Source organism: Wyeomyia smithii, chromosome 1, assembly GCF_029784165.1.
Source record: "Wyeomyia smithii strain HCP4-BCI-WySm-NY-G18 chromosome 1, ASM2978416v1, whole genome shotgun sequence".
In the NCBI taxonomy this organism is placed as follows: domain Eukaryota; kingdom Metazoa; phylum Arthropoda; class Insecta; order Diptera; family Culicidae; genus Wyeomyia; species Wyeomyia smithii.
In genome coordinates this window covers 12612396-12756574 of record NC_073694.1, presented here as the reverse complement: position 1 = coordinate 12756574, position 144179 = coordinate 12612396, and the positions used below count along the sequence as shown (strand labels likewise).

Genomic DNA, 144179 nt, shown 5'->3' with positions numbered 1-144179 from the left:
GGCACCTCTGACATGGGAAACCTAGTTGCCAAATTGGCGTTTTTTCATCGCTTATCTCTCTCTCTCTCTGAGTATCTCTAGTGTACGATATCTCTCCGCAACGGGACGTTAAGTGCTAAAAAGCACGACTGGCCCTCTCCCTGAAGTAGTCAGCCTATACACCAGAGAGACGCCGAGACACTCACCGTTAAGGCAACTGTCAACATCAAAACGGATAACGGCAATGCAAAATTATACAGGCCGCCCGATTTGATTTTGACAGTTGCCTTAACGGTGAGTGTCTCGGCGTCTCTCTGGTGTTTAGACTGACTACCCTGAAGTAATGCCTAACGGCGGTCCCGGGGAGACCAATGGGTTCAGCTGTCCAGCCTAATGTTGCTCAGCATGGGTAAAAGCAAAAGCAGACGGGACTTTAACGGGAAACAGTACTACGACGAGCACCTTAACGGCAATGTAGCAGAGAACTATGACAGAGTGGAAGCAGATCTCGATGTACGCGCAGTCACGGTGCTCCCACAGACCGTTATTATACAAAAAATGCACCAAAGAATCTGAGTACACCATTCGATTCGTTATGACGTCCAGAATCTCTGGTCAAAATTTGAAAATCATCGTACGGTACATTTTTTAGTAATGCCCTTTTGAAGGTCTTAAAGTACAAAAAAGTGATTAAAACGACGAAATACTCAATTTAAAGCACGTTTTTCAGCCACAATTTTATGAAACAACTTCCGGAATAGTTTCTTCACATTCCAAGTATTATATTTCTAGACATTTACAATTGGTGGAAAGATTTATTTGAAAATCCCACAGTGCACAGTGGTCTAAATTCGAAAAATCGTGATCGTTCTAGATTTGACTATGAACAATTAATTTCATGTACTCAATGTCTTCAGCAAAATTATTTCATAGAACAAGGTCTTACTTTTGGCGTTTTTGGTTTTTCGATCAATCCACCTTACGGTTAGATAAAAAAATATTTTTTCTTATTTGCAATATACCGGATTGCTTTCTTCAGTAAAGTTGTGGAAAATTTTGAAAGAAAAATAATTACTGAATACTGCGATGTCCTATCTGTACGTTGAACACGACAAAATAGAGTTTTTTTGTGGAACACCCCTCCTTAAAATCAGTTTTTTGTCTATAATTTCGTCTGTAATGGTCAAAACAATGCAAAATGTTCTAAGAATTTATGCATTCAACTAAGATTTCCTCAATACCCTGTAAAATACCCAGAAAAAATTAAAGAGAAAAAACTGGTTTTAAGGAGGGGTGTTCCACAAAAAACTCTATTTTGTCGTGTTCAACGTACAGATAGGACATCGCAGTATTCAGTAATTATTTTTCATTCAAAATTTTCCACAACTTTACTGAAGAAAGCAATCCGGTATATTGCAAATTAGAAAAAATATTTTTTTATCTAACCGTTAGGTGGATTGATCGAAAAACCAAAAACGCCAAAAGTAAGACCTTGTTCTATGAAATAATTTTGCTGAAGACATTGAGTACATGAAATTAATTTTTCATAGTCAAATCAAGAACGATCACGATTTTTCGAATTTAGACCACTGTGCACTGTGGGATTTTCAAATAAATCTTTCCACCAATTGTAAATGTCTAGAAATATAATACTTGGAATGTGAAGAAACTATTTCGGAAGTTGTTTCATAAAATTGTGGCTGAAAAACGTGCTTTAAATTGAGTATTTCGTCGTTTTAATCACTTTTTTGTACTTTACGACCTTCAAAAGGGCATTACTCAAAAATGTACCGTACGATGATTTTGAAATTTTGACCAGAGATTCTGGACGTCATAGCGAATCGAATGGTGTACTCAGATTCTTTGGTGCATTTTTTTTTATAATAACGGTCTGTGGGAGCACCGTGGCAGTGTTACCAAGATTTGGGCGGAGGAGGTGGTACCAGAGCTGTGGGTGCAGGGTACAGTGTACCCCATGTATAAAAAGCGGGCAATTCCATGCGGGATTTATGGGTGCCCACGCTACCCCGGATCAAGTATTCGCTGTATGGCAGGTTCTATAGAAATGCCGTGAATATAACGTGCCCACACACTTATTCATCGACTTTGAATCGGCGTACTACACAATCGATCCAGATCAACTATGGCAGATTATGCACGATGACAGATTTCCGGATAAACTGACACGGTTGGTCAAGTCGACGAAGGATCGGGTGATGTGCGTAGTTCGAGTTTCGTGGTCGTTATCGAAGCCCTTCGAATCTACGACGAGGGTTACGGAATGGTGGTGGATTATCGTGCTTGTTTTTTTTTTCTTCATCTATAATTTATTTGACACGGCACAAATACAATTTATTGTTTAACGGCGCCAATTATATCTGGTAGCTTACTTTCTAAAGTATCTTAATAACTAAAAGCAAATTTTTTATCCTCGCTGCCGACTACGAGCTGAAACTAAATCTAACTTAAAGCTAGAATGTTTTGCATTAAAAGCACTGATTTGTTGTTTGATGGTTTTCCATCGCCATAGGTAAGCAGCATATTGAATATGTTCCGCTGCTGGGCCAAGATATTACGGACTGGCATATTGGGTTGTCTCCCTCGGGACCTGAGAGTATCGTGCGGGTCTAGTTGCTGTTTCCGGATCCGGGGTCTTAACGTGTTCTTGTCGTTTGGTTGGATGTAGGCGGAAGGGAATAGGATTAAACTGGGGCGTGGATGGATTTCAGGAAAACGTATATAAGGGACATGTAGGATAGGTCACGGCTCGCCAAGACATCACGAACAGGAACAGCCGGCTGCCTACTTTCGGCCTGCAGGGAAGCTATTAATTTAGACCTGGCGTCACGGTGTACAGGGCATGACCAAGCCACATGCTCTATGTCGTGATAACCCTCACCACAGGCACAGATACCACTTTCCCCGAGCCCAACACGACGGAGATGCGCGTCAAATCTATAGTGATTGGACATAAGCCGGGACATCACGCAAATGAAATCCCGACTTACATCCAACCCCTTGAACCACGGGTTCGTCGATACTTTGGGGATTATGGAATGTAACCACCTTCCCAATTCTCCTCTGGTCCAAGCATTTTGCCAACTGATGATCGTATTCTGACGTACAAGTGCGAAAACGTCATTAAAAGCAATTGGTCTTTCATAAATATCACGCCCACCTTAGCCAAAGAGTTCGCTTTCTCATTGCCCGGTATCGAGCAGTGAGAAGGGACCCACGCTAAGATAATCTGAAACGATTTTTCGGATAAAGCACTCAGATGTTCCCGTATTTTTCCAGGAAATACAGAGAGTGCCTAACATCTTTCATCGGTCGGAGAGCCTCAATGGAACTGAGACTGTCCGTAAAGATGAAATAATGGTCCGTGGGCATTTTTTCGATAATCCCTAGGGTGTACTTAATTGCAGCCAATTCTGCGACGTAAACAGAAGCAGGATTATCGAGCTTATGGGAGACGGTTAAATTGTTATTGAAAATACCGAAGCCAGTGGACCCACCAAGAAGTGATCCGTCAGTGTAGAACATATTGTTGCAGTTGATGTTTCGATATTTATTGGAAAAAATTTTGGGGATCTGCTGCACGCGTAAATGATCCGATCGTGCTTGTTATTTAATATTGCTTTGGAATGTGTAATACGAAGGGCGAGTATTGACACGAGCGGCACGATATTCAGGAGGTCTGTTCAGCTCTTTGACTTCGCCGATGACATCGACATCGTAGCACGAAACCTTGAGAAAATGACGGAGACGTACAACAGACTGAAGGGTAAAGCCGGGCTAATTGGACTGACCATAAACGCATCGAAGACATCGAAGTACATGAGAGGAAGAAATTCCAGAGGAGACAGTATCAGCCTCCTACTACGAATTTATGTTAGTGGTGATGAAATCAAGGTGGTAGATGAGTTCATGTATCAGGGCTCATTGGTGACTGCTGACAAGACAACGATGTTAGCAGAGAAATTTGTCGACGCCTTATGGCAGGAAATCGCGCCTACTTTGGACTCCGGAGGACGCTCTGCTCGAATGTAATCCGCCACCGCACGAAGTTGACCATCTGCAAAACACTAAAAAGAACGGTATTTCTCTACGCCCAAAAAACCTGGACCATGCTCGTGGAGGATCAACGCGCTCTTGAGATTTTCGAACGGAAGGTGCCGCGTACCGTCTGTGGTCCAGTGAAATGGTAGATGGATCATGGCAGAGGAGGAAGTACCACGAGTTGCATCAGCTATTGGGAGAACCACTCATCGTTCAAACGGCAAAAATCGTGAGACTGCGGTGGGTTGGACATGTTGTAAGGATGTCATACGACAGCCCGGTGAAAATGATTCTTGAAAACAACCCTACTGGAACGAGGCGACTCTAAATTTGTTTTCAAAATTCTAGTAAAAGATAAAGGGAAAGGTTTCCAAATGTTGCTTAAAAATTGCCCTAAATTTTTATCCGAAAACAAAAGAACAAGCTTGTGAGAATTATAAAGTTTGGGTAACGAAAAAGTGTTGCTTTATACTGTCTCAAATCCGATCTTGTTCATCTCAAATGTCAGAATTAGCACTCAAAGATACAGTCTCTCAGAAACTAAGAGAAAAGGAAAACATCCACTCGCTTTTCTACATTTCAACGTTTCAACCCTAAATTTTATTAGGAAAGGCTTAGCAGAAATGTTTGCAAACTTTCCTCACAAAGCACCAAAAAATGCTTCTAAAAATCAGATATAAGTGTAGAAAACGATTCAAAGATGCTTATGGAGCCATTACAACAGAAAAAGGAAAATTTAAGTCTTAAATCTTCCGCCTTCATATTCTTCAAACATTCCGAATGCACAATTCGTTTTTGATTCTTTTTTGTTTTAATTTCAAAGTTATAAAAAGTTTATATTGTATACTTGTTAACATCTCAATTCCCTGACCTTTTCACTGCCAATACCCAAGTTTCAAAATTTTTATTTCATGGAGTTTTTAATTCCTTTATTTGTTAGATTTTTCTGACTTTTTGAAGTAGAATACTTCTCTCAGGAAGTTCGGCTACATAGGGATGTGAAATGAAAATCTAAAACCGAAAAAAGTGAAAAATATGTCCAATTTCAAATGCTAATAAATCGGTTAGTATTCGATGGATTTCCTTCGTTCTTGCAGCAATAGATTGGAAAATCTTCTAAGATTCTCAAAAATAAGATTATTGTAATTTTATTATTCACACTATTGTACTATTGAAAACAGTCAAGCCTTGTCAAAACGAAAAATTCGACCTCTGATTGGTCGTTATATGCTTGCTTCCCAAGCACGGTCGACAGGATCATATACCTTGCAATTCAAAACATGCTATTTGGCCTATATAAGAGCCTGTTTCAGCCGGAGCCGCTCATAATAGTTCTAGACAGCGACAACAGCAGTCGTCCTTCCTTAGCAGCAGCACTAGCTCTGTGGTTGGTCACCATGTCTCAGGAGCAGCGCGGTTTTTCTCAGCGTGTGTCGCCAGACAGCCATTAGTCCCCCCGTGTTGGGGCAGCATGAAGATTGCCATCAGGAAATCTAATTTTGAAAATCAAAATGCCTTTTTGAAGGCAAATAAACAAGTCATTGAAAGTTAATAATTTTTGTCAACGCAAGCAAGTATTCTGTGTTGCATCCTAGCAATTTAAATTTGTCGCACCCGTCTTATTTACTGAATGTGAAATAGCTTCCACAGTGCATGTTGTCCGTGTATCTTAATTCCCCCATTGTTAGGGCAGCTCAAAGGTTGTAATTATCAACCGATTCTGAACAGCAACATGCTTTTTTGAAGGCAAATAAAAAAATAATTGAAGGTTAATAATTTTCTGGCATCAACACAAGCAGACATTCTGTGCGGGATGCAATCAAATTCTGTTGTAGTTGTCTAATTTTTACTTTATTTAGTAAACTCCCCACTGTAGGGGCAGCGCAAAGGCTGCGATCAGCATAACCGACATTGAATAATAAATTGCCCTGTTAGAACGCATTCACAAAAGCAGTTAGTTCGACTATGCAGAGCTAATGTGAAGTCGATTCAATCAATCAGCATTAACAGATTTTGTCGTCTCTCAGCTGTCAAGTTGCAACATGATGCAACACGCAACAGCGAGCAAACGAAATCGCTTGATGTTACAAACCGCAATAAGATACGGGTTAAAACCGTTGCGTGTGTGAGAGCACCATCGATGTTTATTCGCTGGATACACTATCTACTGTCTACTGAACGCAATAATCTGCTTACATTCGACATGGGGACGGGAACATTTTCTTCAACGAAGCTGCGCAACACGACACAAAACATGTTATTTTGTTGCTTCAATGAGAGTGCTATCGGTCCGGCTCGACAAGAAATCATTTTTGTGCATCCGAGCTACGAAACTGAGGAAAAACTTTAGAAACTGAAAAAAGAGGTGGAGCTTATCAAATGATCGCTCGGAGCCGGAATTAAGTCACACATATTTTTCAAGTTATGTCATTCCACCACGTACGTAAAATAATTCATTCCTATATTCATCCCTATATAAGAGCCTGTTTTAGTCGAAGCCGCTCATAGTAGTTCTGAACAGCGACGACAGCAGTCTTCCCTTAGCAGCAGCGGGAGCGAGCAGTGGGTACCATCGATAGCGGATAGCGGTCACAACTGTGGCATGGCTACGAATAAGCGTAGCAGTTTCAGCGGATCTCACCATCGATAGCAGCAGGGCCAGCAGATGCAGGTACAGCGGATACCAATGGCGGCCACAACTGTGGCATGGCTACGGATAGCGTTGCAGGTGCTCAGCAGTTGGGCCAGCGTATAGCGGCCACAACTGTGGCATGGCTATGCATAGCGTAGCTGTTGCAGCGGGTATATCAGCATCGATAGTAGCAGGGTCAGCTGATGCAACGACACTCCCTTCACTAAAATGCTGTTTCAGTGTGGTAGCGGGAAGCATCAGCAGCAGGCTTGCATGAAGTGAATACATCAGCCAGCAACTTTCTCTAAGGCCGTTGACATACTGACGCGTTCTGCGTTGCGGAGACAGTTCGCCTTGCCGTGAGTTAATGTACAGCTTTACTGAGCGCTGTACATTAACCCACGGCAAGGCGAACCGTCTCCGCAACGCAGAACGCGCCAGTATGTCATAGTAGACGCGAAAATCGGCGCGAACCGATTCTCTCGGCCGTTGGTTGATGTACAGCTCTACTGATGGCTGTACATTAACCTACAGCTGAGCGAATCGGTTCGCGTCGCTTTTCGCGTCTATTATGGCAGAGGCCTAATGGAAAAGTTGTATCAGTTTGTTCAGAAGAATATTATTGTCGGTAATATTACAGAGATGCGATTACGTAAATCCGATTTTGAATTGAACAATTGTTCTTTTGAGAACAATTAAAACACTTATTTGAAGAGTTAATAGCTTTTAGTACCAATAGCAGTATAGTGACAGCCTTAGCGGTAGATGCAGATGCAGCCGGTACATCCCTGAGGCCGATGTAAAGGTAAATGGGAGCAGCATGGCGAAACAGTTCGGGTTATGCTTAGACGCGCGTCATTTTTCGTTGTTGATATTCCCCACATGAAACGACGCGCTTTCGTATGATAGCGGTGGTATTAGCGGTAGATGCATTTGCCAACACTTCCTCCAGTAAAGCCGTGTCTAGTTTTCAATGTGAAAACACCTTTCTCATTGTGTTGACCGTGCGCCTTAGTCCTCACTATCAAGGTAACACAGAGATGTAAGATAAACACTACATCCTATGATAAATTGAACAATTGTCCTTATAAGGACAACAAATGAATTAATGAAGATTTAATTTTGAATTAGAATACTTCTCTCAGGAAGTTCGGCTACATAGGGATGTAAAATGTAAATCTAAAACTGAAAAAAGTGAGAAAAATTTCAAATGCTAATAAATCGGTTAGTTTTCGATGGATTTCCTTCGTTTTTGCAGCAATCGATTAGAAAATCTTCTAAGATTCCTACCAAATGCATGAAATTGCAATTTTATCATTCGAACTATTGTACTATTGAAAACTCTTAAGCCTTGTCAAAACACAAAATTCGACCTCTGATTGGTCGTTATACCGCGCTTTCCCAAGCACGGTCGGCAGAGTTATGGACCTAGTAAATTGGGAATGCATCATTTGGCCTATATAAGAGCTTCATCAGATAATAAACAAACATTTCAACGGATATTAAATTGAACAACTGAAATTTGAAGAACACAAATGATTATTTGAAGAGTTAATATTTTCTCGTTTTGCGCTATAATCCAAAGTTAATTATCTTCATCTACATGCATACTCTGACTATTATTACGTGTTTGCGTCGCTTAGTGTTTGGCTACGGTCATGCAGAACGCAAATAACGGCGCGATGCGATTCGGCAAGACGAAATCTGTTGAAATGTATAGCTCTACTTCGCCTTAAAAAAAAGGTATATATTTCACCACGGTAAGGCGAATCGCATCGCGCCGGCATTCGCGTTCTGCATAACCGTAGCCTTTGTTCCGTTCCCGTTTAATGATGTCGTATTAAATGTGCATATTACAATTCGGCAGCACTTCAACTTCTCATTTGCACAAAATTTAAAAATATCCAATGAACTGCATTCAAAATATCAGACAAAAAGAAATTACAATACTGCCAATGAACGGTCAACGTTTATTTACTAGAAAAAATGACTGACACGCAAGCAGCCAGGTTATCTTTCTTGTAAAAGTATTCTACTTCAACCTTGCGGTCGTGGCTTTGCATACAACCTTCTTGTGATTTTTTTTAGTTAGACTTCTGACCAAGAATTGTACACCTCCTTAATCCTCCTGTTCTGAAAATACGGATCTAAATAACTTCGCCTCTAAAAGGTTGAAAATTATGAATCAAGAAATTTGTGAAAATAATATTAATGAAGCATTAATTTGAGCTTCTCACACCTAAGTGCCAGGATAGTTTAGAATAAGCGGCATTTTTGACAGCCTTATGTATTGCTTTTCAATCGAAATAACTCATCAGTGTCAATACAAATACAGATTTGGTCTATCGTGAGATATTTCACAACCAGTATGTATATACTATTTGGTGAATTGATCGGTTGTGGAAATTTGTGCTTCTGTGCACGTTAACAATTTAGAGTCAATTTATTCCATCATCCTGCGGCTAAAAGTTAAATTTCCTCTTTTGGCCTCCCTGGAATGTCAATCAGCTTCATCGGATTAAACAAATAGTAGTGTTATCGAAGCAAATAAATTACCACCAACTGATTTGCGTGCATGACTACTATGATTGAATAATCCGTTGAAAGAAGGTGCTCAATTTCTCTCCGTTACAGAACGACGAAAATCACCAGTTTATCATTTGAGGCACGCATCGATCGCAACGGCTTGTTAAGCAGCCGGGAGCCACACAGAGCGCATGGTGAGCTGAGTTGAAGTGATTGAACTTTTCATGTTTGCTGCTATGATCGGTCTCTGTCGGCTGATCGCGCGCATCACGCAACTTCAGCAGATCAGCCAACAGAGACCGAACGGTGACAAGAGTGCGCGCCGCGTCAGAAAGTGAGAGTTTTGATGCACGTGTAACTGCCGTATGGTATCAGAGCACGCACACACGTAGCACCACGAGTCACACTTTCATTCGAGTGGTTTTTACCTTAAGCCGCCGCATTTTCGCGAGCGTGGTAAACACAAATTGGTTCGGTAAATGTAGGCCCGTACAAAACTGTAGCAACCGACCACCGATTGGATTGTCTATTTACATGTGAGATTCAGCATCAAAACACTTGTAATCAGACGCTTGATAGCGTGTTAAAATTGGATGTTCTCTGGTGTTGCAGCATCTTAGGGTGGATTACAGCAGCACTTTACAATACACGATCGTGCCATGCACGAAGTGATATGAAATCGACACGCCACTCCGAGATGGTTATGCATTTGTCAAATAATAATATGGCTTGAACATTTCTTAACAGTAGTTTTGTGCAAAATACAGACAAACCTTCCCTTTTTATTTTCAACTGTCGAAACATACCATATGGTATCAGTTCGGTCCGCTTTGTTCATCATAACTTCAAGTTCACGCGGCATCTTTCACCCTCATTCCGGTGCGGTGAGGCAGGGAAACGGCTGTCCATTCTATAAATATTAATTAGGCGTCTTATCGCATCGATACCAAAGCTAAATTTGAAGCCCGCTTTTCACAACCCCCAATATCGATCGATCGTAGGAGTCTGTTTCTCGTAGCGTCTAGTAAACATAGTGGAAAGTTTGTTATTTGAGTTATCCGTTAATAAATAATAAATTTTACTCGGGCGAACTCGGAAGAAAGAAAGATCACACGGTTTGGCCTAGTGGTTCGGTTTTTTGTGTGTGTTCGTTCACTGATGGTTTCCCGTGGCACGTGTAGCCTTTGGGGGGTGCTTTTTTATCTGGTGATACTTCCGTTTTAATCGGTCCCGCTTTGCGAGGGGGCGATTTCGGGACTACGGTCGGGAGCGTGAGAAACGGAAACTTATTTGCATTTTATATTCACTCCGCGGTGTTACGGGAATGACTTGTTCAAGAAAAAACAACACCGCAGTGCAGAGTATTTGGTATTGTATTTATCCCGTCGACAGATGGTTCTGAATTGGATAACACTTTTCTGTTTTTTTTTTTTTTGAAGTAGAATACTTCTCTCAGGAAGTTCGGCTACATAGGGATGTGAAATGAAAATCTAAAACCAAAAAAGTGAAAAATATGTCCAATTTCAAATGCTAATAAATCGGGTAGTATTCGATGGATTTCCTTCGTTCTTGCAGCAATAGATTGGAAAATCTTCTAAGATTCCTCCCAAATGCAGACAATTGTAATTTTATTTTTCAAACTATTGTACTATTGAAAATAGTTAAGCCTTGTCAAAACGAAAACTTCTGCCTCTGATTGGTCGTTATATGATTGCTTCCCAAGCACGGTCGACAGAATCATAGACCTTGCCATTTTAAATGTGCTATTTGGCCTATATAAGAGCCTGTTTCACCCGAAGCCGCTCATTATAATTCTAGACTGCGACAACAGCAGCAGCAGTGGATATAGCAGCAATAGCAGTGCAGCGGATAACGACCACAGCTGTTGTATGGCAACGGATAGTGGAGCGCGTCTCAGCATCGATAGTAGGACCAGGTGATGCAGGGCAGCGGATACCAATGGCAACGGAAGTGTCGGATACTGTGGCAACGGGGATAGCGCAGCGGTTGACGTTGATCTCAGCATCAACATAAGCAGGGCCAGCTAATGCAATGTGGCATTTTAGTGAAATGCTGTCTTTAAGCGATAGCAAGCACACTAGCAAATGCTTCCAATGAAAAGAACGTGCTGGAAAACTTTTCAGTGTTTATTTCCCCCAAGGAATACTTTATTCGCAATTCCAGTAACGCAAAGATGTGATCGGCATCTTATTAAACATTGAATTGAACAACAAATTGTCCTTTTCAGGATGAAATAAAAACCTAATTGAAGAGTTAATATTTTCTCTTAAATCAATTTACACTTTCAAGAAATTTCGAACAGATATATACTTGGCTTCATCTCCGTGTCTCAGAACGTACTGAATTATCTTTTCCTTCAGTCATGAGCACAACATCCGAAAACCTTTCATTATGAGCATAAAAAATAATTTTTCGCATAATAAAAATTCAAAAATTATCAAGTTTAAATTATGACAAGCAACTATATTATTGAGAATGGTCAATCCTTGCTGAAGCGCAAAATTCGACTGATCTGATTAGTCGTTGATATGATTGCTTTCCAAGCACGGTCGACAGAATCATAGACCTTGTCATTTTAAATTTGCTATTTGTCTGTATAACGACTGAAATGGCTATCAATAGTTATCGATGATTTCCTACTACCATTGATAGGTTTTTTATCCCTATACAAGAGCCTGTTTCAGCCGAAGCCGCTCATAATAGTTCTAGACAGCGACCACAGCAGTCGTCCTCTCTTAGCAGCAGCACTAGCAGTGCAGTGGATACCTGCGATGGCGGAAAGCGGCCACAGCTGTGGCGTAGCAATTGATAGCGCACTAGTTGCAGCGGATCCCAGCAACGATAGCAGCTGGGCCAGCTGATGCAGGGACATTGGATACCTATGGCAGCGTATAACGGCCACAACTGTGGCATGGCTATGGATAGCGCACTAGTTGCAACGGATCTTAGCATCGATAGCGGCTGATGCAGTGAGGCGCTTTAGTGAAATGCAGTCTCCGTGCGATAGCGGGTACTAGTAAATGCATTCAATGAAAAGTTGACTCATTTTGACAACACATGAGCTGTCTAGTTTTGAGTGTTAAATCAGCTTTCCACTGTTTATTTTATCACAAGGAATATTTTATTCGCACTGTCAGTGATAACGCCAAAATGTGAACGGTATCTTATCCGATATTGAATTGGAGCACAAATTAAAAAATGACTGACACGCAAGCAGCCGGGTTTTCTTGTAAAAGTATTCTACTTCATCTTTGCGGTCGTGGCTTTGTACACAACCCTCCTGTGATTTTTTTTCACTAGAGTTAAGATGGGATGCCGTCTCCCATTTACAAAGGAAGTTCATAACAAGAAGTTGGTTGTCGAATTGTCTTAGCGTTTGGTATGTTTTTAAACGTTTGTATTGTGTGACTTCTTAATTTCTACATTTGTGTTGTGTTTCTGATTTTCATTGTTTTTTTCTGTGCTTTAGTGCCATTCGATTCGATCCCATGAGCCGTCAATTGTTACATTTCGCATGCCACCCGAAAGTCGCTCCGATGGCCAACGTAGCGGAAAAAGCGCAACCGCTGCTGTAGGGCTTTTTCCCCCCTTCCTGAGTAGTGGCCTTGCCTGTAGGGTACCTGAGCATTCAAATGGTACTAGCGGCTGTTAAGTAAGCGTTTGCTCTGCTTTGAACAGCGATTAACTACCGCGACAATCCGTCGTCGTCGTCGTCGTCGTCGCAGCAGGCGTGGAGAAATTAATCGCGTTCGCTAGTTGAATTTCGATCGGTGCGCGCGCGAAACGGACGGATACGCGCAGGCAATTGGTTTAAGCGCGCGGCAACGCGGAACGAAGAATGGACGAGAGGAGTAATGGAGTTTTTATCTCTTCTGTCGTGCTGCTTAATGAGAAATTTAGGAGACCGGTTTTTCGGCTGGGATTTCTTCTGCATTTTTGGTACGATAATGCAACACAAACTTTCAATGGTCGATGCGATACGATCTGCGTCATTCGATTATTTAGCACTATGCCGGGGAAAGTCCGTGTTTCTACTTTGATCTAATGCTCTTTCCAGCCTGCTTAGTTCACAAACGGTATTGTTTCAATTGAGCACGCGAGTGCGATTGGAAAAATTTAGTAGGCGGGGGTGATTGAGTTCAGAAGTCCAGAAATGCCTACTGGAGCACACTGGCGGGGCTAGATCTAACCGGTCAATGCCACTTGCTTGCTTGTGTTCCCGTTTTGATCATCCGAAAATTGCTTTTCCGCCTGCCTGGCCATCAGCCCCCGGGTACAATGAATGAACGTCGAAATAGAACAACCGAAAAAGTTAATTTCTTTAATTTCTTCTTGTAATCTACATATTCGGTCCGAACCGAAAAGCCCGCTTGATACCGTACGGGCTCCGGGTGAGGCTCGGATGAATGAAATCGGCCCATTTTTCTTCTACTTTTGTGCTTTAATTTCAGTATTAAGGAGAAAAACAACGCACCAAAGTGCAGATGCTTAATTATTGGTTTGTAAAAAGTAAATTGCTTTGAATAAACCTAGCTTGTCGGGAAGCAACAGTGCCATGCGCATGGGAAAAAGATTTACTTAAATCGGAAACAAAAATCCTGCTACGTAACAAAAAGGTGAAATAAAAGTGCTTAAGAACAAGTATAACAGAACGGTAATAGTTGAAAATTGAAGAACAAACGTGAACAGTTATTTTTTTAGAAATTTACCAGTGAACTAAAGCATATTGTGAAAAGTCCCAAATTAGGGTTGGGTGAAAATTTCAAAATTTCTACCTCTATGCCGAAAAAGTTAAACTCTACCAACAGTCTAGAAGTAACGTTTGCATTCAAAAACATGGACAAAAATTATCGATTTTTCATGGGTTTACCTTAACACGCACTGACGAAACTACTCATCAACGGCTCATGGATCATAGTAACCCATAAGTCAGCAAAAAAAAATTGACAACTCTATCAGTCGAACTCTAACTCTGATGGCGAAAACAGTGAAGCTTCTCCGAGACCTATCTCAACATGGATGGCAACGACTGGCAGAGCACTGTGTATTTTACTTCTCCCACGGAAGAAGTGAGCTCCGAGGTGAAGTTCATTTAACGCATCAAGTTTCCTAGAAAAATGACAATCTGCGAGAAGGGAATGTGAAAGTCGCTCTTCTTTTGCTTCAGACTGGCCGTGAACAGGGAAAATTTTAGTACGAAGTGCTTGCCGGAAGTTGCGTCGTTCATCAAGAAATACCATGAGGGCGAAGATGCGGTGTTTTGGCCGGATCGAGTGTTGTCCCACTACTCGAAGCGATTTTCGGAGGAGAAGGAGCGGCTGAATATCAAGTGCTACCCAAGTCGGCAAACCCGCTCAACGTATCTCAGCAGCAGTACAGTCCCCCCACGATTATGGATCACTTGTAAAAAAAAATGTATGCATTCAAAAAATCATTTCTGACCAATTTTATTGTTCATAAGTAATCTCTAAATGTTTTCAGTCACAGTAATATGTAATCTTTCACTTCATTGAGTATTTGTTTCCATGTTTTGTGAATATTTCTTAGAAAGTTTATTTATTTCATAACTCACCAAATACACAATTATGGATCACTTTTGAGAGCGGTTCTAATTATGAAACAATTCGCATCACATTATGGATCACCATAATAAAAACAGCTTCTGGCAACGAATTTATTCAACAAACCTTATTCAAATTGAATAATTCGAAAAAATAACATATTTGTAATCGTATTAAAGATCCCGCATGGCCTGGCCACATTTTATGTGGCTTTTGAGGTTGCAGTTAGATCTAGAGTCCAGGTCTGTCGCTTCCGAAGATAGCAATGAACCATTGTAAACGGTACATCATAACAGTTTTCCGCTTTACGTAGCTTTCCTGTCCCTCGTGCCTTGGAAATAGTATTTTTCAAAGGCTCAGCACTGTTTAGCTTCCGCTTAGAGCTCAATAGAAGTTGAGAGGGTGTTGTAATTGGTGAAAATCACATTTGAATCGGAGTGATCCATATTTATAGAGAACTATCTTGTCTCGGTCCTTATCATGGAACACTTAGAAAATAACTAGTTTTCATAGAAAAATCGTTATCAACCATCAACATTTTGAGGAATCGTGAAGAACTTACCTTGATCTTTGTGTATGAGTTATTTTTGACGTAGGACTACGTCTTTGTTTTCTATACTAAATTACATTTTGTGAAATTGGAAATGACTCTGGCAAATGTTGCGTCAGATTTCAAACGATTATAGCAAGCGAACGACTTAATGCATCTTAGTCATTTATATGTCGGTGGATAGATAAAATGTGTAACAATTGTTTGATATAATGTTCAACATTGTTGCTTTACTGCTTAATGGTGGAAAAAGGTGAAAAGTTCCAAGGTCAAGCTTTTCCATACATTTCCCTCGTTATTGGCTTGCTTCCCGAGCACAGATTACAATAACATGGACGAAATAAATTCCCCTGCCTACATGTTTTGACTCAACAAAGTGTTTTGGTTTGTTCCTCTTTCTCCAAGCTGTGTGGCCACGCCTTAATGGCAAAAATCTACGCTGAACTCGATACAAAAGATTGCGTGTAGCAAATTCAGCTTCAGTCTAGTTTGTCACACAATAGCGAGTGGTGTTTAGCTGTGAGAGGTCGCGACATTAGGAAACGAGAGCTGCATACGAGTCAACTTCCAGGCACTGCGGAACATGTTACCTTTTTTTTGCATACGGCAGCAACAGTTACCATCGTACGCTGGAGGATATTTTGCTCGTACAGCTACTGGAGGGCACAGCGGAGACCATATTTTATTATGCGCGGCCAAGCAAAATATTCAATGCTACCGGTGGTGGTGCGATCATCCACGTCCTGTAGCACACATTTCGAACTGAAGATTATGGAATCAGTTCTTTTCAGAACTATTAATGCTTGAAAATAAGAGTTATGAGAATTTTCACAACTGCTACTAGTGTGAAATTTTCATGTATTCATGCATCGTTATTTTTACAATAACGACCATCAAATATAAACGGTAGTGTTGCCTATGACCAGTTTATCGCAGCATATAATATATCGTCGGTTTAGTGCAACACTGGCACAACTCAAAAAAATAATTTCGAGAAATACGCGTTAGAAAATTAGCGTTGAAAAATTATTTTTTTATTTTCAGGAAAACTTCAAGTTTAAAATTTCTAATCTTCATTTAACAATTTCGAGTCTATTTTGCACACATTATGAGCATGTTGTATATGAGCCGTTGAGAGCAAAAGTGGTACATGTGCCATTTTTACACTTTTTGGGTTTTATGCATAAATTGATGCAGAACGCAATAATGTACTAGAATATCCAAGAAAAACCGAGATCTGATAACCTAAACCAAAGTAATAGCCAGAACAATTTTTGGTAATTAACATAATCACCATTTCGTTGAGAGCAAAAGTGGTACATGTCCAGTGTGTGCGAATGAGATGAATTGTAAGTCGAAGATCTTAGGATATAGAACAATCATGTCTTCAGCAAAGTTGGTCAAGTGATTGAGTACTTTCAGATGATAATCTATCTGTTTTGGAATTTTCTCACTACGTGGCGCTAGTGTACCCGTGACTATTTTGTAACAGAGAGAGTTTTATCTATTTCAGTATCAACTCGTATGCTGTGGCCAAGTCAGAAGATAACTCTCTGAGGTCTGTGATATAGATATATATTTACACACTGGACCCAGGTTTGGCTTTAGGCAGGTCGCCGATAGCCTTCCGGAAGTTACAGAAATACCGTAATTGAGGTCAATTTTCTAAAGTGATTCTAGAGCTTCCTAATTTTTTCGAAACTGCTTCTGCGGGATTGACTAGAAACGAAATGGCCTCACCGAAAGATCCGGAACTAGCGTAAAATGTCAATTTTCAACAGTGTTCCTAAAGCTTTCTGTTTTTTTTTTTTTTTGAGACCAATTCTGATAACTTATACCGGAGTTATAGCCGAAATAATTTTCAGTTTTCCTCTTTTACGGGATTTCTGGATCCGGAGGGCAACCGGTAGTCTACCGAAAGTTGAACCTGGGTCCATCGTGTAGTTATTATCGACCAAATAGCAATTCTAAAGATACCAGGGTATTTTCCTTTGAATTGGCCCTAGTCGATCTAGATTATTTAAAATGTCTTCGGTTACATATATACTAGCGCCACAAAGTGACAGAATTCCTTAACAAACAGATCATCATTCTATAGTACTCAATCACTTGAACAACTCTGCTGAAGACATGAATGTTCTATGTTTTAAGATTATCGAGCAAATGCATCCTTCATGCTAAGATTGGACATGTATCACCAGAGCTGCGGAAAGTCAATATCATTCTACTGACATTACGCCAAAATGATGCAACATCAGAATCAGCCAACTACGATGCATGGTTCATTACAAAAGATTTTGCGATGTTACAATGATTCTCTTAGCGTCAACTCTCACTCTCATTTTTTTCTTGCTATCTTTCTCGATCATTCGGGTATGGCTGTACTGAGATTGAACCAGCAGAAATATCAAGTTCATTTTGACAGCATGATGTTATGAGGATACCAAACATAAAATCAATGATTTTTCTTCAACTGATATGTATGATATTGATACATGGTCGGCGTGCGATCAGACCGAACTAAGCGCCGTTTTCTCAGATTGAGTTATTGACACCCAGTGGATATGAGAAGTAATAATCTATCTATTATGAATTAACGAAATCGTTCGAGCATTTGATAACACGCCGACTAAAAGCATTGTCAATAAACAACTATTACTACGTTTTTTAACTGAGCGTATTTAAGTTTGGTACATTTTGAATCTGTATGATCATTCATTTTTATTCTCAGTAGAGAATATGCTTCTTCATAACACCAATTGTAATAAAAAGAATTCTATTAATATTTTTCAAATGATCTCATATATTAATATTGCATTTTTATTTGTTTTTTGACAGCATGAGTTTGCTAAATTGATTCTTGAATATTGTGCTTGTTGTAGGTTAAACTAAAAACAGTGTTAGTTCGCGGCAAAAAATGAATCGCGGGTGGTAAAACATAAAACTTTTAAATATGTATGGGTATGTATATTTATATACAGATCCTGTTAAATTTTGGCACGGTTCAACTTTGAAACTGTTCAATTTCGGTTCGGAACGGTTTTGCTTTTCTCCTAGTTTTCATTCATATTTTCTTTAAACGAAGAGGATGGTCGGAGTTAATCGACTGGTTTCGGATATATAGCCGGAATATGTTTCAGTAACATGGTAACGATGATCAAAGCAGTGCTTAGAAGTGCTTAAAATTTCTACCATGCCTCTCATTGAAAAATGTAAAAATGCGGACCTGTTTCCGGTGGTCCGAATACTCGGGGTTGTTGTGCCAGCCCATCAAGCGACACCTATAACCACTTGTTTGAAATTATTAACCTAGTTCATTGGTGGCCCTATCTTAAGTTGGGATCGTCACGGACCGCAAAGCAGATCAAATTTAAATTTAAATCCTGATAGCAACAAACTTCAAGCTGGCACTAACATAATCACGCTACTGAAACGATTTTTTATATTCCAAAAATCACCTTGATTTGCATTGCAGTGATATTTCCGAGTGAACTCTGTATATTCACGACGATTGACAATGAGAAGCCGAAAATGGCAACAAAAGAGACAAGATATTGAATCACTTGTCGGATCTCAACGCTTACTGTGATGGTTGCTGGCTATTCATGAGAGAAAGAAACGAGTGCGATGATATTTTCTCTCTCATCATAGTCAGCATGTTGCTTGGATTAATCGCAGCTCTGTGTACCACTTTTGCTCTCAACGTTTTCTGGTTGTCATTATTTTTCCCAAAGAACAAAATTGGTATATGTTTTTCCATTGAAGTTTGTGTAACTTTCTCAACCAGAACTCGTTATCCTTTCATGTACCGTCTTTTGACATCTATCCAGCAATGATTTAGTGCAGTTATGTTGGGAAAAATTGTTGAAAATAATTTACTATTTGTGTGTTTTCGTTTATCGCGTCTCCTGAAAAATTTACTTAATCGGTACCACTTTTGTTCCCAACGGCTTATATATCGAAATCTATTTTTACTAACTTTATTAAGAAATTTCAATTTGTGCACCAAAGGCACAACTACTCATAACTCTGTAATTTTTGTAAATTTTAAAACGGGGTTTCGTGGGAAGCAAATTTACAGTATTTGGCCTCGTTTGCCATCAAAAGCTCAAAAATGCAAAATTTTGAATATTGAGAATAGGTTATGTTTCCATTTAATTCTACTACAAAAAATGGAATACCCTCTAATCGAATACCGTCCGCAGATACGTATTTCGGCTTCTACATGCAACCATCATCAGTGCTTATGTGGACTGTTGAAGAGCATAACTGAGTAACCTCTATTTTATATGCATGTAGGTAGAAGTAGGTAGACGGAAAATTCCTAAATTGAAGTTTAGGTAGTCATATGTTGTGGTTGTTTTTGTCCTGTCCTGTACTGGTACCCTATTCGATTTTTTGTAGTGGAATTAAATGGAAACATAACATACTATTTCCATTTTACTAAGACGCTCAAAAAGAAATTTATTTGCAAAATTTTGAGTTGTGCCAGTTTTGCACGAAGCCGACGATATATATTTAGTCCTACGTCACCATTTCATACAACCCCTAGGGCTGTATACCTTGTAGTATTTGTACGAGAATTAGCGATAATATCACATATGAACCTTATGAATGATGAGCGTGCTACTTACGCTGATTGAGAAAAACGACAAATATTTTGATAGATTCTGGAAGACAACATTTCACGCTTATGAAAAACACATCAATCTAGGAATAAAAACGATGTTTTCTGTGTGCAAAGCTAGCAAATATCGCATATTATACTGCAAAAATGTTACATGCCTTCGAACCGTTAGTTTAACTGAGTTAAATAACATGAGACACAAACGTGATCCGTAATTGTGGGAGTTCCATAATTGTGGGGGGAGTGTACTTGTGGGCAAACCTGAAACGTACTCGACAATTTTGTTGTGAAAACTGAGGAGGAATTAGTAGATAAAACGAAGAAAAAACTCAAAAATATGCCTACACGCATGTTTGCGTCCGCAATGGTACATGTTTCGGTTGATTGCCGGAAGGATGGATCGCCGTCATTTCGACATCGTTGCACTCCAGGAACTTTACCGGAAAGGAGATAAGTACGGAGGTTTTGTGGATGCAGGGCACAGTACTATCAGAGGGACTGCACTACCAACTTGTTGCCAGCTTTATAGTGCAGAGTCGTATGTTCGAGTAGCAAGTGATCAGTGACAAAATGTGTATGATGAGAATAAGCGGCCGTTTCTAGAACTACACCATCATCAACGTACACTACTCTAATGAAGAAAATGTAGAGAAAAATGCGTTTTACGTGCAGCCAGTGCAAACCGGTGATCAGTCCGTACAGCCTGCACACCATGAAGAAATTCATTGGCCAGTTATGTGTTAACTTTGCAGCTCCCCGAGGACTGCTGATCCAAAGTATTTTTTTTTCTACGCATAGACATCTGCAAAACCACTTGGAGATCGTCTGACTAAAGTAGGCAGCGGCTGTATAAGATGGTCCCGGCGAATCGCAACGTGGCGGAAGTGATGGACGACGAAACCTATTCCGACTTGGATGGCAACGACTGGCAGGGCACTTCGCACTTTACTTCCCCCACGAAGGAGGTGAACTCAGAGATGAAGGTCATTTTACACATCGAGTTTCCCCAGAAAGTGCTGCTGTGGGTTACAATCAGCGAAAAAGGCAAATTGACCACGTTCTCAGCAGTACTGGACACCTTAAAGGCAGCAACCGAACCGAGTACCAGCCCCCGATGATTATGAAGTTCGGTGTGAGATCGGGATGTTGAAGAACAATAAAACCGCCAGCAAAGACGGACTGCTAAGCGAGCTCTTTATGCATGGTAGAGAGGCGATGGTTAGCGCGCTACACTAAGTCATTACCAGGAATTGGCAGGAGGAAAAGCTGCCAGCCGAGTGGATGAAGGGAGTCGTTTGCCCTACCTACAGAAGATTATTTAGAACGAAACTCAAGAATTCTTATTCTGAGAATACCCACCCAGCATTCTCTGTGTGTTAGGATGGCTTTCCGGATAAACTGACGCGTCCCTTTGAATCGCATAAGGGGTCAAACAAGGTGAAGACTTTCTTGTTTGCTGTTCAACATCGACACGAGGGGAACAATTTTACGAATTTAGTTCAGCTACTGGATTTCACAGATGTATTCGACAACATACCGCGTAGCTTTGCGACGCCAGAGGAATTGAAAACTAAATACATGCAATCGAGAGGTTCCAAGGGGAAAAGCATGCTTGAGGTGGTCGACGAGTTCATGTATTTGGGGTCACTTATGACTAGGGATCGTCTAACTACTCAGAGCTATGCAAACAACCTTCGTGCGTCTCACAGATGCTTGTGCACGTTTCAGCTTGCTATTTACTGTAGCGCCTCTAGTGGTGTTTACGAAGAATCAATGACAGCGTAGTAATGAATTAGGTTTGTTTACATAGTGGTAAAGGTTTCATCAAATTCGAGTCAGTGGATCAAAAGTTTTCGACGATGGAATGTGAAAAACGTGAAAAAATCTTGTTTTGAAAATTCGATGTCGTCATGCGAAGTGCCTCAATTACCCAATGTTGCAGAGAAAAAGGGCTATCTTTTGAGCGTCCGAAAAAGTCCAATAAATGTGTTTTATCGACGAGCGCTAAAAGCTGTAATTTTCCGTTACCTTTTTGTTTTCTAATTAATATTTCCTTTACTTACATTTAGTTTTTCCTTATTCTTCTACCACCTTTTCACCGTATTATTTCCTTCCATATTCGTGTCGCGTGTAATCAATCGTTTTTCACTTTCGACTTTACTTCTTCTTCTCTCTACGTCTTATTCCTCTTACTCTCTCTCTCTCTTTATCTATACTTCCGTTAGCCCTGTCAACGAACCGTCATCGGACTGTCAGCTGACCGCGGGGTCTTACGATCGTTTCATTACCCCGTTACAGTTCCCCGACCCGTAAAGCTGGTTCCTCTTCCGCTTTACTCTCTCCGGAGTCCGTTTCTACGTCCAAGCGCGCCAGCTTTGACACTGGTCGATGTACGAGTCCGTTGCCCGTCTGTACTACTGCCGAGCGAACCCTTCCGTCTCTTAAGGTTTAGTCTCGACAACTCTTCCACGAATCCATCCGTTTCTCACTTTCTCCTCTACCACGACTACTATATCGCCAACTCCGATCGGTGGCACTTCCTCAAACCACTTCTTACGCCGTGCGATTGTTGGGAGGTATTCGCGGACCCAACGACGCCAGAAAGCGTCCAGCATTACCTGACACAAATTCCACTCCGCTCTGCCCGCTAGTTTGGGATCTGAAAGATTCTTTGGGGTTTGCACCACACCGCTGGAGTTTAGTAAAAGGATATGGTTTGGTGTTAAAGCCTCTTGCTGCTCTGTCTCGAGCGGAATATACGTCAGTGGACGCGAATTCACCACACTCTCAGCTTCCACCACCAACGTCGTCAATGTCTCCTCACTAGGAACCCTCGAAGTATACATTGCCGCTAGAGCCGTCTTAACCGACCTCACCAGCCTCTCCCATGCGCCACCCATGTGTGGTGCTCCCGGTGGATTAAACACCCATCTTGTGCCCACGTTCGTGAACGTCTCCGCAAGTTGTGAATTAATCTCGTTCATCTCCTCTAGTAGCTCATTGCTTGATCCTACGAAGTTCGTACCTCTGTCGCTTCGTATCTCTACCGGTGCACCTCGGCGTCCTATGAAACGTCGGATGGCCATTTTACAGGACTCAGTCGATAAAGTGTGTACCACCTCGAGGTGTACGGCACGGGTTGTCAGGCACGTAAATAGCGCTATCCATCGCTTGTTAATGCTGCGATTGACACGCATCGCAATAGGCCCGAAGAAATCCACCCCCACGTATGAAAACGGGCGGGTAAACGCCTGTAGCCTTGCTGCCGGGAGTGGTGCCATTCGAGGAACCATTGGCACAGCCTTCTTAATTTTACACTTCATACATCCCTTTACGACCTCGCGGACTAGCGATCTCAGCTTCGATATATGAAAACGTTGCCTTAGCTCATTACCTACGGTCTCTCCATTCGCGTGCAAATACTTTTGATGATAAAAGCTCACCAGTAAGCGAGTCACTATATGTTCCTTCGGTAGAATTACGGGGTATCGAGTGTCATAGGCTACATACCTAGCCGCAGCAATTCGACTGTCCGAGCGGAGCACGCCAAATTCATCAACATAAGGTGACAGGGTACGAATTCTGCTGATTCTCTCTAATTTTGTCCGTAGTCGCGTTGGCACTTTCTGGTCACCACTTAGAACGGTCATTTCATCGGGATATTGTTCCCATTGAACCCAACTAAATATAAGCTGTTCCGCTATCACCAGCTCATCCTGCGTTAGCAGTCCACGCTGCACTTTTTGTTTTGCGGCTTTTTGTTTTAGATTTCTGCTGAATCTGTACCCATAAGCCACCGACCTCAATAAGTGCATCCACGAGGAAAATCTTTTCCAATCGACTGCCTGTGCTGCTGTTGTTACGTGATGGGCCATGCACGCTCTTAGCTCCTCTGTGGTTGATTTCGCAGCTGGCTCTGACCATGACGGCCACTGTTTCTCCGTTTGGCGCAGGAAACTAGGGCCTTGGAACCACCGATTGTTCGATGATAGACATGGACCTTTCCCCCACTTGGTAGCATCGTCCGCTACGTTTTCCTTAGTCGGAATCTACCGCCATTGTGTGGCCTCCGATTTCGAGAGTATTTCTCCTACACGGCAAGCGACAAACTGCCGATATTTCCGATGGTCCGAGTGGATCCACGCCATCACCGTCTTCGAGTCGCTCCAGAAAAACACCTCGTCGAATCGCAGCGTGTGTTCCTTGACTATCGTTTTAGCCAGTCTCACACCAATCACCGCAGCCATCAGCTCCAGCCTCGGAATCGACTGTACTTTCAGTGGTGCAACTTTCGCTTTGCCTCCCACCAGCGCTACTTCGATTTCATTCGGTACAACAGCCCGAATGTACGCTACACAAGCGTAAGCGTCTTCGCTCGCGTCTACGAAAATATGCAACTGTGTTGTCTTGATTTCCTGCGTTGTCCGGTTTCCGAAATAGCATCTCGGAATTTTTATCTGGTCCAGAAACTGAAACTTCTCCGTCCATCGCACCCATCTGTCGCACAACGCTTCGGGAATCAGCTCGTCCCAATCCGTTTTTGCTCTCCACAATTCTTGAATGAATATTTTACCGTGGATAAGAAAGAAGCATAGAACGCCTATCGGATCAAACGGGCTCATCACCACCCGTAACGCCTGCCGCTTTGTGGGACGCTGCACGTCCGTCGCATGTGCCGTGGAAAATGTGAAAACATCTGGCTCTGTTCTCCAATACATCCCGAGTACCCGTTCGGTCGTGTTACTATTGTCCAATTGCAGACTCTTCTCGTATCCAGCATCGGATTCCCCGACCCGTTTCAAAACACGATCGCAGTTTGATAACCAGTTCCGCAAATGGAACCCACCCAGAGAATGTACATGTTTAACTTCGAGGGCCAACTTCACCGCTTCATCCACGCTATCCGCACTGTCCAGATAGTCGTCCATATAATGTCGGTGGACAATTGCTTCCGCCGCTGCTGGATATTCCTTGGCATGCTCTTCGGCATTGACATTTTTAACGTGTTGTGCTGAGCACGGCGAGCACGTAGCCCCAAAAGTTGCTACATCCATCAGGTAGATGTCAGGATCTTGTGTCGTCTCTTGACGCCAGAGAAGCCGTTGAGCATGCCGATCTTCACGTCTTATCTGTACCTGGTGGAACATCTCCTTCAGATCCGCGCAAAAAGCGATTCGCTTCTGCCGGAATTTGAAAAGCACTCCCAACAAGGTATTGAGCAAGTCGGGCCCTTTCAGCAACATCGTATTCAGGCAGATTCCGTCCACCTTGGCCGCCGCGTCGCAGAAAATCCGTATCTTAGATGGCTTCTTCGGATTCAGCACCACACCCAAAGGTAAGTACCATACACGTCGCGGATCCGCTTCCTTTAATTCCTCCGGTGAGGCTTTGTGGATATACCCTTTCACTTCATACTCAGACATCTGTCTCCGCACGCTTTCGCCTATCACTGGGTTTTTCTGCATACGCCGTTCTAGACACTGTAAACGCCTAACCGCCATCGCATAGCTATCCGGAAACTCGAAGTAGTCATACTTCCAAAGAAGTCCCGTCTCGAAGCGCTGTCCGACTCTTCTAGTGGTTTCCGCTAGAATTTGATTAGCCCGCTGTGTTTCTTTCGATTCCGGAGTACATTCAGCCACGATACCGAGACTCTCCACAGAGAAAAACTGTTCCACCATCGTATAAAGCGATCGATCATCCTGACACTCGCAAATGTGAAAGCTGTGTGCACGGTTTCCGGTTTTATCTGGATTTGTTCCGTAAACAGTCCATCCCAAGCGTGATTTAGCTGCAATCGGTTCACCCGGCCGCCCTTCGCGAATCCTCAAAGTGGCGGTAACATGTGCGTTATCGTTTCCGATGAGTATACGCGGAACTGCATTATTATAGTCGGCTATTGGAATACCTCTTAAATACGGATAAGTCTTGGCTAGTTCCGCATATCGTAAAGATTGTCGTGGTAGGTCCAACTGTTCCACCGTGCGTACGTCCGAAAGCGCGTGCTTAGTAGCACTGGAACCTCCAGTTATCTCCATCGCGACCCGTTGAGAATCTGCCTCCATGCGTTTCACACTCGCTGTCCACTGAAGACACAAGGGCTGCGTTTCACCCTTTATACCCAGTTCTCGTACGATTTGTTCATCAACTGGTTTCCTGGATGAACCGTCATCGAGAAAGGCGTACACCTCCACTGATCGATTATTGGCATGTAGCGTCACTGGCACGATTCGAAATAGCGTCATCTTTTCGGTAAAATGATAATTTGTCACAGCTCTGGATCCGCCCGGCTGGCTAGCAGCGTGATCTCCTCTCACTTCCGGAACAACTTTAGGTGAAGTCTTTTTGTCGTCTCCTTTGGTTTCCCGTTTACTGTGTAAAAGTGGATGATGGCGAAATTGACACCCATCGATTTCACAACGTCGCCGGACCTTACAAGTGCGTTTACCATGCGCTCCCAGGCATGTACGACACAAACCAAAATGTTGAATTGTTCTCCAACGTTCCTCCGGATCTTTTTCTGCGAATTTGGGACACTCCTTTACCCGATGCTTCGGGTCTTTACAAATGAGACACGCTGGCTCGAAAGAACGTACTATTTCCTCCTTCACCGGGGTATGTAATTCACCTCCCTTCGCCGGGACGCGTATTTCTGCTTCCGTCGAATGTGTTCCGCAAAAGTTTTTGTCTCTGTTGTATTTTTCCGCCTTTACCGTACGAGCTGGTTGCTGCTGCGCCACCGGATCGTAGTTCATTGTCACGTCCGTCGCTGCACGCACCAAGGTACTCATATATTGCGCAAAAGATTCGATATTCGCAGTCGTTACTCGCTGTTTATAAAGCGACCAATCCAGTTTCATACTCGCTGGTAGCTTTTCCACCAACTCGAACAACATCATCGGATTGTTCAGATGCGTTTCATGTCCCCCTGCGACTAAATGATCACAGAGATTTTGTACCGCCATTCCGAACTTGATCACTGTATCCAACTTATCCTGCTTCGGCGCTGGAACTCCGCGTACTTTTTGCAACAGCATGTGTATCAACAATTCCGGCCTCCCGTACAACGTTTCCAAAGAAGCGAGAACATGAGGTACACTAGCAGGTAATAGTAATCTACTCCTCACCGATTCAAGTGCGTGTCCCTTCAAAGCTCTTTGTAGCCTGGCTAGATTCTCCACGTCCGAATACCCGCATGCCTGAGTGGTATTTTCGTATGCACTGATAAACAACGGCCAATCTTCCGGATTGCCGTAAAAAACAGGCAAATCCTTTGCCATCACATGTCTGGCAGCAAGCTGTCTCGGTGTAGGACCGTACTCCAACGATTCGTTTGTCTGAAGCCCTAGTGGCGGCTGGCTGTTCCTAATCTGCCTTGGAACTGTCCCACCTGGATGCGCATTTGTTGATCGTTCCCTGTTTAACGATCCTCTCTGATTTTCCGGTAACGCCGGATTCGGCACAGAATTCAAATGATGCAATGGTTGTGTTGAATTCACTGGATTCAATGGATGTAACAAATTCACTGGATTTATTGACTGAATCTGATTACGTGTATGTACGGATTGACGCGAATGCATTGGGTCATGCGGAATGATATTATGCAGTACATTATCCATTGTGGGTAAACTGCTTGCTTGATTCGCGGTCGCGAAAAGTGTTGCATTATCGAACGGTGGGGGAACCGGGGGTACCAACGGGGTGACCGCACTCTGCTGCTTATTATTTGCAAAAGGTATCGACTTATTTGGTATTTGTGCACCTAAAGACGGACCCGTCGGACCAACTAATTTATCACCCGGTGTTGGGTTAAAAACAGTATAATCTATCTGCTGCTTGTTCCCTGTTTGCACTAGTGTGCTCGAAGTTCTATCGAGAAAACCTCCTAAAGACGGCCCTGAGCCTGCCTCATCTAATGAAATACCTGCCAGCACCCTTCTCAAAACATTTTGCCAATTGCTGGGTGGTTGCGTTTCGCCATCCTGCCCAGCGGGGGTTTCGCTAGATATAGCCATCGTATTCACGACGTTCTGCTCAGCATCGCCGCTTTCAACCAAAGCCTTCTGTTCCCGTTGTCGATTCTGCCACTGATTTACCTTGCTGAATGAACTCTGTTGCGATTCACCGCCGTCAGCATCTTCATCGTCGTCCAGCTCAATTACTTCCCGCAGCCGAAAAGTTTCCTTCAGTATTTCGTTCTCCATTTGTAATTTGAGCTGCTCGTGTTGCTGCTCTTGCTCCCGACGTACCAGCTCCAGCTTTCTTAATGCTAGAGCCTTATGGGCCTCGAGTTTTTCTAAGTGCAGACGAGCCCTTCTCGTTTTCAAACAAGAAGTACCGGAGCATCCCGACACACTTCCCGCATTACTGTTGCGTTCACTAGCGACTGCAGACGAGGGTGAAGCATTTACTGGCCGTGTTGCCAACGGTCTCTGGCAGTTGGGACGAATGAACGTGCGATCCGGCTCTGCGATGCTGTCGTTGACTCCTACACAATCGAAATGCCACCACGATTCACAATAGCAGCAACTGACCATCCTTTCAGTATCCCTCTCGGAACATGCCTGACAGTGGGATTTCTTAGCAACACGAGAACTCATCGTAGATCCGGTTCAAAGGACCATATAAATCTTTTAGATTGTTGCAGAGAAAAAGGGCTATCTTTTGAGCGTCCGAAAAAGTCCAATAAATGTGTTTTATCGACGAGCGCTAAAAGCTGTAATTTTCCGTTACCTTTTTGTTTTCTAATTAATATTTCCTTTACTTACATTTAGTTTTTCCTTATTCTTTTACCACCTTTTCACCGTATTATTTCCTTCCATATTCGTGTCGCGTGTAATCAATCGTTTTTCACTTTCGACTTTACTTCTTCTTCTCTCTACGTCTTATTCCTCTTACTCTCTCTCTCTCTTTATCTATACTTCCGTTAGCCCTGTCAACGAACCGTCATCGGACTGTCAGCTGACCGCGGGGTCTTACGATCGTTTCATTACCCCGTTACACCCAAATCAACTGTAAACAGCGTGCTGAAACGATTCAATGAAACTCTAACGCTGGATCGTGCCCTTGGATTACCCTGCGCTATTTGGTCAAAAAGTTCTCGGCACCGTACAGCACCGTTCGACGAATCTGTCAGCGTGAAGGCCTGCGGTCGTTCCATACCAGCAAGAACCGCAACAGGACCAAGAATCTCGTTGTAAAACGCTGTGCTAGGATGCTGTATGAGAAAGTCTTGACCAAATTTGACGGCTACATTTTAATGAACGATGAGACATGATGTCGCCAAGCGGCTTAAATTCGTGTATGCTGACAAGTTCGCTCGGAAGCTGATGGGGATCTGCAGCTCCGGAAGCGGATTTTGTTGTTCATCCAATCACATGACGGTCCGGTGAAGTTCCCAGCTATCACTACAGCCGGGAAGTCATGGATTGGTACAAGGAGAATGGAATTGATATCATCGAAAAAGCCATCAACCCATCAAATTGCCCCAATTTTCGACCAATTGAAAAAAGAGGCAGAACGATAAAATAATCAGCTGATTTACATAGATGGTGGAAGAAAATGTCGAGTCGACTGTTCCACTGTGCAGAAGATGATGGGCGGTATGAAACGAATAGTGCGTGAGTTCATCCGAAACTCAGACGAATAACTTTTTTGTATTTTTCCTTCAAAGGGTCATTGAATTTGCTCTAGAATGATCTCTTAAAATTTATTCTACGTGGTTTTGACGAAAATATGTCCCATTTTGTGCGACCAAATATTGAATCAATCATGCTTTAGTCCAGGAGACCGACTTTTGCGCCAAAAATGTTGTAGTTGGTTTGTTGAACGGTCATTAATAGCAGCGAATTGTATCGCAGGGTACGAGGTCGCGCGTTCATATTCACTTGCTCCAAGAGAGCGCGGCATTCTATGCGGTGTTGCAAAATGTCTGTGGTAAACGATGCCCTGGCGAGTTTCTCGGGGAAATGCTGACAGATGTCCTGCGGGGTGGATGACCGTTGAATGTCATTGAATATTGTATCCCACCTTCATGTCGCTGTTGATTGACGAACTTCCAACTATTTTCACTAAGGAGCAGAGGCCTAACACAATAATAAGGCCATGTCCTGGGCGCTCACAAAACAGAGGTCTAAAATGCGGTCGCTCTGGTTGGTAACATAGATAATTTGATTCAGTGTAGCTAAGCTATAACAATTCAAAAGCAATGCAGCGTTAGAATGGATACTCGAATGATCCAAGTCCGGAAAGAAAACCCCGTCTCAATTTTCTCCGTATGAAATCTGGGGAAGATTGGAATTTCCAAACAGCATAACTTCGTCTGTAGTTTTTGTAGTTTCCTGCATTGTGATTGGCAATGAACAACAATCAATTCATGCTCGTGTACTCGATCCGAAGGTATGCATAGAGCGCAGAGAAACAACGTACGATCGCCTGTTCAAGGTTTAAACAAGCGGCATTCTCTAAAGCTTTTGCTCCGAACCTGGAATCGACAGCCATAATAACAACCGCACTAGTAGATTTGCGATTATTGTAGGCGCTCCTATCGCAGCGAAGAAACCTCTTATTCATTGCCGAGTACCTGACAAGAAAGTGTGCGTGAATCTAGCCAAGTCTCCGTAAAAACATAGCAAAGATCCGAGACAGCTACGCGAACTGCGATATTCCAGTAGTACACGCTGACCTTCCGATGGCCGGGAGCTTGTTGGTCGTATTTCTGATGTGCAGTTTGAAGTGCCAAGAGTGCAGTTTAAATTCGAAGTGGTATCAGGCGTCGAGTTAGCCGAATTTTTGAAGCAGGTTGGAAGACCGCCAATCTACATCGGCGCGGCTGCATTCCAATGTTGGAGAGCTCGTTATCGACGTTGAAATTTGGTATAATGGTGCTTATTACGAGAGTCACTTCACGGTGAAATCAGAGTGATGTCAAGAATCAAAATGCAGTCAAAAACGCCTGAGTCAAATACATGCCTGAGATAACAGCAGAGGCGTTGCGTGGCTGATTATGTCACATGTGCACCAAACATTTATTCAAGTTCTTTTTCCTTAAATGAAATATGAAAATCAAACCAAAGTGCTTGACGTTTTAAATTGAAGGGTTTCGCGGTTTCGGGGTTTGTCGATTTTTGCGGATGGTTGAACCGAGACAGAGTCAGAGGGCCCCTGGGCCCCTTAGGGATGAATCAACTTCAATTTTATGGGACACTAACGTAAGATTGCTGATATCCCTGTCTTTCGGAACACGTAGAGAAATCAAATGTGGAAGATCTTCTCCTCTACCATGACATCAGGGCCAAAACAATTTTGGAGGCTAGAACGGTTGATGATTGAGAGCAGTGGTGGTACTGATGGTTAAGACGGGAGGGAGGAAGACTTCCTGGACATTGTTTAACCTGCGTCTAGGTGCGGCTTCGGTGAACATCTGATCGACAGAGTGGTTGAAAGTTTGCGCGATATTTTCGTTGTAACCGAAAATTGGAAATGTGACAGCAGGTGAATTGGAATACTTGAGGAAATACTTGCCTGATAAATCAGGTTGGGAAACTCTCCCCCTACTTCCAAACACAGACGATAATATTCGGCACCGGCGTGTGATTTAAAAGGTCGAGGTAGTTGAGAGCTTCCGTAATGCTTCGTTTGATGGATTGATTTGCTTGTTGCTTCTTTTCCTTGCGAAGTTTATACATAGGCAATTCTAACTTATGAGCGCCAAACGGTTTTTTTTTTTTTAAGTGGGGATTTGTTAGTAGCTTAAGTATTTATGATAAATATTAGTAAATAATGAGTATGTGTGTCCAATCACAAATGGTGACTTCTCAACACTGTTAGAAATTTGTAATTTTAATTGTTAGGATTTGTTTGCTTTCGCAATTAGGACTTATCATTCGTAGGGATTTAAACCTACTTGTCAGAAAAGGGGAAGTAAACTTACAACTAACTTAATTGCTAACTTATTGGCTATAAAGAGAGCTTATCGTAGCAATTGAGGATTGCAACGATTTTTGTCGAAAATTGTTAATAATTTTATTTGACATAGCTTCTAATGGTTCAACACCAGTAAGTCTATGTAATTCGAGTGTACCACACCAAGGAGGACGCTTCAAAATCATTTTCAGAATTTTATTCTGAATCCTTTGGAGCGTTTTCTTCCTTGTTGAACAGCAACTTGACCAGATCGGTACAGCATAAAGCATTGCTGGTCTAAAAATTTGTTTGTTAATCAAAAGTTTGTTCTTTAAACAAAGTTTAGAATTCCTGTTAATGAGAGGATATAAACATCTCGTATATTTGATGCACTTGGCTTGTATACTCTCAATGTGCTCTTTGAAAATAAGTTTTTTATCATAAATTAGTCTCAAGTACTTAACCTTGTCGGACCAACTTAAAATAACCCCATTCATCTTGACAACGTGATTATTGTTTGGCTTGAGGAAAGAAGCCCTAGGCTTATGCGGAAAAATTATCATTTGAGTTTTAGAAGCATTGGGAGAGATTTTCCATTTTTGCAAGTAGGAAGAAAAAATATCTAAACTTTTCTGCAATCGACTGCATATGACACGAAGACTTTTTCCTTTTACGGAAATGCTTGTGTCATCGCAGAACAATGACTTTGTGCATCCTGGAGGCAAATCAGGAAGATCTGAAGTGAATATGTTGTACAGGACTGGACCCAAGACTGAACCTTGAGGTACACCTGCTCTGACAGGAAATCTATCAGATTTTGAATTCTGATAGACAACCTGCAGAGTTCGATCAGTAAGATAATTTTTTAAAATTTTGATTAGGAAAATTGGAAAATTAAAAGTTTGCAATTTCGCAATCAAACCTTTATGCCAAACACTGTCGAATGCTTTTTCTATGTCTAAAAGAGCAGCTCCAGTGGAATAACCTTCAGATTTGTTAGCTCGTATCATATCAGTAACTCTGAGCAATTGATGAGTTGTGGAATGCCCATGGCGAAATCCAAACTGTTCATTTGCAAAAATTGAATTTTCGTTGATGTGTGAAATCATTCTGTTAAGAATAATTCTCTCAAACAGTTTACTTATTGAAGAAAGCAAACTGATTGGTCGATAACTTGAACTTCAGCTGGGTTCTTATCCGGTTTTAAAATGGAAGTAATTTTTGCATTTTTCCATAATTTGGGAAAATATGCAATTTTGAAGCAGCAATTGAAAATTTTTACTTAAAATTCCATTGTGCTCTCAGGGAGATGTTTGATTAGTATATTAAAGATTCCATCGTCACCAGGTGCTTTCATATTTTTGAAATTTTTAATAATTGATTTAATCTCATTCAAGTTAGTTTCAATTATATCTGCAGGTAAAAAATTTTGGGAAGAAATTAAATCAAATTGACGTGTGACTTCATTTTCAATTGGACTCACAAAATTCAAATTTGAGTTATGAACACTCTCAAACTGCTGAGCAAGTCTTTGAGCCTTTTGTTCATTGGATACAAGAAAACGTTCACCATCTTTTAAAACTGGAATAGGCTTTGAAGGTTTCTTAAGAATCTTCGACAGCTTCCAAAATGGTTTTGAATATGGTTTCAATTTTTCAACTTTAGTCTCAAAATTTTGATTTCTCAGAAGAGTAAATCTATGTTTAATCTCTTTCTGTAAATCTTTATAAATAGTTTTAAAAACAGGGTCACGAGAACGTTGATATTGACGTCTGCGGACATTTTTCAAACGAATTAGAAGTTGAAGATTTTCGTCAATTATTGGTGAATCAAATTTCACTTGAGCCTTTGGAACAGAATAATTCCTGGCATCAACAATTGCACATTTTAATGCTTCCAAAGCGGAATCAATATTCACTTCGTTTTGCAAATCAAGCTCATTATTGAAATTTCTCTCAATATGTGTTTTGTATCTTTCCCAATTAGCCTTGTTATAATTTAAAACAGAGCTCATAGGGCTTAAAACTGATTCATGTGATAAAGAAAAAGTTATTGGAACATGATCAGAATCAAAGTCAGCATGTGTGATCAAATCACTACATACATGACTTTGATCTGTAAGCACCAAATCAATTGTTGAAGGGTTTCTTACAGAAGAAAAGCATGTAGGACTATTCGGAGACAAAATAGAATAGTATCCTGAAGAACAATCGTTGAATAAAATTTTGCCATTGGAATTACTTTGAGAATTATTCCATGAACGATGTTTAGCGTTAAAATCGCCGATTATGAAAAATTTCGAACGATTTCTAGTGAGTTTTTGTAAATCACCTTTAAAATAATTTTTGAGCTCGCGTGTGCATTGAAATGGTAAATATGCTGCGGCAATAAATAAAATCCCAAGTTCAGTTTGAACTTCAATTCCCAAAGTTTCAATAACTTTCGTCTCAAGATGGGGAAGAGCACGATGTTTGATTCGGCGATGAATAACAATTGCAACTCTACCGCCGGAACCCTGAATCCTATCATATCTATGAACCACGTAATTGGGATCATATTTTAATTTTATGTTAGGTTTCAAAAATGTTTCAGTAATAATTGCAATATGCACATTATTTACTGTTAAAAAGTTAAAAAGCTCATTCTCATTGGCCTTCAATGAGCGAGCATTCCAATTTAATATTTTAATTGTTTTATTTAAAATCATTGCTAAATTTTAAATTAGAAACAATTTTAATAGTAAAATTTGTGCCTATTTGAATGGCTTCAAACATTGATTTTGCCTGCAACATGGCGTTCATAAGATCGAACATTGCCTGTTGCAAAAAAGAAAGTTTACCTGCCGTAATAGGCCCCAGGCAGTTGACATTAGAAAAAATATTTTCGGCAGCAATATTAGCTGGAGTGATAGGTGTACAATTATTTTCTAGCCTGTTTTGCTTACCCATATTAACGGTCATTTTCGAACTACCAACACTAGGCGGTATAATGTTCGAACTACCTGGAACCGGTGCATAAGTTAAACGGGTATGCAAAGGAGTAGGTAAACTATGCGTCACTGGTACGCTTGGAGAATTTTGTTTTGAAGTTGGTTTTAATTGAGAAATTGAATTTTGTTTACCTTGCCTTGCCTTAACAATTGCTAAACGGACTGGGCATTGATAAAAATTTGACATATGGTTGCCGTTACACTGAAAATATATTTTAGTTTATTCCACGAAAACGTTCGTTTTACATACAAAACCTTTTGTTGTTTTCTGCAACGAAACCAATGCGTAATAAATATGGAGGTACTTTCGTTAGAACTGTCAGCATTGTAACAGATTTCTATTCGTATACATGACGAAAGGTTTTTAAAATGAACTAAATCAATCGTACAAACAAACGCTGCATAATGTAAACAGTACGAAAAATTAGTAAGCGTACGCAACAATATATACATTCTACGAAATCAAAATAACAGAACACAAAAATTTTGTTCAAGTAATTACTCATGCTTACGTTTTTTGTAGCATGTACAAAACAACTACGTACTTCTACTAGAACATTCGTACCACTAACGAACCTAGTAGTACAGTTTAAAAACTATTCGTAAACTTTCGACTATATTTCGTACAATGTACAGACAATTATGTACGCTGCATACATTTTTCGTACTATTCTGAATCCAATGTCCTATCGGAAAGAGGAGAAAATGGACTTCCAGAATCCATAAAATTTGCGTAATGATAACCCCAATGTGTCTAGAAAAAGATATCATAGGTCAGTTATAAATTTCGGATGATCCTTATGTCTTTCGTTTTCAAGAAGATGGGTTCATATGTAGTTGTGCTATATATGTCGGGGCGCTAGTGGTAAGAAAGGATTATTTTTAAGTATTGAGAAAATCAGAATTCTCCGAAACAGGAAATTTCTCTGGATAACGAACTTGACGGAAACGTACGCAATATTATGAGAAACGTTGTCGTTAGGGTTTAAGCTTTGTATTGTAGTTTGTTTCTCAATACTTGAAAAAAAACATAAATAACGTGACTGTATTTTTTTATTTCATGAATTCTGATATTTTGAATAAAGTAAATTTGACTCAAGTATATTCATATCCATATAATTTTTTAAGATGTTGAAGATGTTTCAAATAACCTAAAATTATAGCAAACGAAAATTCAGGCATCGGCAGCTGGTTGCGTAGATCTTCTGACTTTTGCAGCTAAAAAACATGAATTAAATTTAAAAAATGTGCAGTTCTATGTTATGAACATCAAGAATTATCAAACTTACCGTTAAGTTCATTTAGTAGTACGAAAGTATGTGGTTTCGTTCTTGCACCATCGTATTCCAATTTGTAGAATTCTCTGTTCAAAAAATCCCACAAGTGCTCACACTTGGGTGGGTAAGCAATGTTAAACAGCTGGTATGCTTTGAAACATACATCTACAGCCTTTGCAAAGCTGTAGAACTTATATGTTATGTTCTCAAAGTCTACCATGATTGAATGGAAGTTCTCTATAGTTCCAATAAGTGTCATAAAAGGTGGAATACAGGACTCACGCTTCACTTTCTCATCATATTTCTGTTTATACTCGGTTTCAGTAGCGCAAATAGTTAGGAACGCCTCTCTCGATTCCTGAATACTGTAGAATCGTCGTTTAGGATCTGTTGTTAACTTCTTCTCAATCCGCGAAAAAGGTAATAGCATTTGCATAAGACGGAACGTCATAGCGGCTGACGAGTCTGAAGTATATAAAATATTATATAAACAACTTAGGTCTAATTCATTACTTGATTTTTGTACTTTGTGATAGATTGTTGCTTTTGTCAGAAAGTTTGTTCAACATGTCGTTGTCTTCAGATGACTTGAACGACTCACGATGTTTCGGGAATATTTCCTCCACCATCACATCTACGAACGCGTCAAGGGAATCAAGTAATTCGTTTTTCTGACCGTGTATAAATACAAAATCAGCTTCGATCTATAAGAAAAATTACAAATTAGTCTAGTGACAAATCATAATTAAGAAACAAACAAACCATCCTATAGCCATCTGGATTTTTGAACTGTGGCCAAAGGTCAAATATTTTGCTTGCGGATTGCGGGTTGTTTTGATTCTGAATTATGTTCAACCGCGTTGCAGCACATCCCACCCAATGCGCAAGCTTTTCATCGTAGCTCATGGTAGCCATTTCATGTCTCAGAGCGCGGATATGAATTTCTTCGTCTTTTTCAGTTGTAAACGTTTTCGAAGGATTGCCAACTATGGACTTCGTGCTTTTTTCTAGGCTTGATTTGCGGTTGAGATTGCTTTTCCAGTTTCGATATTTGTGGTAGAGTTTACCCAACGGTGCGCTATTTTTCCTTTCAACGAAGTAGTACGCCTATTGAAAAATGAGAGCATTTTTTAAGTCACCTCATATTACCGCTTACAAGTTTTAGGCTAGTTCAGTCAGCTTCAGATATTTTGAAATATAACACAAAAAAAGATTGTATTCATTGAAATGTTCAAAGTGTCGTACCCAAGTTGTTAGGTATAATGATATTGGTTAATATATTTTTGATTTTTATCGTTTCTCTGTCACAATGACATCCCTTCAACGATAATGTAACGTCAATGAGCTATGATATGATGGAGAATGGAATGGAACGATAAATACTTTGTTATATTGAATATTGGAAATATTTCGCAATATATCAATAGTGTCTTGCCCCTAGGTTGCTCAACTTTTTACGAAAATGCGTCAAATTTTATTCATTTTACAGTTATTTTCCACGAGCGTGTACAGTAGCAATCTGTCAAAACTTCAAAGTGTTTCAGTTGTTTGGGAATGTATGAGAAGGTGAATAAAATCCAGAGAATCTTAGGTACTTATAATATTAATATTATAATGTGAGTTACGAAAACAATGTCGTAGTCTACAATTGTTTTACAGGTATCAAACAACAGATGTTCGATAAAAGAATCTATGTTCTCATCCCGTGAGTCTAGTGGTCAATCATTAACATATGCTTTTAGAAATATGCCGGTAGTAATCGAGCAAACATTTAAGAACGTGGATATTATACGGCCTATTTTTCTTCTGACGTTTCTGGAACACTGACCGTATCGAAAAAATTTGATAGAAAAGCCAAGAAATTTTCATGATATTGTTAAGCGAAACAGGTGAAGAGAAAACGTTATGTTATGAAAAAAAAAACCCTTATGTTCAGTTGCATGAATATTCAATATGTAATTTAAAAAAAAACTACGCTACATACTTTCCTTCAAGAGCTTAGACTGAAAATGTGTATAACAAGTGAAGAACATTTTCCACCTTTTGCAAAGAAACAAGTTTGTTTATATCGTACTTCTGGAGAAAATTTTCGAAAGGACTTATGTGTTTTAGTGAAGGAAGATCAAATGCACTCCCACGCAAACTAACACCACTATCGAGTACCTAACAGTTTTTTCTTTCTGATTATGATGTATGTTCGCGTGGGAGTTCTAAAAGATTCGAGTAGATAACATTTTGAACTTTGATTTCAAAAGCACAAAGGGTGGCGAACGGCTTCGGCAGTGGTTTTCATCGGCAGAATTCTTCGTAAGATTGCTGCAGCAAACCACTGCCGAAGCCGTTTGCTACCCTAAGTCCTTTTGAATATTTTCGCCAGACTGGTTCATTCACCAATTGCCTTGCGCGTCTTCAATTGGAACACAGCCATATATTGTATATGTATATGTATCATGCTCAACCTGAACTGATTGTAAGGTTCTTCAAATCTATTAATCAGTAGCTGCCAATAGCTCGCTCTCACGAAGTTGCCAAATACAGAGAGCGCTAAACAATTTCAAATTAGGTTACATTTTACTAACTCAGCTTTTCCGTCCGCTGTTTACACTCAAAATCAAAAGAGATAAAGATAGTGAAGTGGAGTGTACATTATACATACCATTACTTCTCCTGGAAAAACCTGGACTATTTGTGCCGCCAATACAGAACAGTCTTTGACTGTTAAATCGTGTTTGTTTTCAATACAGAACTGAAGGATGGATTCCAACATCAGCTTGCGAAGATTACCGTTGAGAATTTTGTCCCGGTTGAATGCAGCAATCAAATTTAAACCATACTGATTTGACTTTAATATGGTGTTCAAATCAAGCGGAGCTTCCATAGCTCTGGACTGTTGTGCTGAATTTGATTCGTTCATCGAAGATTTGCTCGTAATGGACTGCGAAGAACATTCGGCTTTCTCGACGTCGATTGTTGAACGCGCAGATTCCATCCAGTTGTGCCAGTGGTGATAGAATTCAACTTGTGCCCCCAGAGGGATACACGGTTGGTTCAAAATTGATATAGCCATTTCCGGAGTAAGATGTCTCAGCACACCGACGTACAAGTGTTGGCCTATTTATGAATGAACAATTAAGACTGATACAGTGTCTGAAAAACGTTCGGGAAAATAAATTCAACTTACGACAGCAATACGGGAACAGATCTCCTACATTCCAGCTATTAAGCAACGCATACAATTCAAGTATATCGGCATTAGAGCTTGCATACTTCTGTATAAGTTGTTGGCACGTAAATGTATCATCCGCGGAGGTTTCGTTTTCATTCGTGTTTGAGGTAGAATTATTGTTTTCAACATTCATAACGCCTATAATCGGAATTTGTTCAAAATCTTCTATGTTCACAAATTGCGATGGTTCTTCGTCTGAAGTGGCTTGCGTTGATACTACTACCGTTCCCATACTGTTAGTTTCTTCCGAGTGTTCCATTATGCGTTAGAGTTTTTCTTTGCGACATGTAAGTACAATAAACGTACAATTTTCTGTTCGAATATGTTATTTAGCAATATTGTTTCGGCCTAATCATGTTCAACCCCCGAGCTGTTTTATGAAGGTTAATAGGAGGGCCAGCTAGATTATCAACGCTAAGTATGTAGTATTTGCTTTGTTTCGTGGAATTGCACGTTTCGATTGCATAAGCAGCGTAGTGCTCATAATAATTTATCATTTCAATTCGTTTACAAACAACGTGTATAGTTGGGGAGTTACCAAATAAAATTACCTCATTTATTTCGAAAACTACCACATTTTCGACAGAAGTTGCATCCAAATATTGACACACAAAATATCCCTGTTTATACTTTTTGGACTTATACACACATTTGGAATAACAACGGAATTTGTTTCCATCAAAATTTTGTTTCTTGCAGAACGCTTGTATCAAATCAAAATGTGTTGTGATGATAGCATGATGAGACTGTACGATGTATACTGGCTTAACAGGCTCATTTATAAAATGAGCAAATTTCAGTTGATACTTTTTCGCTATGGAGATGCATATGTTCTTGCGGCTAGTTATATTACGAGCGTACGTTTTGAATTCCTTATGCTTCGCTTCAAAACGAAAAGACCAGTAATGCCTTGGAGGACCTGACTGCAGAATCACTTTATAATAATGTAGAAGCATATGGTGTTTTGGCTTCAAGGTATCTTTGAAGAGTCGAACGTAATCTTGATGGTGTTCGGTAATTAAAATACGCAGTCGTTCTGCTAAATCGCTTGAAATTTCGAAACAGAGAAGAATGTCAATCAGCTCTAGGAATTTCAGAATAAAGGACCATACATCATCATCGTCCGGAATAAGGTCACCGACCATTAAAGGAAACAGATGTATAAAACACATCATCTCTCTTGCAGTCATTTTCAAACGGAACTTATTCAAATGATTTTGTGTAATTTCAGGAGATACGTGGTCAATTTCTATTTCTCCATAGTTGAACATGTGTTTGCGTGTATTCAGTGTTTCAAGTGTTAGATATTTCATTGAAACGAAATAATTGATAATATGACAGATATCATAATGACATACACCTTCAAAAACATCATGCATCAAATCTACTGCATAGTTGGTAGTTACGTTGAAAGATTTTATGTTATTTAATATGCAATGTTCTTGCACACCTGTTAAACTGAGATCGTTGGCTACAACATCTGCAGAATAATTTTCAGGATTACGAGCTAAACTCAGATTATCTGTGGACAATGTGTGTGTGATGGGCTTAGGAGTTTTGCAAAATCTACAGAAAAATGTGTGGTTGAAGGATGATGTGAATCCTAGAACTTTATTCAGGCCCAAATTGTCTCCAATGAAAAGAGCTAGGAAAAAGTACACGAGTTTCTTTCCCTCAGGCGTTTCTATGAGAATTCCATTTTCCTCAATATCCCGGATAGACCTGATCAAAGCATTAAGACATTTTTCGTTACCGAACTCTTTATAGTCTTTTCCTTTTATAACAGCTGCCAAGTAGATGTCTGAGTTCTCTACAACCGGAAAAGAATAATATACGAATGATACCGGATCAGTATGTGTACCAAGGGCGTTGTTGATTTCTGAATCATCAATGTATAGAAAAAACGGCAAGACAATTTTACCCGTATCAATGAAAGGTTTACTTTTTGCTCGCCATAATGCCCCATTGATGAAATGTGTATTTGTATTTGATTCACTGATTGATTTCATATTGCTAAGAGTATTTAGGAGCAAGGAATTTTTTTCAAAAACTTTTCGAAATTGGAATGACATAGGTAGCAAAACTCCCGTTACATCAACTTCATCATAGACAAGCTCTCCTCGTCGGTATCGTTCAGCAATCTCTTTGTTAATTTCGAATACTTCGTAATCGCAGACGTTGTCACTTTGTAGAAGCCAACTGAACAATTGTTGCTCATTTTCACATTTGTAGAACGGATTTGAAATTTCATGAATAAGTGATGTTAATCGTAAGCGATTTTCCAGATCGTTTGTGTTGCAGTATTGAGTTGAAAATGTGTTAACGGAGCCAACAATCGGATTAACAATGTCTTTTATAACACTTTTTTGGATGTTCAAAACGTCTGTTCGTGAAAAATTGTTGTTATTGTGGAGGTTGAGTGTAAATTTCACACCACACTCATCAACTGAAGCATTATCGTAGAGGAAGTCTCCCGAAGACAACATAGATGAGTGATGGGTATCTGATACTGGCGTCGATTTGAATGTATGTTGGTTTTCTTGTGAAATAGATGAAGGTAATGGATCGAAGAATGCAGTACTATGTAAAGTCAGAGCTGGGTGATTCAGAGTATCAATTTCATTATTTGGATGATTACTGGATTGTGCTTCAATGTGATCTTTGTAGTGACGTGTTAATGAACTCAGGCTTCCGAGCAAAGTGTTGCATCGACCATGAAATGTGCATTGATAATTGTGTTTTTCAGGTAGATCATGAAACAGGCGAAAATGTTTTCTCATGAATGGAATAGAATCAAAGTGAATACCACATACAAAGCAATTCATTTTTTCTCTATAAGCTGAGATGCACACACTATGTTTGTTTTTCGTATTTTAGAGCGAGGTACCTATGTTTCTACTAGCCTGAAATTCGAATGTATGTTAAATTTAATCTTGGCATGACAGAAAATTTGGTAGACAATCACAACACTGATGATCTTGAATGACGCAACTTTTCTATGCTATTAGAATGGATTAGGATTGGACCAAAAAATCGTAACAACTTACCAAGGTTTTATTCCCTGCTTGAATACTGCTGGTATTAACAGCTTTTAATCTCCGGAACGATGATTTTTTGCACTGAATATCAAAAAACACCTAACAACCGTTTTTCTATCAACCGAATTAAACAATGGCGACGAAATGAATGAACGCTCTGTAATGGAATAAGTGCTGCTAGTATATGTAGGTATTATGCACGAAAGTTTTCGTATAATTATCGTTGCTATCCATGTTCGTACGAAAGTACATTCATGAATTATACAAATCATGCGTAATGTTGCAATTCTAATCGATAACTTGTAATACGAACGTTATATACAATTAACAAAAGTGCTGTACAATCTACGAATTTCTTGTTTACGAAATGTGCATGAGTGGAATAACGAAAAAATATTTTCAGTGTACAATTCGCACAGCGAAAATTTTTACTCTCTTTCACAGGACATGTGTCCTTTTTGTGAGAAGAGTCTCCACAATTAAGACATTTTTGGTCCATGTTACAGAATTTGGAACCATGGCCATAACGTTGGCAAGTACGGCATTGGGTGATATGCTTTTCACCTCCGCCATACTTCCTATAAGTTTCCCACTTTACACGCACATTGTGCATGTGCTTTTTCAAAAAAATTTAAGTTGTTAACCTCATTGCGGTTAAAATGAATTAAATAATTAACAAGGGAAATCCCAGTTCTCTGACTGTTTTCGCCTCGTGATTTTTGTTTCATTAGAATTACTTGGGTAGGGGCTATGCCAAGTAATTCTGTTAGAGTAAGTTTGATCTCATCAACGGTTTGATCGTTGGTGAGACCTTTCAAGACAACCTTGAACGGCTTGGCGTTCTTGGTGTCATATGTAAAAAATTTGTACATCTTGTCAGTTAAATACTGAACAAGACGATCACGACCCTTTACTGAGTCGGCTAATAAGCGGCATTCACCTCTACGGCCAATTTGATAGGTAACTTTAACGTCAGAAACAAACGTTGAAAGTTCCTTTTTGAATATATTAAATTCAGAAGAAATAGTTACCACAATAGGTGGAACTTTCTCCTTTTTTAAAGATTTTATATTTTGTATAGTTTCATTATTAATAACTTCCATTTGACCAGCTTCTTGCTCAGGCAAAATATCAAAAGGATTGTCACTACAGACACTCGATGTGTCAGAAAGAGACGCCTCTCTTTTCATCCCCGCAGCGATGCGAGGTTTCTTTTTCCGTCCAGCCATTTCAGGTGATACGAAAAAAGTTAAAACAAATGTTAAATTCAAAAGTAGGTAGTCTTGAGAAAGACTGATGGGAAATAACTTTCAGGTAATCTTTAAAAGACACACTGACAAAACACAAACTTTGAAGCTATAGGCAGTCAAAGACCAGTCCACAAGCAACCGAAAAAACGTCTGATCTGTAGGACAGTTCAAGACGCACTGAGCGCCAAACGGTCTTTCAATCCTTGTTTGGTGCATACACGGCCATGGACGTCCTTACGGTAGGTTAGGGAAGGTAAACGCAAGTGTCACAACTGTTGTTTTCATAGACTTAGTTTACCTTTTCATCTCTAACGGCTGTTAAGGAGAGAAAGGGTACTTTCGCCACCGTGGTAAGTGACGGATTTCCATACTTTAACCCTTCCCTGTACACGCTTATATATAACCTTTACGAATGGGGAAAAGATTGAGTATGAACCTATGTGTAAAAGTACCTTCCTACTCCCTTTACATTGAACGTTCTAATTAAAATAAGAATCGAACTCATAGCTAATCGTTTGGAAAAGCGAACTCTGTATCCTTGAGACTACGAGCTCTCCTATTTCATTCAGAAAGTTCGTATAATACACGAAGACTTTACCTCATCAATCAAGACTTCCTCCCTTGCAAGTTGAAGTGGCACCTTACTCCTTTAATACACATGCTAAATTTGGTGGGATCGGTTCAGATATTCCAGAGCTATACAATTATAATGAATTGATAGCGATCCAACACTTACAATGTTTGCAGCATGGATTATAATCTTTCGCAATTTCCAATAACGTTAGTTGAATGCTAAGAGATGTTTTTCCATAGAAATCGACCAGGACACAATGAGAACTTTTTTTTTATCTGTGTGAACTCATCACTGCGGCCAGAGACATTTTGATCTATTGTGATATTGCCCAGGTGTTTTCTGTACTCCGCACTTCATATTATTGGCAGTATCACTATTGAAGTGAATGATACGCTTTTCATTCATATCCGTGCTTATGTGTGCAAGTTTACCCTTTCGTTTCAAGCTTCCAGCTCTACTATACCGAGCCTCTTTCTATCCTACGAATATCGCCAAATTACAATTCCCTAAACTGAGGCTACACCTAACGTTCCTCTTTGGCCAGGCTTATTCTAAGAGGGACTAATTATGTCAAGAGGAAGGAGTCTTATCGAAACCTCGTTCCTCGTGCCAATATCGCCAATTACAATTCCCTGTAGAGGGTAAATATTTCTGAAATCAGTTTTTTTTATAAGAAGGACTTATTTTGTCAAGAGGAAGGAGTCTTATCGAAACCTCGTTCCTCCTACCAACACCGCGTCACAATCACAATTTCCAGAGGCCCTCAACCCACCTCTGGTCAGTTTTATTATAAGTAGGACTTATATTTTTGTCAAGAGGAAGGAGTCTTATCGAAACCTCGTTCCTCCAGCCAAGACCGCGCCATAATTACAATTCCCTGAAGAAAACTATGCTACGTTACTCAGAACAGTTTTATTTTAAGAGCGACTTTTTTGTTAGGATCAAAGTCAGCTTGAAGGAAGGGTATGTAGTGGAGAGCCTGAGAATAAACCCATGTTAAAGTCCTTTGACAACCAAATGGCCTGATTCTACTAAGATTCGAACCCACGACCACTCGCTTATCAAAGCGGACTCTGTAACCTTGCGGCTACCCCACAATGATAACTTAGTTCCCTATCAGTATCCAGCTTTCCACGAGCAGCAAAGGCGGACAATGAACAATGGATAAGATTATATAGTCCCTAGACGAGTAATGCCGCTAGTATCGAAGTCCATTATGTTTGAAGCAAATCATGTTGCACCCCCGCGCACTTGAGTCGATTTGTCGTGATTAGACTTGCAAACTGCTGTGAAAATAGACGATCGAACAGTAGACGTCTAGGCTTGTCGGTTTCGGGCAGTCATTCTCCAGTCCCCCGAAAGCCAGCAGTTCGAGCGTCTTGATGATGATGATGATGATGATGGTCCCACCTCATACCCCTACATCGGTTTGAGCTGGTCGATTTATCTAAGTAAGATATTATATAGAGTCATACAATGTAACCAGTTGGCAAACAAATAACGGACTGGTTATTAATACAGACATGGTAACCCTTCAAAAGAATACCAATAATTTAACAATGAGTATAAAAAAACGATTTTCCAATACCATCATGGATCCAAGGCTCATCCAGAACGTTTCCAACCCGGAAATTATCTGGACTTGGTTAGGAATTGAACCTAACATTTAGGAGTGTTAACTAATCAGAATTGATTCTGGATAACGATCCAAAACTACGAGAGAGATCCTGTGATACTATAGTTCTCGATAATGAGCTTTACAGTCCACAGGCGAACCTAAGCCTTTTCAGTTTTTTCTCCCAACCCTAGTTCAAAATCATAAAAACAGATAAATATCAAAAATCAGAATAACAGCATATATGCTATTTCATTCCAAAAAGCAACTTTCCAACCCGATATGCTTTTCATTTCAATTTCAGGGGTTTAATCCTGATGTACTCAATATCCAGATTGTCTATGTCAGTCTACGCGCGCGTGGCTCAAACATGTGTAGTCGGCTCTTTTTTAAACTCTACTATTAAATATTATACAACTAATTCAAACAAAAATCCATCATCATCAGTGAACATAATAGCTTAGTTTACCCAATAAATTTTAAAAAAAAATACATAAATTTTACAATCTTCTTCATTAATTTACCAAAAATTCTATATAATCTGTCTACAAAACAGACTTTATGTGTGAAATACAAAGCCTTTTAAACTCCGCCATTGTTGCTGCACGTTTTACCTGTCTTGGCATCGAATTGAAAAAAAATATTCCTTTGTACAACAGAGAGTTCTGTGATCTTCCAAAAAGAAAATTTGGTGTTCTAGCATCATCCGCGTTTCTAGTGTTGTACCTATGAAAATCACTTCCCCTATCAATTCGATTACACAAATATCGAGGCAGCATATTATTAAATTTTTTATATAGAAACACCATTGTCAGAAAATATACTCTTTGCTTCACAGAAAGCCATTGCAATGCGTCCAGCATAAAACTCGAGGAAGTGTATCTATTACATTTTAATATTAATCGCATAACTTTATTTTGTAAGCGCTGCAGTCTCAATATTTGTGTATTGTTTGCAAGAAATAATATGGATGGGCAAAAATCTATATGTGGTGAAATGATTGACTTATAAAGACTAATTTTACTACTAACAGTCAATTCATTTTTCAAACGGCACAGAATACCGTATTTTTTGCCATTTTCTTGATGACATTGTCAATGTGAGACTTAAAAGTTAATTTGTCATCAATAATCACTCCAAGATACTTTATTTCGTTTACGCGATCAATCGTCTCACCATCAATTGCAATATTTACGTCTGGTCTGAAGTTGGCAGAAGAAATGATTGAGTACTTTGTTTTGCTAATATTTAGTTTAAGCTGTTTAAATTTCAACCAATTCGCCAGATAATGTAAATCTTGATTAAAAAGTGCCACAACGTCATTAGGATTCTTAGCCGCAATGAACAGAACAGTATCATCAGCAAATAAGTTGATATCGCAAAACCGTAAAACTCGCTTCATGTCATTAATATAAATAATGAACAAAATGGGCCCTAAAACACTTCCTTGCGGTACACCAAGTGTATTAGCAATGGAATCCGATTCAGAATCATTAAAGGAGTCTTCTGAGTTCTAGCACACAAATAGCTCTGTCCCTACGATACCAAAGCGCTCCAATGTTTGTAACAATAAGGGCCTAGAAATTGTTTCAAAAGCGCGTTTTAGGTCCAAAAACACCGCAAAAATAGTTTCTTTAGCCTCGATTTTTTCTTTCCATTTTGCTAACACCAGATTTAAAGCAGACTCACAAGAGTGACCCTCTCGATAACCTGTTTGCTCTGGGATTAGCAAATCATTACTATTTAAATAATCCATCAGCTGGCCTTTCACAACTAGTTCTAAAATTTTCTCTAATGTGTGCAACATATTAATGGGGCGGAACTCTTCGGCTTTATCCGTCCCATTAATCTTGGGGATAGGAACCACAAGTGATTCCTTCCAACCCTGAGGCACGTGCCCTGTTTGCAGTGATTCATTGATAAGGTCCAGCAGATCGTGGCCAATGACATGGAAGCAATCTTGTATTACTTTTGCGTTGACATTGTCGATGCCAGCCGATCTCTCAAGAGAAAAACAAATATCTTTCAACAGTGCAAAAGTAATAGGATGAAAACCAGAAAAATGACAGTTATTATGGACCGGCTGTATTATTTCTAGAGGTTCGTTGACCAAATCAATACTCTGATTGATCGATTGAACACTATCAACGAAATAACTGTTGAATTTACTTGCAATCACTCGCGCCGAATGTTCTTCTAAGCCATTAAAAGTTATGGTTTGCGGGCAACTATCTTTACTTTTTATTAATGATTTTAAAATTTTCCATAACTTTTTGCTATTATTTTGATGTTGATCAATCTTCCGTTGTATATATTCACATCGTGCCTTTTTCAAGGTGCGTGAGTATATATTCCGCGCAGCGGTGTACCTATTCCAATCATTGCTATCATTACTTCTGCAAAATTTTTTGTACTTTTTATCTCTTTTACGTTTTAAACGCAAAAGTTCTAAAGAGTACCAGCTGTTCGAATTATGCAATTCAACACACTTTTCGGAAACTAGGCTATTGGTACACTCTTTTAGCGTGTTAGTTAGAACAGCTGCTTTATTGTCGAAATTCCCTGTTATTGGCTGAAAATTCAGGCTTCTCGAAACAAGCTGAGACATTGCTTGCTTCGAGTATCTATTCCAACACTTAATTTTTACTATATTATCACGGTTTTGATCATTCTCAAGTACAACACAAATTGTCTCATGATCTGTGATTTTATAATCGGCCTCAGTGAAAGAATGAACATTATCAAAATTCGAAAACACGTGATCAATTAATGTACGAGAGTGTCTGGAAATTTTTGTAACTTGAAAAACCGTTTGTTGTAAATTGAAAAAATCTGCTAATTGCCTCAATTGGTTCGAATTTGGTATATTAAGCCAATCGATATTAAAATCGCCAGCAATAACATTTAATTTACTCAAGTCAATAAAATTATCCTACCACTTTTCTAAAGTTTCTAAAAAACGCTGGTTACTTGTACTGGGGGAGTGGTACACAATTCCAAAATTTCCTATCGTCATGCCTCTTTCAACTGATATTCCTAGGAACCAATTATTTTCAAAAGATTCGTTTAATCGAATATTGAATTTGATTGATTCCTTGGCGTAAATAGCAACCCCACCAGTATGTCTGGAATGTGAAAGGCAAAAAGCAACTTTGTAACCCGGAATGCTATACTGATCAAATGCATCAGCTTCCACTATATGAGTTTCCGCTAGCAATACTAACATTGGACGTGTTGTTTCCACAAGATGCCGTAAAGCAACATAATTTGTAGATAAACCAGCAATATTCAAATAAATCATTTCTAATTTCCTTTCACATTGCGTTTTCTTCAGCTGCTATTTACTTAACAACATGTTGCTCTTTCTTTTCTCAAACAGTCTCCGAAATACTGGACACTGTGTACTATATGCTGGATGTTTAGCGTCCAAATTTGAATTGAAGTCTTTATTAGATTTTGAACAATTTACGCAGTTAAAATCAATTGATGAGCATTCCGATGTCTTGTGCTGTGCACTACACTTAGAGCATGTTTCGGAATTAATACACTCTGTGCTTTTATGTCCAAATTCTCCACATTTGAAGCAACGTAGAACATTAATGGCCTCTTGAACAGAACACCTATCCCACCCAGTGCTTACTTTACCAGCAGACATCAGGCGGTCGAATGTGTCCCTATCAACTTCAACAATTGTATTATATTTATTGTATTTGAAGCGTAAATTTTCAAATTGCGCAATAACTTTGACTTCATTGATTCCGATGCCATCATTTTGACTTTTCAATAAGTCAATGAAGACTTCGCGGGAATATTGATCACTCATTCCCACAATTTTCAATTTTGGCTTAGCGTTTGTAGGAATAACAGCATTGTACCTTTCACCTAAATTGCTTTCAATGTTTTTTTTCACGTCTTCAATATTATCCCCTATTGCACACTCAGCAATTATCGAGCCAGCTTTCCCGTTCCTAAAGTTTCTAATTTTGTGTACTTTCGGATTCAAATTTTCTTTCAAAAAAATTCTAGTGTCTTCACTAGATTGAGAAGACTCGACTGGTTTAATCACAATGACCGGCCAAGTCTTACGGTTTTCAGCGCGCTTTAATTTATTTACCGTATTCCCAATCGATCCCGCTAAAACATTCGCGTATGTCGGAGATTTTTGAGAAAAAACCTCGTTATCTTGCATAATCGCGTCTTCAATCGGTTCATCATATTTATTCGAAATAATTTTTTTCTTATTGGGAATAGAGTCCAGTTCAGAGTGAACCGTTCTCTCAGTTCTAGATCTCTTTCTATTCATTGGCACACTTTTCTCTCGATTAACATTTTCGATTACTTCTATTTTGAAATCTTCAAGCTTTTTGGCAACATTGGCTTCAATGCATGCCATGCTCTCACGAAGAGAATTGCTGATCGATTTCAAAATAGTATCGATACCGTTAGCAACCGCGATGTTTATCTTAGTTTCGATTCCGCTTTGAGTATTTGCAAGCGACTCAGAGATAGATAACGAAGTACCCATCATCTTTGTCATCTCACCACTCAAAACATCATCTATCCCGCCATTATCTTGGGCCGATAAACATGCAGCACATTTAAAAACAATATTCTCAGTATCGTTAACGACTTTCGCCGCTATTTTAGTGAGCGGTGTGCAAACTCGATGAAATCGAGACTTGCACTTACCCACGCAAACAACGGGATCATCGCTAACACGAACTATATTACCACATTTTGCACAGTCCATATCAAACGCACAAACAACCGCCGGCTGGACTCGTCCAGCAGCAACGGCGAAGGCAAAAGGCAGCGAACAATGGAAAAATATAACAATAAATATTTCACCCAGCAGCCGTAGCGTCTATGTAATATAGACGCGATGGTCGGCGCTGACACAAATTAAATCAATAAAAGAACGAATAAATCGAAAGCATGCAAAGACACTTCTACTTATCCGTTTAGGTATCCAATTTGGCCGTCGGATCACTAGTACTAGATCACCTGAAGCACTTGATTTCACACAAAAAAAAACTTTTTAATTGAGACACTAGCGGTACACAAGCTACCATGTTCACCGTATCACCACTATTCATCGACATCGCACAACCACCGGGTGTGGGGACTTCCCAGGAGTCTACGGCGTCTTCCTAGTTCTCTTTTGAGTGTAATTTTTGAGACTCTTACGTCAGGCATTCCGAAGTTTCTGTGCGGAAAAAAGGCGCAAAATACAGGGTTTATAACCCTTTCCGACCGAGCCCACAAAATTGTGTAGGTAAAAAATGACGGATAACAAAACCTCACACCAAATTTTCATTGCTGGAAACCAGCAAAATTTTGCTGATTTTTGGTGTGCTGTGTTTCCAGCAATCTGTTCAGCAAAATGAAATTTGCTGATTATTCAGTAATGCTCAATTGCATAAAAATGACAGATCGTTTGCTGCATGTTCAGTAAAACAAAATACAAATTGCTGATTGTCAGCTATGACAATTTGCTTTACATTCAGCAAAGCATAAATCAATTTACTGGTTAACCAGTTAGTTCAAGGGAACCATGTTTCCCTCAGGCACCAGCTTCCATCCGCCCATCGGATCATAGCCAAATCACTGTTGAACTAGAGATGTATGATTATCATTTCAACCTTTAAGTTCATCTAGCCCAACAGTGACTTAGCTATGGTCCCATATCCGCTATCAGGAGCTTAGAGATGATCCCGTACCAGCTGCACAGCGATTTGGCGCGTTTTACTAATGTCAGCTTGACGTTAGATACTTTGACATATCAATTCTTTCGCTGGATTCCAGCAAACATTCATTTACTGTTCTCTGTTCAGCAAATAGATTTGCTGTATTTTTGCGAATCACTGAATCGATTACTGGTTTTCAGTGAATTTATCAATGAAATACTGGTTTACAGCAAAAATAAAATTACTGAACGAAATTTAGTAACCTGTAGAACTGAATTACAGTAAACTTTTGAAAAAAATGCTGTGATTCAGTAAACAAGTGATTTGCTGATACACTTTCAGCAATGTACTTTGCTGAACCATAAAGAGAATTTTTGGTGTGTAAATCGGAGCAATTCCTATATAAAAACACTTGCTTGCTCTATTTTTTTATTTTTCGTTGCAGCTGCGATGTTGACAATAGCGTTATGAGAAATAAAACAATGATTAGGACGTTCTACCTACGCAACTATATGGGGCCGGTCGGAAAGGGATAATGTAGATCCATTTCAGGTAAGCCCAGAGGAGCCTCTCGAGTTAAAAAATTTTGTATACAAAACCATCTGATTTTTCCGGTGAACTTATTCAGTTATATATTCTTTAGAAGTCTTTAACCGGTAGTTGACATAAGAAACTGTCGTAAATATTAAATTTTTTAATCAGCTCAAACTTGGTTTAAATCAAATGCTTTCTTGAAAAACTATTCGATCTGACATCGCTGCTGCGTGCTGCTGATAGCGAACCAAAGGTTCGCCGCTTATTCCGCAGCTCAAGTCTCTAATTTTAGCCTCTCTCCCACACGCTCACTTCTAGCGCTCCTACTCTTTTACGCAGTCGACTCCGCTAACGACGGGGACGAGTTTTTCGAGCGAACGATCGATCAGTACGATCGTGTGCTTCGTTCGGCTCGGTTCGCTTGATGGTTGCCTTTCTGTTGGAGGACGACGGGACCGTTTAGTGTTTTACGGTGGTGAGACAATTCAACCTGTGGAGAAGAAGAAAGGCCAACCTAGAGGATTGGTAGGTTGTGTGATGTACTTAAAATCCCTCCACGCAATCAGCGGCGGCGGCGTGTCAACGAACGACAAACGATGATAAAACCAGCATCTGTTGAAGTGGTTTAGCAGCAGTGGTGGACACACACAGGAACCTGTGCGATAGATTTTCCATTTGCGAAGTCGGATTGTGTTGCGGTCTAGTTGTCTCCGTTCTCCGTGTGCCATTCCGAAAGGTGATTCCCGTTCCGGAACGGATCTCCTTCCAGTTGGATTTGAATCTCAAAAGTGAAATTTTTATACATAAAAAAGTACAAACCCTCCTCGGTGACCGACACCGCATGTGTGTATGTGGACCGTGTTCCACTCTTTTGTGAAGTATCATCGAGTTGTAAGAGAGTTGCAAAACAAGTGAAAACGGCGTTGATCTTTTCAAGTCGATGGGGTTCTGTTGTCCACACCACGCGATGGTGCGATGACCAAAAAGAAGTAACGCCATTTGCGGTGCGAGCGGATGTGAATAAAGGCATGATGGGCTTTTTGTTTATTTGTTTCGCTCTGTTTTCGGAATGGAGACACATCGCGAAAGGTCCACCGGGGGAGTGCCGATGCGGTGCGGTCGAACGATGATTATGGTGACGGGTTTTCGTGTTTTGGTCCACGACCAAAACGATGGCGGCTGAAGCTGCTTGTGGCGAACGCGTGGAGGAACGGAAAGCACTTGGTTGAGATGATAGTCTTTTTTTTCGGCGGTGTGATGTGAAGCGAGTAATTGCTGTGTAAAACTTCAATTTCACTCCCCGTTTTGGACGTTAACATTCCCGGTGGGTTGCAATGGTTTGCTGCATAAATTACGGCCTCGCTACGTGACCCCCGCGACAGCGGGCCAAGTTATCTAGTTCTAACTTTATTTTGACTAATAATATGGTTATAACCTATAAGTTTATGGAACGGCAGAAGAAATCTGCTTTCCTTACGTTTTGCGACAGAAACCCTTCCTCCAGCGGATATCGGGAGGCTGATCGTAGCAAACACTGCCACTGGCTGTGAAGTTTTTTTTTCGTTCGTCTTGACATTTAAAGGCATATTTCACCACCGCGCACCCCGCTTGCTTGGGTGCTCTCGGCCAGGTTTCGTTTCAGTGTGCCGCAGCGTCGCGTCGACCGCACCGATCGAGAGTCTCTGGCCTCTGTATTTATACATAATTTTATTAATTGTGGGAAGGAAACCTGTGGAAGCACACGATGTGTGCCATGCCATGGGAGTTGCATCTCTGCTGCATCTCAAGGAGCTCTGCCTGGCCGCCGTCGTCGGTCGACTGACTGAATTCGATATGGATTTGTTGATCGTTTTCGTTTTAGCAGTGGACTTAAAGCAAGGCGCGGCGAGATTGGCATATTTCTTGGCCGTATAATCTTGATTTGAATAATTAGAGAGGAATGAATTTGAGCAGAGAAGCTTAGACGACTGATAAATTAACACAAATGGGTGAAAATTGGGCTTGAACTAAAAAATACATTTGAATACTGCACGCTTTTTTACTTAATTTTTTACCTGCAGATAGAGTTTTCGCTACTTTTTGCTCGATGAATTCAAAAAATCCCCTTGTATTCAGTCGTCCACTGATATAAAACAGGATTTTAAACCAACAGTGGTAACGTCAATGTTTAAAAATTAACCGAGATCTTTCCCAAAACTGTAAAATATCTAAAAATGGTAATTTTCAGTTCATCCATTGTCTCTTTGTCTGTGATATTTTTTTAACTACCTTTTTGAAAAACAACATGTTGAGAAAACGGCTATTTAATATTATCCGTAAATTTTCGGATTTCCAGCAATTACATCCAGAACCAATGACCATAACAGTTTCATGGCACCACGAGTTTATCGCTGAGAACAAAAAACCATGAATAGAATTGGTTTTACGTTATATAACCTAAAAAAAAAGACAAAATGGGACAAAATATGCGGGTACATTTCAAAAGTGCTTGCATATTTTGTCCCAACACCAGTGGTGGGCACCGCTAACCGAAAATTTAGCGACGCTAATCGCTAAGTCACTAACCGGAAAATTTAGCTCGATAATCGCTAAACGCTAAACCCACATAAGCGGAACTTTCGCTAATCGCTAACTTTTTAATATGTAAATAGTCATATCGCTATATTTATTGCTCGTGTTTTGTAAGATTTGGACCACTTTAATCTTTTTTGGTTAAACAACGAATACAATTACTTACAAGAAAAACAAAAGTTATTTAGCTTGCATTGAAAATAGATAGGGTAATCGCCTGATTATTCATCTCAACAGCTAGGTGCACCTATATTCATCTTTTTTTCTCATTCGTCCAATTTACCGTCAAATTTCTACAAGTTTTTGAAAGTAAATCTATTTGCTTCTCTATTTTGTCAAGTGGTTGGAAGTTTTACATTGAAAATATGGTAAAATTTGACGACAAATTGACTAAAAAGGCGTGATGAGATGAATATAGGTACTGAGATGAATATAGGAGCGGTTACCCTACTCTTAGGAATGTTTTCATAAAAATTCAATTATTATCTGAATCGAAAAAGTAGAACCAAAGTTGTCATAATTTCAAGCGCATTGCAATTTACCAAAGTTCTTGGTATACCTTGTGCTTGTTCTTCAAATGCTCCTGTGGCTTGTACGATAACTGGAACTCCATTCTAGGGTAAAAAGTAGGAGGGTGGTATCCAAGACACGACCGCATAGTTGACGTAGGACTACAATAGTTTTATATTTTCTTTTGAGGTTCTGTTTGATTTGAGATTGTTTTACTTTTGGCACGGTTCGATTTTGGCACACATGTGCCAAGAACGAGCGATTATGTTCAATCACATATTTTAGTTTTCTTGATTTTTTAACCAATTTAAGCTCAAAATCCTCCAAAAGAAAGGTATTTTGGTTCTTTATGTTGCCGAAGCGGATGGAATCGTTGAAACGGTTCCTGAGAAATGACCGTATTATCAATTAATATAATCAATTTTCTTCAATACGCGAAATGGCAAATTGAATACGACTTACTAGAAATTAAACTTCCTTCTATATTCATTTGTCTTGTGAAAAATGGCTCACTTACAAATCGTCAAGTGGTAAAGATGTCACATAAATAAATTTCTGAAGTTACAAGTTCGTGGGAGAAATAACGGTAAAGAATTACAGTTTTTAGACGAAACTGTATACAGTCATACCTCGATATAAGGCAACTTTATTTTTATTTTCGTTACGTTATATCGAGTTACGTTATATCGAAGCAAAAAAAAAATTTTTAAAATTTATGCAAGAATGTTAATGGTTACTCAAATATGCGCGAAAACCCATTTTCCATCACCTATCAGTATTTTAAACCTTTCTTATGCCCACAGGTTACTCAAAGATGCGTGAAAACCTATTTCTTATCACCTATCAGTATTTTTAAACCATTCTTATGCCCATTAGGACAATTTTCAACGAGCAAAAAAAAATTTTTTTTAATTGATGCAAGACTGTTGACGGTTACTCAAAGCTGTGCGAAAACCTATTTCTCATCACCTATCAGTATTTTTAAACCTTCTTATGCCCATTTAGAGAAAATTTCAACAAGCAAAAAAATTTTTTTTTTCTAATAGATGCAAGACTGTGAATTGTTACTGAAGGATGCGTGAAAACCTACTTTCCATCACCTATTAGTATTTTTAAACCTTTCTTATGTCCATTTAGGACAATTTTCGCATTAGTTTCATTAATTTTAAAACTTACTGCAAACATTTTTTTGAAGCAATTTATACCCCGGAAACAGTTGCTGCATCATTTATTTTCAATTTCAATACATTTTCAAAGTTACGTTATATCGAGTTACGTTATATCGAGGTTGCCTTATATCGAGGTATGACTGTATTCACTGAAAATTACAAATTGACCTAGAATTTTATAAACATGTTAACATTCAATTCAGGTAAACTTAAACATTTTATCAGTAAACAGAATCAGAAAAAAATGAATCAGTTTCAAAATACCACAAAACAACGAACACGCCATATTTGAAAGTCATATGTCTATTATCTTCAAAAATAAACCGGGCTAGAAGGATAAACAACAATAGCCTCAGCAAATAATGTTTGCATAGTGTTGTTCAATTGCAAGTAAGGTTATGGAAAGTAATATTATCTTGAAGATGCTAATGTAAAAAAAAAAAATTAATCGAAAAATACATATACAAATGTGGGAACTCTAATATCAAGATAAAATGAATTTGGTTTTCCTCTATACCGCCAAATCGGGATGCAACTAGGATTATTATATTGATCTAAATTCATTTCGCTAGCAGAATATAATTCATCAGTACAGCTCATTTAAATACCTTTTCAAGATCTATATGAAGCATTTTGGTTCTCTATTGTCTGTTAAATACTCTATGTTTAGTTATTTTAATAAATCTGAGAAAAAAAGCAGAGTGTAGAGTTAAAAAATGAACAACGAATTTTATCTGTGCAATGGACCAAATTTGGATGCTCTACCTCTACCGATCCGTACAAAATTTTGTTATCCCCGGTGGCGCAGCGTTTTTGCGGCGACCGAATAATTGAATACTGATATTTGCTACTATACGAAACAAGAAGAAGAAGAAGACAATTCAAACGGCAATTCGATTGTGTTCCAGATCGCAAAACGACACCTACGCGTTAACCCAACACGCCTCACTGTGCGTCGACAGCGGCAATGTAGTCTTTTGGCTTGGCTGCACACTTATGAATATCGAGTTCTTCTGCACTGCTGGATGACGTGTGACCAGCGCTCTATTCATACATTGCTCGGTGCAGCACTGCCGCCATGGTACCTGTGCCACCATGTTTTCCTTCAAGACATCAGTTTTAAAAACATTCTAACAGCAGAACGTAAAACTGTCTGATAGTGGAGGTGGTTAAGAACTTTCCGAAAAAGCTTCACCTTCAAGACATCAAAATAGTCTAGGCTCATGGAAGGAAACATTAGTTGACCTATTGGGACGGGGAGATTCTGTCAAATTTTTTTTGCCACTGCTATGCAGGAAACACAGCAGGAAGTTGGTGTCTATTCATGAAGTCTGTGCCAGGCGTGCTTGCATGTGATTGGTACATTGTTCGTGAAAACTCGATCTTGAAACTTTTATGGAATTTTCACTGTTTAACAATGAAGTGATAAAAATAACTGAAAAATCACAAAATTGTCCATCATTTTATCAATCCAAAGACATATTTATTATTGTGATCCGTCCTGTGGTTACATCAGTATTACCGTTTAAAATCTTTCATTCCAACGTTACATCTTGGTTTCAGTTTCCGCAGAATGTATCTTAATATAGTGCGGTTAGACGTAGTCCTACGTCAAAAAACGGACAAAAGTAACTTTCGCAGTAAAGTATGTTCATCTTTCGAAGCAATTTACATACGCCATCAGCAATTCACAGTTTTTCTAAATATTTCTATTGTCGCTTCCCTACAAAATTTAGCGAATTAGCGATTAGCGTTTCGAAGGCCAAAATTTTAGCGACGCTAACAGTTTCGCTAACCAGCTCAAAAATTAGCGAAATCGCTAAATCGCTAACTGAATTTTAGCGTCGCTAATTAGCGAATTAGCGGAATGGTGCCCACCACTGCCCATCACATACAAATTTAACCAGCAACCGGCAGTATCATTGGCAACGTAGATTGTACTACAGAAAAATTGCACTAGTCTAGTTAATTAAATGACATACTTCTATATGCCTAGAAAAAATCGATATACACTAATCTAGAGCAAAATAATATGCTTGCAGTTTGTACCACTATGCAGTGGGACTGTAAAGCGGGTACTTTCGATATGGGACAAAAACAACTTGGTACAGGCAAACTTCGATATAAGGTACATTTCGATTTTTTAGTTGTACTTTATATCGAATTGTACCTTATATCGAATCATGAAACATTTTCAACAATAGGGCTTCAAATACTTCATTTTGTTGTCATTTGTCTACGTATAGTTTATTTTGGAAATAGAATCCAACTATAAGTGTTAATCAACTTGTTTTAAGTACAATTTGAAACACATAGTTTTTTCTGGCTATTTAGGAGACCTTTAGCCGCGTGTGATAGTTTATTTCCATAAAGTATGTCATCTAGAAAAAAAAAGTAAAAATAAAGCCGTTACGATATTTTCGCAAATTTTTTTCAACATTTATTTATTCATACAGACTTTTTATTGAAACTGCTTCTTTTTTTCTTCTTCTCGTTGTTATTTACTTTTTTGTCCGATGTATAAGAATCATCTGCTTACGGGTTGACAACTTTTTCAATAATTTTCTCGTCCTTCAGGATTTCTAAATCTGCATTTTCTTCATTGTATTTTAAAAATGACCGTTTGAACTTACTTTTCCTTACACATAAGGGTGGCCTAAAATTGCACTTTGCACACTGTACTGGTTTAAAACGTGAAAAACGTGATCGTAACCTTTTGAGTGTGAAAATTCTATTCCAATGCTGTAGTGTATTTGACAAAGTTTTTGTTTATCTTAAGAGGAAACTTTTGATGCAAATAGATTTTTGAATAATCTGCCTAAAAGTGCAATGAAATTAATTTTTTTAAATTACTTTTCAAATCAAAGTCTTAAGCAAAGTTGTAGGTAATATTGTGCAGAAAATTTCTGCTAAAGACGCTCTGATTCTATCACTTGAATATTGACCACATACAGGTAGTTTTATACAAACATTCTTAAAATGTTTAAAAATTAAAAAATACCAATCAATTTTTTTGGGTGTGATTTCAGAGGCCTACTATATTCTAACATACATATTTGAGAAATACATCATTCTGCCGAACATACCTTAAGCATATTTCCAACTTTTTCATAGGTTTTATGATGTTTTTGATAAAAAAATGTACATTTTTTAAACATTTCTAGCAATTCGAGTTATAATAAAATTTTGTCTTTTAAAATTTCAAACAAATTCTCCAGGGATCAAACTTGAAGATAATTTTTTTTATCAGCTACTTCGTTCCCATTCATGTTGAACAACGCTATATCATGTTTTTTTAGCAACATCAAATTTTTCGGACGGGTTTACAAACTTCCGCTAAGTGTGGAGTATTTTATGGACACTCCCCAAATTATTAATAGTAACCAGAGACGTTGACAAGATAACCAATATATTGTTTATAGAAGTTTCCATACCAATTTCGGAATTATTTGTAACATAATAAAAATATGTACCTTATATCGAGGTAAAATGTACCTTATATCGAGTGACGCTATATCGAAGGTACCTTATAACGAGGGTACCTTATATCGAAGTTCGCCTGTATTTTTTCCATGTTTTTCCATACAAAAGTATCAATTTTAATTTTTTTCCAGAAAATATGATAACAATTAAGTCAATTCCCGATGATAACTCAAAAGTGACCAAAATCAGTATGGGACAGTTTTGCGGGTACCGGCAGTAATATACTGGAAAATAAAGACATAACTTTATGGTGATTGGATTATTAGACCTGCAATGTTATTAAAAGCTTAACTAACAGTAAACATATTAATTCTTGAATAATTTGAGTTCCACATTGAAGAATTTATTATGCTCGGAACCGCTGCATAACGCACGTAAAAGCAACATCAATATCAGCAGGATCCGCGACACCTGTCAGTTCGTAAAATGGTCTATCAGAGCAATGAGACAAAAAGAAGAAGGAAGTATGAGACTGTCAACATATTTTAAACCTCGTTAAAAAATGGTTGGGCATTTTCGAACTATTGTTCATATTTTAAAATTGTAGATATTTGTTAAACATACTTAGATTTCCCTATTTTTTTACATTTTGAATCACATTGTTTAAATATTTTGTGATTAAAGATATAATAGTCAGCTGGTATGATTGAATTTATATATTTTGTAAATTTTAGCTCATTTGGCTTGTTTTAAATATTTTTTTTACGATTCAGAAGACTGTACTTGTAGACATTTTTATATGTTCAAGGACGTTTAATGAATTTTTCCGCATGTCTGCGTGATTTTTTTTTACAATTTGAGAATATTTTAAGGATTTTTCTCCTAGAAAGGTATAGCAATCACTGCAAAAACTAAAGGTATAAAAGTGCTCAAAAGGGCCGGATGTCGTATATCACTCGACTCAGTTCGACGAGCTGAGCATTTTCTGTATGTGTGTGTGTATGTGTGTGTGTGTGTATGTAACGCTCTCCCAATCTCACTCGATTTTCTCAGAGATGGCTGGACCGATTTCAATGAAATTAATTGCAAATGAAAGGTCTAGTTGCCCCATAAGACCCTATTGAATTTTATTGTAATCGGATTTCTAGTTTCGAGGTTATGTATCAAAATGTGAAAATCACGAAACATCAATATCTCAGAAACTACACAACCGATTTGAACAAAATTAATTTCAAAAGAACGGGCTACCTAAAAAACCATCAACTTTTAAATTTTATGAAGATTGAACATATGGTTAAGAAGTTACAGAAAGAAACGTGTTCTAAAGACTGTTTAATCTCACTCATGTTTCTCAGAGATGGCTGGACCGATTTTCATAATATCAGTGTCATATGGAAGGTCCAGTTGCCCCATAAGACCCTATTGATTTTTTTGTAATCGGACTATTACTTTGCCTGTTATGTTTAAAAATGTGAAATCCAGCTATGAAAAAAAAAACATATTCCAAAGACTACTTAAACTCACTTACTTTTCTCAGAGATGATTGAACCGATTTTCACAAATGTTGATGTCAAATGAAAGGTCTAGCTGCCTCATAACACCCTATTGAATTTTGCTGTAATCGGACTGTAACTTCGTCTGTAATGTATCGAAATGTGAAAATCACGAAACTTCATTATCTTAGAAACTACACAACCGATTTGAACAATATAGATATAAGATGAACGGGCTAGTTAAGGGTTAACTGATGAATTATGATTGAACACGTGGTTTCAAACGTTGGCTGCCCTATACGTTCCGTTTTCATTTGATTATAATTGAACTTAAGCAACCGTTATGTATTAAATTGTTAAAACAACGAAAGTCTATTTTCTCAAAGATTACACGACTTATTTGAACATAACTAGTGTCATACAAGCGAGTCATCTCTCAAACTTACAAATAACAAACTTCATAACAATTTCATATGTGGTTCAAAAGTTTTGGAACGAAAAGAAATTCAAAGACTATTCAAAACTATATCTGCTTTGATCAATATATATGGCCTCAACATGATTTAAATGTGGTATCGTACTATTTGAACGTTCCCGGTATCGCTCGTGATTGAAGTGTTCGAAATTAAGAGTCATTTCTTTTATTTCGCTATTTCTTAAGCACTAACAATACGTCAAATTTCATATTTTATTGTGGAACAGTACCACCGTCCCCCGTAGTTTAATTGGTCAAAACACCATGCCGGAGACAGGGATATTGCGGGTTCAAGTCCCGTCAGGATGCGGTATATTTTTACAAATCTGTATCATATTTCCAGTTCGCTTATTTTTCGCTCTCTTTACTTCACATACTGTCTGCTTAATGAACCCGGATATAAGCATTCATGTAAATCTATTTTTACAAATAATAAGTTTGAATGAGAAAGGCTGAGTCTGACCGCTAGGTGGATTAATTTAGGTTTTTTCATAAAACGTTACTTGTCTTTGATACGGTTAGGACGCAATTTAACGATTTTGAGGGAAAATCTATAACGAGCGTCTTAGCAGAGTGATTGAGAAATCAAAGAAATAGTTATCGGTTTCCGTTATACTCTACTTTGATTTTGAGGGAATTTTCAGCGATTCTGAGTTCAATTCGAGATCATTCTTTTGCCTTTTTTGACTTTTAGAAGCACTTTGAGCGTAATTTGTATTCGTTTCATATTTGGCGTTTAGAAGAGGTTGTCAGTGATTCTCAGCTGGATTTGGGATCATTGTCTATTTTGGCCTTCTATTATTTTTATATTACATACGCTCTTCTCACACGTATTCGTGTACTACCTAGAAAATTTTCAAAAGAGAATTAAATTTCCTGCACATCTCCCAGCGATCTTTTTTTGTTTCAATATCATGTTTAATGTAACAAGCGTCACTATTTACCATCGACGTAATTTCTTTTTTTACTTGTGGAAACATAAAATAATCCAAGGCCTAATCAGGCATAAAAAGAAACTCGAACTTTCATTCATTGATTGACACTCTAAGCAGAATACTAGCCGTTGATTGTTTTTTCCTTTTTGAGCCTAATCAATTAACCCTCTAGTGCCCAAGTTAATTTCTAGTCGGGCTTTGGTAAAATCACTATGAATCATTATAAACACTTTTTAGGTATTTATTGCAGCTTTTTAGAGGTTCTACTGAAGCCCGCCAAATGGCGGCATTGGGCACTAGAGCGTTAACATAATGCCACACGCATCGAAGAAAATCGATCCAATGATCTGGCCAGTAAATGGAACTGTATTCAATAAAAATAATTACAAATTCATAATAATTTGTATTTAGATAAATTCGAAATCTTCTTACCCATTGTTTGAAGCTGTTGTCATCTTTGGTTTATGTTATGTAATTTAAGGATCATTTTGATTTATTTATTCTCCTGTTTGACCATCTAGCCATTAAGATCATGATGGTTCTTCTAGGGCGTGGAGAATCCACTTGAGATAGCCAAGAGCCAGTCACGAATAGGCGCAATAACTCCACCAGTATTTCAACGTTCATATTTCTACATACAATAACATTTAACATTCAACTAATGACATGCTTGTCTAAAACTATCGCTAGAAATACAAAAGTCAAAATGTAAAAACAAACACAAAAACGGGAGGAATATGTTGTTATTGTATTTCTGAGTATCACTTACACTCTTAATATTTTATTAAACAGATTTCAAATAAGTTAATCCTACGTCGAGATAGTCCTATTTCATCCTGTAGGTTAATTGTGGCAAAATTGATATGTTGCTGACATTTAACATGGATCAAAAACCTACCAATCGATTTTTGAGACTGGTTTCCTCAATATAAGCCATAATTCGACTTCCATGTTCAGATATTAGCGGATCAGTTCATGCTCTACATGCTTGATATTATTTAGCTCTGTGAAATATGTTAAAGGGTAGGTAATTTTGCAAACTTGTATGGTAAAAAGGGGCAAGTGAAATCATGATGTCAATATTTTTTATCGAAGTTCAGCTCCAGTACTCAAAACTGTTATAAATTCCACCCGTCCCAATCCATCCACTCTTTATTCTATACGTTGTTAAAGTTATCGAAAAATGAGCTAAAATATGCTATGACTTTGTAAGGAGAAGTTCTGGAGATGTGTGGTCTTCAACAAAAAAGTATGCTTTGTATGCCCAAATGCTTCTTCAAAACAACGTTTTCCTGTAAAATGTAACTAACAAAAGTTGAGTACAAAAAACTAACTTTTAAGTAACTTTCATATAAAATACTCTGTAACTCTGTATCCAATGAAGATAGGAATTTTATTTGTTCAGCAAAGTTTCATATTTCTGCACGTTCTGAAACTTTACCAAATAAACTATTTCTCTATCTCTTAACACGAAAAAGTTAGCATATTTAATATATGAAAACCTACTGTAACATATGCTCGCTGTACTCTAATATGGGTGTATTGAGACAAATTGAACCTACAAGAGTTTTGCCCCCTTTCAACCTATACGTGCTTGAAGTTATCGAAACAATAAGCTAAAATATGATATTACTTTGTAAGGAAAAGTCCTGGAGATGTATGGTCTTGAGCAAAAATGTCCGCTTTGTGTGCCCTAACAATTTCTTCGAACATCACTTCCGTGTGAAATGCAACTAACAAAAGTTAAGTACAAAAAACTAAATTTTAAGTAAGTTTCAAATAATATAAAGTTTCACATTAAAAGTGTGTCTTCTACAACATTCCCGAATAAACCATTCCTCTATCTCTTGGCCCAGAAAAGTTAGTTTTTTTATTTTTAAACTTTTTATAATTTTTAACAAATTGCGATTATGCGGGTCACTCAAATGAAAAATTGTTCCGAAGGCACTATCAAGCTAGAATGAAGGTGAAAGGCACTAAGGAATCAAGTTCCCCTTTTTGCCTTACTGGACCACTGTGAAATCGGGCCAAAACTCAAAAAAAATTGTTTTTGCATCAAAATACATCAAAAAACCATGTATGAAAGCCAAAGCAGAAAAAAACGGTAAAATTTTGTTGCACTGTGTAATCTACATATCGCTATCGATTGGTTAGTTTTATCCGTATACAATACGATAGAAAGTCTAAGTATATTAGCCGATCTGAAATTTCCTTCGGGGACGTTGATGTTTATTTATGACAGGATACATGGGACATCTATAAGGCCAGTCATGAGTTCACCAACCATAAGCTTGAAATTATCTGAGTTGTTTACTAACGACAGTAACTATCATTACCTTCGTATTAGTTAGAGCCCATGAATAAGTCACAAATTGTTCTACGAAAAATATAAATTTCCACTCATGTTTTTATAACTTTAAAGTGATTCTTGGGCGTAAATTTAATATGGGCAGTAAAAACAAAGGCATATTAAGTAAATTTAGGTCAGAAATGTGTTGTATAGGTTGAAAAAACTTCTTCAAAACAAGGTCTTGCCATACCCGTGTCTCTCAGTTTCTTTTGATTAACAATTTTTTTACAAAAAAGGATTATTGTTTGGGATCCCAGCAAGTCCCAGCAAAAATTCACTCACCATTGGAAAGCTTATGTTTTTTTTTTTTTTTTTTTTTTTTTTTTTTTTAAAGGTGGCGGGGAAATCTGCAAACAGACACCTGAGAAGAGAACTCAGGGTGTGGGGATGAGACTAGGGGAGAGATGCTGGGGTAGTTACACTCGCCCAGACACCTACTGATCCCTGTCCCGACCCACTAAAACCCCTCCAGTCTCCAGCCCTGGTCTTCCCGGAACGACGGTTAAGTATTACGTCGGGGAGTGGCTTTAGTGCGCGATGCACCCTCTTTACTCTTATAACCTCCTAGCTAACTACCTGGAGACTGGTAATTAGCTACCACTGGCGTGTTGGTGGTTGACCCACCACACACGTTGCAGCTCCAGAACAATCTGAGAGGCGGCCGCACAGACCGCGTTCCAGATGTCCGGGTCGTCGCACATCCTCCGGACTAGATTGTCCGGAGTAGTGCCAGGCCCGCTCACAGCCATCATGTTGCTCCTCGCTCTTGCGAAACGGGGGCATACGAAAAAGACATGCCCAGCAGTCTCCTCCTCCTCCACGCACTCGGGACACATGGGGGACACCGCGTGTCCGAACCTGTGCAGATATTGCCTGAAACAACCATGGCCTGACAGGATTTGTGTCAGGTGGAAGTTCACTTCACCATGTCGTCTCCCGACCTAGCCGGATATCTCCGGTATGAGTCGGTGCGTCCATCTGCCCTTTGTGGAGTTGGACCATTCCCGCTGTCAGCGGAGCATCGAGAATGACCTTCTGGTACCTCGTATGCCCCTTGTGTCACGTTGGTCGAAACACTCTCTGTCCTTCTTGATGGCGATGCTGATAGGCATCATGCCGGACAAGACACAGATTGCATCGTATGACACCGTACGATACGCACTCGCAACTCTCAGGCACATGAGCCTGTAGGTACTTTCCAGTTTACCACGGTAACTGTTAGTACCTAGCGCTCTGGACCACACTGGCCCACCATACCTAAGTATGGACGAAACCACGCTGGCAAGAAGTCTTCGCTTGCTGCCATAAACCGCTGAGCTATTGGACATCATACGAGATAGTGCTGCAATAGCCGATGAGGCCCTCTTACAGGCATAGTCGACGTGACTCCCGAACGTGAGCTTGTCGTCCACCATAACCCCCAAGAGCTTCAGGGATCGCTTCGAGGTGATGGTGCAGTCTCCGACTCTGACCACCGCCTGTTGCTCCGATTTACGGTTGTTCACGCGAGCTCCAGTTTCCTGGAGCGCATCCAGTCCTCGACCTTGCGTATACAGTGCGCGGCCATCAACTCGACCTCCTCGATAGACTCGCCGTAAACCTCCAGCGTTATGTCGTCTGCAAAGCCGACGATCACAACCCCTACAGGGAACTTGAGTTTCAACACTCCGTCATACATGACATTCCACAACACCGGGCCCAGGATAGAACCTTGCGGAACTCCTGCGGTAATTGGGACGCACTTCTGACCCTCCTCCGTGTCGTAAACAAGTACTCGATTCTGGAAATAATTTTCCAGAATCTTGTACAGCGACACCGGTACATGGATGCTCCTGAGCGCGAGCGCTATGGAGTCCCAACTGGCACTATTGAACGCATTCTTCACGTCGAGCGTGACGATTGCGCAGTAGCGTATTCCCCTTCTCTTGCGCTGGATTGCTACCTCCGCCGTCTTGATGACGGAAGAGATTGCGTCCAGCGTGGACCTGCCCTTCCGGAAGCCGAACTGGTTACTTGCCAGACCGTGTACACCCTCCGTGTACCTCACCAGTCTGTTGAGGATGATCCTCTCAAGCACCTTGCCCGCGGTGTCCAGCAGGCAGATAGGCCTATATGCCGATGGGTCCCCTGGCGGTTTCCCAGCCTTCGGCAATAAGACCAGGCTCTGCCGCTTCCAACTGTCCGGAAAGAGACAGTCATCCAGGCACCTCTGCATGACTGCCCTGAACAGCCCGGGGGCCGTTTTTATCGCCAGCCTGATCGCCAGGTTAGGGATACCATCCGGTCCCGGTGCCTTGCTCACCTTTAGGGATTTGGCGATCACGATGAGTTCCTCATTCGTAACCCTTGCCTCCTCCCCTGCCTCGACACGGCTGTCGTCGCTCACGGATTGGATGCTCGGCAGGTTGGCCGACCATCTCTGGTCTATGTCTGAGATACTGGAACGTCGGACGTGAGACTCGACTGCCGGAGGCCAAGGACTTGGCTCGTGGCGTGGAAAGAGTCCCTCGATGATACGCTCCAGCATCGCTGGTGATCGCTCTGCAGGTGCCAGCGCGCCTTTAGTCTTGGCCATTACGATCCTGTAGGCGTCACCCCACGGATTTGTATTGGCACTCGCACATAGCCTATCGAAGCAGGCCCTCTTGCTGGCCTTTATCGCACTCTTTAGCATCGATCTTGCTGAACTGAATGCTGCGCGGCGCTCTGTCCTCTCTTCTTCGTTTCGCGCACGCTGCATCCTCCGCCTTGCACGGAGGCACGCACTGCGAAGGTCGGCTATCGCGTCCGTCCACCAGTAAACCCGGTGGCTTTCCATTCCTAGGTTGGCGAGTCCTAGGCATGGTGGCGTCGCACGCCCGCGATAGCATAGCAACTAGTTGGTCAGCAGTCGGGCGGATCCAACTGCCCCCCTCGCGCTCCCTTCTCATTGCCTCTTCGAATACCTCGGCATCAAAGTGCGATGTCTTCCACCCGCGAACGGTCGGAGTGTTAGCTCTACCCGTCGCTTGCCGCCTCTCGTTGTTGTCTACACTATAACAGACCGCCTGGTGGTCGCTATTAGTGTAGCCATCGTCTACCCTCCAGTTCTTGATCAGTCCTGGGCTGGAGAACGTCACGTCGATGATCGACTCCGCACCATTTCTGCTAAATGTACTTTTGTTCCCAACGTTGGCCAGATCTAGGTTGAGCTTTGCAAAAGCCCCCAACAGGATCTGGCCCCTCTGGTTCGTGAAGCGACTTCCCCACTCAACAGCCCAAGCGTTGAAGTCGCCCGCCACCACCAACGGCGTTAGGCCCGTTAGCTCCATGGATAGGAGGTCGACCATCTGGGTGAACCTTTCGGTAGACCAACGTGGCGGAGCATAGCAACTGCAGTAGAACACTCCGTTTACCTTAGCAACTACGTACCCTTCTTCTGAGGTTGAGACAACCTCCTGAACCGGGAACTTGCTCGTCGTACATATGGCCGCCAAACTGGACTTATCCGCAACCCAGTTACCGTTTCCGGGAGGGATGCGGTAGGGATCCGATATGACGGCGATGTCCGACAACGACTCAGTGGCTGCTTGGTGTAGCAGCTGCTGAGCCGCGAAGCAATGGTTCAGGTTCAGTTTCGTCACCCTTACGCCCGTGGTTTCGCAGCCGGCTTACCGGCTGGGCACCTGGGGCTTCCCATAAAGTGTTTGGCGTCCCGTTTCCCGGAACATACCATGCACTTGGGAGACTCCACACAGTCCTTTGCTTTATGGCCTGCACCTCCACATCGCCTGCACAGCTGGCTCCTATCGGGCCCCTTGCAGGTCCAGGACTTATGTCCGCCCTCAAAGCACCGGAAGCAAATGTCTGGTTGCTGTAGTATGCCCAGAGGACATACAGACCAGCCGACCTTCAACTTGCCCTCTTTCAGGGCCAGGTTAGCGTCCGCCGACGGTAGTCGGAAGGTAGCTATCTGGGTCCCCGCCGGACCTTTGCGGAGGCGGATTGACTCCTTAGCCACCTCCACCCCGCACTTCGCTTTTAGGGCTTGTGCAATGTCGCACCCCTCAGTGATTTCGTCCAGGTTTTTAAGCTGGAGAGTCACTTCTGAGGTGAGTGCCCGCACTTGCACCTCCTTCCCTAGGACCTTTTCAGCTACCGTTTTGTAGGTAGCCCCCTTGTTCTTGGCGTCCTTCCGGAGCTCAAGTATCATCTCGCCAGTGCGAGATCGGCGGATACTCCGCACATCCGCCCCCAGATCCTTGAGCTGGGTTTCCCCCCTCATCTTCTTCAAGACTTCTGAGTACTTCGACCCATCCGTCTTGAGTATGAGGGCATCACCCCTACTCCGCGCCTTTTTGACCTTTTTTGGTCCTCTGGCCGCTCCGCCATCATGTCGCGTCGCACCTCCCCGACGCTTCCTACCCTCTACGGTAGTCCAAGGGTTGCCCGTAGCCTCCACCTGTGCCTTTTCCGCGGTGGACCTTGAACCGGTTGGCGTGTGTTCCCGTGGGAGTAGAACGACCAATCGTTTCTTGGTGTTCCCGGGGGCCATTTCCCCCGGGGACTGCCTCGTTCGCTTAGCGACCTGCCCCGTGGAGCAGACCGACGCGAACGAGGGGGCGTCTGTCTGCACCTCTTTAGATGCAGTCGCCCTCCCGGTCCTGGCCGCTTTCTCGGCCGCCTTCACTCGAGCTACGAGTTCTTCGTGCTCCTTTCTGGCTTCATCAATGGTGCTCCGAAGCAGGAGGAGGCTCTGCTTCAGGTCGCCAGCGATGTTTCGCCTGTTCGCCAAGAACTCGATTATGGCATCGAGTTGTTCAGACAGCGCCGCCACTCTTGGCCGCGTGTACATACACCTTTCGACGGCCTTGACTAGCAAGGGACCGTCTACCGAGATGTCTGGTGTGGACACCGACGGATTCGCCGTTTTTCCACCTCCAGACTTCGCCGCATCCGTCTCCGCCTTCTTCTGCGGAGACCGCTGGATGCCACCTCGTGCGAAGGGATTTGGTAACCCCTCCGCACCCGTCTCTTTTGTTTTTGAGTTGAACATTTTTGTTTATTGGGTCCCCCTACCAGCCGCTATCCTTGTCCACAATGAAGTAGTCGCCTAAATGGTCCCAAGGTAGTCTATGCCAGAGCAGTGAGGCCATGGCTAGGGGCGGCTGCCATAGCTCCTTATGGGCAACTATGGCACCCCCGACCGGCGCAAGTCAGGAAAAGACATCTGATCCTACTCCTGCCGGGTTCCCACCCGGCAATGAACTCGGAACGTACTGGAAGGCCTGCCAGGTTTTACGGGACGGAGACCCCTGCACCGGTTGTAATCTCGCCGTTTCAAGCCGTTATCACACGACATTACTAAGGGAACTCGGCGCAGGTGCCAGCCCAAAATCATGGTACGAAAACGAAATCCGACTCTTATCCTATAGTGATGCGACCAGTTACCGTAATTGGGAACATTACTGGCATCAGTCCCAATGGGCGGTATAGTGCATTTGGGTGGTGGGAGCGGCACTACTCGCTCCGTCGGAGCTGCTTCCGGCCAGTGTGGCTTTTGCGAGAATTCAGCGGCCCAGTGCCTGAATCTCGCCACGACCTAGGCTAGCTCCCGCTGATGGTCCGGGACTGCTTGCTAGCAGTGAGCACTTCCGTGGCCTTCGGTAATCGCCAATTACCGACCCGTGGTGGCATTCAGCTCTGCCGCTGGAAAGCTTATGTGTTTCTGAGTAAGTGCCAGAAAGGACATCTGCCCCATGCTCATCCATTCGTGACTGCGATCAATGCGAAGTTGGAACGTCCAGATTTTCTGATAATATTTTTTTTTATTAAATGAGCGCATTTATGATGCTTTCGATTGTAAAAATTTGATTAGTTTCTTAAGATTGTGTGATAACTTGCCGAGAAATGCCCTATTCAAGTTGATTGCGCAATGCTACGAACATTCAAGTTATAAAAAGTTTCTGTTTCTGGAATAAAAACTTGAAAAAAAACATCAAATGTTACCACAAAAGACCAAAACAATGATCGAGTGGTCCAAATCTTACAAAAAAAACAAATTTCCTTCAAGAAGCAATCGCTTTTAAGATATCAACGAAGTCGTCTCAAAAGTTAGTTTAAATTAAATTGACAGTTTCGAAATATGGCAAAATTGGTATAGCTTAACCATAAAATTGTAAAGTTGGTCGGAAGCTTCACGTTCATTTCGTCCAAACAAAGGATTGATTGCAGTGATCGAAGCAAGAGACGCAAAACGCAAATGCTAAGAGAAAATCTGGAGTGATTTGCGATAAGGGCGCAACTGGCAAAAGATAAACATTGGGAAATATCAGTTTGAAAATTTGGATTTACATTTACAAATCGTAAGTTTAAAGGAAGTGACTAACATTAACATCAATACCCAAAATCGACGTAAAATAAACTTGTCTTATATTTTCCTAACAATACTACAATTTTTTACCGTCGCCTGTTCACGAAATATTTCGCAAATAAGCCCGTTGATTCAAAACAATGTAAAGGGCCTTGTTCCAAAGTATCTTTTGTTTTGGATAAACTGTTTTGTCGCCCTTCACTAAAAATTGATTAAATTAATTTTATCAATTTATACAAAAGGAAGGATTCTTGCCATGAATTTCGTAAGTCTTTTCGAAACCAATAGTGTAATAAAACGATCTGTTTACATTTTGTTAGTTGCGCCTTAATCGCGAATCACTCCGTAAATGTACCAGTGGATGAGTTGAGTTAAGCAGTTCCCATGACTCAATGATCTACTGGGAGCACTGCGGTATCCAACATATCCATATCAGACGATCCTTTCAAAGCTAGCGATTTAAATGACATTTCAAAAGTATCAGAATCTATTATCGGCAAAAAGGTATTCACCAGAACAAGCTCTTACCATATTTGTACTTTTTTTCGAATTTTAGAGTAATAGCAGAGGACAGTTGATATATCACTGCTAGGTGATTAAACTTAACGAAACTTGTTAATAATAAGTTTTTATGTCTAAATATGAAGCTTAATAGAGATGAAACCACTTTACGGCACATTTGCTGTCTGAAAACTCATTTTTTTAATTTTGGCCAAGTTTTTGTTCTACGTACTCCTATGTGTGACGCCGGTACACTGGCAGTGTTGGCAGAAAAAATGATTTGCAACATAAATTTCGACATACTCAACTTTGAACAGCTCTAGTATTTTTTTTGGCACACCCTAGCTCTCAAGTGTCTTCGGCCAAGTTGTTAGGCAACAAAAAAACCTACCATATGAAGTCATGAAACCTATGGTTTGAGCCATTTTGAGCTCTTTAGAATGTAAAATGCAAAAAAGTTGGTTTTTCCATACAAATCTCCATATGAAATTAAAATGCAATGCGCCAAGCGGAGACAAAACCAATCGACTTCCAATAAATACAGGATTGTTTGGGGCCCCAAATAGAACAAAAAAAAAACTTGGTTCTGGCTTTCTGCTATCAAATTTCGTTTTTTCCATATAACGATTCCCCACCCTAGTATCCATACTTAGTAGACGGCATCTCTCTTCGTAAGGAGACAGCACTATACTGTTACGTCAAGGGTTTAACGTATGAACCTTGACTGCACAGATTCAATTCTGCTGATCCGTATTTCTACTTACGGACTCCAAACGATAACAGATGGTTCCAGTACAGAAGGCACAACCGAGAAGTAGAAGGCTCTTAGGCAATATGGGTTTTTGAACTCACTGGCGATTCGCATAATGAAACCTTAGTTTTTATTCGCTTTGAATTGATATGTACATGGTGGTCATGGAATGATGTTTGATAGTCTAACAGAACACCAGTATCATTTACTACAAATGAACGATTGATTGTCTAGTCACAAATTATTGGATTTTTCTTCCGGATGAATGGATATCACGGAACATTTTGTCACACTAATAGTTAGTAGATTTTTGCAGCAACGGATCTCATTGCCAAATATATTTTAAGATCATCGGCATAAATCAGCCTGCATCCTAAAACAAGACAGAAATAGTTGAAACTTACCAAGAAAAGCAATGGACCAAGGTTGCTTCTTCGAGGCACACCTTATAAATTTACAAACAGTTAACGAGAGGAGATGCAACTCCAAGTCTTTCAATTTCCGCTAATAGGATAACGAGATCTATGCGATCCAATGCTGCCCTCAAATCTGTGTATATTGTATCCACTTGCAATCCAAGCTGTGAAGTAAGCTGCAGCATGTTTGTTGTTGTCGACTGTCCAGATTGAAAGCCATGCTGAACCTAAGAAATGTACGTTTCAGTAGCATGTGATAGAAGGTTTCCGAATGAGATTTCAAGAAACTTGGACCCTGTAGATAACAAGATTATACCACGATAATTTATAATGTTTTACTTGTCGCCGTGTTTAAAGACAGGGAACAGAAATATTTTTTCCTGCAATAATGGAAACTCTGACTGTGCTAACGATTTGTTGACAACAATTCTAAATAATCGCTTTTGATCACTGGGTATAGTGCCTAAGCGCAGCTGCTTTAAGACGTTGAAGTATTCGAAGTCGCAGGTTCGACCAATGAGGAGTTGGTGCCAATCAAAATTAAGAAGAGTAGTCCTTCGAAGTCGGTTTTAGAAAAAATAGCCCCCTGTTGGCAGCTACTTCAGCGAAACGAATATTTTTCCAACAGGTTGATGTTACACGCAAAGAAGGGTGATGCGCGTTAGCTTCGACTAGTGATTCAGAGGCTTAAGACACTACCCAATTTAGAAAGGCTCGATAAAATAACTCCGTTAAGGTTGATTTCCTCTTTCAAACGCTTCAACAAGTTCTTATAATACTCTCCGCAATTTTTTTCATTTTTTGAGCATAATCATCAATTATTTACGCCACGCGCATCCAAGAAAACCGATGCGACAATCTTCCCAGAGAATAGAGCTGGGTTTGAAGGTTTCTATAATGGACCCCTGGCGCATTTGAGTCGCAATTCAGAGTCGGAATCATTTTTGTTTTGTGTTTTTTCTGCTCAATGCTTCTTTTCGTAAGTCCAAGCATAAGTTGGGATTATTTTCTTTTCCACTCGGACCCGCAATCACCGATGTCTTTGGCATGGTGTTTTGGCCAATTAAACTACTGGGAAAGTAATCTATCCTATGAATAATACTGATCACCCTCAAAAGTATTGTGTCCCCGTTCCAAGTACGCCTCGATCAACCACAAATACTGCCTTGTGGAAGTTATTGATGTAACTGAGAGACTGACTTTAAAAGTGTCCTTCATTCTAACCTCAGTTTAAAATCATTTTCTCACTTGGTCTTCTCTGGCATTGGGAAGCCCTGTTTCGTAATTTTGAACTAGATCTAAGGTTATTTCTTGCTGTGGTCTTTTCTGATGTTAGAAGCATTGTTTTGCGATTTTAATCACAATTTGAGACCCTTTTAGTTTTTATAATCTATGGTCTTCTTTTTGCAATTCTGAGTTCAATTCTTTTCTAATCTTTAAATGCGTTTTTCCGCAATTTTCAGCTTTATTCAGGATCATATTTATCCTGGTTCTAATGAATTTTAGAAGCGTTTTTTCTCACAATTCTATGTCCAATTATGGGATTTTTCCTTTTTTGATCATTTCTGGCCTTTAGAAGCTTTTTTATGCATTTTTAAGTCTAGTTTTTATTATTTTTTGGCATTTGTTCTCAATCTTCAGTTTAATTGATTTGGGATCAAAAGCGTCATTTTTTTGATATTCTGAGCTCTGTTTTATTATTTTGATCTTTTCTGGAACTTCAGCGTTTTTTCACGATTCTAACTCTGATTTGGAAACATTATCCTGTTGTATGCGTGTTAAGAAATTTTTTTTCATCGCATTTTTAGTCTTGATTTGAGACCTTTTTCTTTTTGAATCTTTCCTGGTCTTGTTTTCATATTTCTGAGCTCAATATGGGACCATTTTCTGTTTCAGCCTTTTCTGGGTTTTAGATGGGATTTTCAGTGATTTTTAGCTTGGGTTGGGATCATTTCCTTTTTCGGTTTTTTGGCCTTTGGAAATTTTTTTGGCGAATCTGAGCCGGATTTGGGATTATTTCTATTTTGACTTATTCGATCCTTCAAGAGATTTTGAGTGATTCTGAGTTCAATTTGGGACCATTTTCGGCTTTGACCTTTCCGGCGATTCTGAGCTCAATTTTGGTCCCTTTTCTTGGCATTTCCTGGTCTTAAGAAGGAATTTTCAGTGATTCTGAGCTCAATTTTGGATCATTTTCTGCTTTGGCTTTTCTGGCCTTCAGAGGCAAATCAGATCAAAATGTATAAAATTGCAAATATTGCGAAGCAACTCTAAGAGTAAACAATGCAGATTCAAAGCAGGCCAAATTAAACAATAAAAACCGAAACACCGGACAAAAAGCTTAGAAACAAAGTATGAAATAAGGATTATAAAAAGCTCCAAATCAGTTTGAACCGTGGGGGTTTGAAACAAACATAGTTTGCATTCCATTCCAGTGTAAATTTAGTTGCGTTTTCAACCTGTTTCAAAACATTTTTGTTTATAAAGGCGTAGCTAAATTTGATAGGCGAATCTCCTACCTCCTATGGCGTTTCTCGGCAACAACATCCCGAGTTCCGTTCGTAAAAGTCACCATTTCCGAATAAGTTCAGCTACCTTTGCTTACCTATCACTTCCGACTTTTCCGTCGACCGTCAGACGTTCTTCAAACCATTTCCGGACACAATCGTACACAGTTGCGGTTGATTCACCGCGACGCGCTTGCCATGCGGTGCGGTGACACCATGACGTAAGCAAACAAAACTAGACAACGAACGCCTACTGTGATCTTGTGAACTCTTAACGTTATTCAATTTTTTTTGCTTTGCTTTGACGAAACAAGTGATAAAATTACTGTTCAGACGAATGTAATTACTCTTCACTACTAAATTAAAACATAATTATAAAAAATTACGTCCATTTTTGTTTCTAAGCACCCCTCAAAAGGTAGCGCTACAGGTGTCTGTAGTCGCCACCGTTCGAGTTAGGGTCCATCATAACTCAGCAATGTCCAAACAGAGGAAATGTGGAAACGAAAAAAAAAAACAAAACAAAATGCCGCTGAATCATTGTTACGGATCGCCGCGGTTAATGGGTGCCCTTTTCTAATGCGCGTTTTGTCGCTCTGCTTGGAGATTGATTCCAAAAACGATCCGAAAACGAATTCATTTCGTGGGCTGTACTTGATTGCGTACTGGGGTAATAATTTTGCAATCGAGAGCTTCACTCGCTCAAACGTCGTTTTTACGACTAATTCAAACTAATCGTATAATCTTACGATTCTCGAGCTCATCGCGCCCTGGTTCACCTTCGGATGAGTAGCGATCGAGTGTGTGTTTGTGAGTGTGCGAGTTTCGGATGTCGTCAGTCAGTCACACTGTTCACAAGCTGTGAACTGCCCACGGATTGCTGAGATCGTTTTTCGCAAGAACACTTTCGGAATGGCCGGATTGTTTTTGTTTACCCAACCACTTTCGGAGGCTCGTAAATAAATGAAAACAGTCTGATTTGTTTAGATGGTGGCACAGCACGGGGCGAAGCTCCGAAAAGTGAGCGTTCGTTGCAATCGAATTGACCGAAAAAATAGGTTGTCTGTGAAATAATCGACTAGTGAAGTGCTATTTGCTTTTTTTTTCTTTAATCTTAAAAGCACAAGAACGAAGGAAGACCTTCTCCAGTTCGGCTTAAAGTGGAATAAATAATTATTCGTTGAGTTGAGAAAACAAAAAAAAAAATAAACGAGAAAAAGATTCACGAGTGTACAACTGATTAGAGCGCAGCATCCAGTGCGAGTGGAATAAGTGAAATAACAAAGATCTTTGACTTGGAAGCACGACTGGAGCAGCGCAAGAGACACAGGTCGTGGAGGACGCAGGTGGATTCGGGCATGGTTCGCAGATTCTCTAATGGATCGTAGCAGGCGTCTGCCTTACTTCAGCTGGATTATCGCGGATAGCATTCGCTTCCCACTTCGGACCAAGAACCGGTGTGGAAGAACCGTAGGAGGCGCTGAAAAGTGTAAGTTCAATTTCCTATTCTATTCTTGGATGCTTGTTATCTCTTTGTTTCCGTTGGTTGTTTCCTTTCTTTTTTTCTGCTGTTGCTTCTGAATCGGTTTGCTGCTAAGTGGAACTATAATGAACTATTCTTTTCGCAGACCGTGTGTATGTGTGCTTGGCTTTTTTTGACGTAGGACTACGTCTAACCGCACTATATCGAGATACATTCTGTGAAAACAAAAACCAAGGTGTAACGTCGAAATGAAAGATTTCAAACGTTAATACTGATGTAACCATACGATGGATTACAATAATCAATATGACGTTGGATTGATAAAATGATGGACAATTTTGTGATATTTTATTTATCATTACCATTTCATTGTTAAACAGTGAAAATTTTATAAAAGTTTCAAGGTCGAATTTTCACGAACAATGTACCAATCACATCCAAGCACTCCTGACAAAGATTTCATGCGTAGACACCAACTGCCTGCTATGATATACTGTATAGCAAAGGCAAAAAAAAAATTGACAGAATCACCCCGTCCCAATAGGTCAACTAATGTTTGCTTCCATGAGCCTAGACTATTTTGATGTCTCAAAGGTGAAGCTTTTTCGGAAAGTTCGTAACCACCTCCATTATCAGGCAGTTTTACGTTCTGCTGTAAGAATGTTACTAAAACTGATGTCTTGAAGGGAAACATACTGACACAGGCAACAGTACTGCACCGAGCATTTAGTGCATTGTACAGATAAAATGCGTTGTTTATTTTTGAATTGTACACTTAGTTTTTCTCAGATTCATTAAAAAACTAAATATAAGGTAGGGTACAGCGGGGCTAGTTGGTCATTTTTGACCAAAATGTTCTGTAACTTTTTGTAGGAAATATTATGGCAAAAACTCATTACATGGAAATGTTGTGTTATGTCTATAGCATCTAGGAAAAATATAAACTGTACAGAATAGTTTATGATTTTGCGGATATTCTATGTTTTTTGAGTGGATGTCAAATTGGCCAACTAGCCCCTCAGCTGGGGTAAGTTGGTCAGGGTGTGGGGTAAATTTACCATTTATATTTCGGAAGGACAATTCAGTTTCCATCCTCACTGCATTTGCGGCAGCCTGTACAGACTCAGCGGATCACAAACCGCATCCGGTTTTTCGTTTATACGTTTGCTTTCCGAAATCCCAAACCATGAGAAAAGTAACTCATAATTGCATGAAAAAAATCATGTTACTCTTTCATACCCGAAGAGAAGTGTATGTTGAAATCTCTTTAGTAGTTTGGTTGGGAACTAAATCAAAGACAATAAGGATTAAATTAAGAACTGGAGCCAAATTTTAGATTCGCAACTGCAATCACAAGCACAAAACTATAGCTATATTAGTTTTTTTGTTGTTGAAAGCTTGCTTTCGCCGAAATTTTCATCAGGTAGAAGACATTTGTCGATGCATTAGTGTACGTTATAGTCATTTTAGATCAGCATTTATAGTGTGCAATAAAATATTCATCAAAATGACGATGAAATGGAGATAACTGAGATAACTTTTATTAAATAGTGTATCGTTTCAAATAAATAGTTTTGATAAACAAAGCACATGCTGTTTTCGCTTGGATTGAGTTTGCATCACGAAATGCACTGTTTCTGAAATTGCATTTACTTGGTTACTTGAATTCATTTATGATGTGCATATGACCAACCAGCCCCTCATGTATTAAATATGAAAATCACTTGAAATATATGAAAAGAAAATTTTGGCGAAAGTTTGCTATACACAACTTAAAACTAACGAAAATGACTTTCATAATACGTTTAGTCAGGTTTAATTCAATTTGGCTAGCTATGTTTAGACAAATAATTTCAACTTGAAAACCGAGTAGAATTGATGGCCAATTTGGCACCAACCTGTATTTATTATACGTCCTAATCAAAACTGTACTTCATTTTGTCATTTAGTTACTCTGGTTATCTGCTACGTATCACCCATATAACACGATTTTTTAGATACGTAGATTCAAAGTTATTCTCATTGACCAACTTACCCCGTAACCAACTAGCCCCGCTCTACCCTATTTAAAAGACAATAATAAAACAAAATGCTGCTACCTAAATGAATTTAGTTCAATATCACAATCCCAGTTGCATCCCGCGGTGGTGGTATAGGGGAAAACCAAATTCATTTCATCTTGATATTAGAGTTCCGACATTTGTACTTGTATTTTTCAATTATTTTTTTTGTTTTGCATTAGCATCAACAAGAAAATATTACTTTTCATAACCTTACTTGTAATTGAAGAACACTATGTAAATATTAATTGCTGAGACTAATGTTATGCATCACTCTAGCCCTGTTTATTTTTGAAGATAACAGACATATGACTTTCAAATATGGTATCTTCGTTGTTTTCTGGTATCTTGGAACTGATTAATTTTTTTTTTGATTGATTCTGTATATTGATAAAATGTTTAAATTGACCTGAATTGAATGTTAACATGTTCATAAAATTCTATATCAATTTTGAATTTCTGTGAAACTGTAATTCATTATCGATATTTTTTCCCAGGAACTTGTAACTGGCATGAGAAAAAATAATGTGACATCTTTGCGCTTTGTGATCGGTGAGTGAGCCTTCTTCCACAATATAATAAAATAGACTTAGAAAGAAGTTTAATTTTTACTAAATCGTACTCAATTTATTATTGTATAGAAGGTTGCCTTTTCGCGTATTAGGGAAAATTGACTGTATTAGAATGAAAGATATTCATCAATGTTAAAAAGAATAATGTTTCTTCTAAAAGAGAATGCTGCAAATAAATAATCAAAATACAGACCCCATGGGGTCATGCATGAACTAGGTTTAGTTCCAAGTCATTGAAGTGTCGCTTGATGAATTACGGCTGACGACCTAGATATTTGACATTACCACCCGAGTAATTAGAACAAAGTACTGCTTTGGCTATATTGCCTATACACTATATTGCCGGAACATATTCCAGTCATATCTCCAAAACCGTTTTACTTATTCCGGTTATCCGCTTCGGCAACAAATAGAACCAGAATACTTTTCTTTTGGAGGATGTTGAGCTTTAATTGGTTAGAATAAATCATGAAAACTACAAAATATGATTAAACGTAACTGCTCATTTTTGGCACATGTGTGCCAAAATCGAACCGTGCCAAAAGTAAAACGAACTCAAATCAAACAGAGCTTTAAAAGCAAATATAGAACTATTGTGGTCCTACGTCAACTATGCGGTCGTGTCTTGGATACCACCCTCCTACTATTTTGTTTTCCACTCGGTACCGTCTAACAGTGAACACTGGAGGCATTTGTGCTCTAGAAAAGCACAACAAGAAGAGGAATAAAAAACACTAATAACAGTCGCACAGATGGTTAATTTTAAGGCGCAAGTTTTCAGTATGAAAATGTGTTATATTTAAATTACCGGCTTGTGTGTGTGTTTCGGGTGAAACAGTGCAATCCGTTGTTTTCGGCAATCTCCGCATACGGGAAACAGTTAAAACGCTGCCCGGAACAGTTGTTAAAACTGGACCCCGCGCGGTTGTGGTCATCTGCTGGACAGAGGTTTGCTGGTTCACACGAGCCTTCAAACGCACCCTTGGGAGAATTGGCAAAAATCCATAAACAGGGTGATGATATTTGTTCAGCTTAAAAAAGATATACTGTTTATAACTATCAGAGACCTGTTGAGGAGAAAGTAAGTAAGTATCTTCTTTTATCTGGTGGGTTACTATCAAAAGTCAAAAGTTTTCTTCCAATAAGCTTAGCGGGGGAAGTGGCAATGTAGTAGAAACAGTGCAGACGATCGATTGGGACTCTACCGGGAATAATGAAACATATGTAGTAGCGTTGAATCGAATTCTTTCTGATTGTTGAAAGCAGTTATCGTTCTAGACCTTTTATAAAAATACCTGGAGATACCTTGGAGATCACACATACCCCCCTCTAAAGCTGTCCACGTGGTGTGTGGATGGCTCCTAACACTACTACCGTAGCTTTGGAAAAATATTTCAAGAATCAAAGTTACTAGAAACCAATAAAGTTCTGATGAACAAGACAATATCCCACTTCTAGGTTGGTTAACTCGCATTTTCTGATAAAAAACTGATAAAAAAAAATCACAGGAAGGTTGTATGCAAAGCCACGACCGCAAGCTTGAAGTAGAATACTTTTACAAGAAAGATAACCCGGCTGCTTGCGTGTCAGTCATTTTTTCTAGTAAATAAACGTTGACCGTTCATTGGCAGTATTGTAATTTCTCTTTGTTTGATATTTTGAATGAAGTTTATTGAATATTTTTAAATTTTTTGCAAATGAGAAGTTGAAGTGCTCCGAATTGTAATATGCACATTTAATACGACATAATTAAACGGAACGGAACAAAGGCTACGGTTATGCAGAACGCGAATGACGGCGCGATGCGATTCGCTTTACCGTGGTGAAATGTACAGCTCTTTTTAAGGCGAAGTAGAGCTATACATTTCAACACATTTAATCTTGCCGAATCGCATCGCGCCGTTATTTGCGTTCTGCATAACCGTAGTCAAACACTAAGCGACGCAAACATGTAATAATAGTCAGAGTATGCATGTAGATGAAGATAATTAACTTTGGATTATAGCGCAAAACGAGAAAATAATAACTCTTCAAATATTAATTTGTGTTCTTCAATCTTCAGTTGTTCAATTTAATATCCGATGAAATGTCTGTTTATTATCTGATGAAGGCTCTTATATAGGCCAAATGATGCATTCCCAATTTACTAGGTCCATAACTCTGCCGACCGTGCTTGGGAAAGCAATCGTATAACGACCTATCAGAGGTCGAGTTTTGTGTTTTGACAAGGCTTAAGAATTTTCAATAGTACAATAGTTCGAATAATAAAATTGCAATTCCATGCATTTGGTAGGAATCTTAGAAGAATTTCTAATCGATTACTGCAAAAACGAAGGAAATCCATCGAAAACTAACTGATTTATTAGCATTTGAAATTGGACATATTTCTCACTTTTTTCAGTTTTAGATTTTCATTTCACATCCCTATGTAGCCGAACTTCCTGAGAGAAGTATTCTACTTCAAAAATCACCATTCGAGGGAAAAACCGTACACAAATCGCCTCCAGCTTGCAACAGTAAACAAATGCTAGTTTTCCGAACCCGCTCGTCCGGCTGTTTTCCTCTGCTGATCGCAAAACGGCAAACGGTTCGAATTGCCAGCTGGTTTGTTGCTGGCTGGCAACAAACGAGACAGCCAACCGATATTTCTGGACGTCTCCATCCGCCCTTCCAACTGCCACCAAACAACCGAACCTGGAAAACTGGAATGCTCGCAGTCAGACCGAAAGACAAAAAAAAAAACAACAACAACACACACTGTCGTTGAATGAATTTCAAAAACTTGTTCATATCCCCAATCGCCCCCATCGACAGCGAATTGTTTGTAAACAGTATGTGCGCGCGATCTGTCCGAATTCCCCCCCGTCTGCCCCGAGGAGTACCGGAGCCACAGCTGGGGAGATACCACAAATAGCACTCTATTTTCCATCAGAGCGTTTTTTTTTCTGCATCTCTCTACACTCTCCGTAGCTATGGCAGCAGGCAAAGTCAACAAGCTAATTTTGCATAGAGCAAAGTCAGTGATCTGCCTCATTAGGGTGGGTGAGAAGAGGAGTGGTAGAGGAACCAGCTCAGAGCCACAAGCCAGTGTAACTGTATTAGGCTAAGTTCCACCACGGCAACAATGATTGGGAAGTGCAAATGGTTCGCTTCGATGCAGCTTTTCTACCGTGATTACTGTTGCCATGGAATCACCGTGCAGTTGTGGGGACAAAATCAAACCAGATTTCGCAGTAACACAGCAAAATCGCACTGATAGCTGAATTGGGGTGATTTTAGTCAGCTTGTATGTTTTGTTTTGCTACTTCTAGTCTGCACATTCTACCACCAGGTGTTTGCACTGCTGGGCGCAAGGAGGCTGGGAAAAACGGCCGTACCCACAGTACAGCGCCATCAACAAAGTACTAAGTGTACTCCCCCACTTCCTCCGCGAGCTCCACATAAGAAAAAAAAAAACATCACCGGTGACGCGGTGTGGTGCCGCAGCAGTCAGGGTTGTCGAACGAAGTACACAAAAAAAATTTCACACAACACCAGTTGTGAGAAAATTTTGATTACGTAGCTGGGTACTGGGTAGTGCATATTTTCGCCGGGTCCTGCCCTGCCTGCCTCCAACGATAGCTGCCGGGAGGACTCCCGACTGCACAGTGGGTTTCACCGTAGGTCGAAAATGGCAAAGACAAAACGGCAAAAGAAGATTTATGACCACTCTTCCTAACCACTGTGGCAACCGACCGATGGTATGTAGAGAGCTTTAGTTTGAGGGTCTGACGGCTGGTTAACCAGCTGAGAAAAGCATAACACAAAAGCGGTAGTTAATGCCACCGCGCTGCTGTTGTTGCACTTTTCAGATCTGCGCGGAACGAGTAGAAAAAAAGAGTTTTGGGGCGGTTTAGGGTTTTGTTTTTTCGGCTGTCTATTGGTGACGAGGTGACTGACGGTTACGCAATTGCGGTTTTTTTTCTATTAACGGTGGCGACGCGGTGTCCAGCAAATGTCATTGACAGCCGAGCAGAGGGCTGCCGTCATTTTCGTGTGAGGTCATAGTAGGCGATGACGATGAGAGACTTTCGCGATTTAGCGCGATGTTTGGACAATTTTTTTTAGTTTTCAAATAGGGTAAATCATGTATTTTGGACAGGCTAAGGAGTAATTCAGATGAAATTGTAAATATCTCTATCGAATAAGCATAAAAATGGTATCTGAAAGCATGCAAACAGTACCACAAGTATCATTAATCAAATGAGCATGACACTCCACAATATTATCAGGAGATGTTTCTAATAAAACATAATTTTCGAAAGGGATTTTAAATATATTTTGGACAGGCAAAATATATTGTGGACATTGTCCAAAATACAGGCAAACTTCGATATAAGGTACCCTCGTTATAAGGTACCTTCGATATAGCGTCACTCGATATAAGGTACATTTTACCTCGATATAAGGTACATATTTTTATTATGTTACAAATAACTCCGGAATTGGTATGGAAACTTCTATAAACAACATACTGGTTATCTTGTCAACATTTCTGCTTACTATTGATTATTTAGAGAGTGTCCAGAAATTACGTTATACTCAGCGGAAGTTTGAAAAAACGTACAAAAAATTAATTTGACCGAGAAAACATGATATAGTGTGGATGGGAACGGGGGAGCAGATGAAAAAATTAACTTGAAGTTTGACTCCTGAACAATCTGTGTGAAATTTAAAATACAATGCTCGAAAAAATGTTCCAAACCCAGTTTTTCTTTCATAAACCGCACTTGAACACTCTCTCAGCTGAAAACAATGTGTATGTTTGTAAATAAATGGTAAAAAAAAACTAGTAATAATAACATAACGGCTTGAATTTTTTTCAATTTTTAATGCTCTAGACTACCTTTTTTTTGGACGCGGCTGAAAGTCTCCAAAAAAGCAAAAAAAAAATGTGGTTTGAATTGTATTTAAAACAAGTCGGTTCACACTTATAGTTGGATACTATTTCCAAAACAAACTATATGTAGACAAAAGACAACAAAATAAAGTGTTTGAAGCCCTATTGTTGAAAATGTTTCATGATTCGATATATGGTACAATTCGTTTTAAAGTACAAATCAAAATTCGAAATGTACCTTATATCGAAGTTTGCCTGTATATTTTGGACACCTGAGATATTCTTGCATATATTTTGGACATCCGATATTTTTTTCTATATTTTAACGCATTTAATGAAACGTTTCTTACCCTTGAAAGTAGGGAACCATTGATATACAACGATTTTCTAAGAGTAGTAAGTTAACAAACATGTGTGTTAACCGAAGTGCGGTAAGTCAACTAGTTTGACGGTGTTTCTGTTTTATTAAGATTTATAGCTTCTTGAAGTCGGTTTTCCTCTGTTCCTCTTGATTTTGACTGAAAAATGGAAGTCTTGAGTCAACAAATTTTAAATTATGATTTTTTTCTGTAATTTTGAAACATTTTGTCTAGATTACCATACAGCCTTGAAAACAACAGTTCAGATATTAGTTTAAAATACTGGTATGGAGATCATATGCTTTGATTACGTAATAAAAGCTGATAAGATACCCAGCCTGTCCAAAATATATGCATGTCCAAAATATATTATCTACCCTACAAATGATTCCCATGTCCGAAATCGCGTAACTTCGAGAAAAACGCGTAAAATAATCGTGTAAAATAAACTCACGTCAAAGTGTATGTAACGCATTGGAAGATTCGTTCATGATAACTATACATTTTAAAAGTTTCCTTTAATTTACTGACCGCCACACGCACGCCACACACACGCGCGCACTAAACACACACGCTATATACCACACACCATACCCACATAAATTACTATCGGTAGTATCCAAACGGCTTCCAAATCTTCCAATGGTCCCCTGTTCTGGTCTTCTTCAATTTCCGGTGGGTTCCATCTCAGATCGAAGGTAAACCGAACTGTTCGTCTTGGCGGTCAACCAGGGACGGAATGAGCTTCTCTCCATGCTGAATGTCCTTTTAATAGCGTCATTCAGTATGGAGAACTTAGGTGATTGAGGGAAGAACCAATCACGTGGAAGCATCCCTGCTTCCTTTGCACGTCGTACCAATTGGCTGGCATTGCTTACCAATAACTAAACGCATGGAGCAATTTAGGATTGCAACGATTTTTGTCGAAAATTGTTAATAATTTTATTTGACATAGCTTCTAATGGTTCAACACCAGTACGTCTATGTAATTCGAGTGTACCAAACCAAGGAGGACGCTTCAAAATCATTTTCAGAATTTTATTCTGAATTCTTTGGAGCGTTTTCTTCCTTGTTGAACAGCAACTTGGCCAGATCGGTACAGCATAAAGCATTGCTGGACTAAAAATTTGTTTGTAAATCAAAAGTTTGTTCTTTAAACAAAGTTTTGAATTTCTGTTAATGAGAGGATACAAACATCTCGTATATTTGATGCACTTGGCTTGTATACTCTCAATGTGCTCTTTGAAAATAAGTTTTTTATCGCAAATTAGACCCAAGTACTTAACCTTGTCAGACCAACTTAAAATAACCCCATTCATCTTGACAACGTGATTATTGTTTGGCTTGTGGAAAGAAGCCCTAGGCTTATGAGGAAAAATTATCATTTGAGTTTTAGAAGCATAGGGAGAGATTTTCCACTTTTGCAAGTAGTAAGAAAAAATATCTAAACTTTTCTGCAATCGACTGCATCTCGATAACTGTCCCATAATGAAAAACGACATGTTGAGAAAACGGCGATTCAATATTATCCGTGAATTTTCGGATTTCCAGCAATAACATCCAGAACCAATGACCATAACAGTTTCATGGCACCACAAGTTTATCGTTGAGAACAAAAACCCATGGCTGGAATTGGTTTCACGTTATATAACTTGAAAAAAAAAAGACAAAATGGGACAAAATATGCGGGTACATTTCAAAAGTACTCGCATATTTTGTCCCATCACATATAAATTCAACCAGCAACCGGCAGTATCATTGCCAACGTAGATTCTACTACAGAAAAACAACATTAGTCTAGTTAATGAAATGACATACTCCTATATGCCTAAAATTATCCGATACACACTAATCTGGAGAAAAATTATATGTTTGCAGTTTGTACCACTATGCAGTGGGACTGTAGTGCGGGTACTTTCAATATGGGACAAAAACAATTTGGTATTTTTTCAATGTTTTTCCATACATAAGTATCAATTTTATTTTTTTCCAGAAAATATGATAACAATCAAGTCGATTCCCGATGATAACTCAAAAGTGACCAAAATCAGTATGGGACAGTTATGCGGGTACCGGCAGCATAGGTAGCATGCAATACCTCATGTGAGGTTCTCGCTGCTACCGCTCTCACACACTGGAGTATTCTCCATTCAAGCTATTTCTTGTTCCTTTTCGCTCTTGTTCGCCTTCGCTCCCGAGATCACGTCTCCCCTAATCCCCTACTCGCGAGAACGACAAGCCGGAGACAATTGTTTCAAGATGCTTTGTGATGGCTGCAGAGGGTTTCGGACTTTTGCTTAGGCTGGTTTTGCATTAGACTGCTGGGCAATTCTCGCTGAAACCAGGCCACTAGTGACACGAGGTCTTTGAAAATTGATTTTTTTATTTTAGTTCGATTAAACGCAGTAAAAAAATTATAACTGCACATAAATTTGTTTGCTGTCACGTAATTCATATTGGCTTATGGTTTCCGGTAGAGCCTCCTTCCAATTGTGCGTCTGCACTGCCACTTTCCTCGCACAGCCTTTTACAAGAAAATTTTTGACGTTTAGTAAATCTGTTCAGGCAACCCAAACTCCCCTCAAATTTGAGACTGTCAGTTCTCGAGTATATTCACGAGCGTTTTCTTAATGCAACACACTAGACAAAGAAAGAGTAGGGCTTCTAGCTTTTGCTTACGAACATCTACAGCCTAGGATCTCCTACTTTCCGTGACTTTCTCCTCAACAGGTCCCTGGTGGATAGTTCCTTCTGAAACCATTTGTCTTTGTCCTGTGCTTTGAGGAACACCGAATATTTCTGCGATTTCGGAGACTTCCAGCTGTCGTTTAATCTCGTTCGACTCCATGTTCCGTTGGACAATGAAAAGTGAATGTGACACATCGGCATTAAATTCAGAATTGCAACTCTTTCCCAAATTTGCTATGTGCACCTAAGTACACAAGATAGCATGTCCAAATGCTACAAGGATCGTACACAACCGTACGTGTCAGCAAGCAGAAGCGAACTGGCAAGAAGCTGGGCGTTATCACTTGAAGGATTTTGTTGAAAAGGTGACCGATCTCATATTTTTCCTCTGTGTGGACTCATCACTGCGGCCTGAGACATTGATATTGCCCAGGTGTTTTCTGCACTCCGCCCTTCACAATATTGGCAGTATCACTATTGAAGTAAATTATACGCTTTTGCACTTATATCCGTGCTTGTGAGAGTTTACCCTTTCGTTATTATGTCAAGAGGAAGGAGTTTAATCGAAATATCGTTCTCCGAGCCAATATCGCCAATTACAATTCCCCGAAGAAGATAAATAATCCTGAGATCAGTTTTATTATAAGAAGGACTTATTTCGTCAAGAGGAAGGAGTCTTATCGAAACCTTGTTCCTCCTACGAATACCAACACCGCGTCACAATCACAGTTCCCTGAAGAGGCACCTAATGCTTCACTGCTGGTTAGTTTTATTATAAGTAGGACTTATATTTTGTCAAGAATTTTGAGTTTTTAATTGATGCAAGACTGTTGATGGTTACTCAAAGATGCGCGAAAATCTCTTTCCCATCACCTATCAGTATTTTTAAACCTTTTTTATAGCCATTTAGAAAAAATTTCAACAAACAAAAAAGACTGTGAATTGTTACTGACGGATGCGTGGAAACCCATCACCCATTAGTATTTTTAAACCTTTCTTATGCACATTTGGGACAATTTTTGCATTGGTTTCAAAACTTACTACGAACATTTTTTGAAGCAATTTATACCCCAAAAACAGTTGCTATATAAATTATTTTTAATATCAATACATCCTAAAAAGCTACTTTATATCGAGGTAAAAGTTACGTTATATCGAGTTACGTTATATCGAGTTCGAGTTTTTTTTCGAGGGAAGGGTAAAATGTCTTGTTTTTAAATTGAATTTACTCAAATTTAAAAAATAACATATTTTGAAAAATTCTTCCATTTATAGAGTCAAGTATGCCCTTCCAAATGAGACCAAGAGATATTTTTTATGTTTGCCCCAAAAAGAATGACATACAAATGAAAAATGCATGTTTTTTATGAAAAATATTAATAACTTTGAGTAAAATTGAGATATTTACGATGTCAGCATTGCAAATTATTTCTCTAAAAAAGCTCTAAAAGTCGTCTAAATACAGTTTCGAGATGAATCTTGATATAAAAAAGTTAGAGGGTAAAATGTGTTTTTTCAATATAAATCGGTTGTTTTCATAGATAGAGAAAAACTTTTTTTTACAAAGTTACTTAAAATTAATGGAGCTTTAACATTTTAGAACAAATTTTTCTTCTCTCTACAAAGATAAAAAAGTTAGATGCTTGATTGCATCGAAAATGTTGGTCACCCTAATTTTTGATAATTTTTCAATAAGCGCTTTATCATATGTAACAACTTTGTAGAAGAAAGTTTTTCTCTAAAATGTTGCTATAGAGCTTTAGACCCAAATTTCTCCCTAAATTTGGTTTCTGGACCATTGTGCACTATGAGGCTGTTGGTGCATGAAGCAAAACCGGTTAGATGAAGAAAGCATTTTCGGTTCCGAGTACAGTTTTTCAAGCACTCCTCCTAGTCGAGTGATTTTATTCGAGTACTCCTACTCGCAAGCAGAATCTTTTGTACTCTTTTATAGTCGCCGAGTAGCAATACAAAACATTTTTTGCGTGCCGTTGCACGCTAGTTGCGACTCGGGGGAGTGCACACGCAAAAGTTGGAGTGTGCGTAACCTGATCATTTATGAGCGAAATTAGCGCATTTACTGATTAAAATTGGAACCAGTACAACGCATGAGCGTTGGGCATAACGCATTTGATGCTCTAGCGTATTTTGAATGTATTGCGCAGCTCCAAACCACTACACTTATAAAGCATCAGCCGATGTTCAGAAGGTTGGCATCGTTAAAACAGTGCAACCAGCAACAATACTGATAAGTTGGGTACTGACTCAATTGAAGAAATTATTGTCTGATCGATTCACTTTAATGAATTAGGTCATTTGAAAACATCATTTAATCAATAACAATAAACAAAAACATGAGATTAGTCCAAAACATTTTGCATTTAATTAAGACTCTGGTTTTATTCACATGCATTCGGTTCCGCGTTACTGGCACCAGCGTCAATAGCTTCTGCGGCAACGAGGCTCGCTATTGGCTGTTTCGGTTGCTGACGATTTTTACGGATGCACGAGCCCTTAATACGCACCGGCTCGCGAAAATAAAGAACGGTTTTTTGAGCGCCTCGAAACTGATCGTTCGCCCGAAACCGAAGTTTACCGAGACATTACGATTTTTGTGTATATGATACATATTCTGATTTTGATCTCTGTCAATGTATTCCTTATACAACTTTTGCGTTATGCGTATCACGCATTGGTTGTGCGAAGTCAGAGCAAATTCTGTGCGAATTGAAAGGACACATTGGATGACTAAAGCTCGAACTTTTGTGTGCATCAAGAATAAAGAGTATCTCCAAAGCGTGTGTGCAAAAGATTCGAGGAGCGTAGCATATGTCTCGTTCTCAAGCAGCAAGAAAGGTTTTGCTTCTCGCTCACTTCGCAACGCTGCTCGTAGCGCTTTATTTAATCGTACATCGCATTAAACTGCATACACAGATAATGAGTCTGCAGGTTTACTTGTCTAAATTTATCAAAGAATGTAACTCTCCACAAGTTTATTTGACCTTGTTCTAGGTCATTGACATCTCCATCTGGACCTCAATTTTCCTGCCACAACCTGTCATTTTAGCATATAAAAATCCACTTTTAGAATATGATGTCTTGAGCCAGGTGCGTAAATTCTTCAGAGACTTGAAAGAAGTTTTCCCGTAAACAAACTTAGAAGTGACGAACCCGGCGAGTCACTACTCTGCGATTTTTTGACGCACTTCCGAGCTGGCTAGGGGCACCAAGATTTACAGGAATGGCTAAAAGGTTATAATCTTTCATATTTTTGCAGTTTGAGTTCTAGAGCAAAACCTGTGTTAACCAATGTTATTATTGGAACAACTTTGCTGAAGACACTATGGCTCTGAATTTTTTTTTTTATTTCCAAATTATTTCGATCACGTTTTTGTCAATATCACCCGCAAAAGTTAGTAGCAGATGAGACTGCCAACGTCAGGAGTCCATAAATATTCTAGCATAACTTACCATAATTCGTTGCGCTTAACTGAATTGTACACCGCTTTGAAGTCTGATAATACTTCTCTGAATTTACCAAGGGTTTGACGCAAATTGAACATTTGGACCGTTATGGATAGTTCTTTCCGAAAACTGCTCCAAGTTGCTTTGTGACTTTCTGCTGTCCACTGGCTTTTTTTTACTTCGCTCTAGGTAGGAGAATCCATAGCGTCCACAAGAAATCTTGTGGGACACCGTTTGTTACGTTAGACCTATCAGATCATGGATTATTAAATAAAATTGAAAACGATTTTCTGCAAAACCGATTAGGACTTTTAGACTTTCAAATTCAGAAAAAAGCTCCGCCCAGAGAACGAAAAGTCAGAGCGCATTCTTTCGCCTCTTTTAAGCCCATGTTCGAAACGTTCTGGGAAAACCTTGATGGCTGCAATGTTTGCTTCCTAAACGAGGTAGGAAAAACGCTAGCTTACCTACAACAGCACATAAGCGAGCAGTTTTCAGTCAACCGAATAAAAAACGCCGTTCTCAGTGCAATTCTAATTGCGAACATGCAACCGGAGACCGTCGTATTATTTTACATGACAATTACAGGCCGGTTTCGGGTCACGAAAGCACCACACCTCGCGGCTGTTGACTGTTATTTTATTTAGCTGCGGCGTGGAATTCGCTTGTTCGGTTGCTGATGGGCCGCCAGAGATAGCGTTCTCTTAACAACTGTCAGCTGTTTTGTGCTACACCCTTCCTCGGCTCTCTCTGATGAATCTTAAGCACTAATTGTAAGCAGATTAGAGCCATTATGAAATTACGCTAAAAAGACGCACACCGCAAGGCCGACGAATTGCCGAGCGGTCAACCGTCGAAATTTCCACACTCATTCGGACGAGAACCCTCACTACTGGTACCAGCGCAATGTTTTGACCTTGGAATGGTTATTTTGGTTGCATAATCGAATAGTTAATACACGAAACGCAACCCGTAACCGCCTGGCTGGGAAAACTTCCCCTCGGCCGTTTGAGGAGGGGTAGGAAGCGAAACAAAAAAAAAAACTCACTGATGGTTGCATTAATTAATTTTATTTTCACGCCAGCAGGCGGCGCCTTCTCTGGTAGGGGGCGAGCACGCGGTGAACTTGCACTTTTTGTTTTATTTCTTTTCTATTTTCGCAGAGCGAAAAGAAATTGATTCGAAATGGAAACTCACAAATCGGTTAGAAAGTGTTACAAATGTCAAGATGTTTTTCTCTAATTTCTGAACATTGAGAAATATTGTTTTGTTGTTCGATAAATCATAGTTTAGTTTATAGGTCATTACTGCCCAAATGGAAATGCTCACAATTGAGAAAATTGCAAATGAAGTTCTAATTTTGAATTTATGGTAAAATAACTATGATTTAACTAAAAGTATGTTTTATTCTACTGTATGTTCATGAGGTGGAACATTGTATATTTCTATGAGTTCTAAGAACTTGTGCATGAATTCCAGGCTTGGAAATAAATGATGGGACTCGTTTGCCTTTATTTTCTCTCTATACACAAAAAATAAAAGCATATCAGTCTCCGCGCATTCTAAGACGGCCAAGGTATTTATCATTATTCCTCATTGTGTCTGTCATGTGAACAGTTTATTTCACTTCAACATTTTCGAATCATACGAATTGCAATATAGCGATTTGGTTTCAACGGATTGCAACATGAATCAGTGCATGTTTTTATCTCAGAGCAATCACAGCTGATAGACGAAAGCTCGTTCTACATAGAGTCTACAATGAAATTCATAAAAAAACCCACGAGAAATTTATGCAGACTGTTAGCTCACACTCCTGATCACTTTACTTCCACCCATCCCAGATATTAGAAGGATTTCTGGAAACAGTTTCCATAAAAACTTCACTTTATCTTTCGGTTTTTTTTTTTTACGAAAATAGACATAAGTTTTGATCAGTTCTTTGTCTCTAGCTTATTTTTAATTGAGCTTTGCAAACATGAACTGTGTTTTAAATGATTCAAGTCAATGATATTTTGATGTGAACACTTTTCTTTTAACTGATGACAAATGTGAAATGTTGTTTTTGGAGTCATTTGAATATATACTTAGGATGGGACTCATGGCAAGGTTTGGTATTTTTCCAGTAATTTTCAGAACAAACTTTGAAATTTCATCAAGCCATATGAAAACTTGAACAAAATTAAATACATTGACGGAATAAACTTGAATTTGCCTAAAAGTCATATGGGACTCTTATGCTTTTATGGGCAGATTAGTATAAGCAGGTTGGCTACCGTACAATGTCCTCCAAAAGCAACTTTTTTAAAAGTTATATAAACATTAGGGGTCTTCACATCGAGCTCGTATACGAATACCGAGCCGTAAACTGCGTATCTTCCATTACTCGTCAATGGAGGTGAGTATTTTTACGGCTGGGTATTTGTTTACGAGCTCGACATGAATCCCCCTATTATTACTTCGAACTCAAACTCGTAAATAATTTATGTTTGCAGGAAACATAAAGAAGAATGATAGAATTGAAGTTTATTAAACTACAAAGTTTGATCCAAATCAAGGCGGATTCTTGCCGTTCCGTCGATTTCGATTATGCAGCTAGCAAATAATGTCAGCGCAAAATCGCAGCAACCTTCGCGGCTGCGATATTTACCGTCAACAACCATCCGATCAGTCACATCAGGCTTACATACACACACGGATGTTGCAGTTCAAGCCCCGGGGGCCCAGTCGCTGCTTAAGCGCGGTTGTCTTTGAAGTGATCATCATCTTCGTGTTTCGAAACTAGCATGGGAAAAAACCTGTCCACCCGTCTAATGTGGAACCCCACCGACCAACCGACCGACCGACGACGCCGAATCTCATCAATTTCGAACTGTACACGGATGCAAGGATTACGCCAGGCAGGTGTGCAGCAGCAGGTGACTGTGGTTGATTAGAGTGAGTCAGATTCTGCCGCTTCTAGGTGCGGAGTGTCTCCGCAGACGTTGAATCCGGTTGCACTGAGAAATTAGTTAACTTTTTGACCCACTCTACTAGGGCTGTTCGCTGTCGCCATGCACCGCGATGCACCACCGCACGCACAGTGGTCGAAGGTCGGACAAAAGTGATGTTATTATTAGGTTTTTAAATTTTTCTGAGCTTTTGATAGATTGTTTCAATAATCTTAGAATTTCCATGATTAATAAATGAGATTTAACTTATCAGAGTATTTTTACGGTAAATCAGGATTTATGACGTGCACGCCTAGAGTAGCAATTTGAGTGCTGTTCGTTTAGTGAAAGCTGAGATTTTCACTGTCAAAATCATGAGGTGGAAAGGAACCTAACCTCAAAATACACGCAAAAGTTGAAGTCTTGTACAATCATTGTGTCTTCCCGATTCGCACAAATGTTGCACAGAAATCGCACAATAAATGTGTGAAACGCATAACGCAACAGTTGTACTGCGCATACAATGAAATCAGAACATGTATCATATACCGACACTTTATTTCTTACGTCAAGTGTATTAGTGACTGCACGCGCTTTTTCTCAAGCGACGAGAGAAATTTCTCTCTCGCTCGTAGAATTTCTATGTATGTGCGACAAGACTAGACACGTCAACGTCACATACAATTAGCAGGTTGCTCTTTCGCTTCTCTTTCGGTTCGGATTGCGACGCGCAAGGCGATATCTCGTTGCTTCACGGAATGAGCCAGACACCCGTGCTGTACATACTTGATACCAGTGTTGTTAGTCTCACTCATACTGTCAGTGCGTGCTTGCTGCCATTCAGAGGAATGCTCGAAGAAGAAAAAGTATCTCGAAAGCGTGTGTGCAAAAGACTTGAAAAGCGTAGCATATGTCTCGTCCTCAAGCAGAAAGGAGAAGAATGGTTTTGCTTCTCGCTCGCTTTGCAATGCTGCTTGATACCAGTTGAAACTGTTTAGGTGTAGTAGTTTGGAGCTGCCAAATACATTGGAGAAACGCTAGAGCATTAATTGCGTTATGCCCAACACGCAATCATTGTACTGGTTCCGAATTACATCAACAATTGCGCTAAAAACGCACAATTTTGTACTGGTTTCGCACCATCCAACTTTTGCGTGTACAACAAAAGAAAACAAAATGTGACCGAAATACAATTTGAATAAACTGGCAATAAACCAAAATCTTCTGGATCGAAGCGTCCTGCGAAGGGCAAAGTAGGCCCGTAAATCGCTTGAATGCGAATGCGTTATTGTTGGCGGTTACCAGGGATCCCAAGTATACGAACTCACCTACTACTTCGAGTTCATCGCTGTCGATGACCAACGTCCGTGGAAAGCGAATGTGGGTTTTCTCGAGCATCTTCCTTTCGGTTTTCGACGCATAGATTCCTAGTTCAACGCTCCTTCGCCTCCGATACGCATACGTAGCACATCGCTCGGTCCTTGTTCCTTCATAAGTCGTGTCAGTCCATTTGGGAAGCCGTATTCGTCCATTATTTCTCGATTATCTGGATCAACTGTACCATAAGCTGCCTTGAAGTTCACGAAGACGTAATGTGGGGCACGTTGCACTCCCAGCATTTCTGAGGGATCTGCTGGAGAGTGAAGTTTTGATCTGTAGTAGCGCGTGCTTGCGTAAAGCCCGCTTGATACCGCCCTACGAATTCTTTTACTAAAGGAGAAAGACCGCGGAGCAGAAGCTGAGAGAGGACTTCATTGACGGCGTTGATCAACGTTATGCCACAGTAGTTGCTGCACTGTATCGGATCGCCCTTTTTATAGATTGGGTATAAAACTCCTTCCATCTCCTCCATTCTTCCGATAGTTTCTCCTCTTCCCTAATCCGGGAAAATGCCCAGTAGAGTACCGTTACTGGTACCTATTCACCGTGTTCTTTTTAAACAATGCCGGTAGCCTGTCCTTGTCCTTGTTCTTTATGGACCCAATTTTTCGTTTGATCTCCAGGATGTTGGAAACTGACACATTGCTATTTTAGTAGGGACTTCTCTTCAGCCTCCTTCGGACGCTCCACTATTGAGGTGCTCATCGTAGAACTGCCTCTTCCTGTCGCCCACCACGCACTCGCTTGTGATTAGCTTTTTTTTACACGTACCTACACATGTCTGGATTCTCATGTCTGTCCTCCAACTGCGTCTTCACATGTCTGGCCTCCAACTGCGTGTAGAACGATTTCTTCTCGTCATCACGTCTACCTTCGTGCGGGAAGTGCACGTTGAAGATTCTTTAGTTGAAGAAACGACCTTCAATCCTTAATCAACACGTTGATTGCCATTTGTGGTCCATATTTCGTTGCCTAGGTCCATGCCGAATGCTTCGTGTTATATTTTTTTGATTGTTCGTAATGCAAGGTTTCGGGTAGGTTGCTTAACTAGAGCCATGCTACCGTGTCTTGTGATGAAGTTGCCGTTTAGGCTATAGCGTTCGAGACAACACGTTTCTTCATTGTCAACTGAACCATCTTTCGCCGACCGGCTAGTCGGAAAATTCTCCAGCTATCAACGCCTCATCTGTGTCATCGCTTTTTGCTGCCGTTTCCTCCAAAATTGCCGAATACCGTCCAGTGAGCGCCCCAAAACCATTCTACAAAAAAGGAAGAGTTAATTGGAGCGGAAAATCTGCTTATCAAATTGGTGCAACAACAAACGTTTAGCAAAGATTGGAAACAACTTCAACAATCACAACTCGTGTCATCTAAATCCCACCTCAAATGGTTCCTTCCATTCCTTCCTCCAGAGCAGCTGATTCTAATCGGTGCAGACTAGAAACCTCGAATCAACCCTATGCTAGCAAGTATCAAATTCTCCTACCCGCTTCACACAGACTCTCGACGCTTCTAATCCAGAGTTACCATAAACTCCACCTTTACGCAGCACCTCAACTGCTTCTAACCCTTCTCCAACAACAGTACTGGATCATAGGGGCCAGAAGCTTGGCCAGGCGTTAGGTCCAAAGCTACATCATCTGCTTTCGAGCGCGGCCAAGAATGCTGGAACAATTTGTGGCTGGACCTCCTTCCTCGAGAACCATCGCGACTCGAACCTTCGCTGTAACAGGGATCGACTACTGGGGACCAATTCCGCTTAAGCCCACTCACCACCGTACTACAAGAAACGGCCTACGTTGTTGTTTTCGTATGCTTTCCCATAGAAGCAGTACATTTGGAACTGGTTGCTGAATTCAGCATTCCGAAATTTATCCAAGCACTCCGATCTGTTCCGATCTGCACAGTGACAACGGTCGCAATTTTGTTGGAGCGAACAACGAATTACGAGATCTAGTTAGCAGTAAAACCTATCACGACACAATCACAGCCGAATGCAACTAACATGGGATTTGCTGGCACTTCAACCCTACGAGAGCATCTCATTTCGGTGGCCTTTGGGAAGCTGCGATCAAATCGGCTCAAAAACACATTGTCCGTGTCCTCGGAACGCATTTCCTTGCCTACGACGACATGACCACGCTACTGTGCCAAATTCCCGGTTGATGGTCCCACTGAGTGACGATCCTACCGACTTCGAACCGCTAACTTCAGGGCACTTTTTGACGGGATCCTGCCTCAAAAGTATTCCAGATTCCGACCTCTCCAAAATTCCATCAAATCGACTCCGCCAATGGCACCTAGTCAGAAACTGTTCCAAAATTTGTGGAACAGATGGCACTTGCAGCCACGTACCAAACGGTGCAGTCCACCCATTCAACTACAGACCGGCCAACTGGTGATCTTTCGCAACATCGCAAGTTCATTCTGGTCCAGACGACATCGTCCGAGTTGTGAAGGTCCAAACACAGAATAATCGCTACGTTACGAACACAGCCACTAGCACCAACAACGAATCGCCTTGAATCCTGCTCAGAATTGTATTAATAATCGCATCCTGAAATCTAAATTCCTTAAGTAAAAACTATCCATAGGTACATTCGACGCTGCAATTTCATCGCCTAATCAAAACACTCCTTCAACTGGATTTCATCGGTCGAGAAGTGACAGTGTGAATGACAAGCATCAACAAAAGAGAGAGTGCGGCTTCGGTTGATCAATTGGAATGTCAGAAACAATGTTTCTGAAGGGGCCAGCATGTTTGTTACCACGAAAGTGTAGCAACTTGCCATCTGTGCGTCAATGGTCGAAGCTGATAAAGTCTGATCTATCACTCAATGGTCAACAACCATAATGAGGCAAACGGGAACTTTCTATTGGTAGCATGGCGTCTTCCGTCGACCCACCTATAAAAGCCGGAGCGTGACAGGAGACATTCTTTTCTATGCTGTCATCTGCGATGTCCTCAACCATCATCATCATAGAGAGAAAATAATGTTTGAATTTGAACGTGTTCAGATGTAACTGCTTTGTGTGTTCAAAAATTCTGATCGGAAATTTGAAATCTGATTTTAATGCCAGCGATGCTTCGACATCGGGGCGAGTTCTGCGTTCCTCGAAAAAACGAAAAGTGATGAACCAGACGGGAGATAACGGTGTTGAGATTGTTGCTGATGTGGAGGCAGCGAATGAAACACTCAAATCTAGTTTGTCTACCTTATTCTCGGATGTCGTTAAACGCAATTCCAAGAACCAATTTTGGGCCGCAGGCGAATCTAACAGGAGGAATAAAATTGGAACAAAGGATATAAAAAAACCAATTCAAAGATAGTGATTGCAGCAAAACATAAAGGTGATATATCGAATATAAGCAAGGTGATGAGAGAAAAGGTCCCAACCCCAAAATACAGCTACTGAAGTAGAGCTCAAAGAAACACTTGTCCAAGATAACCCCATAATGTGTGATTTTAGCCATTTCAAACTGCAAAAATGCTATCCTATGTCAAAAGAAAACGGTAGTAAACACCATATGCCATATTTGAAGCGGACGCAGTGACATAGCGGAAAGTTCTAGAACAAGGAAAATTGTTATGTAACTGAGATAGCTTACGTGTGTTCGATGGTCTGGACGTGCTAAGGTGTTAGAAATGCTATGGTTTTAATCACAAAGGTTCAGGTTGTAAAGAAAAAAAAAGAAACTTGTCCGCGGTGCGCTGGTGTCCACTCTGTGAAAAAAATGTTATGCCACTGTACTGAAATGCGCGAACTGTGCTAAACTCAAAAACGTAGATGTATCCATTGAGCACGCAGCATGGAGTGAAAAATGTCCAGTGTATCAGAATCAAATAAACAGAAAACGAAAAACTATTGACTACAGTGTATAGCAATCAAAAGAATACATCATGGGAATCAATCTGCCAGCAACTAACCAAAAGAACGACGAAGAATTCCCAACGACTTCGGAAGACACCGAACCGAGACGCGCTGTAGAAAGCATTTTAGAAGCCTCCGATCTACTCAACTCAGTCCTGAGGCTGATGTTAGAGAGGAGGTCTTCCATCGTGCTTGCATGGGCAAGTATATTAATAATAAGAGTTTATCTCTGTGTGACGATTTTTCCTGCAATCAGGTTGCGACACGCTGCAGTCTTCAAAGCCAATCCGACTCCGCTCCATGCTATATGGTACAGACTACTGGTAGAACTTCGCTCGATTCAGATATACTCCATGGCACGCTCAAAGTAGCTCCGACCGAATGCGTGACACTTATCAGGATATACTACCAGAATGTTAGAGGTCTTCGAACGAAAATCGACGAATTTTTTATTGCTGTTTCTGACTGCGAGTACGACGTCATCATTCTGACGGAGACCTGGTTGAAAAACGATTTCAATTCTATGCAGTTGTTCAACCAGATCTACTGTGTATATAGGAAGGATCGCATCCATGAAATGACTGGTAGAACGCGTGGAGGAGGCGTTCTCGTAGCTGTTAAGCACGCACCTAATTCCACTCTCTGCACGGTTCGGATCGACGACAGTCTAGAGCATCTTTGGGTTAAGGTTGACTGCATTGAACGAGTGGTTTGCTTAGGCGTGGTTTACGTTCCCCCGGACTTATCAAGAGACTCAACAGTTCGATTTCTTCCGTAGCAGAATCTTTAAATGTGTGCGACACTCACATGCTATTCGGTGACTTCAATCTTTCGGATTTGTGCTGGCGGGCCGCTACTGGTGGGTACGCCCAAATTGTGCCCAGCGAATCAGCCTCCGTTAGTAACATTTTTATGGATAATATGTCGCTGATCCATATGAAACAACTCAACCTAAGGAACAATAATCTAAACGGAATACTCGACCTAATATTTGTGGATGAAGAGGCTGTGCCGATGTGTCACCTTTCAGATCCTCCTGAAGCGCTTATTCCCTGCATTGCATTGTACGGCTCCCATACGCTTCAGTGAACCCCCTGACGATCAACTCCTTGATTTCGCCCGCATCAACTTTGAAGGCCTTAGAGAAGCTCTTTTGTCTTTCGATTGGTCACCAGTTTACAATCCTCCGACGTAAACGAGGCGGCTCAATTCCTTAACGCAACGCGCACGCAGCTTTTTCCAAGATTCGTACCAGTTCGTCACCCAAGAATGTCACCTCCGTGGACCAATAGACGTCTTCGTTATTTGAAACAACAACGCTCTAGAACTTTCAGGCTCTACTCAAACAATCGAAATTCCGCCACCAAACAGAGATTTATTGAAGCGAGCAGCAAATATAAATTTTACAACAGAGCTCTCTACAGACGGTACGTAATGCAAATGCAAAAAAATTACCTTAAAAACTCAGCCAAAACGGTTTTGGGCTTTCGTTAATGAAAAGCTGCCTTCAAGCATGTTTTTGGGCTGCGAAACCGCGAGCTCCACTCAAGCAATATGTAATCTGTTTGCGGAACGTTTTGCTAGTATATTTGACGATGCAGTATGCAGCAATCAACAGATTGAGAGCGCGCTCGAAAATGTCCCTACTGGTATGATTTCAATGTAATGCCGTGATTTTAATAACACAGATATTCTAGCAGCTGTTAAAAAATTGAAGTCCTCAAAAACGCCTGGACCGGCTGGAATTCCTTCGACAGTTTTGATAGAATGCGCCGTTGAACTGTGTGCGCCATTGAAAGCCATATTTAACCTATCCTTATCACAAGCACTATTTCCAGAATGTTGGAAGAAGTCGATTATGTTTCCAGTTCTAAAAAAAGGTAATAAGAGCGACGTATCTAACTATCGTGGAGGGACCTCACTATGTGCTGGTTCAAAGCTGTTCGAGATACTTATGAAAGCAGAAGTCTTCCGGGCAGCAGAGTCATATATTTCGCATGAGCAACATGGATTCTTCCCTGGCAGATCCATTGTAACTAGTCTAACTCAGTTAACATCACTGTGCCTCACCTCCATGCCACAAGGGTATCAAATTGGTACAGCTTATACCGACTTGAAAGTGGCTTTTGACAGAGTAAACCACCGTATCCTGCTTGCTAAGTTGGATCGGCTTGGTGTGTCCTCGAACGTTGTCCACTGGTTCGAGTCGTATTTAGGCAATCGCCGACTATCTGTCAAACTGGGTTCCGTGGAGTCAGGAGAATTCGTTAACCGAGCAGGTGATCCGCAAGGCAGCAACTTACGGCCACTACTATTCACCAGTTTTTTTTTCAACGACGCCTGTCTAGCAGTGCCTAAAGACTGTAAATTACTGTACGCCGATGGTTGAAAAATATATTACCTAATCAAAACTCTTGCCGACTGTGAACTCCTGCAAAGTGTAATTAACAGATTTTACGACTGGTGTTAACCGACATGATGGTTATCAGTGTATCGAAATGTTCATTGATTACTTTTGCGAGGACAAGACAACCTATTTAGTGGAACTGTCGTATAGGCGATGAAACCATTACCAGAGCTAACGTAGCGCGAGGTCTTGGGGTTATGCTCGATGCAGATTTGAACGTCCGGGAACACTACAGTCATATAATCAACAAATATAGGCGGGATCTTGAGTTCATTCTCCGGATGACAACCGAATTTCGTGATCCTTACTGCCTGCGCTCCATGTACTATAGCCTAGTGCAGTCTGTTCTGGAGACAGCTGCCGTCGTGTGGAGCCCTTTTCGCAGCATCTGGATAACCAGAATCGAAAAAGTCCAATCAAAGTTCATAAAATTCGCTCTAAGACTACTTCCTCGGAGAAATCCAGATGCACTACCTCCGTACGAAGCCCGGTGCAGACTTTAAGGAATGGACACTCTCGAAAAGCGACGCAAAGTGCAAAAAGCGGTTTTCGTCGGAGAGATTCCTGCTAGGAGAGATTACCGCGCCCTGGATTCTCAATAAAATGGATGTGAACGTGCTGCCACGTCCACTGCGTCAACGAAGTTTTTTGAGGCTCCAACAACATAGGACGGACTACTCACAATACGAGCCTATCCGAACTATGTGCGTTCTATTCAATAGATAGGGGTAATAGGGGCATAATGAGCACCCTAACTTCGTTGCTCATTTAAGCATGAAAAACGATAAAAATTTTGATCTGTCTTTAGTGCGAAACTTGCATTAACTATCTATAATTAAAGGTACACTATTCACAAATTGAAAAGTTTATCGTATAATGGTGAAAAACACAAATTAGATTCATGCATCAAAAACTAGCAATCAGTCGATGTGTGGGGCACAATAAGCACCCAACTGGGGCATAATGAGCACCCACGGGGTATAATGAGCACTCTTATAGAACATATCTTGAAACTGTGTAGAAGTACAACTAATGGGCCAACGTTAGTCGCGGGATGCCGTGATATTTGGCGGCTTGTTTCGAGAATGTCCCATCGCGCCTTACGGTGGCCAACCTGCCTGCAGTCCCTTTTTCTGACCGATTCGGTCTCAAAGATTTTTTAATATATGTTCGCACCATCACTGTAAACTGTAAACACTGACTATGGAAACAGACAAACTCACAAGCCTACTAAGATGAATTTCAGGTAAGTTTATGTGACAAGGTGTGCTCATTTCACCCCACCAAAAGGTGACCATTTCGCCCCTATCGAATCAGTTAAAGTTAACATGAGATTTTTATACTAATTATAGCTTAAAATTAAAACTTCAATGATGATGAAATTTGGGGTATGACCCATACGTCATATTGATGTGTCTACATACTTGATTGAGCCGTTTTAACGACCATACAAGCTTATTTGGAGTGCGCAATAATAATAATTTTTCCAACATCCAGGAACGAAGTTGATTTTTTAAATATATTTCCATATTTTAAACAGACAAACCACTTTTGTTCTACATGAAGAGATACTGTAGTAACTACGGAAGAGTTCCACATACCATATTGTATTAGAAAATGCGTAGTTTTGCGTAAAAGAGGGGTGCCCATTTCGCCCCGTGTGCTCATTATGCCTCAATCCCCCTATTATTATTTGTTCGATTTTAATGTTTTCCCTACTGTTTTTCGTGATCGTGTTACAAACTTTTATGTGCAGATAGAGTTCTAGTCATTAGTTTTTAAGTGTTCATTTAGACTGTTTGTCCGATGAATGTAAACAAAATAAATAATAATAATAATAAAATCCGCAGAAAGTGAAGTTTAATTATCATAAAAGTTATTAGTTAGTAAAGTTACATTTATACAAGAAAATTAAAGTGGTGTTGAACGCTACCTTGGGAGCCTGGAAGAAAATCGGTGAGTGATACTTGCCTGCTCGTGCGCCGTCTAAATCGTCCTCCGGTGGGAAATTCTGCTGTGCACTTGACAACAACTTTGTAGTAAAAAGATTTTTCTCAAGAGTACTGCTATGCTAACAAGCTCTAGAAACATATTTCACGCTAAACACGTTTTCTGGATCATCTGTTTAGTGGTGTGGTAGTAACATAAAATGTATTTAAAGATGGCACATTTTCGTTATATTTTCCACAGCATGCCACCTCACTTAAGTAGGACCTGCGTCAAAAACGACATTATATTTTAAACCGTCCGCAACAAAATGTGCCATTCTATTTTTAAAACCTAGTTTAATTCTATACTAAAAAGGACGCTCCTAAACATAATAAAACCAAATTTATGGCATATTATGCCATTGTCAAGTTAAATAATGAAACTGAAAAGTTTTACTTCGACAATATTAGCTTGTTCGCATATTCATTGTCATTATAAAACTCTTATAAATCAAATTATATACTAAACGGCTGTAAACTTGGGAATAACTGATGATTGTTTTAATTTATTGCAACTACTTTCATAAGCAGAAAATTCGATTTTCTATACATAAAAGGACCTTGATAATATTTTCTTTTGAGTGATACCCATTAAAGCTATAGCAGATAATATCCTGTATGAGAGGTTTTGACAGTCTATTTTGCCGAATCGGTCCCACTGTGCGCCACCGCTCTCCGTGTGATGTAATAATGCCTATGGTGGCACTGCTCGCGCGTGATTATGAATTTTGTGAGGCCTCCCTTCGCTACTTGTCTATTATTGTTGTAGCTGCACAATTATCTCGCGGTTTGGTGCTATTATGCCATGGACCCTGGGGTACTGCTGTTTTATTTTTTTCTTTCCTTCACCAACATTGGTGACAGTCTGTGTGTGTTGTTCGTTTCTAATTTCGTCCCGGGCACTCACCGGATCGAATTTTGCGGCTTTGCGGTTGATCGACCTAACGATTCGTTGCGCTACTATCTGCTAGTGCTACTACTGGGAACAACACAATCACACAGCTGTGAACCACTATTCTGGCTTTCCCCCGCGGGTGGGGAAATGTTTTGGTAACAGTTCTCTGGTAACCTCAATTTCCGACTCCGCAACACTCGAAATCACCATAAACTAATATCGAACTCGTTTATTTACCAGGTTCATCCCGGTTTGTACAACCCCCATTGATTAACCTAAAATTCAGAGGAGAGAAAATCCAAACAGAACCTGGACAGGCGTCGGCTACTGCGATCGCGCGCATCAATGTCAATAAACCGCAATTATCCATTTTCGCTTAATCAAATTTCGAGAAACCACACACTTATCGGACGCGCTTGCAGTTTTCAACTTTTTTTCTCTTCTTATTATTACTCTATTCATTTCAATGATTGGAAAATAGAGGGCCGTAAACGTTCACAATTGCCAGTCATTATTACGGCGCTCCGAGTGCTCACGAACACGGACGCTGAGCTTTTTTTTTTCGCTTTATTCATCCTGCCTCAATGAACCGTTGTTAGCACCATTATTATTTTTGCCTGTGTTGTTTGCCATCATTATTATCATTAGCATCCATAGCCAGCCATGTCAGTGGAACACAATCTGTTCACAAACGGTGGAAAATACACCCTGGGCAGAAGGGAAGGGGGGCGGGGTAGAGCATATGATTTCCACTGTCTATCAATTTACGGGAAAATTGACCCCGAAATTATTGGTTTCATGTTTTTCCGCGAAGCGAAAAAAAACGGATTAACACCCGGAGCCCGAATAAAAATCAATTAAAGTAATACCTCTCCCCTCAGACCGAATGTGGGAGCTGGTTTCGCTATCGAAAGGAAGGAAGGTGCGCGCATATGGTTGAAAGCTAATGGAGAAAAAGTGAAACAAAAACAACAACCGCGCGGGGGCGATAAATTATCAGGCACACGAGGAGCTGCCATTAGTGGAAGATGGCGCTCATGTAGATGATTTTTTAAATTTCTTAACCTAAAAAATATTTTATCTTTTTTATCATTTGATTCACATTCCTTGGATTTTATTACGCAAAACTAGCTTTGATTTGATTCAGATTGGATTTGGGTTGAAACTCTGTCGAAACGTAAAAGTCGAGTGGTTCAAAATAGAAACAGGTGAATACGCAACTCACTGAATCAGTCAACTGTCTCCACACACACTAGGAGAAAGGATCATTTTGATGTTGAGCGATAGCGGCTTTCGACATGCGCCTAACTACGATTATCTTTATTATACAAACACACAAAATAGTAGCTAATAAGCCGTCGTCGCCTGTTGCTTTAATCGTCGTCATAATACTAAACTTTCAATTTTTTAGCAGGATATATTTGCAAACGATCCTAATCAGTTGACATGCGTTTCGAGCACTTAAACACACGCATGAAATATGAGGCGGAAACTATCTCGTTCAAAAAAAACCTGTCACTCAGCAAGCGCTGCAAGATTACAGTAGTGTTGACGTAATTTCATTTTATCCAACAATTTCTTTACTCAGCCGCTGCTGTTGAGCTGCCCCCTCTAGCGGTGCGGTTGGTAAATACGTTTAACAATGAGTACCACAGTCAGTACCTACTCCAAAGGTGGCCCGCCCGGGTAGAGGCAAACAAAAGCCACTGTTGTTGTGTATCTACACGTTGTGTAGAAAGAAAGGCCGCGTGAATGCATCACGGGGTCGGGGCGGGTCGAGTCACAGCTCAAGCCCAATCTGTCGATGATGATGAAGATGCTGATGATGAGGGCGGTGAAAGAGCAAATCAAACACACGTTAAGTAGACACCGCTATTATTAAGCAATTTCATTCCAAAGCAGCAATAAAAGCAACAAACTGCTTCGCGTGCACGGTGGCGATGACATTAGTATGCATATATGCTGCTCTGCTGATGCTGCACCTTTTCTTTTTCACACCAACACACGCATACCATCGGTTGGAATAATACGATCGGCAGCCTCGGGGATCTTTCCTGCTTCGATCTAGAGAAGGAAATTATCGCTTATTACACCGATGAGCGAACGGTTTTGTTACACCCGGTCTACCCCGGTCCAACCAAGGCCTACTGTGGGTTGCTCTTTTGTGGTTGAGCGATCGCTGCGATGACGTTTAACGGAATGGGTTTTCATTACACACTTAACTAGGAGAGGAGGTGTCTAAATGTTGCACTAATTTAACCGATGCTGGTTTGATTTATCACTGCGGTTGTTGCGTACGGCCTCGAGGTGATGATAGCGGTACGAGCTGCGAAAGTCTATTAGCGCAGCGGGTTTACCTTCAGTATCGTGTTATTTAAAATGAAATGATAGGAAAACGTTGAAATCATTCTTGCCTTGGTAGCTCTGTGAAATATAGAATGAACATTGTTTCACTAAACTCATGAAAGCTACGGAACTTTGCAGTTCTTTCGGCATGTTCATATTGTATATTGTTTCAAAGAGCAGTTTTTATTAGTTTGTGACATTGTAGTTCCACCGGTTTAAGCTTTAAATATCCAGCTTTCCACGAGCGGTAATGGCGGATGGATTTGACATTTCATGTAGGTTGTCAAACTGCTAGTTCATTGGATATTTCCATTGAACTGAAATTAGTTAGATGGATTTGACACATAATGCAGGTTGTCATACCACTAGTTCAATGGATTTTTCCATTGAACTAGTATTATTATATGTCAAGTCCATCCAAAAAGTACTGGTTCAATGGAAATATCCAATGAACTATATTTTGACGACCTACATTAAATGCCAAATCCATCCGCCATTACCGCTCGTGGAAAGCTGGATAAGGTTAGATCCAATTCAAGTCTTAGCCAAATTCAGTCCACTTCCAAATCCATATCCAATCTAAATACAATCTAAGTTCAGTTCGATCTAATTCAAATCTTTTCCGAATCCCATCTAAATCCAATCGAAGTTTTATTCAAATCCAACCAAAATGCAATTCAAATCCAGTCCTTTTTTAATCCACTCTATATCCAATTCAAATCCAATCCAATTTTTTTACAAATCCAATCTAAATTCAAACTTATTTCAAACCAACTCCTACTCCTATCCGTTCCAAATTCATTCCAATCTAAATCCAACCCTTATTTAATTCAAATCCTATTCAAATTCTAAACTATTGAATTTCTTTATTTCGTTAGAATGGTGGTCTTTTGTATCTGTAGCTGTAAAAAAGCTGTTTGCAGGCTGGATGAATAATGATGATTCTTGATGTAATTGGAGCCTATTGAAATATTCGATTTTCTGAAGTTTTTCAATCCAAAACGATTCGCCATTCTTCGTTTCCAGTCTGCTTCTGCCCAGATCTTTCACATATATCCGCTTCTCATTTCTGGAGCAGTTTATAGATCTTCTTCTTATGGCCCGGTTTCTGACAATGATGACATGCAATGATGACATGTTTCTCATTGGTCTAGAATAGACGCCGGTTCCTACGAACAAAATTCTGGGCCCATAACCTATTTAACTTTTCTGTTTGAAGGTTGAAGGATTAAATAATGACAGTGCTTTATTGTGAAAGCTCTAACGACAGTACTCCTTAAATCCAAATCCTACCGAAATTTTATTCAACTCCAATCCTAATTCAATTCAGATCTGTCTTGAATTCAATTAAACTCAAATCCAAAGCAAAGCCTTGGTGCTACATTCCGACTCGGAGCTTGACCTTCTGTTTATTTTACACAGACTACGCAGTCAACTGTTTAAATGTACAGGACAATTGCGGGGCTAACGCTACGATCCTAACTGACACAAATAGTCTCTCTCGAGCCGAGACTCGAACCTACGACGACTGGCAAATATAACTCAAATCCTATCCAATTCAATGCAATAAAACTTTGAATGAATCAAATCCAAGTTCAATTCTAATTTTATTCAAACATAGTCAATTCCAGTCGAAATCAAGCAACTTCGCTTTTTGATGGCGAACACAGTAGTCGTGTTATTGTGTGGTGATATAAAATTGTTAATTTGCGTGTGAAATAGTGAAGTGATTCACGATAGATATATTCTAACGTGTTTCGGTAGTGAATCTACACAAGGCTAAGTACAAGAACAGTTGCTTTAAGCAGCAAGTTCGCGTTAAAGTTTGATAAAATAAAATTCGGTAATTGTATTATCAGATTTGCCGTTGAAATGTGTGGGCTTTAACTGTGCACGTTTGTTTCACTACAAGTTCACCGGGCTCACCAAGGCGACGGCAAAGATGATTACAGACAACGATAATCTTTGCTTCAAGTGTGATGAGTGTTTATCAAACCAGTGTTGTGGTGGGCAACATTTGACTCCGGACATGAAGCGTATCGAAGAAGAGATGCAGAAATTATCTTCTCTCTCTGACTCGGTCATTCAAATGCGGGATCAAATTGCGACCCAGATAAACAGCGCGATAAATATCGGTATGGAACAGTTGAGATCAAATGTAAAGGAGTCTCTTGAAAAATTATTATGTGAGAAATTTGAAAAATTGAATCATTCGGTTTTGCAATTGAATACGAATCAGAATATAGCTGCTATTAATAATGCTCGCGCGCGGCTTGGGACGATTCCTTCTGAATCGGACCAAATCGGCAAAAAGCGTAGAATCGAATACGAAAATAATGACGATGTTTTTGACGACGGTGCAACTTTTGCGCAAGTTGTTAAAAGTCGCGGTAAAAACAATAAATCTAACACAAGTAACAAAAGTAATACTAATATCGGATTTAAACCGGTTAAACCTAAGACTCGTCCGGTTATTGTGATTAAACCGAAAGAGTCCAAACAACCTTGCGAGGAAACTCGGAAGTTTTTGAAAACTAAGTGTACATCTACTGTACTGAAATGCGTCAATTGTGTAAAAACGAATAAAGAGCGTAAAACTAATTTGGACGTCAACCATGCCGCTTTTAGTTCAGAGTGTTTAATTCATAAAAGACTATTCGAGCACAAGAAAAGCAGCCTGCGTTTCAATAAATAGCAAACAAGTTCCAACGAGAATGTGAATAAGTTTGATTTTTTGTATTTTAATATTGCGGGGTTGACAACAAACTACGTTGCATTACGTCAGATTGTTGAAGATAAACGTCCACTTTTGGTGTTTTTATCAGAGACTCACATTGTCGATGATGAAGCATTTGAACAATATAGTATTCCGGGATACAATGTTGCTGCTTGTTTATCACATTCTAGGCAAACTGGCGGTGTTGCTATTTATGTCAGAGAATCAGTTCAATTCCAGCTTTGTCACAACGAAGCTAAGGATGGTAACTGGTTCTTGGGCATTACAGTAGTTGGTGGCATGAAGGTGGGCAATTATGGTGTTTTGTATCATTCTCCTAATGCTAGTGACCGCCGTTTTCTTGAAATATTGGAAAACTGGCTCGATGAATTTCTTGATTTGAGTAAAATAAATATAGTGACGGGCGATTTTAATATTAACTGGCGAGATGATGCAAATTCGAATCATTTGAAGCGTTTAGTTGAGTCTTTCAATTTGAAGCAAAGTGTAGATGATTATACGCGTATTTCCCAGCGGAGTAGAACTTTGATTGACCATGTTTATTGCAATTGTGATTCGATTCGTTCAGTTACGAATTCTGATATGAAAATAACCGATCATGAGACATTAGTAATTAATGTTCTAGAAAACTTGAATAATAATAATGATTCAATAACATTGAAATGCTGGAGAAAATATTCGAAACAGGCTGTTTCGAACCTTGTTGAGAGAAGCTTGGGTTTTCCAATCGCGACCGGTAGTTTAGATGAATCTGCAGCTGTTCTTACTAACATTTTGAAGACGAATCAATTTGTTGAACATAAATTTGTTTCGCTGAAAAACTCGAACAGCTGGTATAGTTTGGATCTTTTGCGCCTAAAGCGCAAGAGAGATAAACTGTACAACAAGTTTTGTAGATCAAACAATCAGAATCATTGGATTGAGTACACGTTCGCGCGTAATAAATATTCACAAGCGATTAAAAAGAAGCGTTGTGAATATATCCAGAGAAAGATTGTTCAACATCAAAATAACAGCAAAGAGTTATGGAAAATTTTGAAATCTTTGTTGAAACCTAGTAATTGTAAACCGCGGACTTTTGAAGGCACATTAAAACATTCAGAACAAATTATTGCATCTAAATTTAATGATTATTTTGTCAATAGTGTTTCATTGATCAATCAATCCATTGAATTGGTCGAGGAACCCGACGAAATAAAACAGCCGATTAACAGTAGTTGTACATTTGATGGTTTTCACCCAATCACGTTAGATGAACTGAGAAAAATTTGTTTTTCATTAGGTAAAACGGCTGGAGTAGATAATGTAAATGCTAGAGTTATTCAAGATTGCTTCAATGTCATTGGTCACACTTTGCTGGACCTCATTAATGAATCGTTGCAAACAGGGCACGTGCCTTTGGTGTGGAAAGAATCGTTGGTTGTTCCGATTCAAAAGGTTGCTGGAACGATTAAAGCCGAAGAGTTTCGTCCCATCAACATGTTACACACATTAGAAAAGATATTAGAACTAGTTGTTGGAGGCCAGCTTCTAGAATATTTAAATAGTAACTCGTTGCTAATTCCGGAACAATCCGGCTACCGGGAAGGCCACTCATGTGAAACTGCGTTAAACTTAGTGCAAAATGGAAAGATAACTTAGAAAATAGAGACACAATATTTGCTGTTTTTTTGGATCTAAAACGCGCTTTTGAGACAATTTCTAGGCCCTTATTGTTGAACACAATCAAGCGCTTTGGAATTTCGAGTACTGCCTTCAGATGGTTTGAAAGCTACTTGTCTGACAGAACTCAACGGACTGTTTTTAATGATTCTGTTTCTAGTCCCGTGGAGAATGATCTTGGAGTTCTACAAGGAAGTGTATTAGGGGCCCTTTTGTTTATTATGTATATAAATGACATGCGACGAGTTTTACGTTTTTGTGATATTAATCTTTTTGCCGATGACACCGTATTATTCATTGCAGCTAAGAATGTAGAAGAATGTAGAAGATTTACGTTCTCTAAGCAGATGGTTGAAGTATAAGCAATTGAAATTGAATATTGATAAAACTAAATTTATGATTTTCTCGTGCACCGTTGTAAATGATGATGAGGCAATTGGTCGCGTTCGGGAGATTAAATATCTTGGCGTGATTATTGATGACAATCTAAAGTTCAACGCTCACATTGACAATGTCATCAAGAAAATTGCCAAAAAGTATGGAATTCTATGCCGTCTGAAAAACGAATTAACGATTAGTAGTAAAATACAGCTATACAAGTCAATCATGTCTCCACATTTGGATGTTTGCCCTACTTTTTTATACTTAGCCAATAACACACAACTATTGAGGTTACAGCGTTTGCAGAATAGTATAATGCGTTTGATTTTAAATTGTGATAGATTAACTTCCTCTGTTTTCATGTTGGACGCTTTGCAATGGCTATCTGTGAAGCAGCGAGTTGTTTATTTGTCTATGGTGTTCATTTTTAAAATAATTAATGGTTTGCTACCTCAATATTTGAGTGACAGAATTGAAAGAGGAAGAGATTTTCATAGATATAACACTAGAACCGCGGATGAAACAAGAACACCTTTCTTTTTAACGAGAGCTTCACAAAATTCATTGTGTTATAAAGGTATATTTTTTTTCAATTCGATGCCAAGACATGTTAAACGTGCACCAACACTTGCGGAGTTCAAGAGAGAATGTATTTCACACGTGAAAGTTTCTATTGTATAAAACGATACTAAGTTTTTCAAAATGATGTAGAGTTTACCTGACGAAGTTTGAACAAACGGATCTTAAATGACGAAGTTTTAACAAACGGATTTATTTTAGATGAACTATTTGTTTTGGTTTCTATTCATATATTGATTGTTTTATTGAAGCTTGTAAATGACGAAGTTTTATACGAACGGATCTGATTGTGTTGTAAAATTTTATATATATGTTTATATTAAATTGAACTTTTCTAAATTTATAACAACAAAACTACTGTGTTCGTCACGGTGATGATGATGGATTTTTTTTCTTTTCATTATTGTTGTTGTAGCTTTAAAAATAATAGAAAGAGACTACAAAAGCTTGAGCCTCGCGCGCGGTTTTCAGATATAAATGATTTCTTTTAGCAAATTAAAATTGTTATTTGAATGCTTAGAAAAAATCATGAAATAGTTGTGGTTGGTCTGGCTGAAGGTCATGAAAACCCTGTACTAGTTTTGTGTGCTCTATGAATTAAGTATACAGTTTTTGAAGAAGTTTATATCTGGAGGTAAAATCAGTTCGTTTTTTTTTGTTTTGTATAACTGCACAGTACCAAAAAATGAAAGTTACAACTAATACAAATGAAAGCGCATAACGATTTCTAGCACATAAAGTGAAAAACATACACAATTTCACACCTTTAATAATGCACAATACAGAATCGTTTTAAGCCATGTAAATTTGTACGTTAATTGATATAAACTTAAAGCTTCGAATATAAATATGCATGCAAATTCACAATATATTTATTTACTTTGCATATGAATATAATGCCACACGGAATATTACATGGTTTCCAATGCTCCATTTATGTGCATTTAAAGTAATGTAATTTTTTTTAAGTGTGTGATTAAAATGTGATCACATTAATTATCTATAGATAAATCGTCCAGCTCAAACCTTTGTAGGGGCATGTGGCGGGACCATCATCATCATCATCAAGCCAGAATTTAACTTAAACCCAATTTTAATGAAATCCACTTCCAAATTTAGATTCAGACCAATCCAAACAAAATTCAATCTTTTATTCAATTCATAATCTATTTGACCCAAATTCAATCCAAATGAATCCAAATCCAATTCTATCCAAAATCAATCCATTCCTAATCCAATACAAATCCAATCCAAGCTAAATCCAAATTCAAATTTAATTCGAAGGCATCCAAGATCAAGGGATAAGAAGCAATTTCAAACCAATCCCGTTCAAACCCAACCAGGTTCGATCGAAATCCGATTTAATTCTAATCCGAATTCGCTATTGTACAATTTGCAGTGAACTTTGGAGTCAACTTTTCATGGTCTGGTTTCTGGCATACGATCGTTCGCTTCTGTTTCTCACTGGTTATTGGGTGTCATTGATTGTTCTTTTCAAGAGTAAGTTCGTCATCCTTCTTGCAGCCAGAGCCGTCGTAAGTATTTTGGACGACGTTGGAAGACTCCGCAACTCGAGAATCACCTGCAGTCGTCGATCTAAGTTTTCACTGAACAGGGTGATTTGAATTCAATTAAAATCCACTTGAAATGTGATTTAAATACAATCCAAATCCGATCTAAATATTATCCAAAACCAAATCCAGGCCGAACCCAATCTAAATTTAATTCAAATACAATCTTAATTCAATCTAAAACAAATCTAATTTAAACCCAATCTAATTAAAGTCCAATCCCAATCAAATTAGAATTCAATCCAAATACGCTCCAAATATTATCCAAATCCAAGATGAACCCAATCTAAAACTAATCTTAAAAACAGTCATAATTCAATCCAAATCTAATCCACTGCAAATCTTACCCAAATGAAATCTAAGTCTAATATACATCCAATCAGAATCCAATCCAAATTAATTCTGAGCATTATCCAATCCATATCCGAATCGAAAGTCAAACCAATTCTATCCCATCCGAACCAATCCAAGGATAATCCCAATTCGATCCAATTTAAATTCAGTCCTAATCCAATTCGAATTCAATCCCAATCGGATTCAAATCCAATCCAATCTAAATTTAATTTAAAACCATTCAAAATCCAAACCAAATCCAATCCAAATACAAGCCGAATCTAATCTAAATCCAACTCAAATACCAAATTAGATTTACTCCAATCCAAATCTAATCTAATTTAAGTCAAAAATCAAACAAAATCGAAATCTAGTCAAATCCAAAACCGATTCAAATTTAATCCAAACCCAATCCAAATCCATTCCAAATTCAATTTCCCTCCAAATTCAAATCAAAATTATTCCCAATACAATACAATTTAGATTCAGTTCAAATCCAATCCGAATGCAATCCACATGTAATTTAAATACAATCTATATATCTAAATCGAATTCAACCCCAATCTAATCCATTTTAAATACAATACTAACCTAAATCAAATCTAAATCTAATATAGACCCAGTCGAAATCCAATCCAATCACATCCAACCCAAAATCAATCCAAATTTAATCCCAATCCAATCCAATTCCGATCAGGATTCAAATCAAATTTAATACCAACCCGATACAATCCAAAATCAGTTCAAATCCAATTTTAAACCAATCCGAAGTACTCAATCTAAATTCAATCCAAACACAGCTATAATTCAATTCAATTCTAATCCAATTTAATGCCAATGAAATCCAAATCAAATCTAAACCTAATATATATACAATCAAAATCAATCCAAATCCGTTCTTAATCTAATCCAATCCATTTCCAAACCGAACTTCATCCAAAATCGATTCAATTTCAATCCAATTCCGATCAGAATCCAAATTGAATTTAATCACAATTCAATCCAATTCAAATTCACTCCAAATCCAATACCAATCGAATCTTAATCCAAAACCATTTCAAATCCAATTAAAATCCAAATCCAAATCCGGTCCGGTCCGGTAATCAACGGGTCGTAAGTTAGGGTCCTGGGTTTGATCTCAACCCGATCTGATTAAAATTCAGTTCTCATTTAATCCGACTTCAATCCAAGTCCAGTTCAAAATAAATTCGAATTCAACTAAATCAAATCCCAATTCAATCTAATATTCATTTTAATCGAATTTAAATTTAACTCAAATCCAATTTGATTCAAATTTAATCTAAATTTAGCCCAAGCCAAATGTCATCCAAATTCAATCCCAATGGAGTCTAAATTCAATTCCAATCTAATCCGATTCAAATCCAATCCTAATAACTGAATCTAAACTTAGTCCCAATCTTAGTGTAATCCAAATCCAGTAGAAACTCTACTCAAATCCAATCCAAATTTAATCCAAGTCCAATCAAAATCCTCATTATTGCTGGTTTATTTTCGTTTTCGCTATGAATTGTTATACTGCCGGTAACCGCAAGTCAGTCCCATCTGTAAAAATGTTAAAACGAGAAAACAGCTTCGAAAGATATTTCATTCACGCTCAGTTATCACTTATTTAAGTTGAATTATTTTGACAATATTCATGCTAAAATATAGTTTGCATACTAGCCTGCACTAATTACGTTGTAAAAACCATTGATATAATTGATTTTATGATAAAAACCTTGAGTGTGACTGCCTTGCCGTTACATTCTACACCGAAGAGAAAAGTCACCGCAAGTCATTGCCATGTTGTGTTGACGTGTTGTTATTCGTTGCCGTGGAAAACTGTCAATCCTTCGCTGTTAGGAAGTGTATGTCCATGAGAACCTTTTAAGAAATGTCGACGTTGGAAAATCTCATGATGTTCGGAACCGATGAAAGCTTATCCGGTGAGGACTCGGATAAAGAAACTGAAGCCGGGACTGCAGTTGGTTCATCCGACAACAAATGTCAAGATGATCCAAATCCATTTGAGGTTCGAGCATCACCTTTGGAGATTTCTTGAAACGATTCTTGGATTCTGATGGAAGTTTTTTTGATACTCAAGATTTTGCGGATAGATCGACGAAGAAGCGAACCAAGAAAAAAAATTGACTTGAATTCGTATTAGCAGAAAATTGCTCCACATGAATTCATCACCAATCCAAACTAAAAAATAATCCCAATAATTAAAAATTATTTCTAGATAACTTATTTTCATCTAAACGGTCGTACCGAACTCTTTTTTACTCCCCACCCAAGTAACAAAACTGGTTTTATCAAAGTTTTATAGCGCTGTTTTGGCTGTTTTAAGCTAGGGCATTCATTTTACTGTTGTATTATGCATGTTTTTTTGTAAATCGGGACTGACTTTCGGTTATTTTTCTTCTGGGACTCACTTGCGGTTACTTTGCCTAATGTGACAATTCGACTTGGTATTGATTTCCACTTTTGTTGAACAAACCACTATTTTTAATCGGTACATCTGAAAATATACTCAAAGCTAGGCCAAAATACGATGCTAACTCAGAATTGACGAAATTACAGATGGGACTGACTTGCGGTTACCGGCAGTATAATGGTTGTGGGTCCTAATGTTGCCTCAACTTGCTCACCAATTTATTTATTCTAGAGCTGTATTTTTTGTGAAAGATTACTGAGCACTCGTACAGCGTCTCTACGATTCGATAGAGAATGTCAAAATGTTGCTTGACTTTAGGTATGAAGAAAACATCATTTACAAAACGAAAAGACTTGGGCCCAAATGCATTGCCTGGGGCACCCCTGTGGTGACTGAAATGGACTTGAGTTTATTTTGAGAGCGTACTCTTCGTTTGAGATCTGTTGGACTGAAACCAACACAGAAGCTGAGACCGAGGATGTAAATTATCACTCACGCTCAATTTTTTCGCAAACCGATAGCTCGTACAATAAACACATTTTTGAACAACTTTGTATGATGAACTTGAACTCCTCAAGTATTTTTACAACTTTGTCGAAGAAAGTAGTGCACCACAAATGGGTTCTTTTACTTGGCGTACAAAAGTATTATCTACAACTTCGGCGAAGAATCGGCACAGGAAAATACCCAAAATTAAATTTCCCGTTAGCCTAAACAAATTTGTGATAATAATATTCATAGAAATTCTTAGCAATTTCATTCCATCCTTTTCAATACCTTCCATCATTTTGATTATCCAACTTTTTTGCAACAGTTTACAAATCATTTAACAATAATCAAATTGAGTCTGGGAGCGCTTCTAAATTTCAGTTCTTCACTTTTTTTGTTGGTAGATTTATGTATAAAATTTATGTCATCTTTATAACTCGTTATTTGCGTTATTTTTGGACCTTCGATGCAAATTTGCGTTTCTTTCCAATTTCTCCCGATTCCCCAAGCATTTATTCTCTGTACCACACTTTGACAACATAATTTTTTTTTGTGAGGCTTTTTTTTCAATTCCCACAAATTTACTACCGCTGAATGGTTCAAACCGGTCGGTCCGGTCTGGTCCGGTTTAAGAGAGAGAACATTATGCGACCGTTTACCGCACTTACAGCATAATTTATCGCCCGAAGCGGAACCAAAATTAGTCCACCGTCGGCGGTGCGGTGACAATCGATTGGATAACGATTGAGCAAGCGGCAGTGGACTCTCGACAAATGGTGACATACGTCCTATGTGCACGGCACGGCACGGCTCGAAAAATCATAATCAATCAAGATTACTGCGGCGGTAGTGCGCTGTCTGGCCTACGGGGGTTGAAGTTACGCGAACTGCAGCATTTCGAATCTCATCGAAGCATGCGGTGACCCTACGACTACGAACGAAACAGGTGATGATTATCATTGCCCGAGTGTTTCGTGGTGATGCGATGTTTTATTTTATTATTATTCTCTGTTTTTTTTTTGTTTCTCACGCGCCTGGACTCAAACTGATTTGATCGGAAAGTTTATTAGCAATAAATTGTAATCGTCGCGGCTCTCATCACGACCTGGGCCCGTAGTAGGTCCATTGTTTCGCTTTTCCAAGAAGATGAGGCAGTCGTTTTCGGTGGCGTGCGAACTGAGAGGACAGGTTATACAACAGGTGTGCCCCGGAATGACCGAGGTGGAAGATTCGTACCTGCGAATTACGGATATGTTATTTCGTTTCCCATTTACGTCGTGATGCATGTTGCGGTTTATGATACAAATGTAGCACGATTGATTACTCCGATTAATTTTGATTGTTTGGTGAGAAATTTTCTCGTCATTGTTCTGAACAAGTGCGTGTCGAGCAATTTGAATCAAGGCGACATTTTAAAATTTTAAACCCGTAGAAAAATTTCTACATTTCGATGCTATCGTAACTGTTATTACTTCACCCATCCGTTCGAGCACATTTTCCAATTTCCCTTCTGTTAGAATTCGTTTCGTTGGCTCTGACAACACCCACTCTTGCATAGTTTGCACCTGACACGGCCTGCTGTGTTCTGTTCTGTTCTGACAGTAGCATAGCGCACCGTTCGGTTCTGCTCTGCTGACTCAAAACCGGCGTACGTACGCAAGATTCCATGACCCCCTCGTAGCCGTAGGAGGCCCCCTTTCTGCGGTTGCTTGCACTGCAATAAATGCCTTTGCAGTGTAAAGTAGGTATAACCGAAACCACTTGCTCTGAACAATGCCGACGGCGACGCTGATGACGGCGGACGAGGAAAGGTAGAATTTTATGCAGCAAACAGAAAATTAAAAGTAAAGCAGCACTCATACTCACACTCACCCGCAAGCGCGCAAAATAGATAGAATGTTGGAAAACAAAAACACCGATTCAATGTCATTCCAGACGACGCACAGAGGAGTAACTCTAGTGAAAACCTGGCCAAAATTATTTTCGCTGCTATTTAGCAATATTTTGGGAAATATTTAAGTGAGAAGTGGAAGTGGCTGGTTCGAGTATTATATCGAAAAGTAACTCTAAATATCACACACACAACTTAATTTTTACATTTACATAGCCTATGTGTCTTCATTAATGTTAGTGGGCAAATGACGTAATACGCTCGAATGATTTGTTTTCGCAAAACGAGCATCGGAACAAATTGAGAATTTACCAGAAAAATGGTGTAGCAAAATATCTTCATTTAGGACCTATCAATTTGATGCTCACGAATTATATGATGCCTCGTGGAACCTACGTAGGTTGGAAAAAGCCTTTTGTACAGAGTGTTATTTTCCTGGATCATTGATTCTGTGCATCAAGTAATTTTTAAGTTAACTTTAATTAGTTGAAATTCATTCACTAAACTAATCTCATTTCATCTTTGTTGAGCTGAAACACTGTTTTAGGCGTGAGGCAGGCACCCATCAGGGTTCCCATCAGGTATTTTTTTTAATTTCCCGTGTACGCGTGAACACTTAACATCAAAATTCGTCATAAACAACATTTTTCAAACGGGTCGCAAATGCCAATTCGGACGTTACCGGATGAGATATTTGCGAGGATGTATTCGTGACGTTATGAACTTCCATTCCTCCGATGATTATATGATCGAATTCCGCGAGATTTGATAACTTTTTTAATATTGAAAATGCTCGAAAATTCGTAAAAATCACTAATTTCTAAAACTTCTTAAGAGTAACTATAATTTTGAAATTTCGGAATTTCTATCAACCGGTTTATTAGCATTGAACATAAAGAACTCATTTGCTGCAAAATATTGATCAATTGTCATTTTTTTGATGCCTGGCACAACTTGTTATTATAAATGGTTCGATTCCCAAAAAAAAAATGCTTTAAAACTTGTCAATGTTTACAGCGCTCCCAGCATATGATGATACCGTTTAACGTTCATCGAGTGATGGCATTTTGTGGAGTATTTATTTGAGCTGCAGGAAAAAATATAGCGGCACCAAAAAGCGACAAAAAACTTTTTTCTTATTTTGGCCAGCTTTTTGTTCTAGGTACTCCTCTGTGCGACGACGGCGGCGTTGGAGGCATCTGTCATTGTTTGTTCTGCTGAGTAGACTATGCCGCTCGGGGTGCTAACCGAAACACAAAAATTAGCATTTTCGAGTAGGCGAACCGAGTGGAAACGCTACTTCCGCTCTACATGATGATATTATGTGGTGTAAGGTTACCGATTAATATGGGCCGGTTCAAATGTTACGTGCGTAAAATTGCAGTTGTTTACCTCTCCTCTTCCAAGCTGGCTTATTGGTATTTAAGGCGGAGGGGAGCACTTCTCATGACTCATGATTAAATACAAAAAATAAAATCCAACATATTTTGTGACACAATAAACACAATTTTGATGCAAAAACAAATTTCCCCGAGTTTCACCGTATGGCGCCATTTTAAGTTTTAAAGAAATTCAAAATTTTTTTAGTTTTTTCGACGCCATTTTTTGAGCCAAATATTGAAATTCAGGAGTTTGTCCACATAATAGCGTTTTCTTACCCATCTTTGTTAAAAAAAAAAAGATTTTAAATCAGACAATAACTGACTTCAAAACGATGATTCTAAGAAAGCAGTTCCGGCATTTTTAGATGTTTCACTGAAGTCGAAGAGATCATCCACCAGCATAAAAGTACGGATCGTCTACGGTAGTAGGGTGGACTTCATCCGGCAGTTTTGACCAGTATTAGAGAGGATGATAGGCCCCGCGTCAAATTCTCAACGCTTTTTTCAAGGGCGCCTTTTTCAAGTGTTCAAAAGTGTGTATCGGCTCTTGTGTGCAGGGAGAATTAGAGGATTCCAAACAAAACGAGCGGTTTCAAGAAGTGGTCTCAACCGCGCACAATTCGAGGACTTCAGGCAGTACCCGATCAGAATGACAAAACAAAAATATAACAGAAGATGTTAGTTTGTTAGTCTCTAGTCTAGTCTACACTAACACAGCCAGTACTTGAAAGGATGCTAAAAAAAAATGATTTCCATACATTTTTCTTGTCAACGGTCAGGTCTACTGTGTAGCGCAATATAATACAATGTAATCTAAGAACGGGGACAATCCGTACCAACCGTTCCGTATGTAAGAAGTCATATAATTCGTTGGGAGTGCCAAAGCTAAGAAAGTACACTCCTTTGTTGACCAATCTCCTGGGATGGAACATAAGTATTTCCTCCTTGTGTTCGGGTTTCAAAACCAAGGATATAGCGCCTTTACTCGCTTCAACTGTTACGGTTGGAACTTGAGTACTAACTCTAGTCCTAGTGCTGTTTTAAACAAATTACTTTAAAAAAAAATTACATTCACATTTTAACATTCATTCAGACTCAACATGTCTGCTGTATGAAGAGTTTTGCTTTAAGTATATCAAAATGGTAAGTGAACTTTCGCTTGCTCTAAAACACATGACACTTTTTTTAAGTCATGAGAATCTAGATCGCGGCTTTAAGTTATATGCAAACTTAGGAAAATCGAAAAAAGCAAAGCCTTGGTGCCGCAATTCGACTCGGAACACGACCATCCGTTCACCACAAACAGATCCCGCTACCAACCGTCAAGTGTACATGACAATTGCGGGGCCGGCACCACGATCTCACCGACACCAACAGTCCCTCCCGAGCCGAGAGTCGAGCCCACGACGAGTGGCCTGTCAGGTCAGCATCGCACCAGCTGGGTGGGTTTAGAAAAATCTACTTGGTTGAAAAAGCACTAACCTTCAAAAAAAAAAAAAAAAACTATATCATAAATATTCTCGCACCTAAAACAAACGAGAATTTTTTATCGTACAATTTTTTATCATATCCGCTTGCTCGGTAACTGCACTCCATACTTTAGCTACAAAACTAGAAAAATTTTTGCAGCAAAAGAAATTTCCCTTGCAGCCTTCCTCGATATTGAAGGGGCATTTGATAATTCATCTCATTATCTAATCACTGCTGCAATGGAGAAACGTGGTTTTGACAATTGCATTATTCATTGGATAAACGAGATGTTATCAAAAAAAAAAATATATCAGCAAGCTCTAATATAAGTGTAAAAGCTATGAAAGGGTGCCCGCAAGGAGGTGTGACATCTCCTCTACTGTGGTTATTAATAGTTGATGATCTTCTCAAAAAATGATGGAAGAAGGCTTTGAAATAGTTGGATTCGCTGATAATATTGTGATTATTGTTCGTGGCAAGTATGATGATATCATCGCAAACCGAATGCAAATTTCCTAGAACATTGTTTTCTCGTGGTGCGATAGGGAAGGCTTAAACGTAAATCCTTCAAAAACCACTATTGTCCCATTTACACGTAGAAAAAATATTATGCGTAATGATATTAGGCTAAAAGGTGAGCTTCTCAAACACTTAAATAACGTCAAATACCTTGGAGTAACTCTTAGCTTAGCTTAGCTTAGGTAGACTGCCCGTGGTTGCACATGATGCTGTTTTATTTAGAGACCGCGGGTACCACTGCATCTCTACGAGAATCACAAGATAGGAATTGTATGATAAGCTCTGGTCACATTTTGATAAATAATGCCATGTTTTATGCAGAATTTTAGCATCACAAAGCCTATTACGCGAAAAAAATACCTATTGAGCAAAGCTAACTTGCAAGCAAGATATGCCACGCGAAATATTTAAGGTCTGTACGTATTCGACGACACTCACTTGCATCTGGAAATGTTTCAAGCCAATTTCATAAAAAGTTTTTCCGTGAATACTGCCATGCCATAGTAGTACTGTAGTACCTACTCACAAAAAACACACCATTTTAGCAAAAAAAAAAAAAAAACACCTAAATGAAATAAAACTGAACCAAAACTTAACTGAAGCTGAACTTTAGCTAAATAAAAACTCGAAATTAAACTAAACTAGAACTAAATTGAATCTAAACTGAAACTTAGCTGAGCCGAGCTGGACTGAACTGAAAATTATAAAATTCATAACGAATGAATGAACCTTTCCAGTAAGCAGCTGTAAATTATTTTGTCATTACATTTACATTTGCATTTTTTTTAAATGTACCTATTAATGTTAGCCAAACTATGCCTTACTTTAAATTTTGTTTTCGGTACTTCTTCAAACGATGCTGGAAAGGTGCAGTTTCAATATAGCACGGAATACTCTAACTTCATGTACATTGAACATAGTTAAAGTGAAATAAGAAGTAAAAAGGAACGCTCTCACCAGTTTTAGGACTAGGTATTTATATCCTTCTCATATTCGACTCCTTTGTTTTTATCGACAGAGAGCTGGAAAGGTTGCTTCCAACCTCTGGTCTTTGCGAAATCAAAACACACCGGAACAACAACGGCTTTCATCCAATGAACGTAGACACATCCCTTTTTCGGATACAAAATTTATAACTTACAGAAACTAGAAAAAATGAAAATATTTCGACGAGAAACATTTTCACGTCTGTTCTCGATCACAGCTTGCTTCGATCCATCATCTATAACAGAAGATGTTAGTTTGTTATGAGAAAACTTTCAGGTTGTGTTTTCAATTTGATCTTGTTAGATGTTAAAGTAACAGAAATTATAACAGAAATGATTCTACCAGTATCATAGTTTGTTACTAACGTATCAGCTTTCTAACAAAATAAGTTAGCATATATAGCGCTCAATCAAACACTCGACTGCTTTACTTACAAACCATCTCTATTCTCTCTACTCAAAGCTTTTCCATAGATTCAGTGCAGACCTATCACCACATCTCCCCTTGTTTCAGAGACTAAGATTTGAATGTGACAATGGTATGTTTGTAATGTAATTCGATGTATTGAATGTCAAATATTTCGAAATAAATGATTCCCTTCTACTGTAAGAATCGATTCGGACGTTTTTTGGGGACAGAGTTGTCCTGCAACCGTTTCTGCTCCAACGGATTTCGGTGGTGAGACGTGATTTCCCTCCTGATTCCTGCCAGATTCGACAGGATCCGTCTGGTTCTGTTCTTGCGGTTCATCAGTCTTCGTTGCTGTGACTTCGTCGTGCGGTGTATTTTTCGCATCGTCGTTGAGTCTCTTCAGATGACTCGAGTTTCTGTCACATACCTTTCCCGACTCTTCATTCTGTACAGTTACTCGTGAGCCTTGCTTGCCAATAACAGCCATTACGGTGGGGTTGAACGTAGTGGTGAGCTTATTACCAGGAATGACATTTTTCATCAACACTTTATAGCACTCAACGATTTCCGATGGTTTAGCTTTCCGTCTTTGGTCCTCCGATATCCTTTCCTTCTCCTTCAGCTGCAAATCCCGATCCCTGTAGTCCGAAGAAACTAGCGCTGTTGTACATGTACTGACGTCCTGAGGAGAGGGTATTTCAGTCCGTATGGTTCGACCGAACATCAACTCACTTGGCGTTTTTCCTGTAGTACTGTGAGGCGTTAAGGCGTTTAGAGCTTGACTAATCTTAAGCCTTTTAACGTGCGATCTGTTCTGGCGCTCAACGAGGCCATTTTCCTGCGGCCAATATGGAGTAGTCTTGTTGAGCACAATTCTCTTGTGTTTGCAATAATGATCGAAAACCGTGCTCACGAACTGACGCCCGTTGTCGAGAGTGATGGTTCTTGGATACCCAAGTCTCACAAAAATCCTTTCTAAACGCTCAGCTGTCTCACTTGCAGTGATCTTCTTAAGAATCTCGACCTCTTTGTATCGACTGAAATAATCGATTATCACCAGCAAATAATCACCCGATGGAAGAGGCCCAAGAAAATCGATTGCCACATCGACCCACGGTTTTTCAGGCAAAACTCTCCTCGTCATAGGCTCTGGTCGGTCGGGTATACTGACCAGTCGATATCCTGCGCATCTCTCGACCATTCGAACAATTGAGTCGTCTATTCCCGGCCACCAACAATTACATCTCAAGCGCTGCTGCATCTTCGTTCTTCCGGGATGTCCTTCATGGACAAGCTCAAGTAGTCTTTGCTTGAGACTTCTAGGTATAACCATTCTGCTGCCTCTGAAAATCAAATCTCCAACGGTCCACACTCTCTTTTCTAAACATTCTCTCAAGGCTTGCATTTCTGGGTCATCAGCAGAAGCCATTTCAACTTCATCTACGTCAACAGCTGTATGTTCTATAACGTTTCGGATGTAACCATCGGAATCTGGGTCGAACTCTTCAATTTTCGAAGGGCGTAACAACCGGGACAGTGGATCGGCGATATTTGACTTCCCCTTACGATACACGATCTCCTAGTTGAATGCCTGAAGTCTCAGGACCCAACGCTCAATCCTCAAACACGGTGATGACGAAGGCGTAACTTGGAAACGTTCCACAGCCCAGACTAGCGCCAAAGCATCCTTCTTTGTCTGTGCGTACCGGCACTCTGTGTTTGTTAAACTTTTACTGGCGAACGCAACGACCCTTGGACGATCTTCTTGGAACTGTAAGAGAACTGCCCCTAACCTCACCGGAGAAGCGTCTGCCACGACTTTAGTTTTTAGTTTCGGGTCGAAGTGAGCAAGTGTGTGGATGTTCGCTACCAGACGAATTAGCTCTTTGAAGGCTTGTTATCTCGATCTCGGTAAGTTTGAAAGCACACTTCGATTGATTTAAAAGCACCTCGTAGTCACTAAGCTTCTTGAGGACTTTCTCCAATGCCAAATCGTGTTCAACCTCCGACCTACCCGTCACCACAATGTCGTCAATGAAATTCATCGTGCTCTCACAGTCCCCCAAAATTTGCTCCAGACTCTTCTGAAAAACCTCCGGTGAGCATGAGATTCCGAAAACTAAACGCTTATACCGGAAAAGTCCGCGGTGGGTAATGAAAGGCATCCTTAATATCAAGCCGAGAGAAAAACTTGGCCCCATTCAATCTCCAACAAACTCCACGGATTTTCCAAAATTACATTTCGACCCATGAGCTTGCGCATGCATTAAGAATTTTTCCAGTGTTTCATCCGGCTCTGGCTTCATAGCCCAAAACAGAAAGCGTTCGTGAGCCGCATGCCTTTGGGGTGCGAAATAATTATCCATTTTCCCAATCGCCACGACGTATGGATCGATTCCTTCTTTTTCATTAGTAGCCACGTCTGCTCCAGGGATATTGAAGAAAATGTCTTGAAGTTCAAACGAGCCGCACGCCAGAAGCATATCCTTCTTCTCTGTTCCATCTTATACTTTCGTTGCTCCTAAACAGATTTCGAACCCTCTTTTCCAAGTGTTCCATCTATTTCTGCGATCCGTTAGAGGAACTCCGGCGATTGTAAATGCCGGCAGCTTAGAAAAGAATTTCACGGTGTCTCTGGTTGAAGAACTTATCCAAAAAAAATTAGTATCGCTCTAATACTCGTCATTCGAAAGCTTGAGCTGTCCCCTTTAATATCCTACCAAAATTGAAATGTTCTATCGGGGGGTCTAGAACAATTTGTTTTCGAACATATATTTGTAATTGAAAAACTAGTGAAATGGCAATAAATAATATGTTTCAGAAATACAAAAAGTTATCAGGGTTGTCTGATCGTACTGAAATATTCAGGGTTGTTTTTATTCATATAACAAAACAACGCTTTACATAATATCAGATTTTTGAAAAGTGTTGAGTGGGGTAAAAAAGACCCTTGAAAATTTGGAGTCGAAAATCAGCTGAAAACAAATAAAATGTTGTCCATTCTGTGCCGAACACGCATCAGTATCGGACGTGTGATCGGTGATAGAATATAAATGGCTGAATTGTGCTACAGCAGTGAACGAGACACAAAAGAGGAAAAAGAAGAAGCCATCAGTTGACAGTGAGTTGTATCGCTGTGTGGAGTGATCTCACACTTCGCTCGCTGCTGGTGACTGTTTGGTGCTGCTGTATTGGTGCTGCTGGCTGTAACGGCTGCAACTTCGAACGATCGGACAACCAACCTTACTGGAAGGGAGAAGTAAAAAGGTACGTGCTCTTGTCGGCGCTAGTGCGCTAGCCTTAGCGGGATGGATGTAGATCCCTCGCCTCCCGCGCCACCATCCCCGAACCCCTCTGACCCTGACCCTTCTGTCACCCCCTCCCCTGTTCATTCTTCAGTCCCCCTCGCCCCAGGCTTTAGCCAGACGGAGCCCAGGGCAGCTATGCTGTCTATTTTCGGCCAAAGGCGGGACCGAAATCGAAACAGTTGAACCTCTTGCAGATTTCTAAAGACCTGACGAAAGAGTACAAGGGCGTTACCGAAATTTCCAAGGTCCGGCCTAACAAGCTCCGTGTCGTGGTCAGTAACCGTCAGTAACCTGAAAGAGGCCAACGATATAGCTTGCTCTGAGCTCTTCACAAGCGAGTATCGCGTTTACATACCCGCACGAGACGTGGAGATCGACGGTGTCATAACCGATTCGAGTCTGTCCGTCGAGTGTATACTGGCAAGTGCCAAAGGGTGCTTTAAAAACAAAACCTGTCCCGATGTAAAGGTGCTCGACTGCAAGCAATTGCGGTCAGCATCGATCATCGGTGGCAAAACAGTATACACCCCGTCAGACTCGTTTCGAGTTACGTTCGCCGGGTCAGCGCTACCAAGCCACGTCTCGATCCACCGGGTTCGTCTCCCTGTGCGGATGATTCCTGCATTAAAAATGCTGAAAAATGCATTCACTGTGGGGGGAGTCAGCATGAGCTCACGACATGTGCGGTGTACATGCAGCGCAGGGATAAAATAAAGAGGTCTCTCAAAGAGCGTTCGAAGCGTTCTTACGCTGAGATGCTGAAAAAGACCGTTACCACTTCTCCCATTACATCAAACCCTTATGATCTGTTGTCCTCTGATGAAACCGATTCTGACGATTCACCAGCGGGAACATCTTACGCCAATCCTGGGGAGTCTAGAAAGAGGAAAAATATTTCCTCTCCTAAACTTCCCCGAAAAGGTCCTAAGATTTCCCAAAGTGAAATGAAAGTTACAAACAAACCAAACAGTGCTGCGGAAAAACCGAAGCAAACTCCTCCTGGGCTTGCAAATTTAAAGTCCCAGAAGGAGCTCCCAGCACTGCCAGGAACATCTAAAACCCCAGTTGTTCCTTTTGCACTCCCAGTTGATGAAACAAACTCTGGATTAGTGAAATTTTCTGACATTGTGGACTGGATTGTTGAAACTTTCAATGTACCCGATCCAATTAAAATTTTTCTTACAGCATTCCTCCCAACAGTTAGATCATTTTTGAAGCAGTTGACTGCCCAATGGCCCCTTCTTGCAGCGATTGTATCCTTCGATGCCTAATTCAACTGCGTATATGAAGGATTCTATCTCTGTCTTACAGTGGAATTGTAGAAGTATTTTACCAAAAATGGATTCATTTAAAGTTTTAATAAATAGAAACAAATGCGATGCATTTTCCCTTTGTGAAACTTGGCTTACTTCAAATATTGATCTCAACTTCCATGATTTTAATATTATTCGCCTTGATCGAGACACCCCTTACGGAGGAGTACTTCTAGGGATTAAGAAGTGCTATTCTTTCTATCGTATTAACCTCCCCTCGGTCTCAGGCGTCGAAGCTGTCGCATGTCAAATGACAATACATGGTAAAGAGCTTTGTATTGCCTCAATATATATTCCTCCCAGAGCACAGGTTGGGCAACGGCTGCTCTTTGATTTAATAGAACTTCTTCCCTCGCCACGTTTGATTTTGGGAGACTTCAACTCTCATGGTGTGGTTTGGGGTTCCCCCTACAATGATAAGCGCTCCTCTTTAATCTATAACCTTTGCGATGACTTCGACATGACTATTTTGAACAACGGTGAAATGACACGTATCCCGAAACCTCCAGCGCGCCCAAGCGCTTTGGATCTATCCTTATGTTCGACGTCGCTACGGTTGGGTTGCACATGGAAGGTAATCCTCGATCCTCACGGTAGCGACCATTTGCCTATTCTTATTTCAATTAATAACGGGTCAACTCGCATGCGACCAGTTGACATTCCGTATGACCTCACACGGAATGTCGATTGGAAGTTATACGAGGAAATGATTTCAAAAGCGGTCGAGTCGATTCAACATCATCCACCACTTGAAGAATACAACCTCCTCGCGGGCTTGATTCTCGACGCCGCGTTGCAAGCCCAAACGAAGAAATATCCCGGCGTAACGATCAAAGAACGGCCTCCCACTCCGTGGTGGGACCAAGAGTGCTCCGATGTCTACACGCAAAGATCCGACGCGTTTTTTTGCCTACCAGAAGGGAGGTATACCCGACGACTATATACAGTATTCGGAGCTTGATACCAAGCTTAAAAGTTTGGCTAAAGCAAAGAAACGCGGATATTGGCGTCGGTTCGTGAACGAGACGTCGAGGGAGACATCGATGAGCACTCTTTGGAACACAGCCCGAAGAATGCGGAATCGCGTAACGGTCAACGAAAGCGAGGAGTCTTCAAGTCGGTGGATATTTGATTTTGCCAGGAAAGTATGTCCGGACTCTGTTCCTAAGCAAAACATTGTTCGCGATGCGTCTCCGGGCCACGACGCGATAGAATCACCTTTTACGATGGCAGAATTTTCAGTTGCCCTCCTGTCCTGTAACAATAACGCGCCTGGGTTAGATAGAATCAAATTCAACTTGTTGAAGAATCTACCCGGCAATGCCAAGAGGCGCTTGTTGAACTTGTTCAATAAGTTCCTTGAGCAAAACATTGTACCGCAGGATTGGAGGCAAGTGAATGTGATCGCCATCCAAAAACCAGGGAAACCAGCTTCTGATCACAACTCTTATAGGCCGATTGCAATGCTATCCTGTATCCGGAAATTGATGGAAAAAATGATACTCCGTCGTTTAGACCATTGGGTCGAATCAAATGGTCTACTATCAGATACTCAATTTGGCTTCCGCCGTGCCAAAGGGACGAATGATTGTCTTGCGTTGCTTTCAACATATTCGGCAGGTCCTGATGGAATTCCTGCTGTTGTTTTTAGTCGTTGTGCTACCACTCTTGCTGTTCCGTTATGCCACATTTTTAACAAGTCTTTTACGCAAGGAAAGTTTCCTGCAGTTTGGAAGCAGTCGCTGATGTTTCCCGTTTTAAAATCCGGCGACCGGCAAAACGTTAGAAATTATCGTGGCATCACTAGCCTTTCTGCTGGGTCTAAGCTATTCGAGATCATAGTAAGCGGTTATATGCTCTCCTGCACTAAGCACTATATTTCAACCACTCAGCATGGATTTATGCCGGGCCGCTCAGTCTGTACCAATTTGTTGGAGTTCACTTCGTCTTGCATCTCACAGATGGAACAAAAAGCTCAAGTTGATGCGATATACACCGACCTCAAAGCGGCTTTCGATCGTTTGAACCACTCAATACTCCTGCGTAAAATCTCACGCCTAGGTGCCTCCAGCTCGTTGCATGGTTGAGCTCGTATTTACGAGGAAGAGTTCTACGCGTATAACTGGGTTCTAGTATTTCATCGCAGTTTACTAACAAGTCAGGAGTTCCCCAAGGAAGTAATATGGGGCCCTTGCTATTTGCACTTTTTTTCAATGACGTGACACTGCTGCTGGGTGATGGCTGCAAGCTGGTGTATGCAGATGATTTGAAGTTGTTTCTGGAAGTTCTAACTATCGAAGACTGCCGTCGTCTACAAAATTTCTTGAATGTATTTACCAGCTGGTGTCGAAAAAACTGGCTTGTGGTTAGTATAACCAAATGCGAAGTTATAACCTTCCATCGTATTTTAAACCCTGTTATCTTCGACTATCGCATCGACGGATTGGAACTAAGGAGGGTTGATCATGTAAGGGATCTAGGTGTTCTTCTTGACACTAAACTTACATTCCACCTACATCACGCAACGATAATTTCGAAAGCTACACGCCAGCTTGGTTTCATATCTAAACTCGCCCGTGATTTAAATGATCCGCACTGCCTAAGAGCGCTTTACTGTTCATTAGTACGCTCACTAGTCGAGAACTGCAATCTGGTTTGGTTTCCTCACCAACTTACTTGGAACTTGCGGATTGAGCGTATCCAAAAACGCTTCGCCCGTATTGCATTACGTGAGCTCCCCTGGCGTGATCCTGCTGTGATCGGAATTGATACACTTGAGCACCGTCGCCGATTGCATCAAGCTGTGTTTATAGCTAAATTACTCCATGGAGAAATCGACTCACCGAAGCTCTTGTCTCTCGTGAACTTTCGTGCATCACAACGCGCTCTGCGTTCAACTGGATTTCTGCAGACCCCTTTTCATCGCACATCGTTCGGTTATAATGAGCCCGTCACCGCCTGTGTAAGAGCATTTGCTTGTGTTGAGCACTTGTTTGACTTCAACGAATCCGTGAATAAATTCGTGCAGAAGATTAAAAGAACGAACATTTTATGAACTTAACTCTAATATTGTAATATTTATTAAGACATTGGTCAGATAAATGGTAGAAATAAATAATAATAATAATAATAATAATAACAGATATTCAGCTGGCGTATGCTCGCAAAGAACAAATGGCGTCTGCGTTCTTGGACATTAAGGAGGCTTTTGATTCCGTTTCTATTGACATTCTTTCGAGTAAACTTCACCGACAAGGATTTCCTCCAATTTTGAACATTTTTTTGCACAATTTGTTGTCCGAAAAGCACATGCATTTTACGCACGGCGATTTGGCAACTTTTCGCATTAGCTACATGGGTCTTCCCCAGGGCTCATGTTTAAGCCCCCTTCTTTACAACTTTTATGTAAATGACATCGACGAATGCCTGGCAAACTCATGCACGATAAGACAACTTGCAGACGACAGTGTAATCTCTGTTACAGGAGCCAAAGCTGCCGATTTGCAAGGACCATTGCAAGATACCTTGAACAATTTGTCTGCTTGGTCTTTACAGCTAGGTATCGAATTCTCTCCGGAGAAGACTGAGATAGTAGTTTTTTCTAGGAAGCATGAACCTGCTCAGCTTCAAACACAATTAATGGGTAAAACGATTTCTCAGGTTTTGGTACACAAATATCTTGGTGTCTGGTTCGACTCTAAAGGCACCTGGGGTTGTCACGTGAGGTATCTGATGAAAAAATGTCAACAAAGAGTGAATTTTCTTCGTACAATAACCGGACAATGGTGGGGAGCCCATCCAGGAGACCTTATAAGGCTTTACCAAACAACGATATTGTCTGTTATTGAATACGGGTGTTTCTGCTTCCGCTCCGCAGCAAACACACATTTGATCAAACTGGAGCGAATACAATATCGTTGTTTGCGTATCGCCTTGGGTTGCATGCAGTCGACCCATACGATGAGTTTGGAGATCTTAGCTGGAGTACTACCATTGAAAAACCGCTTCTGGAGCCTGTCTTCTCGTATTCTTATCAAATGTGAGGTCTTGAACCGTCCCGTGATTGAAAATTTTGAAAGGTTAATCGAACTTAATTCTCAAACCCGTTTTATGACATTGTATTTCAATCACATGTCCCAAAATATTAACCCTTCTTCGAATATTCCAAATCGTGTCGACTTATCAAATACTTCTGATTCTACTGTGTTTTCGATACATCCATGATAGTAGAAACTCGTGGAATCCCGAATCATTTACGCGTGCAGCAGATCCCTAAAATTTTTTCCAATAAATATCGAAACATCAACTGCGACAATATGTACTACACTGACGGATCACTTCTTGATGGGTCCACTGGCTTCGGTATCTTCAATAACAATTTAACCGTCTCCCATAAGCTCGATAATCCTGCTTCTGTTTACGTCGCAGAATTGGCTGCAACTCAGTACACCCTAGGGATTATCGAAAAAATGCCCACGGACCATTATTTCATCTTTACGGACAGTCCCAGTTCCATTGAGGCTCTCCGATCGATGAAAGATGTTAAGCACTCTCCGAATTTCCTGGGGAAAATACGGGAACATCTGAGTGCTTTATCCGAAAAATCGTATCAGATTACCTTAGCGTGGGTCCCTTCTCACTGCTCGATACCGGGCAATGAGAAAGCGGACTCTTTGGCTAAGGTGGGCGCAACAAACGGTGAAATTTTTGAAAGACCAATTGCTTTTAATGAATTTTTCGCATTTGTACGTCAGAATACGATCATCAGTTGGCAAAATGCTTGGACCAGAGGGGAACTGAGAAGGTGGTTACATTCCATAATCCCCAAGGTGTCGACGAACCCGTGGTTCAAGGGGTTGGATGTAGGTCGGGATTTCATTTGCGTGATGTCCCGGCTTATGTCCAATCACTATAGATTTGACGCGCATCTCCGTTGGTTGGGCTCGGGGAAAGTGGTATCTGTGCCTGTGGTGAGGGTTATCACGACATAGAGCATGTGGTTTGGTCATGCCCTGTACACCGTGACGCCAGGTCTAAATTAATAGCTTCCTTGCAGGCCGAAAGTAGGCAGCCGGCTGTTCTTGTTCGTGATGTCTTGGCGAGCCGTGACCTATCCTACATGTCCCTTATATACGTTTTCCTGAAATCCATCCACGCCCCAGTTTAATCCTATTCCCTTCCGCCTACATCCAACCAAACGACAAGAACACGTTAAGACCCCGGATCCGGAAACAGCAACTAGACCCGCACGATACTCTCAGGTCCCGAGGGAGACAACCCAATATGCCAGTCCGTAATATCTTGGCCCAGCAGCGGAACATATTCAATATGCTGCTTACCTATGGCGATGGAAAACCATCAAACAACAAATCAGTGCTTTTAATGCAAAACATTCTAGCTTTAAGTTAGATTTAGTTTCAGCTCGTAGTCAGCAGCGAGGATAAAAAATTTGCTTTTAGTTATTAAGATACTTTAGAAAGTAAGCTACCAGATATAATTGGCGCCGTTAAACATTAAATTGTATTTGTGCCGTGTCAAATAAATTATAGATGAAGAAAAAAAAATAAAATGTTGTGACTTTGATTACATTGATTTAAATTGATGATATTAATTGATGATTGATTTATTCAAAAATCGACATTCTATCCTATAAAAAAATATAAAATACCGGTTGTTAAGAGTTGCTGTCGTGGTTTCATTATAGGATATTTGCATTTTTCTTCAAAAAATGGTGATTATTGCAGCTCTTTTTTGCAACAAAACTGGACCCTGTATCTAAGCTATACGTTTTATAGAGCAACTCAAAAGTTTTCATTTGATGTTATTAAAAAATGCGCCGTTTTAGTAACAACCGAGAAAATTTCATTATTCATACATGTTTTAAATCATTATTTAAACCCATTGTGTCAGGAGCGCAGCTCCGTTTTGCATCGATATCCCCCAATCGAGCTTCAATTTCCAGGGTTTGTTCATCCATGTAATAATTTTTACATATAAGTTTTTTTGGGAAAGGAGTTAGTGGAGTGAAATGCAGAGTGGGACTCAGGTGTTGGGGGCCCGGGACAGAAATTTTCGTGGGGTCTCTTTTCTCAAATAAATTAGTTCATGAAAAATAATTTAACGCTTCGCTGGAAGGTGACGAGCAAAACAAAAAAAAAAGTCTCCAACCTATATTCACGTCTGGTCTAGAACCAGGGGGGCCCTCGTGTCGAAAGGCCCGAGGCATTTGCCCCCCTCCCCCCACTTAAATCCGGGCCTGATGGAATGGCATTTTAAGCTCTAATGTCCAGGTGCTGCTTAAATCATAATGTTACTGTAGCTTTGAGTAGAATGCATCAATTTTTCTGCAATTTGGTATGCTTATTGTATCACTAGCTGAATGTACCCGGCCTTGCTCGTGTAAACATTTCTGCTTTTTTTATAATTTTCTATAATCCCATATATGTTTTCGAGCCCGAGCATTTCAAATAATATTTCTATTTTAGTAATAAACTTGCTTATATACCACCTTTTTCGTTGATTCACAATCGATGCGGAGGCATTCCAATTGGGTCGAGTGAGTTCAAAAATTCCGTTGGAAAATGGATTGCCTCATCAGCATCTTCGACGGTATCGATTAACTTACAATAAACTCAAATTACACTCAAATTACATAATCAATAGCCTAGGCTCATCTCTAATAGTTAAAATTATTGCTTGCTATGTCTTCTCGTTTTACTTTTTTTGTGTAAACAATATCAATATCATCGTTATAGTTGAACATCAGTCTTCATGAATTAATTAATAATTTGGAGAAACGGGGACTATCTCCAGATTTTTCCCAAGTTTTGAATAACTTCCAGTGCAGAAAAAAACCTTTGCTATACCAAACGTTCGGACACCAATTTTCGATTTAGGGGAATCAGCTCTGACTTATGAACCTAATATCAGGGAGTATTTGAATATTTTTCTTCAGGAATTTGAAAATAGCGTTGGACGCCCGTTGTCATTTTCTGAACATAGTTCTCTTTCTAGAAATAGTTCGCTTTTTACGCGGTTTTTTACGCGGATTCCGGAATTTACGCGGTATTTATTTTTGCGTGGATTTCGGTTTCCCTTTACTCGGAATGCAGAATTAACGCTGTTTTTTTATGCGTATTCCGGAATTTACGCGGTTTTATTTTACACGGATTCCGGAATTTACGCGGTTTTTTTACGCGGTATGTATCCCCCGCGTAAAAAGTTGCTTTAATGTATTGACATTAGTTAACCATTTTACTTAGTTTTACACAGCTTGACAGAAAGCAGAAATCGCGGAATTGATTTCTAAACAACGTTTCAATATTACGTCCAAGCCTTCTTCTGTATTCTAGTAACCTTTCCAGAAAATGTAATCCGCCATGCACGATTTAAAAATTTTGGCCGGAGATGAATATTTGGATTCTGGACGTCATCTTAAATTTGAAAATATACATATTGCAGAGCATATATTCGTTTTTCATAAAACTCTAAAACCGGAAGTCGTCATATTGAATTTAAAAAATGTCATGGGATTTTTAGTTCTGCTTTTTAAAAGATCCGGGTTCCGGAAATACCAATGTTTGGAGGTTTGTAAACGTTTTCTACAGTTGTATACAGCTTCCCAGCAACCAAAAGTCGCCAAAAACATCAGGAATCATATTCCGGTCCCTAGACATCAACTTCTGGCCATGACCGACCGAGGCCGTGGAAGTTATCGTACCTCTTCATAAAGTTTCCATAGGGCACTAAAAGACCTGATTTTCTTATAAATTAAGACCCCCTTCCTCTTTGATAGCTGCTCCTTTCTCTTTTCGACATCATGTTCCGGTCTCTGGAAATCAGTTTCCGGTCTCCAGATATGACCAAAGGCCTAAAAACCATCGTATTCATTCAGAAAGTTCCCATAATGCATGAAAATAGATTTTTCGATCAATTAAGACCCTCTCCTCCTTTGGGGGTTGCACCTCCTTCTTCACACTATTTCTATGACCACTTTCTCTGTACAAAGAACACGTATGTCAAGTTTGGTTAAAATCGGTACAATCATTCGAGAGTTATGCTGGAACATACATACATACATACAAAACTTTTTTTAAATAAAAAGCTGGATTGTAGGAGCTCTTATCTTATTTGATCGATGCCCTTAACTAAATTTTTATTCGGTAATAGTTGAGCTTCAGCAACTTTTCCAAACATATTTTTTATCCAAAACGCTAAATTGGACTCTCCGTTATCAAATTATGCAAGAAATATGTCAAGAAATCGTTCCAAAAACGGATCAAAGCAGGTTGGATGTTTTGAAACACTCCTCTAGGAACATTTGCACGAAAGCCGATTTTCGGCTGCAAACAGACGTCACTACGTTTCAAAAAAGGCCATTATTTGGAAATATATGATCGATTTTCGTATGACGACGTCATTCCGATTCTGAAAATACCCATATTGCCAAGCATATAATTCAATTATTAATATTCGCAGATTTCCAGAAACCGGAAGTCGGCAACCCAAGTTTCAAAGTATCGTCAGATAACGATAACCGGTTCTAAAGAGTCATTTTTGCTCCGAAAACTGCAACATTGGGGGGTTTGTGAGTGTTTTCCACAGCTTTAAATGGCTTCCCAGAAACCGGAAGTCGCCATCTTGGATTGAAAATGGCATCGAACATCATGTTTCGGTCTCTGGACATCAACTTCCGGCCTCCAAATATGACCAAGAACCCGAAAATCATCAAATTTCAATGAAAGGTTTCCATTACGTATGAAAATTTATTACTTTTGACCCCCTCCTTCTTTAAAGGTGACCCCTCCCCCTATCCAATGTTTCTATGACCACTTCCTTTACACAAAGAAATCGGTTCAGGCCTTCGAGAGTTATGCTGGAACATACATACATACATACATACAAAACTTCTCTTTTATATAAATAGATTAAGAATGTTTGAAGTACTGGCTACTAGAGATGGTCGGGTTTGGCTTTTTTCAAACCCGTACCCGAATTTTGTTTTTCGGTTGAAACCCGAACCAGACCTGAACCCGAATTTTTTTTTCCGATCAAACCCGAACCCGAAAATTTTATTTTCGGGAAACCCGAACCCGACCCGAACCGGAAGCTGTGAAACCCGAGCTCGACCCGAACCCGAGATTGTTTTTTTTTTTGGAGGTCAATTTTTTAAACCAATTGGAGACTGGGATGTTATAGAGCTATAGCCTGCTTTAGCCAGCAAATTAAATGTAGGTACAACATGGAGTTGCGCTCCTTGTGTAACAGGTTCAAATGATGGTCTAAGCCTTGTTATGAGAAAAATCGATTTTTTTAAACGATGCACTTTTTGAATACGTCCATTGAAAGCTCTTGAGATGATTTATAAAACGTATTGTTTAATGTAAGACCTTGTTCTAATGACAAAAAAAACTCTAAAAATCACCATGTTTTTGAAGAAAAATGTAAATATCTAATTATGTAACCTCGACAGCACCTTTCAATAACCGACATTGTATATTTTTATAGGATAGAATTACTATATTAAATTTTAGAGAAATCGATTCAGCGTACAAAAAGTTATAGCTTTTTTTGTCTTTTCAGCAATTTTGGACTAAAAATTTTCGAGTTTCGGTTTCGGTTTCAACACTATCTGATCGGGCCCCCAGCACCTAAATCTCTTGATAAGAGTTCATAGTTCCCATTCCACCAGCTTTTCAATTACAAAAAAAAAATGTCTGAAAAAGATTGTTCTGGACCCCTCGAAAGAACGTTTAGATTTTAGTAGCATATTAAAGGGGGCACCTTGAGCTTTCGAATGATGAGTATAAGAGTGATACTAATTTTTTTCGGATAAGTTTCTTCTACCAGAGACACCGTGACAGCAGCACCTTCTTGGGGGGCTTGGTGTGTGTAATGAAATTCACCTCGGAGCTCACTTCCTTCGTGGGAGAAGTGAAATACGAAGTATCCTGCCAGTCGTTGCCATTCAGGGTGAGATAGGTCTCGTCGTCCATCACCACTGCCACGTCGTGATTCGCTCGGAAAATCGACTTGACCTTCTTATTCAACCACTGTCGCTGCGTCATTGCCTGCGGCTCTGAGACCAGTGGACGGGACTGCCGCTTCTTGACATGTATGTCCATGTTCTCCAGATACTTTTTCACTGTTTTACCGCATGCACCAACCTCCCGGCCAAGTGCACGCAGCGATTAAGCAACCTTTGAAGCTTCTTGTCGCTCAGGGTCGTTGGCCGTCCGGAACCGGGCTTTCTTTCGATGCTCGATCGTTGTCCAATAGTGTCAAGATGTCGTAGATGCCGGAACGGGCATACCCGGCGGCCACAAAGTGCCGCACGATGTTCGTTTTTGACGCGGCGGAGTACCGTTCTTTGACCGTAGCTTCACTTTTTTCGCCATCACAGTTAGAGTTTGACTGATAGAGCTGTCAAATTTTTTTGCTAACTCATGGGTTACTACGATTGATGTTGCATGAGTAGTTTCATCACTGCCTAATTTTTTCCATTTTTTTATCGCAAACGTTAAGTTCTACTTCAACAATTTTGTCGCGGAAACTGAGGTGGAATCGATAAATAAAATGAAGAAAGAACTCGAATGGCTTCAAGTGTAGTGTCTTTAGCAAAGTTTCAGTTGATCTCAAAACAAGAAACATTGCCAAAGACACCATGTTTCTTTCGCTTACTCATTTCGAGCTACACAAAGTTTTTTGTAAAAATGCATTAAAAATCGCAATTTTCGTTTTAACTTTTTTCCCAGATTTTTTCGAACCTCTAAATTTCCATCCAGAGATGCAAAAAAAATGCTTGCAAGTTCCATGCTTGTCAATTATTTTCCTGAATTTGGGTAAAGATTTTGAAAAATAGTTTCTTATTTTCTTATAAAGGTAACATGGGATCAGTTTTTGCTGCTTTTTTGCCTTTCTTTTTGAGACCGGCAGAGGTTATCAATATCTGTACAATAACAATAATTCAAAAAGGCAAAATCGCAATTTTTTCGGGAAACATTCACTTGAACTTCCAAAACTTGATGACCTTTGGAAGATTTTTTTTCGGTTCTGAGATTATTGCAGTTTTTTTGTGTTTGCTTATCCTCGAAAGCATTTCTTTATGATTTTGAGCTTAATTTACACTTTGGCACATTTTTACCTTCAATTTTGTAACTTATGAAAAGCTCTTTAGAAGCGTTTCTAGAACCCAATCTCAAATCATTTTCTTTGTTTTTGTGGTCTTTGGAAGCACTTTTACTTATTCTTGGTTGTTTTCTTTTCTATTTCAGCGAATTTTGATTTTCTGGTCTTCAATAACGCATAACAGTTGTTTAGCAGTTGAGTTTAGTCTGAAATTATTTTCATTTTTTCCTTAATTTATACAACCATTTTTGACAATTCTAAGCCTTAATTGGGAACATGAAGTTGGAATTTGCAACCTTTAGAAGCGTTGTACGTTTGTCCGTAACCTGATTGTTCTTGTCCTCCAGAAACATTTTGCGGAAATTTACTATAAAATTTTAAAATGATGAAAAATCGAAATGTTTTTTTTTTTCAATTATTATTAAGCGCATAATAATATTTACAGTATGCAGAAAAAAAGTGTGATCAAGAAAAATTATTCTAACCCTTCTCATCAACTTCGAATTTTCAAGTGTTTTATTTCCCTTCTCATTTTTAGATTGTTCGATTTCCTGATCCCAAGGAGACCAAAACAAGCGAAACACGCGGCGAAAACCAGAACACGAAACCAACAAGCCCAAAAAACCGGCTCCGGGTAACGCCAGATGGCCGACTACTGCCACAGCGGGGGCAGCAGTACGGTCAGCAGCAGCACTGGGAGCTGTCTGAGCTCGTTTCGGCGCCCGGTGGTAATGGGTGGCTATCAGCATCACCGGTTGCATCGGCATCACGGTTCCCATCCGGCACTGCTGCGGATAGCGGCAACAACCGGGGGTGGCGATATCAACGACGATGCCGTCGGCGTGCGGCCACATTCGGTCGCGATGACGACGGCTGCGGCAGCGAAAGCACTGGGAACAATGGTGATTGACCACCGGGTTCGGATTGTACGGTTAAATCGGCCACCACAGCATAGCACAGTCGGAGGCAGTAACTTTGGGTTCTCCATTCGGGGAGGCCTCGAGTACGGGACAGGATTTTTCGTTTCCGCGGTGGAAAGTGGCAGCGAAGCGGAGCGGCAGGGGTTGAAGGTAAGCAAGGGGTTTCTTTGCGCTCTAGTAGGCATTGGGATGGCTGTGAAATTTACGCCCAAAACTGGTCTAGCTAATTTTAATTGAAATTTCATTTTCGAAATTATCTTGATTGAAAAGCATTGATCGGACTAAAAACGAGGTAGATTTTATTGAACCATGCTTGCAACTTACTGACCAGTGCTTTCTGCACTCAGCGGAGTAAAACAAACGGGAACCATCGTCTGCGTGTCTGCATTCACAAGATAAGAAGTTCGTACGTGACACTATTTCACATCTGGAAGGCAGGCAGCGCGTTGTTCCGGTTGTTCCTTTTTGTTGACTCGTTTTTTTTTTATTTATTATTTACTCCTCCGCAATGCAGACAGAGAGTCTCCGATAACAAGGTTTGCAATTTTGCATACGATGCTGTTACGAAGAGATATCTGTGAAGGTGGGATCAAATAACAGCGTGAAAAGCATGCCATGCCAACTACTGTCAAAGCATAAACTTATACGACGTTAAATGTTATACTTTATTGATTGTTTCGATTTTTCCCCTCCTCCCACCAGCTTGGCGATCAAATCGTGCGAGTCAACGGCTACCATGTGGACGATGCTGTTCACCGGGAATTGGCACACTTTGTAGCCAACCAGGAGCGACTGGTGCTGAAAGTTCGTAGCGTCGGAATCATTCCGGTGAAGGAGTAAGTATATCGAATAGGGTTTACGGCAACTATGGCAACCTATTAATCGTGTCATTTCAGGCGCTCGATAGACTCATTAACCTGGCACGTGGTGTCCTACAATGGTGCCTCGGTGGTGTCCAGCAACAGTGCGGAGCGAACGAGCTGCGGCAGCAGTACTACCAGCAGTACAGGTTCCGGTACGGTAGAAGAACAACCCGGTGCGGCTGGTTCCTGCCGTGAGCTACTGATTACACTTTCGGTACCACCAAGGACTAAGCTGGGATGCGGCATCTGCAAGGGCCCAGACTGGCGGCCGGGTATTTTCGTTCAGTTCACAAAGGAGGGTGGTGTGGCACGGGAAGCCGGTCTGCGGCCGGGTGATCAGATTATGTCCTGCAATGGACGTGAATTTGCTGATATCACTTTCGCCGAGGCGGTCAGCATTATGAAGGCTTCCAGCTTGCTGGAGTTGAGGGTTCGACCCGGGGTGGGAATCGATATGTTCCCTGGGGAGTCCAGCGGGTACAACAGTAGTGCAAGTAGCGTCAACGGGGATTCCAGTCCCTGTTGGGGAGACTCAACCGCGAAGCGGTTAAGTATCGTAAGAGAGGAGTCGATCTCCAATGAGCGCCGGGCCAAGCTGGGCACCAAAGGAGTCGCCAACGGGAGACGAAACAATACGACGATCATTGAATTTTCCGAAAACGGAACCGTTATTAACAATTCAAACAGTTCGGACAAAAAGCAACTCAACGGAGAAAACAATAGCAGCGGAACGGGAGAATCGAAGAAACTGGCGGATATTTGTTTCGTTTCTAAGCAAAGCGAAACAAAAACGATCATTGTCGAAGTTCATCGGAGCGCGTCTACCAGTTCGATCCCCACTGGGTCACCTCCCGGTGGAGGTTCCGTTTCACACATTCCACCACCGCCGCCCCTGTTTGCGGACAAAATACCACCACCTCCACCGCCCAGTAACGGTTGCGGTCTTAGCAGTGGTTATTCGACTACCAATAGCGCCAAATCTAGTTCCGCCGGTAGCCGTCAACAGCAGCGGAGCCCTTCCGCGGTCAGTCTGGCGGACTCGAGCGCCAGTAGTGGCATCGACTGTGGCGGTGGCGGTGGTGGTGGTGGCCTTGGCAGTGCAATCTCCGAGGAACTGAAGCGAAGAGCGCAGAAAAAGGGAACATCACTGTCGTCCGCACTGGAACCGGCGGCTGCGCTAACTGAACTGGAAAATAGGTTAAAAGAGAAACGTTTCAGGCCACCGAACAGCGGCGGCAGTGACGCTGCAAGACACTCTGCCCTAATGGACGAATTCAAGGCGGTGCATAAGCGCATGTTCAAGAATGGTTTTGACAATGCTGAACTTAAGGTAGGAGGGTATTTTACACTTTCCAATTCGCAAAATTACCTTTTTCTTTTTTTTCCAGAAATCACCTTCCAAAGACAAGTTACCAACGGATGACGTGGCCCCAGCAAGCACCGTTTCCACAACCAAGGGAACCATGGGTCGAATGGCTGCCACCGAATTGGCCAAAGCGAACGGTGACGTAGCCGAGCTGGAATCGATCGAATCATTCAAGATGACTGAATCATCGCCAACGCCGGTTCGGCCACCGTCCTACTATTTCTGTCCCCAGAACACTGGACCACAGACTATGAAAAAAACTTTGAAACCGATCGCGGTTACCATCAGCGAGTACGAACCGACAAAAGGCAGCAATCGTGCCGACAATTCGTCCACCACCAGCAGCAGCAACGCGTCTTGCTCGATCGGCAGGTTGCGCAACGAGCTGGAGAAGACACTATCGATGTCGAACCTGCGGCTGCGGTGTGAATCGCGGGAGAGTCTGGTCGAGCGGGTCCAGGTCGGATCGACGTGTGCCGAACAGCAACAGGTGGAACACAGCAAACTCAACCGGAGCTCGTCGGTTGCCACTACTGGAGTCGGCCGGATCGGCACCAGCCAGCCAAACGCGCGATCCGTTTCCAGTGGCAATCGGATTACGATTGCTATTTCCGGCAGTGGTGGGGCGGCCAATCGGAAGTGAGCGATGTAATATGTAACGGAAATTCGAGATTTTTTTTTGTTAAGGATGAATTGTCCCTATTGGAGGGATCAACTTGTTTGTGTTTCGTGATGCGAATTGTAAAGAAAAAGCTACAAGCTTTTTTCGTCATGGTAAGCAAAGTTGCTCTCTTCTCTTGAAAGATATGCTCAAAAACTATTGATAAAAATATATATTTATAATAATGTTTATGCTCAACCTATGCATCTTTCGGTTGTGTGGAAAGGAAAGAACGCCGAGAAGCATGATCGTAGGTTGCGTGCAAGCTTGGTTGCAAGCTTTGCTTGCAAGATCAGCGCAGTTTTAGTTTAAAAGATAGTTATCGACTTGTTTGCAGTTAAATTATTAAGAGCAAGCGCACCGGTGAGTTGCCATTTGAGTTGCTATTTTCACAACGTTGGCCGTTGCTATTTTGGATAGCAACCGATTTTCGCACCGGTCGTTGCTAATGGGGATTACCAATTCCACTATTTCTTTTTCACACCGGCAGTTGCCAATTTCTGAAGACCGTCACTAGCCAGCGTTGGCAAAATGTTTGTTTGTGATGTATTTCGATTATTTTTTGCGGATCTAGTAATAACCAACTTATCCGTCAGTCAATCGTTTCCGGAATGATCTACGTTCTTTCTACTTCATAAAATGTTCCCTCCATTTCACATAACTTTGTTTCCGTTCTCCCAAGTTATCGATAACATAATTTTTTTGCAGATTTTTTTACTTGTGCGTACATAAATTTTTTCATTCTTATATGTTTATTTAAAGAAATTTCGTAAAACTGGGCACGTCCCGCAACGTTGGCTTAAATGACTATTGTACTGAAAGCTGGCGAACTGTCATTAGTTGTATTTTGTATTTTATGCTGTCTGGGTTCCACAGTTTGCTATTATTATTTGAAAATTTGCCGCCAAAAAGAACTTAAATATAGAACGCGTAAATTGTTTTCGA

At 40.2% G+C, this 144179-nt stretch overlaps 3 protein-coding genes across 9 annotated transcripts; 1 reads left to right on the top strand and 2 right to left on the bottom strand.

The window, feature by feature from the left end:
- Positions 1–22396: 22396 nt before the first annotated feature.
- Positions 22397–23830, bottom strand: LOC129716580 (uncharacterized). The gene has a single exon (XM_055666414.1). It carries the CDS (start codon positions 23828–23830, stop codon positions 22397–22399), a length of 1434 nt encoding a protein of 477 aa, XP_055522389.1.
- A 15061-nt stretch (positions 23831–38891) lies between these two features.
- Positions 38892–39886, bottom strand: LOC129716579 (uncharacterized). Its single transcript, XM_055666413.1, has 3 exons — positions 39307–39886; positions 38960–39236; positions 38892–38895 (listed from the first exon to the last, which is right to left on the bottom strand). The coding sequence occupies exons 1-3, from the start codon at positions 39608–39610 to the stop codon at positions 38892–38894; spliced, it is 585 nt and encodes a 194-aa protein (XP_055522388.1). The 5' UTR covers positions 39611–39886.
- A 12557-nt stretch (positions 39887–52443) lies between these two features.
- On the top strand, positions 52444–143432 carry LOC129717488 (uncharacterized). 7 transcript variants are annotated; one of them, XM_055667421.1, is made up of 7 exons: positions 52445–52574; positions 76476–76522; positions 76624–76991; positions 139963–140494; positions 141047–141180; positions 141241–142537; positions 142596–143432. In XM_055667421.1, the coding sequence occupies exons 4-7, from the start codon at positions 140069–140071 to the stop codon at positions 143214–143216; spliced, it is 2478 nt and encodes an 825-aa protein (XP_055523396.1). In that variant the 5' UTR covers positions 52445–52574; positions 76476–76522; positions 76624–76991; positions 139963–140068; the 3' UTR covers positions 143217–143432. The 7 variants fall into 7 exon arrangements, with proteins under 7 accessions (XP_055523393.1, XP_055523397.1, XP_055523396.1 ...); XM_055667418.1 differs by lacking the exon at positions 76476–76522 and having other exon boundaries at positions 52444–52574; XM_055667422.1 differs by lacking the exon at positions 76476–76522 and having other exon boundaries at positions 52444–52578.
- The last annotated feature ends 747 nt before the right edge of the window (positions 143433–144179 follow it).

Coding starts and splice junctions, on each gene's coding strand:
- LOC129716580 (XM_055666414.1), bottom strand. CDS start 23,830: ATGGCCCATCACGTAACAACAGCAGCACAGGCAGTCGATTGGAAAAGA.
- LOC129716579 (XM_055666413.1), bottom strand. CDS start 39,610: ATGGAACACTCGGAAGAAACTAACAGTATGGGAACGGTAGTAGTATCA. Junction 39,237..39,306: donor TCTGTTCCCGTATTGCTGTC/GTAAGTTGAATT, acceptor ATTCATAAATAG/GCCAACACTTGTACGTCGGT.
- LOC129717488 (XM_055667418.1), top strand. CDS start 140,069: ATGGCCGACTACTGCCACAGCGGGGGCAGCAGTACGGTCAGCAGCAGC. Junction 140,495..141,046: donor CGGAGCGGCAGGGGTTGAAG/GTAAGCAAGGGG, acceptor TCCTCCCACCAG/CTTGGCGATCAAATCGTGCG. Junction 141,181..141,240: donor GGAATCATTCCGGTGAAGGA/GTAAGTATATCG, acceptor GTGTCATTTCAG/GCGCTCGATAGACTCATTAA.